The 117986-nt window shown below is 41.2% G+C and overlaps 1 protein-coding gene across 2 annotated transcripts; it reads right to left on the bottom strand.

Annotated features, from left to right (window-relative positions):
* Positions 1–7493: 7493 nt before the first annotated feature.
* On the bottom strand, positions 7494–117749 carry virma (vir like m6A methyltransferase associated). 2 transcript variants are annotated; one of them, XM_078215973.1, is made up of 26 exons: positions 117668–117749; positions 91437–91552; positions 91089–91175; positions 89538–89586; positions 87823–88060; positions 83341–83460; positions 76441–76692; positions 74444–75593; positions 67641–68132; positions 66370–66524; positions 62605–62687; positions 60026–60128; positions 58080–58624; positions 53947–54182; positions 53449–53701; positions 51724–51941; positions 45474–45606; positions 32420–32572; positions 29397–29557; positions 27157–27253; positions 24810–24976; positions 21569–21891; positions 17340–17399; positions 11322–11384; positions 10746–10880; positions 7494–7868 (listed from the first exon to the last, which is right to left on the bottom strand). In XM_078215973.1, exons 1-26 carry the CDS (start codon positions 117725–117727, stop codon positions 7732–7734), a joined length of 5586 nt encoding a protein of 1861 aa, XP_078072099.1. In that variant the 5' UTR covers positions 117728–117749; the 3' UTR covers positions 7494–7731. The 2 variants fall into 2 exon arrangements, with proteins under 2 accessions (XP_078072099.1, XP_078072100.1); XM_078215974.1 differs by lacking the exon at positions 11322–11384.
* Between the last annotated feature and the right edge of the window lie 237 nt (positions 117750–117986).

The raw sequence follows: 117986 nt of genomic DNA, 5'->3' as shown, positions 1-117986 counted from the left end.
ATTTGCACCATGGAATGGAAATCTCTCGAGAGAATCTAACCATCTTCCCTTGACATTCAACAGCATTACCATCGCTGAATCCCCCACAATCAAGTTCCTTGGGGTTACCACTGAACTCGACTGGCAACAAATACTGTGGCTACATGAGCAGGTCAGGGGCTTGGAATTCTGTGGAGATCAACTCATCTCCCAACTTTGCAAAGCCTGTCCACCATTTACATGGCACAAGTCAGGAGTGTGATGGAATACTATCAACTTGTCTGAATGAGTGCAGTTCCAACAGCACTTGAAGCTCAACACCATTCAGGACAAAACAGCTCATTTGATTCCCAACCCATCTACAACATCTACCATCCAACCCAGTGGCAGCAGTGTGTACATCGACAAGATGCACTGCAGCAACTCAAGAAGGCTTCTTTAAACAGCACCTTCCAAACCTACGACCACTACCATCTAGAGGGACAAGGGCAGCAAACTGTCCAACATTTCTGTTTGTGGTGGCTGGCAATTGTATGTAATGACCACAATACTTTCAATGTGCCAGATTTTGCAAAGGACAAAATACCACTACTTACCCTCGGACAAGGTTGGGGGGGGGGGTGGGTGGGGGGGAGGCGGAAGAGGGTGCTTTGAAGAAGCACTGGCACTGCTGTCAAACATAGCGGCAGCCATTGTAGTAAAGGCTTACTTGGCCCTGGAATACATCTGATTTCAGTTTGTCTTTTTTATTTTATTCATTTTTACGGATGAGTGTGTTGCTGGCTCGTGCAGTATTTATTGCCCATCCCCAGTTGCCCTTGAGAAGGTGGTGGTCAGCTGCCTTCTAAAACTGCTGCAGTCCCTGAAGTGTAGGTATACCCACAATGCTGTTAGGGAGGGAATTCCAGGATTTTGACCTAGCACAGTGAAGGAATGGCAATTTATTTCCAAGTCAAGATAGTGAGCAACTTGGAATGGAACCTCTAGGTAGTGGTGTTGCCAGGCATCTGCTGCTCTTGTCCTTCTAGATGGTAGTGGTTGTGGGTTTGGAAGGTGCTGCCTAAGGAATCTTGGTAAGTTCTTGCAGTGCATCTTGTAAATGTTACACACTGCTGCCACTATTCATTGGTGGAGGGATTGAATGTTTGTGGTAGCAATCAAGTGGGCTGCTCTGTCCTGGAAGGTGTTGATCTTCTTGAGTGCTGTTGGAGCTGCACTCGTCCAAGCAAGTGGAGAGTATTCCATCAGACTCCTGACTTGTGCCTTGTAGATGGTGGACAGGTCTTGGAGATGAGTTATTTGCCGGAGGATTCCTAGCCTTTGACCTGCTCTTGTGGCCAAAGTACTTATAGAGCTAATCCGGCTCAGTTTCTAGTCAAGGGTAACCCCTGGGATACTGATAGTGGGGGTTTCGGTAATGGTAATGCCATTGAATGTCAAGGAGCAATGGTTAAATCCTCTCTTTTTGGAGATGGTCATTGCCCGGCACTTGTGGGGCGTGATTGTTACTTGCCACTTGTCAGCCCAAACCTAGATATTATCCAGGTCTTGCTGCCTTTGGACGTGAACTGCTTCCGTATCTGAAGAGTTGCAAATGGTGCTGAAAATTACGCAGTCATCTGCAAATATCCCCACTTCTGACTTTATGAAGGAAGGGAGTCATTGAAGAAGCAGCCGAAGATGGTTGGACGTAGGACACTACCCTGAGGAACTCCTACAGTGACATCCTGGAGCTGAGAGTTCCCTCCTAGATTCCCATTGATTCGATTTGCTAGGGCTCCTTAATGTTAAGGTCCTTCTCACCTCACCTCTGGAATTCAACTCTTTTGTCTGTTTGAACCAAGACTGTATTGAGGTCAGGAGCTGAGTTACCCTGGCGGATTCCAAACGGGGCATCCGTGAGCAGGTTATTACGAAGTGTCAATTGATAGCACTGTTGATTACCGCCTTCCATCACTTTGCTGATTAGGAGTAGACTTATGGGGTGGTAATTGGCCGGGTTGGATTTGTCCTGTTTCTTGTGTAGAGGACATACCTGCGCAATTTTCCACATTGCTGGGTAGATGTCAGTTTTGTAGCCATACTGGAACAGCTTGGCTAGGGGCACAGCAAGTTCTGGCGCACCAGTCTTCAGGAATATTGTCAGAGCCCGTAACATTTACAGTACCCAGTACCTCCAACTGTTTCTTGATCTCATGGAGCGTGAATCGAATTAGCTGGAGACTGGCATCCGTGATGCTGGGGACCTCTGTAGAAGGCCGAGATGGTTCATTCACTCTTACGGCTGAAAATTGTTGTGAATGTTTCAGCCTTTTGCATAGATGTGCTGCTCCTCCAGTGAGTTGTTTAATTGTTCACCACCATTCACGGCGGGATGTGGCAGGACTGTAGATTTTGAATCTGATCCATTGGTTGTAGAATCGCTTAGCTCTTTTACTGCTTATGCTGTTTGGCACGCTAGTAGTCCACTGTGACGCTTCATTTTTAGGTATGCCTGCTATTGCTCCTAGCATGCCCTTTTGCACTCTTCATTGAACCAGGGTGAATCCTCACGCTTAGTGGTAATGATAGAGTGGGAGGATATGCCAGGTCAAGAGGTTACAGATGGTGGTTAAGTACAAATCTGCTGTTAATGATGACCATGATGTGGAGATGCCGGCGTTGGACTGGGGTAAACACAGTCAGAAGTTTAACACAGTCAGAAGTTAATGATTACCCACAGCACCTGATGGATGCCCAGTTTTGAGTTGCTCGTTCTGTTCGAAGTCTATCTCATTCAGCACAATAATAGTGACGCACAACATGGACGGTATCCTCAGTGTGAAGATGGGAGTTCATCTCCACATGAACTGTGTGATGGTCACTCCTACTGATAGATGCATCTGTGGTAGCAGGTTGGTGAGGATAAGGTCAAGTATGTTTTTCCCACTAGTTGGTTCCCACACCACCTGACTTGTTTTTGTCACATGTATTAGCACACAATGAAAAGTATTGTTTCTTGCGCGCTTTACAGACAAAACATACTGTTCATAGAGAAGGAAACGAGAGAGTGCAGAATGTAGTGTTACAGTTATAGTTAGGGTGTAGAGAAAGATCAACTTAATGCAAGGTAGTCAAAAGTCTGATGGCAGCAGGGAAGAAGCTGTTCTTGAGTCAATTGCTATGTGACCTCAGACTTTTGTATCTCCCGACAGAAGGAGGTAGAAGAATGAATGTTTAGGGTGTGTGGGGTCCTTAATTATACTGGCTGCTTTGCCAGGCAGTGGGAAATGTAGACTGAGTCAATGGATGGGAGGCTGGTTTGCGTAATGGATTGGGCTACATTCACAACCTTTTGTCGTTTCTTGTGGTCTTGGGCAGAGCAGGAGATATACTAAGCTGTGATACAACCAGAAAGAATGCTTTCTATAGTGCATCTGCAAAAGTTGGTGAGAGTCGTAGCTGACATGCCAAATTTCCTTAGTCTTCTGAGAAAGTAGAGGCATTGGTGGGCCTTTTTAACTATAGTGTCGCCATGGGGGGAGCCAGGTTGGTGGTGATCTGAACACCTAAAATCTTGAAGCTCTCGACCCTTTCTACTTCGTCCCCATTGACGCAGACAGGGGCACGTTCTTCTCAACGCTTCCTGAAGTTGATGACGAGCTCCTTTGTTTCGTTGACATTGAGGGAGAGATTATTGTTGCTGCACTAGTTCACCAAATTCTCTATCAGTCCCAATCTAGCAGCCCTTTAGAACTGGGCCAGCTCGGTCTGTGATGGTACTACCAAGCCACTCTTGGAAATAAGAACTAGGAGGAGTAGTAGGCCATCTGGCCTCTCGAGGCTGCTCCGCCATTCAATAAAGATCATGGCTGATCTTTTTGTGGACTCAGCTCCATTTACTCGCCCGCTCACTCACCATAACCCTTAATTCCTTTACTGTTCAAAAATGTGTTTATCCTTGCCTTAAAAACATTCAACGAGGTAGCCTCAACTGCTTCACTGGGCAGGGAATTCCACAGATTCACAACCCTTTGTGTGAAGAAGTTCCTCAACTCAGTCCTAAATCTGCTCCCCCTTATTTTGAGACTATGCCCCCTAGTTCTACTTTCACCCGCCAGTGGAAACAACTTCCCTGCTATCTTATCTGTTCCCTTCATAATCGTACATGTTTCTATAAGATCTCCCCTCATCTGAATTCCAATAAGTATAGCCCCAGTCTACTCAATCTCTCATAAGCCAACCCTCTCAACTCCGGAATCAACCTAGTGAATCTCCTCTGCACCCCCTCCAGTGCCAGTATATCCTTTCTCAAGTAAGGAGACCAAAACTGTACACAGTACTCAAAGTGTGGCCCCGCCAGCACTTTATACAGCTGCAACATAACCTCAGTTTTTAAACTCCATCCCTCTAGCAATGAAGGACAAAATTCCATTTGCCTTCTTAATTACCTGCTGCACCTGCAAACCAATTTCTTGTGATTCTTGTACAAGGTCCCTCTGCACAGCAGCATGCTGCAACTTTTTACCATTTAAATAATAGTCCATTTTGCTGTTATTTCTACCAAAATGGATGACCTCACATTTACCAACATTGTACTCCAACTGCCAGACCTTCACCCACTCAGACTATCTATATTCCTTTGCAGACTTTCAGCATCCTCTGCACACTTTGCCACTCACCTTAGTGTCATTTGCGAATTTTGACACTACACTTGGTCCCTAACTCCAAATCATCTATGTAAATCGTAAACAATTGCGGTCCCAACACTGATCCCTGAGGCACACCACTAGTCACTGATCGCCAACCAGAAAAACATCCATTTACCCCCACTTTTTGCTTTCTGTTAGTTAACCAATCTTCTATCCATGCCCCTTCATGAACCCAATTTATATCCAGATGTCTCACTATTTCTTCCTTGATGAAAGATTCAAGCATTTTCCCTACTACAGAAGTTAAGCTAGCTGGCCTATAGTTACCCGCATTTTGTCTACCTCCTTTTTTAAACAGTGGCGTCACATTTGGGATATTTAAATCTCCCCCCACCCCACCCAGAGTACATTCTGCCACCCTCAGTGCATCCTCCAAGTGGTGTTCAACATGGAGTACTGATTCATCAGCAGGGGTGGGAAGGAGACAGTATGTCGTAAACAACAGCAGATTTTCTTGCCTGTGTTTGACTTGGTGCTATGACACTTCATGGTGTCCAGTGTTGATATCGAGGACTCCCAGGGCAATTCCCTCCCAACTATACCTCTGCGCCGCCACCTCTGCTGGGTCTGTCCTGCGAGAAGCAGCAGCTTGACAGCCCTGACCCTATAATACGGTTACGGATGTCCAAACTGATTACTTTCATCCATCTTAAACAAATCCAGAGTCTTTTTAACACAACAAGCTACCTATCAGTCTCCTTTGTATTCCCTCACCCAGGAACTGATGTCTTGGTGCTCACCGATTTCTGATTGAAACAACGCTGTCTCATCACTATGTTTAGCAGAATTCAAACAGAGATTTTAAACTTAAAGATTTTGCCAATGAAGCTGGAAATAGTCACTTGTAGTACAGAATGACCGAGACAAAGAGATATGCTGTTGCAGCTTTTCACCTTGCGTTCATCAGTTTGCAAGATGAAAAGCTTAGACAACACGTCTCTTTTGCTCAGCCAGAATCTGGAAATGTGCTGCATCAAATACTATAGCAGAGTGTACTCACCTGCTATACATTAAATATAGTGGCATTTTTGTTTTGTGTCATACAGCCAACAGAATGTGCAAGACTGATCACAAAATGCAGGATTGATTTGAATCAAAAACAGGCATAGATGAACATTGCTCACTCGAATTGCAAGGTGTAGACACAAACTATGTCAATTGCATTGATGTCCATAATTGTGGTAATCTAAGTGCTGGCATGGTCATAAATTACCTTAAAAAATCAGTTTGAAGGGCAGCATGGCCTACTGCTCCTAATTTGCATGCACGTTCTTGCAAACTGCCACTTAAGGGCCCCGAATCTGACTTTCTAGTCCCGTCTCCTTTTAATAAGCACATTCCCATTGCATTATTTTCGTGTCACTCCTGCTCTGTCCTGATCCCATTTGTCCCATTTAGACTTTCTTTTGTCATTATTTCTACCCCATCTGCTCCAATATAATTTCAACTCCATTTACTCTCACTATTATTTTTTGCTGTTGTTCCCTCTTTCCCAATCCAATTTAATTTTCCAATTGTTAAAGCCCCTTCTCAGCATTGTGGGTCAAACAAATTGACTGCTAAATAATTTTGAAAAAGCAGTGGCATCCACAAGTTTGCATAAAAGAAATAAACAAATGGCTAAGCAAGGATTATGTTACCTTTTATATAGCACATGTGCTTAATTGTACTTGGTGGTGTATGGCACTTTCATTTGCATGCATTATTGGGAGATTTTGTTCAGCCATGGGTAGATAGCGCATGCATGTACTTACCACTGACTTTAGAGTAAAGGATTAATAGCATGCTGTAACAAGTATTGTAGCTGCAAAACAATTTATTAAAGAGTAAATATATTATCTTAATGGACAAGCTAGTATTGCCAAGAAAAGTTCCTTAAAGAAACAGTTCCAGAAACTAAACAGCACCAGAGTAGGAAATCTAAGTAGATAGGTGCGAGACATTTGTGATTGACATTGCTCCCCTCCCTTCAAGCTGTCAGATTCAACCTCCAGACAGCAAGTTTGGCTGCATTGTTATCCAGGCACATAACGGGGAAGCTGGATTAGTGCCCATTTTTCCAGAGCGTATCATCAGTTATTCAGGTGCTGAACCATGAAAAATTACCATTTGCTTTTCGTTGTCCTGAGACTAACAGCATAGTACTTTCTGGGCTGTTGCTAATTGATGTTAATGCCTTAGTATGCTGAAAATGTTCAGTTCCTAATATCCAAGTGTCAATTAGCTATAATAAAACTAAACGGAGTAGTTGGTCAAACTGTAAAAAATCTTTGGGCTGGAAGTTTTAAACAAAATAGGACATCAGGCACAGTACCACCTATCTACTATATCATTTTTATACTGTTAATCTATAGAGAATGGGGAAGAGTGCAAAATGAGTGTATTGTATTTACATTCAGCTGATCCAATAGTTATTTTAGGATATTATCAGCACATTCCCAGGTTTCTACAATTACAATATGCAAAAAGGATTGCATTTATTTGACTTTATTCTATTTGGTTTTAAATGATAATTCTGCACTGATATCTGCTGTGGCAAAATGTTTGGATGAAATAGTTTAAGAATTATGGACCTGTTCAGTCACTTTTCTTGTTGTAAATGTATTTTATGAGACTCTGCAATTCAGTCTATGGTAAAATTTAAGAAACCAGCATGAATTAGTTCTGAGAATGCAAGCTTGTGAGTCAGTCCATATCTGTATACGGCACAATGTATTGAATGGAAGATGGCATGCTGCCACAATCAATGAAATTTTGTATGGCACCTCTTTCAGTTTGTGATCTCAATTATGAAAATGAAATCAAAAAGCACTGGCCTTTTTTAATGATCCATTTTATTAAAATTTCAATACTGCTATAAAAGAACAACATCTTCCAAATTTCTTCAACGAAAATATCCACTTTTCTTGAAACTAAATCTCACAACCAGAAATTACTGGAGTCAAATATTGGTCCTTCAGTGCCACAAACTCCACTAGAATCTTTCACACAACTTCATCCTCTTGAGGGCAAAAATCTTTTTACTTGTTCACAGATAAAGAAAGCGTGCAAAAATCTCCCTTTAGCGTGTAAAGGATCGCACGTGTCTACCCCTTCCACTGCTTCCTCCACTGAACTTTCCCCTTGAACTGCCTCCTCCCCATGATGGTCCTGCTCCTCGACCTCTTGACGTACGATCACGGGGACTCTGGCGGTATCCTGAAATACGAAGCGCAAAACACCAGGAAAATGTCAAGTTTTGTTTGCAAAGTAAGGATACAAAAGCAAATCCCAGGTATTAAAATATGAAAAAATGTTTTTCAAACACATTAGTCATTCAACTATCATTTCAATAAATTATAATTTATTGTAATTCTTAAGGAACCCACTTTCCAGTGAAACAAAAGCAAAATGCTGGAAATACTCAACATATTTAGCAGCATCTATGGAGAGAGAAACAACGAATGATTTAGATCGATGATCTTGATTAGAAAGACGTGCAGTTTAGGTGCATTAGCCATGGTAAATGCACCAGGTTACAGGGATAGGGTTTGGACCTGAATAAGATGTTCTGCCGGAGAGTCGGTGTAGACTCAATGGGCTGAATCATAGAATAGAATCCCTACAGTACAGAAGGCGGCCATTCGGCCCATCGAGCCTGCACCAACAACAATCCCACCCAGGCCCTACCCCCATAAATCCACATATTTACTCTGTTGATGCCCCTGACACTAAGGGGCAATTTAGCATGACTAACCAACCTAACCAGCACATTTTTGGAGTGTGGAAGGAAACCCAAGTAGACAGTTATCCAAGGCTGGAATCGAACCGGGTCCCTGGCGCTGTGAGGCAGCAGTGCTAACCACTGTGCCGCCCCAATGGTTTCCTTGTGCACTGTAGGGATCCAAGATAAGCATTGGGTTGGATTTTCATCCTGCAGGTGGGTAGTGGCAGACAAATTTCCTGGCCCAATGTGCCCACCTCAGAAGGAAGTGCCTACAAAGGCAAGTTTTCATTCTGGGAAGTAGGTCTTCATTGGAGTTGGACTGGCCGTCCCCAGAAACAGCTCAAAGACAACCACAGAGGTTGCCAAGTGCCAAAATCTCAGACCAAGATGGGCTATGTCCCAATTATAAGAACAGCAAGGTTCTCTAGCCCTCACACACTGCCTCTTGCCCCACCCCACAACCATAGACATAAACATCTACTCCCATAATGCATCCTGCCAACTTGTGTCCCTCTACCCACCCCTTGGCCCGTCATGCCAACCTGTGCCCCTTCATGACCCCCAAAGCTTCCTCATACTCTCAATGCCAAACTGTGTCCTTCCTTCCATCTCCAATAACCCCTCATAGCCTCCATGCCATCCATTGCACCTCCATGCCCATTCACCATATAGAATCAAGGAACCCTATAGTAACAATGGCATGTGTGGAAAAACTTTAAAGAACATTATTCATTTATAACTTTCTGAATAAACACTGCTTTTACTGCAGCCCTATTGATGTATCAATCATCCAGACCTTTAAGGTGTTAACCACTAAAATTACAAACATTTAGCATCTCTACCTTAACAATCTAATGGATGTCTGAGCTCTCAGCCAAGCCTCATTATGCTTTTTTGGCATATGGGCCTGGAAGACCATTGGGGATGGATGGAAGGACATAGGTTGGCATGGACTTTTAAAGTTACCTTTCAAAAGATTCCCTCATCCAGCCTATTGTTCATGACACCTCCGAGGGGCCTTGAATCACAAGTCCTTGGAAAGCTAGCCCAACTCCACAAAAATTGCAGAGAGCTAAGCGATGCCTATTCTACTAATGGAGCCAGCCAGTTCAAGTGCAAGAAGTGGCTTGGGACCCACACACTTTTCCTGCGCTTATAAAAACTGGAGGCACCGGGAATCGGATCCTGCCCATCATTTTATAGGTCCACAGAGTCTCCCCAATTCTGTAAAACTCCAACCCATTAACTTTTTTTTTCTCACTCCACGGATGCTCTTAGACCTGAGTATTTTTGTAATTGTTGTTTTTATTCCATTTTCCTGAGAGAAGGATTGAGCATCATATTTCCTTTAAGCCTACTGCAACTATGTCTTATACTATGTACTCCTGGCTGTCTCCTCCGGTCAACCTTAAAAAATATCCACCTGGGATAGAAATATGAATATTCCAATCAAAGCACATGGATTTGCCCGTGATAAACACGCAAGAAACAGTATAAGGGACGTTCTGGTCATTTTTCATCTAATGGGGAAAATAAAACAGATTCAAACTAGAATCAGGTTAAATAAAGAACAAAAGGCACCAAGTGTAACCGTTAGATTCATACATCGACTTATTAGGAAGTCTGATGCTGTGGTGTAGTATCGCCAACTAACACTTAGCAACTAATTATCTAATGGGGGGGGGGGGGGGGGGGGGTGGTTGACAGAAACATTCAGAACCAAGTGGCAACTTTAATCCTATATTACCACAAAGTTATTTTTGCAGGTACTGCATTGGTACATACTTATAAAAAATACATTTTCTGTCCAAAACTTTTGTGTGTCCAAGACAGCATTATCCTGCCTGATGAGATAAACAGAATATCAGTTCTAACTACTTTTTTATTGCTATTTCCCAGTTTTCACGCCCATTGATAATGGTTCACATGCAGGTGCTTTCTTGTGAAATCCATACCAATCCAGATAGAAATGATAATCTTTGATCATTACTGATTAAACACTTTTACAATTGCAGAAGAGGTTAATAACTATTCTCTGGAACTTTTAACTCATTTTAAAATATTCTATTACTTGGTACTATCCAATCAGTATTTAGTGATGTGCCTGTCATCACACAATAGCCACTTTTCCAAACCAATCACAATCTCCTTTATATTCTCAAGACATTTAAATAAGAAATATACCAGATTACATTCACTGGGGAAAAAAAAGTCATCAAACCTCTACTGAGCAAAAGGTGCTCAACTTGAAATCTGAGTTATTCGCCTTCCCCATTTACCTGACCATGAGATTCTTCTTCCTAAACCTATCCATATTAAAACTATAAAGTAAGCAGTAAGAACTGCAGGTAGATTTTCAGTAGCCTTACCTGTTGAAGGCTGTCTTGATGGCAGTCCTTTGTTAAAGTTGCTTTGACCACCTCGATTTTCGCTGTATGTTCCACGGGGACTATTCTGGACACTCCAGCTTGAGCCACGCCCTCCTTCACGACGGCTGTAATTTCCTACAGTAAAAATACATTTCTTCAAAAAGGGCTCCAGAAATAACTAATAAACACAAAATGTATTAGAAGAATAAACATAAATTATAGCTGAAAAGAGTTGCCTCAATCTCTAACGTACTTAAATATTTTGTAATGAATATACCTTCACCATGCAATCATTAAACACAGACATAGCGAGCTTCCCAAGGAGTGGGGAAATGGCACATGTTTAGAAGGTCAAGAAAGCCACAAGAAGACAAACAGCTATGCACAGAGGAGTGGGAGAATGATTTACAAGCCAAACCATAGCATGCTTCCCACTACTATCCTGGGTAAGTAGAGCTGCAGTGGGCACCCTTCCCAACAAAAGGATGCCATCTTTTCTGTTGCATATCCTTGACTTTTGTTAACTGTTAAATACTGTGCAAACAGATATAAATATGAAATGTAGTATTGTAGTACCCCATTCATCCAGACTGTTTGCTGCATAAAAAGGGCTTGAAATACCACCGCACAAATGAAATTCTGTAGAAATGAAAGGGACTTTAAAAAAATTGTTTATTCATCAAAAAGCACAATTGTGATACTGTTAAAATTAAATTCACAAAATAATCTGCAGATGAAACATTTAGCTGCATTGAAACTTATTCTTGCAGCAAGATGGCCAGTTTTGATTCTTACATTTTATAGCCAAATGCATGAGATTTAAGCTGTATCTATAGCTGACTGGAGACTGGGAATTAGTTTATTTATGGGACACAATTTTGCCAGTGAATAACTGGAAGTAAGTGACTATGAATGTTATATTTTCATGTTGTCATATGCATTGTTTTGCTTTTTGATAAAATATAATAGTTGCTCACTTAATTCGTTAATCATTTCAACATCTTGAATGTACATCTACATTAATCATTTTATGAAATGGTGAAATTTAAACTCAAAATGAGAACTGAAAAACAGTAAACTATTAAGAAATACACAGTCAACAAAAGGTACTGTGTAGACTTAAAGCTTGACATCTTTGCAGTATTTAAATAAATTCACTTGCCTAAATAACAACAAACATACTTAACATTTACAATTTCTTCCCAATTTTCTCCCTTCCTCTCATGAAGGCACAAACTCATCTAAGTAGTCTCCTTCAAGTCTGAGCCTTGACAGCACGTTTCAAAAGCCTATTCAACTGCAAGTAACTCCATAGCTGGCCTGATCATGTTCTCAACTGATGTCTACACATATTTATGATCCTGCAGAGATTATCAGAAGCAATGAGAAACAAAAAGAATAGGTGATTTTAATCCCCTCCTCTTTAGTCCAGAGGCATTCAGGTTACTTGTACCCGGTATAGTTACCTCAATCTATATGTACCATAAATCAAACCCAGGATTTTGTGGTCTTTATGATAATGTCTTCACTCACAATGCCATCAGCAGAGCTCCAAGTACTTAATATTTTACATAGCGTTTATTTTTTAAAGTACATTTGTTTGTCTCTGTTGACAATGCTGTTAATATTAAATTATTTCTCATGTTTGGGGTGAGATACTACAACTGATGTACACCTATTAAATTATTTGAGTGAGAGAGAGAGTGAACAGTTATAGAAAATAAGCTACTAATTAAAAAATGGGTAACAATCAGAAGTGTTAGCAATTCTGAAAAAGTCAAAGAAACCAACTTGCAAGAAGTTAGTTAATCAGGCTGGTTCAAGGCAGTTAATAATATGTGCATCAAGTGAGTAGAGTGAATGCTTTTGTAGGATTGTGTACAGAAGAAAGTGAAAGACAGCTGAAAACTAGAGACGGGATAATGGGTTTAGATCATTCTAATTTACACTCTAGATCATTGCCTTAGGGTCAAGTGAGGACGATGAATGATAAATTGTATTAGAAAGAAATGCAGCATCAAAAAGCACATTATGAAAAATAGAATTTCATGACAGTTTTAATTGTGATTCATAAAGTTTGGAAAGTCAGTGATGAGGGTGGTGGGGGATACACCATTAGAATTACTACTCAAAGTTAGTTGTTAGGGGACAAAAACAGCTTTTCAGAATTTGAGGGATATGGGATGGACAGTAAACCAATCACATACAGAAATAAACAAAACAAATGATTACTTTAGGCACAATATTCCTCATTATTACAGATGAGAACATTATCTTCTTTAGCTATCCTCCACATAATATATATTAGGAGGGGTTGGTCTCTGGCAAAGAGAAGCATAATTCAAGCTGTACTCATCCACTAATGTACACATCAATTTGTAGCTAATTAGAATAGTTAGATGGTTGTTTTTGACTGGCGCAGACATGATGGGCCGAAGGCAATGATGGATGAAACAGGCTTACACAAGCAACTGGTCTCTAAAGCAACTTTTAACTTTTAGTATCGTATTCATTTTGGATTCTTCTGCTGCATGTTGGTTAACTTGTTTCTGCTGAATGGCAGGTTTATCCAAACTGTTAAGCACAGTGAACTCTGCAGATATGTATGGAGCTTAAATGAATGTCTTATACAAGAGGGAATGCAGGTCATGATTCTCATGCATCTTGAACCAGTGCTGTATTTGTATGACTGAGTCCTGTCCTGCTTCGTAACACAATTGTGCTGTCAGTTTATATTGCCCTAGCAACACAATTCAGTCAATTATACCACTGGAAGCTGAAGTCAAAACACGTAGCAAGTGTTCCAAGGAGGATCTCATAACCTCTACATTTGGTTTCAGCTTCAACCACGCCTTGTGGAAAAACATTCCAAACTTTACCAACTCTTTAAAAAAAAATCTCCTAACTGCTCCCCTGACCTTAGTGAAAATTCTAATGGTGATTACCCTACCACCCTCATCGCTCACTTCCCAAACCAGGTGGACTAGGAAAAGATTATCTGAACAATTCAGATGTTGAAAAAATGCTCAATCAAATTTTATAATAATCTTTATTCCAGTAGAAATAATCCGATTATTTCAAGTCTCTCCTCATAACTATAGTTTCTCATCTCTGGTATCAGAGTTTTACAGCATAAAAAGAGACCCTTAGGCCCATCATGTCTGCGCTAGCCATCTAACACCAATCTATTATAATCCCATTTTCCAGCACTTGGTCCGTAGCCTGATATGCTATTGCGTTTCAAGTGCTCATCTAAATGATTCTTAAATGTTGTGAAGGTTCCTACCTCTACCACCCTTTCAGGCAATGAGTTCCAAATTTTTACCATCTGGGGAAAAAAGGCTTTTCCTTAAATCCCCTCTAAGTCTCCTGCTCCTTACTTTAAATATATGCCCTGGATTATTGACTCTTCTACGAAGGGGGAAAGTTTCTTCCCATTTACCCTATCTATGTCTCTCATAATCTTGATAAGGTCCCCCCTTTAGCGTTCTAGAGCATAGAGGTCTACAGCACAGAAAAGGCTCTTTGGGCCAGTATGTCAGAAACTGCCACCTAATTATCCTAATCCCATTTTCCAGCACTTGGTCTACAACCTTGTATGCCTTGGCATCGCAAGTGCACATCTAAATACTTAAGTGTCACACGAGTCTCTGCCTCCACCACCTTTTCAGGCAATGAGTCCAAACTCCCACCATACTCTGGGCAATAAAGTTTTTCCTCACATCCCCTCTAAACCTCCTGCCCCTTACCTTAAATCTGTGCCCCTTGGTCATTGATTCCCTCCACCTAGAGGAAAAGTTTCTTCCTGTCTACTCTATTTATGCCCCTCATAATTTTATACATCTCAATCATGTCTCTCCTCAGTCTCCTCTGCTCCAAAGAAAACAATCCCAGTCTATCCAATCTCTCTTCATAATTAAAACTCTCCAGCCCAGGCAACATCCTGATAAATTTCCTCTGCACTCTTTCCAGTGTTATCACAAGCTTTCTATGATGTAAATTCCAGAACTGCACACAATATTCTAGCTGTGATGAATGCCTAACCAACATTTTATGCAGTTCCAGCATAACCTCCCTGCTCTTAAACTCTGTGATTCAGCTAATAAAGGCAAGTATACCATATAACTTCTTAACCACTTTATCTACCTGTCCTACTACCTTAAGGACCAGTATATATGCACATCAAGGTCCCTCTGATTCTCAGTGCTTCCCAGGATCCTGCCGTTCATTATGTATTCCCTTGTCTTGTTTAGCCTGTCCAAGCACATCACCTCACACTTTTCAGGGTTAAATTCCATTTACCACTGTTTTACCCATCTGACAAGCCCATCTACAACATCCTGTAATCCTCCTCACTATTTACCACACCACTAATTTTCGTGTCATCTGCGAACATTCCCCCCCCCCCCCCATGTACATCTAGATCATTAATGTCACTACAAACAGAATGGGGCCCAGTACCGATCCGTGTTGCACCACTGGACACAAAAACAACTTTTGACCATCACTCTGTCTCCTGCCACTAAGACAATTTTGGATTGTTAAAAGCCTTACTTAAGTCCATGTAGACATCAACTCCACTGCCCTCATCGACATACTAGTCACCTCCTCAAAATATTCAATCAAATTTGTTATGAAAAGCCCTGTAGCATTAGCATCCTTTCAAACGACTGAGTAGGTAAAGGCACCAATGATTGAATACAAAATCGGCAGGTTCCAAATTTCCTTCTTTGTCTGTACAGAATTAGCTGGAGGCTGTGAATGATCTCAACAGTCATCCTCTGATTGGAATATTGAGAAAGTACCGTGTGGTTATTATTTAAGGACAGACTGGGCTTGCTGACAACACACCCAAGGAAGAAGAGAGGAGAGTTCATGTAGAATGAATGAGCACTTGGGCAGGGTGGTGGATGGCACAAACGAATCAAGTTACAGGACAAAATGGGAAGAAAATTGAGATTTTTTTTTTTTAAAAGGGCCAGACTGCAGAGGGTGAGGAAACATCATGGAAGCATGTCAAGAAATACTGATAGTTTAGAGAACATAAAAAAGTAAATACAATTTTAATTTTCAAGAAAGATCAGAGAGACGATCTCAGAAACTCCAAGTCAAGCAAGCTGAAAATTAGTTCATGAAAATTATGTAGAATGTATTATTTTGTAAAATTGAGATGGCTAGCAGAAAGACCACATTTGGGAGTATTGCACACTGTTCATAATATTCAATGTAGTGGTTAATGTTAAATCAGTAATAGACTACAGGAACTAATTTGGTTTTCCTAGACACAATATTTTGGATAATAATGAATAGTTAATTTAGGCCCTGAACAATGGAAATAAACAATGAAGCTGTTAACTTTACTCATGATATATTCTCACCCATAAAAAGTTCAAAGATTATTTTAAAATTGAAGAGAAGTAAAAATATTTTCAATCTATTAAGAACATATTTGTATTCTCTACATGTGCATTTGGATCATGATGTGGAGATGCCGGCGTTGGACTGGGGTAAACACAGTAAGAAGTCTCACAACACCAGGTTAAAGTCCAACAGATTTATTTGGTAGCAAAAGCCACTAGCTTTCGGAGCGCTGCCCCTCAAGGGTGTTGTGAGACTTCTTACTGCATTTGGATCATGTCAGGAGGATCATTGATAGCATGGAATCTCAATGCAAGAAGTAAAAATTGAGGACAATTCCATAAGAATTGAACCTTTCTGACTAGATCAGCTATTTAGATTTAGACTTAAATACAACAATGTTCTTCATTGGAAGTGCTTAATGTCTACAATCCACAACAGCTGATGCTACTTTTCTACAGAGGGACAAGACACCGGTCTACCTTTTAATTCAAAGCTAACAGTTTTAGAAGAAATTTAGAGTTAAAATGTGCTTTAGGATTAAAGTCATCAGCTTTGAGGATAACTAACTGTTGAAATAGTAGGGTGAAACGTATCTATAAATTTAAATTTTAAAACAAAATTTATTTAAAAGAAATCGTCATTTTACCACAGTGGTCAACTTGCAGTATCCTGTTCTATTCAGACTGTATAACTTGAACAATGGAATCAAAGAAAGGTGCTTGTACTGGAGCTGCAATGTGTAGTCAGCTGATGCCCATTAGTTACTTTAATTGGGTAACATTTTTGTGTTTAATTTAATGCAGGTTTATTGATCATCATTCTGGGTTTGGTCTAACAGAACGAACTGCAGAGCTAATTTCCTTCTACACAGTCTCATTCTTAGAAGAGTATCCCCAACTGCACCATTGTACTTTTCATTTCCCACACTAGTCATCCTTGGAGCCTTTCTGATTAAAATTGCCAGTTTAGAGTCAAATTTAATCCCATTAATATGGGATGGATTCAAGCCCCTTTGTGCCAATAACTATCATGGATGGAATATGGTGTATGAGCAATCACATCCAAAAAAACCATTACAAGAAGGGATACTTACTGCCCAAATATTATTAGATAAATTCAACTGTGATTAAGTTTACAATGATCATAATACATTATACATTGTAAATTCTTTCTACTCTTTATGTGGATTAACATACAATTGTTCTACACCAACAGAGATATCAAATTACTTACGATTTCTGGTGCTAGGATGCAGGAGTCCGACTGCATGACCTGGAAGAAAAGTTAGATCTTCTACAAAGAGAAAAAGAAAAAGGTTAATAAAAAGAATCACTAACCACCTGGTTTTTATGTCTTATTTCAGACTTATTCCTCCTTTTTATTGTACACAATCACTATTTCACATTTTATAAACAAAATATTACAATTCCCAGAGCAAAAAGTACAATAAATAGTTATTCTTCATGGGCTGAGTTTTCTTTGCCAGGTCCAATTCCGGCAGCAAGAGGGAATCGGGATTGGAAACCAAAAATGCCAGTACTGGGATCCACGTGGTGATTTCTGAGGAGGTGTGGACATAGGGCATGCTCTCGAGGTTGGAGGGTCACCACAAACACTGGAAGGTCTGCACCGTCAGAGTTGGGTGCTGCCAATGTAGGTAGGGAAATGAGAATTTTTCAACGATTAAAAATTTTTAAAAATGCCCACAGCTTCCAGACTGCCACATGATAGCTTGCAGCCACAGCTGTGGCCCTCCGGCAATCACTACCGGGGTGAGGTGGGAGTTAAATGCGGCATTGACAGCTGCTCAGTCTGGTGAGAGCTTCTGATAAGTGTCATCAATGGGTAATTTAACTAACCTGCCGCTGGCCTACAAATACATGTTCATGATGAAAGTGTTCATTTACAATATCAATAATCAAAAGAAATGGTACTTTTTCAGTTAGACGTCAAGTTGTTTGTGCCTTTCCCACAATATCAACTACTGCAACGGAAAATCAAAAATCTGCTCTCAATTCCACGTCTCTTAATTCAAATTTCTTGGCACCGCGTACCCAACATTGGAATTATCCAATAATTTTAAATGGAACAATGTGGTTGACAAATTATTAATTATGAGGATTAGATTGTACATGAAAATATTTGATCATAATCCAGTCCCAGAATCTAACAGATGAACAAACCGTTTGAACTCCTTTTACAGTTTATCATATCATAGAACCATACAGCGCAGAAGAGGCCCTTCGGCCCATCAACTCCGCACTGACACATTAGAAACACCTGAACTCCCACCAAATCTCATCTACCAGGACTTGGCCCATAGCCTTGAATGTTATGACGCGCCGAGTGCTCATTCAGGCACTTTTTAAAGGATGTGAAGAAACTGGCCTGTACCACCCTCCCAGGCAGCACATTCCAGACCGTCACCACCCTCTGGGTAAAACAGGTTTTCCTCACGTTCCCCCTAAACCTCCTGCCCCTCACCTTGAACTTGTGTCCCCTTGTGACTGACCCTTCAATGAAGGGGAACAGCTGCTCCTGATCCACTCTGTCCATGACTCTCAAAATCTTGTACACCTCAATCAGGTCGCCTTTCAGCCTTCTCTGCTCCAACAAAATCAACCCAAGCCTATCCAACCTCTCTTCATAATTTAAATGTTCCATCCCAGGCAGCATCCTGGTGAATCTCCATTGCACTCTTTCCTATAATGTGGTGACCAGAACTGCCCATAGTACTCTAGCTGTGGCCTCACCAAAGTTCTTTACAATTCCAACATGACTTCTCTGCTTTTGTAATCTATGCCTCAATTGATAAAGTCAAGTGTCCCATATGCCTTTTTCACCACCCTACTAACATGCCCTTCCACCTTCAGAGATCTGTGGTCAAACACACCAAGGACCTGCCATTCATTGAATACTCCCTTGTCAAATTAGTCCTTCCAAAGTATATCACCTCACACTTTTCAGGGTTAAATTCCATCTGCCACTTATCTGCCCATTTAACCATTCCTTCTATATCTTCTTGTAGCCCAAGACACTCAGCCTCACTGTTAATCACCCAGCCAATTTTTGTGTCATCTGCAAACTTACTAATCTTACCCCCCACACAGTCATCTATGTCGTTTATATAAATATATAGGTAAAATAACTAGATCATCCACTAACAATCACAAGTGTAACTTGTTAATTTCTCCTGAACAATTAATTTTTGCCAAAATAAAAATAGCTCTGGATTCATTTGAAATCTTTCTCAAACTGTTGAACGTCTGGCATTTACATAGAGGCTTTAACATGGGAAGAGATCCCAAGGTGTTAAACCAAGATATCGCAGAGCAGGTTGTCCTGGACTGCACCAGGCTGCAGTATGTGGGTGTTTGTGGACAGAGTTCTCAGAGAATCATATCTGATTAAGCATTAAGATGTATGAAAGGGAAATTGTGTTTGACAAATGTGTTGAAAATTTTTTTGAGGATGTGATCAGGGGAAAGTAAGCCAGGAAGAGGTTGCAATGAGGCTGCAGAGGTATATTTCGGTAAGTGGACAAGAAGACGATAGATGGAATACACTGCGAGGAAGTGTGAAGTTATCCAATTTGATAGGAAAAATAAAAAAAGCAGAGTATTTTTTGAATACTGAGAATCTGGCAAATGTTCAGAGGGACCTGGGTGTCCCTGTACATTAATCACAAAGTTAATATTCAGGTACAGCAATATGAAAGGCAAATGGTATGTTAGATTTTGCTGTAAAGGCATGGGTGAATATTACAGGGCATTGATTATGTCCATACTTGTAGTACTACATACAGTTTTGGTACTTATAGTACTACATACAGTTCCTTACCCAAGGAAACCATACAAGGCAACATTCATGCAAGAGTGCTCCCAATTAAGCCACAGCTGACACATAGGTGAGTATCCAAATTATGTACCTGGTTATAACATACATAGTTATAAAGCCAGCAGGAAAAGATAAGGAAAATGGTAGAGAGGTAGAATATCCTGACTGATTAAGGAGGAGGAAGAAATTGCTTTATGGTAACAGAAGATCTAAAAGAAGTACACAGGTTGTGAAGACTTTATAGGGAGAATTAAGAAATAGGAAAGGATGTAAGGCTTCAGTACTTGTGTATAGGGCCCCTTGTAGCAAATGTGAAGTGGTAGAATGTATAAATGCTGAGATGAATATGTGACAACATTTTAATGCAAGGGTTTTAACTTTCATATAGATTGAAATAAGTAAACAAGAGCATGTCAGAAAGGCAGTGAATTTCCTGAGCATATTCAAGATGTTTTTCTGCAAAAATATGCTCTAGAACCAATAAATGGGCAGGCCAAATTAGATTTTGTGATGAGCAATGAGTCAAATTTAGCTATCAGTGCTTTAATATTTATCGAATAGCAAACATATCAAGTTCAATATTGCAAGGGAGAAACAGGTTAGGATCAGAGCGTCATAGTTTTGAATGAGTTTCAAGTTATGGAGGATGATAGATTGTAGACTAGTCAGGTGAGCATTGGAATAGGTCTAGAGGTAACAAAGCACGCATGAGGATTTCAGCAGCAGATAAATTGAGGTAGGGGCACCATCTTACAGCTGCTCTGTGATGCTTGCAAAGCCTCTATGATCCAAGGACAATAACAACTCAATACTTTTCTCGTAACTGATTTTAGTTTCATTCCTTGGAAATGATAGATGTGTTGTATATTGGTTATACCTACATGTATAGCACCATATTTATCCAACTTAAATGTAATTTGCCATCTTTTAGTCCATTCCTCCAGCTCATCTAATTCTCTGTATTGTACCCTTCCATTATCTTAACCATTGAATACATTTTAGTATTATTTGAAAATATATGAATCATAGCTCCTACACCACAGTCTAGATCATTAACAAAAAACAGTAAACAGAAATGGCCCTAACATCAGCACCGGAGGACACCACTAGTACCTGCCTCCAGAGTGAATCACAACGATAGATTTAGCTAGAATTGGAGCCAATTCCTAATCCAAGAGTTTCAAATTCCCATCTCTTACCACAAGATTCTAATTCCTAAAGCACTTCACTGAAGTTACTTCATCAAAGGTCCAGGTAGACATTGACAACCAGAAAGCCCTCAGTCACTAAGCAAGTAAGTTCTTCAAAAATCTTAAATCAAGCTTATAAGAAATGACATTCTTTTTGCAAATCCATTTTGAGCATTTAACAGTGATTATAGAGGACATCTCTTCGGGTCCCTTGCAGTATCTTACCAATGATGGATGTAAGGACTTATAGTTTTCTAGATCAGATTCATCCTCGTTTTTGAGAATTGGAATTTTATGAGCGACTCACTGAAAATAGTCCTTGCTGTTTCTGAAGTATCACATGAATTTAAAAACATGCAAGTAACCCGGTTATTTTAAGTTGCTCAGCATCATACTAAATGACGTGGGAATTGTTTATGGTAAATATTAACAAACCTTTGGGAGCAGGTGGAGAAAAGAAACGGTTCTGACTGTGAAAGACACCTCGTCCTCGATTTCCAGAAAATCCACCACGAGGAGCTTTCTGAGGTCCTTTATTTGTCCTTTTTGCTGGGGGTGGGCCAGAGGAGGGAACGTCTTTGCATTCTGCCGCTACAAAATCGTCTACGTGCATCGAGGGCGGCCTGCTCGTATTTTGCTTCCGTTGCCGAAATATATCATGAGGTCTGCAATTCGACCCAAATCCCCCTCTGCCTCGACCTCGGGGAGGCGGCACTATATGGGCTCGTTTGGCAGGCTCTATATATTCAGATTTTCCACTAAAATAAAATTCAGAAATAGATCATAGAAAAATGTAAAATGATTGTATAATTCTGTTACACATACCATCACTTAAAATTGCAAATAAAACTTAAATTTTACAGAGAAAGTATACCTTAGTTATGTTTTCAGTAAATTATACTCAAATAAATGTCTATCAAAATCTAATTTCCATAACAACTTCATCTTATCCCCTAGTGGCCTTCCACCCATTGGATACATCTTAATTTTAGATCAAATTAGAATTTATAAAAAAAAGTTTTATAGATTTTTAATCTCACGAAAGCAGAAGATAATAGTATTGGGGAATGGAATGCCTTCTGATTTTAACCACCCAGTAACCAATTGTATAAAGAAATATGGGGCAACAGCAGATCACAGGTCGGTCATTATCCATCTTAAAGAACAGCAGAACAGGCTTCAGCAGTTACGTGGCTGACTCCCATGCTCCAGTGGAATCCCAGGAGGTTGGGAAGGTGGTGCAGGTTTAAACTTTAAATCTTTGGAAATTAGAAGAGTAGCACAAAAGGTTGCAGGGTGGCAAACATTATAACCCAGCTCAAAATAGGGCGGGGGGAACGTCAGACAACTGAAATCACAAACAGTCATCGTGGATTTGTGAAACGCTGATTATGCTTCACCACCTTAATTAACTTTGAGCAAATCACAGTGTATAGTTAATGGAAATGCAATGGACAATGTACATCAAACTGCTTAAGAATATGTTCAGGGCTGTGCACCTCAGAAATGTGTGCGAGGATGTCTTATTTTGCACTTATAGAATTAAGTTGGACTGAAATACAACAGAATGTTTACTGGCAATATCAAATTAGAAGGCATGGGGAAGAATGCAGCAAAATACAGACAGACGAAAAGAATCAGCAAACAGATGGAAGATACTGTTGAATAAATAGAAATGTGAAGGCATTGCTCCAAGGAGAACAGTTAAAGGAAGTGTACCCTAATGGCAATATTGTCAACTGACAGCTACAGATAGATACACAGATCTACAGATAAGACTGATAAAGGTTCCAGTGCTGGTATAAAAAAAGCAAGCACATGGGATTCTGGGTTATATGTGGGCTGCAGAATAAAAGCAAAAATTACAGCTCTATTTTGAGCTGGGTTATAATGTTTGCCACCCTGCAGCCTTTTGTGCTACTCTTCTAATTTCCAAAGATTTAAAGTTTAAACTTGCACCTTCTTCCCAACCTCCTGGGATTCCACTGGAGCATGGGAGTCAGCCACATAACTGCTGAAGCCTGTTCTGCTGTTCTTTAAGATGGGTAATGACTGACCTGTGATCTACTGTTGCTCCATATTCCTTTATACAATTGGTTAGCAAAAATCTATCAATCTCAGATTTAAAATTATTTGATATACCATTTATTGTCATTTGCAGAAGAGACCACCCTTTGCATGTCGAAGTATTTCCTAATCTCTTAAGAGGTCTGGCTCCAATCTTTAGGCTATGCATAAGAGATCAGTTAAAACAAATCTGAAATAGTACATGCAGTTCTGGGCAAAGACTCACTAAACTGATTTCAAGAATGAGCAACTATAATCGCCTATTTTATTTCATAAGATGCTGGTGTCGCTGGCTAGGCTAGCATTTATTACTCATCCCCAATTACTCTTGAGAAGGTGGTGGTGAGCTGCTTTCTTGAACTACTGCAGTCCATATGGTGTAGTGCTTTCCTAGTGATCTGGGACCCACAGTGCTGTTAGGAAGGGATGAAAGAAGATTTGAAATATTGAGGCTTCTTTCACTTGCACAGTGAAGGGCAATCAAATATTATGAAAGGTTCTCAAGATCATAAAAGATTTGAAAATAAGTCAAAGATTGTTCCTACTCATTGATGGAACATTAACAAGGAGACATAGAATCAGATTTAATCACTAGGACAATGTCAGATTTAATCATGAGGCCAATGAAGAGCAAGTTATAAAATAAATGTTTCCACAAAGATTATTGAACATGGACTGCTTTGCCACAAGTCAGAACTGAACTAAAGACTAGTATCCAGTTTAATTTACAAGGGTTTGCAAAAAAATGTTAAAACGTGTGTAGGGAAAGAGCACAGAACCAAGATTAGAATAAATAGTTCCAGGTGAGGAGCTAGTATTGGCATGAGACTTTCTCCTGTCAAGTCTTCCTTTGATTCTAACCCTAAACCTGGGGCTTCTGTGGAGGAGCTTAGATAACAACGAAGCAGCGTGGAGAATCAGACATTTTCTGTCCCTTTATCTAGAGGAGGGTAGGATGAGGGGAAAGAAAAAGCCATAATTCGAATACCCAACTGATAACCAGTGACCCTTACTGGAAAGGATGTTTGCTCAACTGTGAAATTGTTGCTCATTTCAGACAGGATTTGGCTGAACCAATGGCTACATTGTCAAATAGCCTTTCAACATACAGAATCCATCCTCACACATGAAGCAACATGATTTGAGAGAAGTACCAGGCCAGCACACATGGAACAACTCTCCAAGGCAGTCAGTGTCTCCAATCAAAGAAAATTGGTGTGGAGGAAGACACAGTGTAAATACATAAAATGAGGTTACTTGGATATATGGTTTTGGATTAGGGATAATACCTTCAGAACTACCATCAGGAATTAAAATGAACATGAAACCATTGTTAATTGTTGTAAAAATATTCTTTTGGGAAGGAAATTTGTCATCTTTGTGTGGTCTGGCCCAAAGACCAAAAATGGTATATATGAAAATAGATGTGAAATTGTTGTAATTGTGTAACTGGTACCACAGAATGTAGAAGGAGAGAGCAATTTAGAAGAGCACTTCTAAACATGTTTCATATTCTTAAGTATACTAATGATCTACAAAATAGTAAAACTATTTTCTAGTTTCTTTACCCTGTGGTTCAAACAAAGAGTTTCAGCTTTTGACATCTCACCTGGAAGTAATGAAGGTCTCATGCTTATGTTTTCCTAATTTAAAGCCCTTTGACACCTTGGCTACTCCAGGAGAGGAGGGTTCTGAAAGGAATGATCTTTCCAGTTCTGCCTTCAGGTCCATATCACAGCAATACTTCTCAGCTAGATCAATCAAGTCAACCTTGACCTGAAAAAATCATTACCACAAACTGATTAATACATGGCACCTAATCATGACTTATTGAAGAGTACACAGGTATTTAAGTGTCAATGTCAGAGTCATTACAACACAGAAGGAGGCTATTCAGCCCATTGGGTCCACGCAGTGTTTTGTTTTTTTTCTCTTCTTTTCCTCAAAGACATTGTATTGGCTTTCCCTGGGCATCTTTCCCCACCTCCCCACCTCACTTACATCATGCCGGAGTCTAGTCAGTGAAGTACTTGGACCAGAAACGCTGTCACAGCCAATCATCCAGTTCACTGGACACAAATACATACACACTTTCAAGGAGGAGCACTTATGGCTGATTTTTAAAAAATAATTTCCCCTCCCTCAAACTAGAAACACAAGGTCAATTGCATTTAACATGAGGAAGCCCTTCCTCCAACCACCCAATACTGAATACTAAAAGATTTCAACATCTGCAAAATAATGAGTGGCAGCACAGAATGAAGAGAAAATAATATTCTCTATTAGGTTGAAAAAGACTAACAATGAGCAAATGGTAAATGTCTGGAAGGCGTTAGCATACATTTTATACTGACACGCTGGGTGAAACTGATCGCATTCTGAAGGATTGGCTACAGTCTCGGAGGGAAGAACAGCCTGTATCATAGAATCCCAACAGCGCAGGAGGCGGCCATTCGGCCCATCATGCCTACACTACTCTCTGACAGAGCATCTTGCCATGTCCCTCCACTTTCCGATCCCCATAATCTATATATCTTTGGACACTTAGGGTCAATTTAGCACAGCCAATCCACCTAACCTGCACATCTTTGGACTGCGGGAGGAAACTGGAGCACCCGGAAAAAACCCACACACATTGGGAGAACATGCAAACTCCACCCACACCCAAGGTTGGAATTGAACCTGGGTGAGGCAGCAGTGCTAACTACTGTACCACCGTGCCGCCCTGGTAAGCCAAGTGGTCAATACAGAACAGAAGGCGGTTTAAAAAAATGAAAAGCTGAAAAATATGTTTCAAATGTTAGTTTGCAACAAAATATAATTGATATTCCAGGTAAGAACTCAGAAGAATTCAAGATCTCTCACTATTTTAAAATATTGGGGGAACTGGTCAGTGTAATGAATTTGACTGTGTAAATTTCAATCTAGCATGGACATTTAAGAGATAGGAGATTTCCACCACAGCAAATAAAACAAAATAAATTTAGTTCCATAGCTTAGTTAATACCAGTCATAAACATAAAGCACAAAAGTTCCCATAAACTGGCAGTCCCTTTTGAACCATTGAGGGTATAACTGGTATTGTAAATAACAATTTAACACTGATAGGATGTTGTTCTGAAGGCTTGCAGCACATTATCGGGGGGGCAATTCTAATTCTACAAGAATATATGCTTTACTTACAAGACATGCTAAAAAAGTTGAAAAATGTTCAATTTCTCAACATTGGTATTTCTCACATAATCCTAAGTAGTATATGCACGTCCATGTGCATTCTGTTTCTGTCACCAGTTGTGAAGTATTTTACTTTTTTTTATTTCCTGGGATCCGAAAGCTAGATGTGCCCTTGAGAAGATGGTGGTGAGCCACCTCCTTGTGCCACTTTGCAGTCCATCTGATGTGGGTATAACCACAGTGCCGATGGAACAGGACACAGCAACAGATAATAATGGAGGGGTATAGGACATTGTCAAACTTGGCAAATGATAACATACCGCCAATAGCAGGCTGTTGCTTAATGAGTCTGTGGGAAACTCTCCCAATTTTGGCACCAGATGTTAGTGAGGAGGACTTTGTAGAGTTGACTGGACAGGGTGTATCATTGCCATTTCCAGTGCCTAGGTCATTGCCAGGTGGTCCATCTGGTAGTATTCCTTTTTGACTTCTGCCATTATCTGCCATTGGTACAACTGAGTGACTTATAAGGCAGAGGGCAGTTAAAAGTCAACCACATTATTTGGGTCTCGAATCACAAGTAGGCTAGACCAAGGAAGGAAAGCAGGTTTCCAACCCTAAAGGAAATTAGTGAACCAGGTGGGTTTTTAATGACAATCCAGCAGTTTCACGGTCACCATTGCTGAGACTGGCTTTTAACTCCAGATTTATCAATTAACTGAATTAAAATTTCACCAGCTACTGTTTGTATTTGTTGTGTGCTTTTCTATTTTTGTACTTACCATATCCAAATCTGTGTCAAGCTCCTCAGTTTGGAATGGGGAAAGCCATAGTGTCTTTAGTTGGTCGTCCACAACATCTGCTAACACATATGCAGTCCTAGAATAAAAACCAAAATGTTTTTTTCTGTCCTGACGACAAACTAATGAACAAATCTTTTAATGTTTTAAAGTTCAAAGAATGTTCCTTTCTCAGAATATAAAAATACTCAAGTATTAAAAGGTAAAGTTGCCATAGTCCCAGATGACCATAGGCAGTAACTGGAAAGTATTATTTTAAATATGACTCGCAAGATCAGTTATACTACATAGTTTGGTATCTTAATGACTCCACTACAAATTATTCCATTTGTTTAATATAATTCAGATGCAAAGTCACCTGAATTTTAATGAAGCAAGTACTGAGAGATCGTCAGCACAAAGCAAAGTTTAAAATGATTATGCATCACTTGCGAGCATTTTATAAAAACATAGAAACTAGGAGCCAGAATAGGCCATCTGGCCCTTTGAGCCTGCTCTGTCATTCAATATGATCATGGCTGATCCTCGATCTCGATGCCATATTTCCACTTTCTCCCCATACCCCTTGATGCATTAAAATCTAAAAAAAAATCTCTTTCTTGAATACATTCAGTGACTTGGCTTCCACAGCCTTCTGTCGTAGAGAATTCCACAGGTTCACTACCCTTGAAGTGAAGGAATCCTTCCTCATCTCAGTCCAGTTCTAGATTCCCATCCAGGGAAAAACAGCCTCCCTGCGACTAGTCTGTCCAGCTCTGTTAGAATTTGATACATTTCAATCAGGTCTCCTCTCATCTTTCTAAACTCTGGTTTAGAAAACCCACAGGCCCAGTCAAACCAATCTCTCCTCACAGGACAGTCCCGCCAACCCTGATGTCAGCCTAATGAACATCCGCTGCAAGTATATCCGGGAGACCAAAACTGCATGCAATACTCCAGGTGTGGGGTCTCACCAAGGTGCTGTATTACTGCTGTAAGACATTCTCATTTCTGAACTCAAATCCTCTTGTAATGAAGACCAATATAACATTTGCCTTTCTAATTGTTTGCTGCACCTGTCTCTCCACTTTCATTGACTGGTGTACAAGGATCACTTTGCACATCCACAATTCCCTATATATCACCATTAAATAATACTCTTGCTTTCTGTTTTTCACACCAAAGTGTACAACTGCACTTTTAACCGCAAGGTATTGTATCTGCCATGTGTTTGCCCACTCACTCAACTTGTCTAAATCACCTTAAAACAACAGAACCATAGAATCCCTAAAGTGCAGAAAGAAGCCATTCGGCCCATCGAGTCTGCACCAACTCTCCAAAAGAACATCCCATCCACCCCCTTCCCTCTGCCTTTTCTCTGTAACCCCTCATATTGTACCATGGCTAACCGAACTAACCTACACATCTTTGGACACTAAGGGGAAATTTAGCATGGTCAGTCAAACTAACCTGCACATCTTTGGACTGTGAGAGAAAACCCATACAAACACAGGGAGAACGTGCAAACTCCACACAGTCACCCAAGGCCAGAATTGAACTCAGGTCCCTGGCGCTGTGAGGCAGCAGTGCTAACCATTGCACCACCATGCCGCCCCTTGAAGCCCCCTTGCAATCACCTCAACTCTGCTCAGTTTTGTGTCGTCAGCAAGCTGAGAAATGTTACATTTGGTTCCTTCATCCCGGTCATTTATGTATATTGTGAACAGCTGGAGCCCAAGCACAGATCCCTGCGGTACCTCACTAGTCACTGCCTGCCACTCGGAAAAAGACCCAACTATTCTCACTCTCTGTTTCCTTTCTGTTAACCAATTCTCGATCCATGCTAATACATTACCCCTTTCCCGTATACTTTAATTTTACCCACTAATCTTTTATAAGAGACCTTATCAAAAACCTTCTGAAAGTCCAAATACACCACATCCATCATAATTATCAACAGGACGTATTGTTGAACAGTCTAACATTGTTATAAAATCAGAACTTTGAGGTCATGGCTGTGGAAAATATTTGTAATGTTTGTTTTGTATCTTATAACTAGGTTTCAAAATGGTGTCAGCTTTACAAAATGGGTCCAATTGCTCATCTTAAGCCACCACCTTCCCAGCAAGAAGGAATCTTTTCTTTAAACAATGCAAGATTTTTTGGCAAATCATGGTGGCCCTCTTCAAAGAGATCAACTGAATCTGCAAAAGTTGATAGTTTCAAAGCTATAGGTTCAGTACCTGTTGTTAAACTGGATTGGAAGAGACTCGGAGACAGGAAGGACAGGCTCTACATCCTGCGCAGTGGCCGGCAATACATCTGGAGATGTTTCCAACATCTGTCTCACTCCAACAACATTTTCTAGTAAAGAGTCAAAACTATCATCCTCTTTACACAGTTCCTGTGCCAAAAAGGAAATTTCTTTTTACAAATCTGCCATATTACCACATACACTTGTAAGAACAGGAGAACAGTTGCAAAATCTTTTAAAATCCAGACTAATTTATTCACAAAATATAGGATAAGAATTTTGGAATCATTTTTGTTGTAAATATTCACCATAAACAATTAAAATATTCTAGACTGTAATGCCATGCTCATTTTTGTCAATATTATCTCAACTATCCTCAAGTCTATCAGGTTAAAAAAAATCAGTTGAAATGTTTTAATTCCCAAACATACATTCAGTTTTGGGCTCGATGCTAATCAAAACTGACAGGGTAACATGGAGGTGCAAACTGTAAATAGCTTCACGCTAAGGGATTCATAAGAATATAATGGCATTTCAGCCAGCACTGAAGTCAGGATAATATTGGACTCAATGCATTTTCACATCACCCAATGTCAACCTCAATCTACAATTTTTGAATAATGCAGGAATTGGAAATTTGCATGCAATGGCTAGAAGTTTATAATGGATATAAATCTGGGGAAAGCAAGGTAAAATGTATGAAAGGCTGTGGTTCACCTATGACAAGTCTCACTCAAATAAATGGTCTGCCTTTCCTTTACAGTCAGAGTTGTACAGTGCAGAAAAGGCCTTTCAGCCCATCGAGTCTACGCCAACAATAACTACCATTAAAGTCATGCTAATCACATTTTCCAGTACTTGTCCCATATCCTTCGTGTTATGATATTTCAAGTGCTCATCCAAATTAAAAGTTGTATGGTTTCCAGCCTCCACAACCTTCCCAGGCAGATTCCCACCCACTATGAGTGAAAAGTTTTTTTTCGCAAAACCACATCTGAATCTCCTGCCTCTCACCCGAAAACTATGCCCCCTCATGATTGACCCCTCAACCAAGGGGAACAGCTGTTTCCCATTCACCCTATCCAAACCCTTCATAATCTTATACACCTCAATCATGTCCCCCCTCAGCCTTCTCTGCTCTAAAGTAAACAATCCAAGCCTATCCAGTTTCTCCTGGCTCAAATGCTCCATCCCAGGCAACATCTTGGTGAATCTCCTCTGTATTACCTCTACTGCAATCACCTCCTTCCTATAATGAGGTGACCAGAACTGCACAGAGTACTCCATCTGTGGCCTAACCAATGTTCTGTACAGCTCCAACATAACCTGCCTGCTCTTATATTCTATACCACAAATGATAAAGGCAAGTATCCCATATCCTTCTTTACTACCCTATTCACCTGCTCTGCTGCCTTCAGGGATCTGTGAATAAGTACCCAAAGATCTATCTGTTCCTCTGAGCTTCCCTTTTGTCCTGCAATTCATTAAATGCTCCGTTATCCTGTTACTTCTTCCACAGTCCATCACTTCACACTTATCAGAGTTAAGTACCATCTCCACTGCTCTGCCCATCTGACCAATCACTTATATTTTACTGTATCCTTTGACCTTCTCCTTCACTATTAACCACGCTACCAATCTTGGTGTCATCTGCAAACCTACTCATCATTCCACCCCCCCCCCCCTCCACCCCCCCATATTCTCATCTATATAATTTATGAATATAACAAACAATAAGGGACCCAGCACTGATCCTTGTGATACACCCCTGGATATGGCCTCCAATCACTCAACCAGCCTTCTACCACCACCCTTAATGTATTACCAAGCTTGTTTCAAATCCATCTCATCAAGTTTCCCTGAATTCCATGAATTTCAACCTTCTCAATCAGTCTCCCATGTGGGACCTTGTCAAAAACTTTCTAAAATCACCTTTCCGAAAAATTCTATCAAATTTGTTAAGTATGACCTCCCTCTGACAAAGCCATGGTGGCTAGAGTGTTTCTTCCAAAGGAAATGCCAAGTCAGGTTAATGAAAAGTTAGACCATATGGGAGAGAACTCCAAACAGCAGCAGCAAAATACTTATTTTTCTAAATAAGCAAATGCCCAAATTGACAAATGAACTTGTAATTAATAAAATCTAAGAATCATCATCGGATAGTATCTCTAAAGATTATTAGAAGAGCTTTAGTGTTCTGGCCCACAAGTGCATCTGCCAGACCGTTCTGTTAATTGGGATCCTCCATAGAATTGAAGAAGTGAACTCATCAGGTGACTTGTATATTCAGGGCACTGAATTAAGTGGGAACAATTTTTTAAAAAATTTAAAATTCTTTATCAGGATCTAGCACATTTTGCAAAATTCATGTTCTGTTGCAGGATATGTTCTGATTGTAACATCAAGTAAAAAACATACTGGCAGCCTACAAATTGCTATCCATAAAATCAAAGATTAAAGAACAAAGAACAATACAGCACAGGATCAGGCCCTTCGGCCCTCCAAGCCTGCACCGATCATGTGTTCCTAACTAGACCATCCGTTTGTATCCCTCTATTCCCAGTCTGTTCATGTGGCTATCTAGATAAGTCTTAAATGATCCTAGCGTGTCTGCCTCAACCACCTTGCTTGGTGGTGCATTCCAGGCCCCCACCACCCTCTGTGTAAAATATGTCCCCTGCATATCTGTATTGAACCTTGCCCCCCTTATCTTGAACTTGTGACCCCTTGTGTTTGTCATTTCTGACCTGGGAAAAAGATCTATTCATTTAACAATTCCTACATTCCTCTCATGATGTCACAGTGGAATGTCAAAAGCTAAGGCAAGTGGCGCCAAATTCTCACAATAAATGTTCACACAGCGATTCATAATGTATTATATAACCAATTGAAAAATGTTAATATAGGGAAGCTTCACTGTTTAAAAAAAATGGTATTTTTTGAAAAGTGTAAACGAAAATGACTAAATCATTATGAACCACCCTGCTGTATCTCTGTTGTAAAAATGCATACCGTTACAATTTTATCCAGGTCAAACAGCAAATGATCATTCGCAGATTCCTTCCACTTTAATAGCTGTTTCACTTCTGCAGCACTGAGTGCTGATGAGCGGGGAGTCTGGAGCCCATCTACTTCCATAGGAGCACCATCGTCTCCACAACTGGCCTGCGGAACAATAAATTATTACACACAATAATCTTTCAATCTGAAGAATCAAAAATTGATTTGATAAGCTAGTATACTAAATATAATGAAGATAAAATACTAAACCTATCAAGAACAATGATAACATTCAGTTTTTTTAAAACAATGTTTTCCAATCATTCAACCCTTTCTTCCAGATTACATGACTCCAATATTGCAAACAATATGTATTTTTAAAGCACTAACAACATAAAACTTGGATACTTTCAAAGTTTATTTATTAGTCACAAGTAAGGCAATGAAGTTACTGTGAAATTCCCCTTGTCGCCACAGTTCGGGTCAATACACCTAACCAGCTCATCTTTCAGAATGTGGGAGGAAACCGGAGCATCCGGAGGAACACCCACGCAGACATGGGGAGAACGTGTAAACTCCACACAGACAGTGACCCAAGCCGGGAATCGAACCCAGGTCCCTGGCGCTGTGAAGCAGCAGTGCTAACCACGGTGCTACCGTGCCGCCCATATACTGCAAAAATACTGCATACTGGATACTGCAAAAGCAAATGGTATTTGTTGGACAGATCAGGTGCTTTCATTTCCCTAAATCAATTAACCAAAGTTGGCTTTGATTCTGGTATAGAATACTAATGGTAGTATGCAAGTAAATGGCAAAACTTCTCAAATTCTGAAATCACTGATATTGTCCCTGGTCAATCTCTTGCAACACTTAGTTGATTAGCTCATTTGTCTGGAAACATATGACAATTGTGGGAGCTGTGCAGACAAAAATATGTCTTCTTCTGCACATGGTGCAAGTGTTAAATGAGTTCCACATATGCTTGAACATTTCTAATGAAATTATTTTCTTTGTTGTACTGTTATATTTTATCACAATTACATTTAATTCATTAAGTAGAACACAGCAAGTGAAGGTCATTGTCAAGCCAAATGTCTTGTATTTTACAAAGGCCAGATCACTTGCAAAAATACAACTTCTGAATTGCAAGAAACAAAATTTCCTTAAAAAACTGATGAATAAACTGAAAGAGATTAGTTCTATAAGAATTGAAGACTATTACAATCTGTTAAAGGATGCAAAATCTGTACATTTGTACAGATATAACATGAATAAACTATGCAATATTGCCAAGACAATTTTTGAAACGCTTAACTAAATGGTTAAAAATAGTAGAGAAAACCTTCCTAATAATTGGACCAGATACAGAAGTCATTTGTTAGGCATTTTTTGAATAACTAGCCTTAGACTGGTTGTACAACCTGTACAACCAGTCTAAGGCTAGTTTTTTGTACAACAAAAAAACAATCTTTTGTTCAAGTCATGGTAAGTAGCATCATCGTCAAAACCACAAGAGGTTTTGTTTAGATTGCACTTTCCAATTAAAGGTTTAATTTTCTTATACAATGTGAAAGCACAGGAGAGGTGAGCATTGCATTTCATTTGAGTTTCTTAATTTCCCCACTCTACTGGTTTAGAATTTAGTTGTCATTTCAAGTCAAAGACAACAACAGATCACTGCCACCTGTCAAAGTACAAAATAAACACCAGTCATATTTCTTAAATATGCTCAATGTTAACTTAATTGTGGTAATGCTTTTGAGATTTGGGGATTGTGATAAGGGGCTGGGGGGGTGGGGAGTAATAGGTTGAGAATAGACAGTGTGAGCCAAGAGAACTACAGTAGTATAAAAGATGGAAGCCAATTGATATGACTTGATTTTGAAAATACAAAATAGCCTGTGCATTTAAAAAATATATATTTGAACATGAAACAACTGAACTGTCTTTCCTGGAGTAAACTTTCATTATAGGTTCTTGCAACACGATGAATGTCGATGCTCAGCACCTGACACAAAACCATTGCTGGATACAAGCAAAACGGTTGTTATTGACCAACTTAGCAAATAAAAAAAATAAACTACTCCACTTTGACGTAGATTTTACTTTGCGTAAATACAGGGAAGTAAATTATACAGTGAAACTGAAAAAATGTTATTAAAACTGCAATCAAAAAACTGACAAGTGGTTTCTTCACTGGCAAGATCCATAATGTCCATTAATTTCAAGATCACTCACACTGCAATGTCTCTCTGTTGCAGCACAAGAAAATCATTTTTATGCACCATTAACTAGCCTTACAGAGCTTTATATGAAACAAATACTCCTATCTCATTCTATTTTCAAAGTGCTTGTGAGAAATTGCACTCGAACTATACAGCAATCTGCCCATCCAAACAAGTGAGGCAGGCACAAAAATTCACACATGTATCTCACCTAATCAAGGGCTTTATTTATTCATTTAGCGAATGCAAAGTCCTAAGCCAAACAGTTTCATCCAGTCCTGCTATGTTGAATGCGGATATACCTCTGCTGAGTCTGTGGATTGGACATATTTCTATGATATGGTGCATAGTTTGCTCTCTCTCACAGGTACGGGGGGGGGGGGGGGGGGTGCTGGCCCTACCAGCAGACCAAATTCCAAAGTAGGCTTAATGAGTCCACACAAGGAACCTTAGTCAAAGTCCCAAAGCCAATTAGGGGTTAAACGCCATTTCCTAAAAGGTTTTAATTTGTATCTTTGGCAAATCTTTGTGCTCATCAAGATGAGACATGTTAGCCGAGTCGAGTGAATGGAATACTTTTTTACTTTTGGCACCACGTCAGCAATAAACATTCACAGGTTAGATAAGCAGCAATGCTTCTTTTATTCTCCTTGAACAATGTGTTTTATTTACCTCAAGCCCAAGAATCGCATCCCAATTCCAAATTGTAAATAACAATATTAGAAGGTAGATTCATAAACTCTAAATCATATGCAATATTAATTATAAGTTTCTCAATCAAATTATATTTTCCAGTTATTTCCATTAATTTTTTTGACCCGACACCAGATTGAAATGGAATAATACTTCTAAGAGAGAGTTTCACTGCGTTTCACTTTGGAACCAATTCAGACCTACATATCTGATTTACAATTTTAGCATCGGAACACTGCTGAAACAGTTTTGTGTTAATGCTAAAGTCATAATGTTAACGCAAATCAAAATTGCACACAAAGAAAAACAAAGAGAAAGAAACAAGACACAGAGGAACCCACATAGAGAACATTGCTCTGCACACAGTCACCCAAAGCTGAAATCAAATCTGGATCCTTGGTGCTCTGAGGCTGCAGTGATAATGTTTTTTCGAAAGGAACTCTTCAAAATGCAGCTAATGAAAATACAACAAAACTTACTCCAACTTATAAATCAAAGAAAGGGTTTAATAAAGGAACATCATTACTCCAAATGTGCCTCACCCTGGGCCACTCCAAGCTCCCACAATTCTACATAGTTCCTTATTTATAGTGAATCAGCTGGTCAGCTGGCTTTTACATCACTCTGTAATTGGTTCCATGTTTTACTGAGTCAGTTGACCCTTACATCTTGTTCCCAGTGGTCACATTACATCCAATACAAAGTTGTCACTGGTTACATTCTAACACTATGTCACCTTCAGCCTGTTAACAGGAAGAAAGGTGCAGTCAATGCCTAGGAAGCAAAGTTCATGACAGGGACCAAAGACAATGGTTCCAATCTTCCCAATATTTAATTGGAGAAAATTTATCTTCATCAGTGCTGGACATCAGGGAAGCAGTCTGACAATTTAGAGACAGTGGAAGAGATCAAGTGATGGCGACGTAAAACTGGGAGTCATCAGTGTGCACTGAAGATCATGTTGTTAAGGTGCAGTATGTAAATAGGAAGGTGCAAACAAATCCATGTGGGGCTCGAGGGGTAACAGTGCAGGAGTGAGAAGAGGCGTCATTGCAAGTGGTTTTCTGGCTACAGTGAGGTCATAAATAATGGAACCAAATGAGTACATTCCCACCCAGCTGGATGATACAGGAGACACATTGGAAGAGGATAGCGTGGTGAACCATGTCCAAGGCTGCAGACAGGTCAAGAAGGATGGGGAGAGATAGCTTACCATTGTCACAGTAACATAGGACATCAATTGTGACTTTGATTCAATCAGTTGTGGTACCATGTCAGGACAAAAACCTATTTGCAGGGATTCAAATTTGGAGTTCAGGGAGAGATGCAATAATTTTGGAAGCAACAGCATATTTAAGGATTTGAGTGGAAAGTAAAGTTAGGGATGGGGCAAGAGCTGAGGAATGGGGCAATAGCTTGGAAGAAAAAGGGGTTTTGTGAAGAGAAGGGTGATGACCAATATTCCAGCCAAGCTGCATGCCTAGAGTCACACAGCTACCCAGAAGTTACCACATAGGCCATTTTATATCAAGTATGCAGGGCTGTGAAAAAAAGTTAAATGTAATCTGCTCTGAAATCAACATGCAGCTCACAACGAAGAAAAACAGGTATATTGATGATGTCAGCAGGTTTGACGGAGAGGGGACAGACCTGATGAGAGAGAAATGTTAACAATAAGCTAACATGAATGCCACGAAGAGAAGTTGGGGGAGTCAGCAGTTTCGGGGAAATTGTATCAAGGGAGGGAATTGTGTAGTGGTATAGTCACTGGACTAGGAATCAAAAGACCCAGGTTCAAATTCCACCACAGTAGATGATAAAAATTGAATTCAATCAAAATCTAGAAATAAAAGTCTTATAATGACCATGAAACTATTGTCAATTGTCTTAAAAACACATCTGGTATAATGTCCTTTTGAGAAGGAAATGTGCCGCCTTCACCCAGTCTGGCCTGCATGTGACTCCAGACCCACAGCAATGAGGTCGATACCCAAATTCCCTCTGAAATGCCCTAGCAAGTCACTCAGTTGTATCAAACCACTACAAAGTCAATAAAAAGGAATGAACCGGATCACTGACCATCAATCTAGAAATGACAACGGCAAATCCAACGCTATCGACCCTGCAAGGTTGAGAGAGCTATCTGACAGACTTGTTTAGCAACAGCCTGACAGCCAAAATCATGGAATCATACCTTACAGATAACGTCCCAAACACCAACATACGATCCCAGCAGATGTAGCGGAAAAGTGGTGTACAGTGGGGAGGAAGTTGCCCTACTTGTCCACAACATCGACTCTGCACCCCATGAAGTCTCATGGCATCAGGGCAAACAAGAACAAGGACAAACCTCCTGGTGATTACCACTATCTGTCCCCCCCTCAGCTGATGAATCAGTACTCTTCCATGTTTTAAACCACCTGGAGGAAGCACTGAGAGTGACTAGGGCACAGACTGTACTCTGGATGGGATCTTCAATGTCCAGTTCGGCAGCAACACGACCACAGATTGAGCTGGCCAAGTCTAAAAGTCATGATGTGGAGATGCCGGCGTTGGACTGGGGTAAACACAGTAAGAAGTCTCACAACGCCAGGTTAAAGTCCAACAGGTTTATTTGGTAGCAAAAGCCACTAGCTTTCGGAGCGCTGTCCCTTCATCAGGTAAGTGGGAGTTCTGTTCACAAACAGGGCATAGAAAGACACAAACTCAATTTACAAAATAATGGTTGGAATGCGAGTCTTTACAGGTAATCAAGTCTTAAAGGTATAGACAATGTGAGGGGAGAAAGCGTTAAGCACAGGTTAAAGAGGTGTGTATTGCCTCCAGACAGGACAGTTAGTGAGATTTTGCAAGCCCAGGCAAGTCATGGGGGTTACAGATAGTGTGACATGAACCCAAGATCCCGGTGCAGGCCGTCCTCATGTGTGCGGAACTTGGCTATCAGTCTCTGCTCAGCGACTCTGCGTTGTCGTGTGTCGTGAAGGCCGCCTTGGAGAACGTTTACCCGAAGATCAGAGGCCGAATGCCTGTGACCGCTGAAGTGTTCCCCAACAGGGAGAGAACACTCTTGCCTGGTGATTGTTGAGCGGTGTTCATTCATCCGTTGTCGTAGCGTCTGCATGGTCTCCCCAATGTACCCTGCCTCGGGACATCCTTTCCTGCAGCGTATCAGGTAGACAACATTGGCCGAGTTGCAAGAGTATGCACCGTGTGGATGGTGTTCTCATGTGAGATGATGGCATCCGTGTCGATGGTCCGGCACGTCTTGCAGAGGTTGCTGTGGCAGGGTTGCTGTGGTGTCATGGTCACTGTTCTCCTGAAGGCTGGGTAGTTTGCTGCGGACAATGGTCTGTTTGAGGTTGTGCGGTTGTTTGAAGGCAAGAAGTGGGAGTGTGAAGATGGCCTTGGCGAGATGTTCTTCTTCATCAATGACATGTTGAAGGCTTCGGAGAAGATGTCGTAGCTTCTCCGCTCCAGGAAAGTACTGGACGACGAAGGGTACTCTGTCCGCCGTGTCCCATGTTTGTCTTCTGAGGAAAACAGGTACACGGTACATACTCTTGCAACTCGGTCAACGTTGTCTGCCTGGAAAGAATGTCCCGAGGCATGGTACATTGGGGAGGCCATGCGGACGCTACAATTGATGAATGAACACCGCTCGACAATCACCAGGCAAGAGTGTTCTCTTCCTGTTGGGGAACACTTCAGCGGTCACGGGCATTCGGCCTCTGATCTTCGGATAAGCGTTCTCCAAGACGGCCTTCATGACAGACGACAGCGCAGAGTCGCTGAGCAGAGACTGATAGCCAAGTTCCGCACACATGAGGACGGCCTGAACCGGGATCTTGAATTCATGTCACACTATCTGTAACCCCCACGACTTGCCTGGGCTTGCAAAATCTCACTAACTGTCCTGGCTGGAGACAATACACATCTCTTTAACCTGTGCTTAACGCTCTCTCCACACACATGGTCTGTACCTTTAAGACTTGATTACCTGTAAACACTCGCATTCCAACCATTATTTTGTAAATTGAGTTTGTGTCTTTACATGCCCTGTTTGTGAACAGAACTCCCACTTACCTGACGAAGGGGCAGCGCTCCGAAAGCTAGTGACTTTAACCTGGTGTTGTGAGACTTTTTACCAAGTCTAAAAGGACATAGCTGTTAGGCTAGATCTGTAGCAGGTGGTGAAGGAACCAAAAAGAGGAAACAATATACTGGACCTCTACTCACTAAACTGCCTGTAGCAGATGACAGTAGATGGTAGGGATGACTGCTGCACAGTCCTTCTGGAGACAATGGGTGGGATTTGACGGCCTCGAGACCGGAAATTCCCGCCAGAGGTCAATGGACATTTCCGTTGTCCGCCCAGGATTCTGTGGCAGGCAAGGCGGTAGAATTCCAGCGAAAGTCTCATCTTCACATTGCAGAATACCTCCATTGTGTAATGCGATACTACTAGCGTGCCAAATGGAACAGACTTCTAACAGATCTAGTGACACAAAATTGTGCAACCACGAGACGCAGCAGCAGAATTGTACTCAACTGCAATCCATAACCTCATGGCCCAGCTGGAATGTCCTCACTATGTTAGGGGTTGTGAGTTTAAAATAAAAATATGTGGTTTGCACTTGTAGATTCAAAATAACAACAACAGATTTATTGTAGGAGATGTTGCCTGTAGAGTAGAAAATCACACTAAAGCAGGAGCCTGTGAAGTGCCCCAATGATATCACCATCAAATGTGAACGGCTCTTAAAGCAACCATGCAGGCACTTAAATATATAAGATCCCTCCCCCCTTTATTTATGTGGTCATGACAACAAATTACTATGTTTTACATAGGATCCATAATCCTCTGGACACTACTATGCACCATTAATCATTATACACAGTCAATAAGAAAGCTGATCAGGACGATGTCTATTCCTCTTCGGTTGTATGCAACATTCTGGAATATGGCTGTCCTTGACCCTAGAAGTATGATTTGTAACTTCAGTGGGCACTTCTCTTGAAACTAATGCTGCAGCATTCTCACTTGGTATAGTAGCAAAGACACAATCATCTGGTAACTCAGATAAAACTAAGTCTTCTGTAGTGGTAAAAGGTAAGATAAAGGTGCCTTAGTCTCAGATTACCATAAACTGCTCTCCCCTTTGAGGGAAAGAGCTGACTGGTAGTGATTTAACCTGAAGACTACGATACCTCAGGCTAGGGGCAAGGTTGAGAAAGTGGGCCTTCATGACTAACCTCAGCCAGTACGGAAATTGAACCCTCCACGCTGTTGGCAGCGCTCTTCATCTTGAAACAGCCATCCAGCCAAATGAGTTAAACCAATCCCTGTGGCAGTATTCACGACACTAGGGACTAAAGAAGTTGGTACTTATGGAGATGATTTGGAGAAATAATTTTGCGATGACAACTGGTCAGCCAAACTAGTTCATCTTTCGTTTGAACTGTGTAAGGAATTGGACCAGTTTTTGCTAAAACTATAGCTGGGACCCATTTCTCACTTGTAGCACAATTACGCACTAATATTCGACCCCCTTGTTGAAATAGGCGTTGTTTTGCCTCACTTCTGGTCTAGCAATTTGAATTTGTTGTTGACGGTCTATTATCTCTGAAGTTTCTGGAGTTAATTACAAATCAAATATAGATCTCCATTTTCTCTTAAAGAGTAGTAATGCAGGTGAACTTTGGTAAGTCACACGAGTAGTGTTTCTATGAGATGCCAAAAAACTATTCACAGGACATGAAAACAAACCTTGCTCTCCCAAAGTTTTTAAAGAATGTTTCAAGGATTGTACGAATCTTTTAGCTAATCCACTGGTTGATGGATGATAAGGTGCAGATTTTATGTGCTGAATAACATATACTTTGAGATAATCCTCAAACTAGCATGAAACAAATCATGAACAATTATCGCTACCAAGCTGTTCCATTTTGCCAAATCTTGCAAAAATACTGCCAAGTTTTTCAGTGGTTTGTTCAGTTCTAGTAGATCTCATGATAATAACTTCTGGCCACTTTGGCGAAGAACACGTAACCCTCAAATGGACCAGAAAAATCTACACGTAATCATTGCCATTGCATTTTCGGCCAATCTCAAGGGTCTTCTTTACTGTTGTAAAGACGACAACATTAGTGTTTTTCTTATTCATGCACAGAATTGACGCTGTCCCACCTTTTCTTCAATCTGTGCACCAAAAATAACTATGTGCTAATTCCTTCACCCAGATTATACACAGATGCCCTTCATTTAGTTGTTCAAGAACTCTTGCACACAAACTAGAAGGAATGATAACTCAGATTCCCCACAACAGACACCCACCTTGGACGGTCAGCTCAAGCTTTTTTGATACATATGGTTTAAAATCAGAAGAGTATGATACGTTCCAGCTATCGTTCCTTTCAATACCATATGCATCACCTTCCCCATCATAGGATAATTTCTGGTGTGTCTCTGAACTTGAGAAACTATCACAGGTAAATGATCAACTAGCGAAGAATAAAGAATATCAAAACTAGTTGATGGCACCTGCTCAATAGTAAAAGTAAGCGTAATAATGCATCAGCATTAGGGCATGGTACTCAGACTAGCAGCAATCAACAGTATATAATTATACAGCCCAAAAATAGGGTCGATGCTCAGTCAATAATGTGAAATGACAACCATACAAATAATAATGAAACCTTTGTATGATAAAAATGAAACTCAATGCTTTCACCTTCCACTTGATTCTTTTGGTGGCATCTGAACCATCCTGTAATGATCAGTGACTTTGGAGAGTAATGTTTTTCAAGGATTTTTGTCATGTCATTGTGTGTTTTGGTTCCTGGCTTTGCTGGATAAACCAAGTTCCGGAGAAAACTGAAGGTTTTACTTCCTACTGTACTCAGAAAAGCTGGTACAAGCAACTCGTTTGCAATTCTATTCGCTTGTATCAGGTACTGAAAACACTCTGCATAGGAACTCCACGATTTATTTTCTTTAGGGCTCCTAATTGACACACTGTTTCTCTTACAGGCACTAGTGACTTGAGACTACTCAGTATATATTTTTTGTCTCCAAGTACTCCCCTTTTTACCCTGGAGACCATTGACTTGATGTAATTTTTTTTCAAGTGCCCCAGGTGTACAACAAAGCATCCCTTCTTTTCAAATATGCCAGATACTGCCTGGAATCTCACCCTTCTCTGATCGGACAAAAACCCTCTTTTAAAACTTCACAGAGAACTTCCACCCTTTTTCAACTGCGTAGTGAGTCTCCCACTCTGCTGCTACACACTGCAGCACGTGTGCAGACCCTGCAACTTAAGAGTCTACCCGATTTGCTTTTTCCGTTAAGTGACACAATATTTTCCCCTTTTTTTTCTTACTTGGTCTTCGTTCACTGGCACTTCAGTCTTTAATCCTGTTGTTGATTTTCCCCATATTTCTAATATTCAAAGCCCGAGGACGCACAATGTTTTTTTCTAGATAGTCTCGATAAAACACAATCCCGACTCATTGACAAATTTCTTTTTGTAATGTCCTCACTATGTTAGGGGTTGTGTGTTTTAAAAAAAAGATGTGGTGTGCACACGTACATTCAAAATAATAACAACAGATTTATTGTAGGAGTTGTTGCCTGCAAAGTGTAGAAACTGAAGCTAAAGCAGGAGCCTGTGAAACACACTAATGACATCACCATCAAATTATGTGACCAGCTCTGAAAGCAATCATGCAATCTCTTAAATATATAAGACCAGCATACCCCCAACTCTACCATTACCATCAAGTCCTGGTTCAATGTAGCATTCAGGAGGACATGTCACAGCAACACCAGGCATACCTAAAAATTAGGTGTCGACCTGCTAAAGCTACAACACAGGAGTACTTGCATGCCAAACAGCATAAGCAGCAAGTAATAGAAAGAGCTAAGCAATTCAACAACCAACGGATCAGATCTAAGCTCTGCAGTCCTGCCACTTCCAGTCATGAATAGTGGCGGACAATTAAACAACTCACTGGAGGAAGTGGCTCCACAAATATCCCCATCCTCAATGATGGAGCAGCCCAGCGCACGAATGCAAAAGGTCAGGCTGAAGTATTCACAACAGCAGCCATAAGTGCCAAGTGGATTATCCATCTCAGCCTCCTCTTCACAGATTCGATTCATGCCATGTGATATCAAGAAATGACTGATGCACTGGATACTGCAAAGGCAATAGGCCCTGACAACATTCCCACAATAATACTGAAGACTTGTGCTCCAGAACTTGCCACACCCCTAGCCAAGCTGTTCCAGTACAGCTACAACCCTGCTATCTACTCGGCAATGTGGAAAATTGCCCAGCTAAGTCCCGTACACAAGAAACAGGACAAATCTGCTCACTGACACTCAGTTTTAGTGTTGCCAGAGTCATTCAGCTCTGACCTCATTATAGCCTTGGTTCAAACATGGACAAAAGAGCTGAATTCCAAAGGTGAGGTGACAGTGACTGCTCTTGACATCAAGGCAGCATTTGATTGAGTGTGCCATCATGGAGCCCTAGCAAAACAGAAGTCAATGGGAATCAGGGGGAAAACCCTCCGCTGGTTAGAGTCACGCCTGGCATAAAGGAAGATGGTTGTGGTGGTTGAAGATCAATTATTTCAGTTCCAGGACATCACTACAGGAGTTCCTCAGAGTAGTGTCCTCAGCCCAACCACATTCAGCTGCTTCATCAGTGACTTTGACTCCTTCATAAGGTCACAAGTGGGGGGGCATTTGCTGATGATTGCACAATGTTCAGCACCATTCGCGACTCCTCAGATGCTGAAGCAGTCCATGTTCAAATGTAGCAAGGCCTGGACAATATACAGGCTCCGGCTGACAAGTGGCAAGTAACATTCACGCAATACAAGTGCCAAGCAATGATCATCTCTAACAAGAGGGAATCTAACCATCATCCCTTGACATTCAATGGCATTACCATTGCTGACTAAACCACTATCAACATCCTTTGGGGGGGAGGGGGGGTGGTGGAAGAGATATTACAGCTGACTAGAAACTTAACTGGACCAGCCATATAAATACTGTGACTACAAGTATTGGTCAGACGCTCAGAATCCTGTGGCAATTGACCCACCTCCTGACTCCCCAAAACTTTTCCACCATCGACGAGCACAAGTCAGGAATGTGATGGAATATTCTCCACTTGCCTGGGTAAGTGCAGCTCCAAAAACACTCAGGAAGCTTGACACCATCCAGGACAAGGTAGCCTGCTGATTGGCATCCATTCTGTAAACATTCACTCCCTCCACCAACAACAAGTCCAGCAGTTTGTACCTACTACAAGATGCTCTGTAGAAACTCACAAGGTTCCTTCGACAGCACCAAATCCACAGCTGCTATCATCTAGAAGGACAAGGGCAGTAAATGCAAGGGAACATCACCAGGTGGAAGTTCTTCTCCAAGTCACTCACCATCCTGATTTGAAAAAATATCACCGTTCACTGTCACTCGGTCAAAATCCTGGAACTCCCTCCTTAACAGTGCTGTGGGTGTACCTGAACCATAGGGACAGCAGTGATTCAAGGCGGCAGCTCCTCATCACCTTCTTGAGGGCAATTCAAGATGGGCAATAAATGATGGCCTACCCAGCGAAGCCCACATCCCACATGCATGACAAGGCAGGACAGAAACCAGAGAAAGATTCCAAAGTCATACGTTCTGCCTAACATAATATGAATCAACACCCACTGATTTTTGCTTCTGAAATATCATCTATCAGTAATTCTGACACAACACAAAAACACAAAGATTAGGAGATGTAAGCCATTTGGCCCCAAACCTGCTCTGCCATTCAATGAGATGATGGCTGATTTGATTGTGACCTCAACTCCACTTTCCTGTCTGTCACAAAACCCATGGCTCTCACAGATTAACTTTTGTTCAAGACTTAACACGTAAAAAATTTAAAGAATGTCAAAAATCCAAAATCATTGAGGTTTTGAAGACTTCCTAATTTTCGAAGTTTACTTTACCAAACACTGCACAAAAAATGGTGAGTATTATAACAATTAATAAAGGCACGTGTCACTAAATGCATAAATGTTGCAAATAAAGATGTTTTTAAAACTGATGAATTAGTAAAACAAAACACATTGACACTTACCAAATTATCCGTGTTTATGATCTGTCGCAAAAAATCTAATAACGAGGAAGCCAGCTCAGCCATTTCTTTGTTGAAATTATGAACCACACGTTTTAGCAGACAATGGAGGGCATTATTGTTTTGTCTCAGAGCACTATTCAGAGAAAAAAATACAGACTAACTCCATATACAAAATCAAATATTCTCAGAATTCATCATTTCACATTCCAAATCAACTTAAAGACATAATGAAAATCATGACTTTTGAGTACAATTTGAAACATAACCTTTTGTTGCAGTCAGCCACTTTATTTATGGTAGATGTTTGACAAACTGCAAATCAATGCCTTTTGGGGCGCTGGGGATATGAGAAAGCTCTGGCTGGTAGAAATAAGGAAAATCCCAAGATTTAAATAGGCACCAAGAGATGTAGACTGCGCAGATGTACAGGTCATTAAAGATTGGAGCACATGAGAGAAGAAAGGCTATCGTAAAAGGACAGACTTGGTTTTGTACCAAGAGACACAGAATGTTGAAGCAGGAACCTAACATTGAACTAGAATAAAACCTCAGTTGGGCTGAATTTTATGTCTTTGGTAAAGTTTCAGGAAATTTGGCATAGGAATTATAGAAAGGAATGAATCTGCTTTTTACATGATGCTTTTTTGGGATTTCCCCAAGAGCTTCAAGGCCAGTGAACAAAGCATAGTCATTAATTTTACGGTCAATTTTCACACAGCAAGATCCGGCAAACAAAATTGAGATAAAATAACTTAGGAATCTGTTTTTGGTGGTACTGATAGAGGGAGGAACATAGAATAGGAGCAGCTCCCTTCAGGCCTTCTGTCATTCATGAGAGCACGGCTGATCTGTAACTCAACTTTATTTATCTCAGCCAACGTTTTGAATCAGCATGATCTTTCAGATGAAGGGTCTATTCTCTCTACACAGATGCCGTCAGACCTGCTGAGATTTTCCAGTAATTTTTGTTTTGGTTTCAGATTCCAGCATCCGCAGTAATTTGCTTTTATCTATTTATCCCAGATGAATCCATAGCTTTTGCATCCCTTAATTAGGGACAAAGTTGAAAATTTGAATGGAAAGTTGAGCCCGGGCACTGCATAACTTAAACCCAAGTGCAAGTATATGTAAAAGATGATCAAGCACAGTGGTTAGCACTGCTGCCTCACAGTGCCAGGGACCCGGGTTCGATTCCCAGCTTGGGTCACTGTCTGTGTGGAGTTTGCACATTCTGCCCATGTCTGCGTGGGTTTCCTCCGGGTGCTCCAGTTTCCTCCCACAATCCAAAGATGTGTGGGTTAGGTGGATTGGCCATGCTAAATTGCCCCTTAGTGTCAGGGTGACTAGCTAGGATAATGCATGGAGTTATGGGGATAGGACCTGGTTGGGATTGTGGTCGGTGCAGACTCGATGGGCCAAATGGCCTCCTTGTGCATTAACGGATTCTATGATTCTAAATGCATTAAAACAAACTGCAGCAAACAAAACAGTCTGTCATAATTTCAAATCAAGCTGATTTGTCTGTGCATTCTGCTCTAACATTTTTCCTTCCTTCAAAGGATTAAACTGGGTCATGGATAATAAAAACAGAAATGCTGGAAATAATTAGCAGGTCTGGCAGCATCTGTGGAAAGAAACAGAGCTTACGTTTCAGGCCGTGACCTTACATCAGAACTGGGAAAAGTTAGAAATGTAATAGCTTTCATGGAGGTGAAATGGGGAAAGGTGGAAATAATAACAAAAGAGAGGGTCTATGATCGGGCAAAAGATGGGAGACATTAAGTAATAAAAAAGTTGATGGGATTAGCCAAAGGCAATGTAGTGGGACAAGTAAATAAAGAGAAGATGGGTCCAGAGGATAGTTAAATTGCAGAATAATAATCAGCTGCGAAAGAAAAGCAAAAATGAGAAAAACAAGGTTAAGACCGAAACCTTTAAAGAAAAAGAAACAAAATGGTAGGGAGGGTGAGATGGCAAAGATTATGGCCCGAAGATGTTGAACTTGATGTTGAGTCCTGCTGAGGCTGTAAAGTGTCTAATTGAAGGATGAGATGCTGTTCCTCCAGTTGTGCTAAGCTTCATTGGAACACTGCAGTAGACTGTGGAGAGATATGTCAGCATGAGAGCAATGCAGAGAACTAAAATGGCCAGCCACTGGAAGCTCAGGGTCATGCTTATTAACTGAGTGGAGGTGATCTGCAAAGCGGTCAACCAACATGGAAGAGGCGGACCCAGAACAAGATAAGGTAATAACATAACAGTGCTCTGAAGTAACATAGGCCTTGCTGGTAATCTGGCAGAAGTGAGAGCCCTAGGCTTTAAGAGTTGAAGAAACTGGTAGCAGAATGTCCTCTTGTGGATAAGTTCCAAGGTAATGCACCTCACTGCTTCTGAATCTTTGGAAGAAAATAGTTGATTTTAGAGAAAATTCAAGATTTTGTAATCAAGTGAAAATTGTGCATCTCGAAGGAAGTGGAACCAAGTTCAATTCCATTCATCCACTCTGTATTCATCCGTATTAAGAACAAAAATCCACACCTTGAGTTAGTGGAAGCATTGTCAGCCTGTCAATCAACAGGCTGTGTTAAAGCCCCACTCCTGAGACTTAATTACATAATCCAGGCTGTGTAATACAATATGATAAACAGAGCTAAAGGTTAGCACTGGAAGCTGGGATTTATTTGCCATTCAAATATCAGAGTTGAAGAAGTGAAATAACAGGGCATACGAATTTGCTGGTTGAAACAAAAAAAGCAGAGCATTATGAGCTTTGGTGATACAAGTTACACTCCCCTCTGACAAAGGTCACGAATTATGGAGGATTTTGGATGGGCTCTGATGAGTGTGTCTACAAGGTGGGCGGCATGGTGGCACAGTGGTTAGCATGGCTGCCTCACAGCACCAGGAATCCAGATTCGATTCCAGCCTTGGGTGACTGTGTGGAGTTTGCATGTTTTCCCCATGTCTGCATGGGTTTTCTCCCACAGTCCAAAGAAGTGCAGATTAGGTGAATTGGCCATGCTAAATTGCCCTTGAATGTCCAAGGGTGTGTAGATTAGGGGGATTAGCTGGATAAATATTTGGGGTTATGGGTATAGACCTGAGTAAAGATGCTCCTTCAGAGAGTTGGTGCAGACTCAATGGGCGAATGGTCGCCTTCTGCACTGTAGGGATTCTATGATTCTAAAGTTATAGTGCTCAGCAAAATACAGCCATCTCACTTCAAATTGTGAAGCAGAAAACTAAACATCTCTTTGCTCCCAGCTGTGTATGAAGGTACTATCAATCTATCCTGTTCAAATCAGAGACTGCCTAAAGCCTTTGTGGAGAACTCAGGCCAAATACTTTCCACAAATTTCTCAAAGTATTTTATTCCAAGGAGTCCGAAATTGAATATTAAACAGGGAAATGAATACCAAACAGGGACAGGAGAAAAGGAAAATGAGAGACGAGTATATTTAAGGGTGGGAGCTCTTGTGCCATGGGACCTAAAGGAGGAGGTGGTTCAATGGCGGGAAGTATTTTTGAAGAGAATAATTTTAAGTATGTTTTTGAAAGTGGGGAAAGAAGCAAGATGCAGTCAACCCATCACAAAGGCTAGTGAGGAGATGCAATTAGAGATGTAGGTACAGAGTTCATTTTGGGAGCAGTTAATGGCAGCTTTGGTCTTCACAGTATTCTGTCTTATCCAGAGTGGAGTTAGCAGCCTGACAAAATAGAGGCAGTGGAGAGATTGAGACTGATGAGAGAGATACCACTAGTATTATCAGCACATGCGGAACCTGACCCCACGTTTTTGAATTATCTTAACAAAAAGGTATCAGTTAGAGGAGAAAATAGTATGAGGCCAAGGATCAATTGTTGGGGATCTCCAGGTGTAATGTGTGAGGGTAGTTAGAGAACTCATGGTTGGGATGCTCTGGTTACAAGTGAGTCAGGAAGAATGGAACCAAGTAAAGACAGTGCCATTGAGCTGGACAACAGAGGAAGCTTTAGAGGAAGACAATGTCAAAAGCTGCAGGTCAGTAAGAATGAGGACGGATAGTGTACCATAGTGATAATCACAGAGGATACTATTTGTGACTGGTTCGTGCCTTTTCAGCGTGTGGCAGGCAAGGAACACTGATTGGAGAAATTCAAAGTTGCACAAGAGAGGAACACAAATTTGGGAGAAAATATCAGATCCAAGGACTCTAGAGGGGAAATACAGCCACAGTGTTCAAGGGAGGAGGATTTTTTTTAAGGGGTTGCTGACAGCAGTTTTGGAAAGGAAAGTACCAGAGGAGAAACTATTTCCAATCTGAGCCAGTACAGGCACCAGTGTGGAAAAGCTGAGTAATCAACAATTCAACCAGATTACACTCAAGGGAGCAAAAATCAGGAATTGTAGTTACAGAAAGTCTGGAGAAAGATGCAGTTTTGGGCCAGGCTAAGGGAAAGCCTTGAAAGAGATTTGCTTGGAGATTCAAGGGAAAGAAAGGGATGCAACACAGGCATCTGATTGGATGGTGTCAAAATGTTAATGAGCTCCTCTTACTTGTTACCAGGACTCAGTGTGCTGTGCAGGCGAGAGATAGAATTTAACCAGCTGGTAGGTAGTGGAGAAAAAGAAGTGTAAAACCAACAGCCCCCGCCGTGGAGCAAAAATACAAGCAGTAATCAGCTATCAGAAGAGCAGAGGTGATGGCAGGTAGACAAGGTTAGCAGTAATCAAATTAGAAGGAAGTGAAGAAAGTTCAGGGAAGAAATAACAACAATAGTACCAATAAAAAGTCATTAAAGGCTGCAACAGTTGGATTGTGATTGGAAGTTAGAAATTAGATCAACAGATGACAGTTTCATCTTGTATCTTGGTCGGGAGACAATAAAAGACCATTTAAAAAGCCTCAAAAACCATGGACAGACTTGAGAGAACAAAGTGTTTGAATGGAAAATAAATGCCTCAGGCAAGAGAGAAAACTAAGCTTCTTGGAAGCAGATTTATGATGCAGATAATGTAGGATTTCTATTCGAGGTCAAAGGTAACAATGCCAAGAATAGTGACAAAAAAAATTGAAGGGTACTTCTATTTTGAAGTAAAAGGTATCAGCGGTCTGCTAGATTTTCAAAAGTGTGAAAAAACTGTGTATTGGAAGAATTGAAAGACAAAATTTATCACTGCTATTTTGAATGATGTGGGTGAGCTGAAGATCTGTGCCTTCAGTCACTGTGTAATGCACGAAAGGGAAATTATAAGTACAGAAGGCATGGAATCTGAACAAAGAGTGGCATTGTTAGCAAAAAAAGACTTTGATGATGTGTAGAAGATGATTAATATGAAAAAAGAACTGACTGGGTGAGAAAGGAACTTTTTAAAAAAATCCTCTAATACATGAGTAAGATTTGCCATCAACTTTAGCAGAAATGGCGTTTTCAAAAGAGACAATACATCTGTGTACATAATTTGGTGGGAGGTCATATGATGGCAGCATGTTTGGAAATACATTACCAAACACTGGAGAAATCGTTGGCACCAATAACAGATGATTCAGCAAACTGTTGAAGTGCAGAGTCTAGAAGTGTGTAACCACCAACATTTCACCAATGGAACAACTATACCAAAAACTATACAGATGATCACAAATTAAGTCATGATTTTCAAGGTAATAGCCAATTTGAAAGCAGTTATGTAATTAAGAAAATACACGTGCTAAAAGAACATTTCAATATTTTTCTCTTTGATCAATCTCTCCAAATGACTATCGTAAACAATCTTTTAAACTGTACAACAAATATTTTGGCGTCAAGCCACAAATTTCAGTGCTATTGCGAAGCCTGGACTTGGTTCATGACTACTTTGACATTTAGACTGCTCCCTACAATCTGTCCATTTGTCGCCTACAATTGTGCAATCCTGAGACATTTCAGATTGTCCAAAGTGTTCGACAAGGTACCAGGTATGGGACCACTATCTGAAATTCAAATATGTAAATCATTGAAAAAGTGTCCCATTGCCCAAATTCAGCCTGGTTTTTTGAAGTTTTGGGATAGCACAGAGACGTGGAATAATGTCCACACTCTTCATTATACGCCACAAGATAACAAATGATGTTAGTGGTAAATTATGCACAATTGTAATTCTTTCAATCGGAACAAAATTACTAATTTTGGTGGTAGTTTATGCAGATTGAACCCCCAGCATATCATTTTTCTATTCAATAGTTTTAAAAGGGTTAAAATAAAAGCTTTGAAAGTGTTTTAGTATCATTACCTCTTCAAATAGTAAAACCCATATTCATGTTCTGTTAAAAACATCATGGTCCTGAGACATGTAAGTATCGTGGTATAAGTGGTCTCATTGTTAGCTAGTGCTTGCAAGAAACTGTCACATATTTGTGACAAAAGTTCTCCATTTGGCAGGGAATTGGATAGCTGTTCCAGGTCAGAACCAGGCCCCTCACTTGAGTTAGTCAAGATCAACGAAATGTCCTGCAAGGGGTGAGAAAAAACCAATATCAGAATACTATATACTGATCTTTGTTTCAAGTCGCATTGCAGAACATAATTCATCATGTCTCACTAGAGTGAAAAGCAATTACTAATCATCCTCATTGATGGGTGAACTAATAACTACAACTCAAGAAAACAAATATATATTCTTAAAAAGTTTGATTAAAAAATCCACTTATGGCTCAAAAGTAGAGCTGGACTTCAATAGGTTTTTATTGCTTAGAAGCTAGTATTCAGGACCAGGGAAGACTGACTGGACCTTGATCAAAATATTAGCAGCTAAGATAAAACTGGATTCATCATCCAAGTGGGTCTTCAAGCTGAACATCTCGTTGTTGGATTTGCACAGCTAAGGATTTATGACCAATTTTATGTTTTACGAGACAGTACTGCAGGGAAAAGCAGGTTTTCTGCTTCCACCTTCCCTCCTAGATTAACATTCCACTTCAATGCAGATCTACAAATTTGGCAAGGAGGCAGAGTTGTCTAAAATGCTTACTGCCTCATCAGTGAGGTAATTTTACATAATCCATTTGAAAAGCAACACAGAGAGAACTCTATGGATAGTTTATTTACAAAAGTCTTATGAACTTGTATTTAGACAAATGGATCAACATTCTCAACACTATTCTCATACAAATCCTTCTTCTAAAATATTACACATATCAAAAAGATGACAATTTATAAACCAGGAAACGCAGCAGTAACATTAATGCCAACGTAATGGGAAGAGCTAGATAATCAAGGAGTTTTGTGTTCATAAAGATGAGTGATAATCCTGCTGGGATAATATTTCTTTCAGGCACTCACTGTCAGGACCAAGTTTTACTAGACTTGGAGAACTATTTTAAGATTAATCCACACTTGTTTTCACAAAATTAAAACTGATAAAGAGCTGTAAACCCAAGTCAGCATTTGAAATTCACTTCTGAAATAATATTCTTGATTTTCAAATCTTCTGTTTTGTCAGAATTGTTTCTATTTACAGAGCTGTAGTTTCAAACCAACTGTCTATCTCTCATGTTTACATATGGGGATTATTAATCTTGCAAAACGCCAGACCAGAAATATTTTGTCCACTTCACTGGACTGAGTTTGCCCATTAAGAATAGCACCATCACATTGTTTTAAAAATAAATCTATATTTCAAATAAAGAGTACCAAGTTTAATGAAGTGAGCCCATTATTCAGATGTCACTTTTTAAACTCTCTCCTTTATGCTTCTTAGGGGATTCAATGAGGAACACAGAATACAAAAGTCCTTTTACAAAGATGTGTGTCTGGTATTCGGTTCTGTCAGCAGTTGTGAATATTGCCTTGTTACTATCACAGACTCAGCACCGTGGAGGCAAAGTTCTGTATTAGCTGCAAGGCAACTGGGTTATATTGCTAACATTGAGAGGAAGGTTTTGTTTCTGTAAATGCATAAGATTAATCAAAAAAATGAGATGAGGCAAAGGTTAGCTTTTTAAATAAAAATTATTACCTGGTCACAAAGGGACTGCACAAAAGAAGCAACGTATTCAGCAGAATGCTGGTGATGTACATTGTCGACCACTGTCTGCAGCAATTCCAGCATCACCTGAAATACCTCTGCAAATCTTTCATCACCTTTGCTGGTTCCACTTAAAAGATGCAAAAGGGCAGCCTTGCAAGCTCCATGTGAAGCTAAAGAATCCAGCAGTGCAAGCAGACGTGAAGTCTGGGCAGTGAAGAGCCTCTCTTTCCCTTCTAAAGGACTATGAGATAGAAATTATTTGAATGATGCAACAAAGAATGTTTTATTTGAATACAAGGCTTCCTGCTTACACGAAGAGAACTATTTATAAATTATTGAGCTTCTTATATGTTCTATTTCGGCTTTCAAATCAAACTTGACAGTTGTGGAAAAAAAATACTGTAAAAATATCTTTAGCAACTCCCATAAAATAAACCCTGAACAGTATAAACAGGTAAAACAACCTGAAGCACAAAAAATGATTACCTGCTTAATTCTTCTACAATCAGATCCAACACAGTTCTGAGCATAAGGAGAGCTGTGGGAGAAGCCAAATCACACAGTTGTACGCACACACGCCTCAGTATCTGTTGCAGGGGTTGGCAGGTGGATCCAAAGCTGGAACGCACAATTTCATGCAGAAATTTTGCTTGTATTTGAAGGTGAATGCTCCACAGTTTTCGGGTGTTCAGTGCAATAGCTATACCTTCCGCTGAAATCGGCTGTCAAACAATGCAACATTTTTGTGGTTATACATAACTTACAATAATATTGGTCACACTTAAAAGCTAAAATGATACACCAGTAAGTGATCCAACAGATGCAGACAACTTCATAACAGTTTCAGAAATGATCAAACCCTTGTGTACAGACATTCATCACACATCTGGTCACTTTTATGATTTAGAGCGAAAATACACCTCACCTTTAGCACACTGTAGATAATGTTACCCTTGCGATTACATTTTTGAAAAGGTAGTTTAAATCTCACTTTACTCAGTTTCATTGGCCATAGGTTCTTGGGTAAGAGTTGTCATTCTGTTTTCTGCTGAAGTTATTGTTGCAGAATACAGCTTGCTTCTGCATAGTGTCTTTAACAAGGTAAAATGTCCCAATGTGTTTCACAGACATGTAATCAGACAGAACAACTGACACTAAGCCAAGAAAGGAGACATTAGAACAGGTGACCAAACATTTGATCAAAGTATTAGGCATTAAGCACCATCTTAAGGAGGAAGTGTGTCACGAAATGGACAGACTTAGAAACAGAGTTTCAGGGTTTAGGGCCTAGATAGCTAATTGTACGATTACCAATTGTAGGGCACAAGTAGTAACAAAAGTTCAGTTTCTATTTAGCAGAAAGGGTACAGCCACACGGACATTTAATGAGCTAGTTGAAATGAGTGAGACATAAAAGTCTCTGTGGGTCATCCAGACATGCTAAAGAGTTGGGCGCTTTATTCTAACCAGAGCCGACCATACTGTGTACTGGAGTATTATCGAGTGGTTTGATGAAGGGGACTGCGGAAAATTATGCCATTAGGAATGCTGTGGCATGTATGAGAAGTTCTACAGAAGTATGCCTTGTAGGTGATAACTGTATCCATGGATCTCAAATGGAGTAAAGTGGTGATTGGAGACTACTTAAGGATTAGACCCAGTGTGACAAAGAATGGTTGAACTCTACGGGAGAGCTGGGAAAGACTTCGGGATAGCGCGTGGTGCCACATATGCACCAAGAGAGCTAATGTATGAGATTTATCTGTGTTATATCAGCTATTCAAGTGAAATTTATAGTTACTGAATATGATTTGCCTGTTAGTTCATGTTTAAGATTTTAGTTTGTTATACTAAGTTCTAAGGAGTTAAATCTCATCATCAGTTTCTTCGCTGGGATTGTTTGGGAAGTTTGATTCTTTCATTTTATTGGTTCCCATAGGCATCATAGCAATACTCAAGTTCTCCCCCAAGTTACACACCATCCTGACCTAGAGCTATATTGCTGTTCCTTCATTGTTACTGAATATTAAATCCTGGAATCCCCCTCCCTAAGCAGCTCAACAAGAAAGCTCACCAACATTTTCTCAAGGGCAATTCGGGATGGGCAATAAATCTGGCCTTGCCAGCAACGCTCACATTCCATGATTAAATAGAAAAAAAAATTTCACTTGAAGAATAAGGAATGCAATTAGAAGAACTGTTTTCAAAGATGGCTATTAGAACATGCAATACTTAATCAAAGTGACTATAAAGCCAGACTGTGCTGGATTAAGAAGCAGAGGGTTTAGTGGGATGCTAGTCCTTGGTAAGACACCCTGGAAGATTTGTTACAGCTATTAACATTTGATTTGAACTTTCAAATATTGTCTTACAATACAAAACCTCTAAAGATGATCAAGATCCTGTGATACCTCAAAGGTTTAATGTATCAGTTGATATGGTATTGTGCAACAATCTCTAAGGTTAATTCCTGATCTCTGCTGTGTCAGGTCTCAGTCAAGCCACATAGTGGGAATTACTATTGGTTGCAATATTCAATAGGCAAAGAGTATGAAGAACCATTAGCCAAGGTTTCCTTTCCCAAATTCTAATCAATGATTTGTTTAAAATATGCACATTTGTGATTAAGCCAGGGACAGGATTGTTTGAGGGTGATATCACCACAGAGGTGAATAGCTGATGAACATTTATCTTCTGATTTACGTATGCATAATGCCATAATGAATTACAGAAGATTGCGGGGAGGCGCTAAACTATGTACAACACTGGAAGGAAAGAAATTCGAAAACTGTTTAAAAGGGAAAAAAAATTATTTACTTACCTTGACATCAGTTCTCTGCTACTGTATTTCATAGAATTATAGAATCCCTACAATGCAGAATGAGGCCATTCAGCCCAACGAGTCTGCACTGACTCTCTGACAGAATGTCTTACCCAGGTCCTCTCCCCCACTCTATCCCTGTAACCCCACACATTTACCATGGCTAATCCATCGAGCCTACACATCTTGGGACACTAAGGGGCAATTTAACATGGCCAATCCACTTAACATGCACGTTTGGACTGTGGGGGGAAACCAGAGCACTCGGAAGAAACCCACGCAGACACGGGGATTTGATTCACATTAGAAGAAATAGTCAAAGGTAGGGTCTTATTTTTTCCACCAAAAACACCACTGCAACTAATTTTAAAATATTCAATTTAATGAGATGGTGGTTCAGCTTGCCATTCAATCAAGCTATCATTGCTTTCAACATTAAAGTTCAGGTGGTGGAACATCCCTGAATCTCTGTTGAATACTCCCCATTATTCATCAGCAGCAATCAGAGATACTGTGGACCAAAATCCAGAAAACAGGTCACTATGTTTCCACACTAAGCAGCATCAGTAAAGTTATGTATCCAATCAGAAAACCAGGCATTTTATGGCCAACTTTAAAAATATAATTTAGTAATAATGTGTACACTTGTGGGATGAATGCTCAAGGTGAAGATTATTACAAAATAGACTTAAGCCAACCAGAAATCAAATCAAGCACTTGCCCAATCTATCTGGGGCAGCTATTCATTGAATAAAGTTACTGGTAAAACCATTTTGCTGATGATTCATATTTTGCTTTTTTTTCTCTCTGGAGAGCATTTGCTCATACACACGCAGTCCAAAGATGTGCGGGTTAGGTTGATTGGCCATGCTAAAATTGCCCTTAGTGTCCTGGGATGCGTAGGTTAGAGGGATTAGTGGGTAAATATGTAGGGATATGGGGATAGGGCCTAGGTGGGATTGTGGTCGGTGCAGACTCGATGGGCCGAATGGCCTCTTTCTGTGCTGTAGGATTTCTAAGTTCTAATTCTAGTAATCATTTCAATCACCAGACATCAACAAAATGCGCTGATGTAGGAGTAAGTACATATCATTCATTTACTCACCAAAGTTCCTTTATGAGACCTTCCACTATCTAATCCACTAAGTTAAGATTCAACGGCAAATATGTAACTAATAAGTATTAGATATGCAGAAGAATAAATATGTATTTGCCTTTGAGTCTTGGAAATTTAGCACATTTTAAAATTTCAGACAAGGTCTCAATATAAATTCTACAAAGTTAATAAAGGATCACCAATGAAGGCAATTATGTTCTTTTGCTCCTCTCTCGAACCACAGCGATCTTCCTTTAGTCAGGAGACAGTAACTTCTGCATGCCATCACCATTTGATTCTACTTCAACTTGTTCAGAACGCTTCAGTCTTATTATCCTTTTTGCCAAACATCAACTATTTAAGAACATAAGAAATTGCAAGACCAACCACCACCCACTGAGGGCGACAAAGGATACCAAGGGAGTGTTCTGATTACTTGGAAGTTACAATGACTTGAAATCTATTTTAGTTATTAGGTTTGAGGCTGTACTTGTCAACATGCCTCAATGTTTAAGATATCGACTCTATCTATTTTAGATGGTTTTTAAGTGAACTCAGCTTCTGAGTCAAACAATATTTTCTATCCAGACAAATCATTTCTAATGTAAAATTGTAACTGATAGACACAATGATCCGTGTACCACGGGCAGGGATTCAATAATCACTGTTCATTTGAGGGCAAGTTTAGAGGCCGGATCTCACCTGTGTGGTTTGCATGGGCAATGGAAAAGGCAAGAGTTCTGAAAGTAGCAACATTCCAGAGAAAAATCCTTCTGGCGTTTTCAGTACAAAGGAAAGGACTTCCTTCAACATTAATGACCAAGTGTTGTTTGCCAAAGACTCCTCAGAATAAGCAACCTGCTCGTTGACTCCTTGAGTAAAAGTAAGCAGAATATCAACTATATCATTTTGAATCTTTTGCTCTTCATCATCCAGTCGCCCAGACAAAGGTACAGAGCAAAGAACCATGTGGAGAGTAACCAGCACTGTAGGAACTCGTACATCCTTAAATTCAAAAGACCCTCCTCTCAGAAGTTCTGTCAACATGGCCTTTAAAAGGGAAAGAGTGCATCGTGTGATGGAAAGGATCATAATCCTCTGCAACGTAGTTCCCATGTTTGCATGCAGTCTCCAGGGCAGTATTAAGACACTGTTTAATTTTTGCAGAATTCGAATAAATATGTCCATTCCTTCTGCAGAAAACAATTGAATAACTGCAAGATTCCACTTAAGATCTTTCTGCTGACCTAGTGAAAGAAACACAACATTATTTAAGAAAAAGCCCAAATCAAATGCATATAATTTTTAAAATAAAAAATATGCCCATTGTCAATCACCTCTAAGAATTGTAATTCAAATCCATTTTAGGAATGATAGTTAAAATGCCAAATTTTTGAAGACACGGAGTTAACCAAAGTGAGATGTAGTGATATCAAACACTTTTAATTACTGATGCAAATAAATCCCCCACCACAAAATTTCTGCTAGTTTGCCAGTTCCAAATCTGAAAATGTTGAAAACCAAGTTTATTTGAAGTTAGCAGTGAGGTTTGATAACTGGAGAAATACGTGAGCGTGTCACAGCTGCATTTGTACTAACAATGGCAAACTAGATTTATTTTTCACTGCAATGAACAAGGCAGAGGAAGTTCCAGTTGGAAAATTAAGGGTCTAGAATTTACTGTAAAATTAACAGTGAAGTTAATGGTGTTCTGCGCTAGTTAGGCACAAATATTATAGCAATTTCAGGCAAGGTGTAGATACATGGTTAAATTTAAAAATCCAAACATTTATATCAGGGATACACTGCTCTAAAATTAGCCTCACAAAAGTGACATTTGTCTCTCTTATTGTCGAAACCCATTGAATAACATGAAGCTGATATAATTGCACCATAGATACAAAATAAACTCTCCACAGAAAGTCTTGTCTACTTCAGTCTAAGTCCTCTTTTCACCAATGTGATAATTGGTGGTCAACTACCTGACACTGAAAATTAATCCACTCCAAATTTTAATTACTGCTGCAGATTTTAAAAATGGAATATATTCACTTTTTACTTTTGTTTTTTTACACTTATTCATTTCTGTCTCTTTTTCACTCTCAATCTAATCTTTCTTTCCTACTTTTCTTTCTATACCTGATTTCACATTGAATTCACCCATTCAGATCTATACTTCCTTCTCAGTACTTGAGCTGCTAATTTCACAATCCTTCAATATGATTGGTTGAGGAAATATACACTTGCTTACCTTGTTTACACATTCCACTTCCCTGACTGCAACCTTACCAGCTCACATGTTCAGCAACTTGCCTCACAAAAAATGTAAAAATCTAAACTTAAAAGGGCAAGCCTAACTAACAGCAGATGCCCCAAGATTCCCTGCCACAGCAAATCATGACGCATTATCCTCTGAACCACTTCATCACCACTTCCAAAACAAACTAGTAAATGCTTGGTTTACGAACGTACAAATTAGGAGCCACTGTGGTTTCTTTTGATTTTAATTCTCATCTTTGCTCCAAGTAACATTTTTAAATAAGATAAGATGAAAAAGTTTTCCCATCGACAACTGTAAGATTGTCTGCTGAAGTAAAGTAGTCATTACCAAAAAACAATTGCTATTCTATCACATTTATGTATTATACCTTCAAGGGGTGGAGGTGGACATGCAATGTGGCAAAGGACACGCAATGCAGTGGTCAGTCCAGCGCCTTCCTGAGCCATCTGAATGGTCAAATTATCCAGATTCTAAATAAACAAAATAAAACCAGATTGCCATTGAAATGCTCAACACTAAATAATTGTGTTTCTGTTCTGATATGTTAGTCAAACAATATTTTGCAAGCATCATTTTTATGCAAACATTTCTTTTAGAAAATCATTGATACATGCAATATGATATTTGTACAATCATCTTCCATATCTTCGAATTGTGGATTTTTAACAAAACACTTCTGTAAGAGAATTTGGAGTTTAAAAACCAATAAAATTCAAGACAACTACTTCCTTTAAAAAGTTTTGAACTTAAACTACTAGGCCAAGTAAACATACCAATATTCAATTCTTTATTTATGGACAATAGTTCATAAAATTAAATCTTCAGTACTCTTTTCTAGCCATCAGACAGGCAGCATTTTCAAGGAAGATATAGCATTCCTGGGCCTACTGATTTTGTTTGTTCTTTTGCTCATTTGCAATGATACCAGAAAAAAATGATATCAGAACAATAAAGCTGCTGAATCTAAAGAACAGTTACTACTGTAATGTTAAACACAACTAGCAGGTGTTGAAATACAAAACTGGTACACTACCTTTAGCTCATCATTTCTTCCATTATATTCCATAGTTTTACTTCAACTTGCTTTTACTCTAAAAGCTTTCATTTACCTGTATTTTTCTGCCTTCTTACACACACATCAATTTTACAAAGTCTAACTGGCTGAAGACTGGCTTGGTTTTAACTATGTGAACGTTCTCAATCTATCAATGAGAAAAGCATATCCCAATGCAGAAGTGTAAACATTTACATTTTCTTTTTATAAGGCAGATGATTCAATTTTTTATTTTAACCTGACATTGTATTTTTCTCACATGTTGGTCCCTTCAACCAAGAGTCGAAAGTAGAAATCTGGCAGCTGACAAACAGATCTGGCTAGAAGCCTCATGTCATGGGAAGGGAAAGAGGCAGACAGAAGGAGCAGTGAGACACAATAGTCCTGCCACCCTTTTGGCCACACTGCAGTGCTGAAAACATTGCACAGGCCTTGTTCTGTAATAAATAATGCACATGCACGGTCATTCCACTCAAAAGAAAACCTGTAATTTCTTGCATTTTAAAAGCAACTATACCTTTCAAACCAAACATTTAACAGTGGAGGAAGGGGCACAGTGACACTATCTAATTGGCTAGTAATCCAGAGACTCCGGGTTCAAATCCCATCACGGAAATAAAATATCTGGAATTAAAAGTGTAGTGATGACCATGAAAGCATTGCCTAATGTTCTCTAGGGAAAGAAACCTGCCACCCCTACCTATCCTACGTGAGAATCCAGACCCTCAGCAATATGACTCACTCCTAAATACCCTGTGAATAGGCCTAGCATGCCACTCAGTTATATTCAACCGCCACAAATGGAACAAAAAGAAATGAAACTGGATGGACCAAGGCATTGACCTAGGCATCGGAAACAACAACATTAAACCCTTACTAACACCTGAGGGTTGTGTCAAATTTGGGAGAGCTGTCTCTCAAACTAGTCAAGCAACAGCCTAACGTAGTTATACTCACGGAATCATACCTACAGATAATGTTCCAGACACCACCATCACCTTTGCTGGGTATGCCCTGTGTCATCAGCAGGACAGATCCAACAGAGGTGGCGAGCGGCACAGTGATATACGATTGGAGGGAGTTGCCTGGGAGTCTTGAACATCGACTCTGGATCCCATGAAGTCTGATGACACCAAGTCCTGCTGATTACCACATAACACCTCCTCCCGAACACCAGCCACCACCCCCACCCCCAAGCATGGAGCATATCTTCTCCAGATAACTGATGTGTGCCTTTCTCAAGGACAGGCCCGATACCGCATCTTTATGTCCTTTGAATGTATAAGATGTTGGCATGTGGCAGGATTTCAGATCAAGAATAGCTTGTTTCGGTCTCCTGTAGTCAGGTACTTGCCATCTGATAAGATTGCCATGGAGAGGATGTGCCCCAGATGAATCAATACTCCTCCATGTTGAACACCACTTGGAGGAAGTTTATTTTGTTTGTTTAAAATCATGGAATTTGGTGGCTTTATTCTCCAAGTGAATAACTGGGATGTCAAACTTTGTCTACTTTAAACAGTAACAAAGACATCCTTGAGTAGCCTGATTATTGTTTTAGTGACTTTCACTAGAGAATGCTCAAGTTGGAAAGTAGATTGGTTGACCTGAAAAACATTTCCCTGTACCTGCCACCAAATCAAAGGGAAATGGGCGAGTCAAAACCAAAAATCAGACCATTTGCCTTGCAAATCGCAAAAGCAACTGTACTCAGCTAACTGATCTAATGAGCTCTTGTTCCGAAGATTATTGATTCGAGTCAGCAGGAGCAAAATGGAAATTTCACAGAAATACCACAAATCTCAAAAGCAGGATTTCATATTTCAATATTTTATTTTACCCTATTTTTAAAAGAATACAAAATATCAACAGACACCTAATATTTCACTCACCTGTTTAATATATTCAAGAAGGCTAGGAATACAATTAATTTCAAACTTCAGATTCTTCAACGGCTCCAGCCATTTCCCTAATTCTAAAAATCAAAGAAGAAAAATAGAATTAATGGATAACAAAATTCATCACATATATTCTGTAATCAGATACCGAATTGGGGCGTCTACAAGATAAGTTAATTTTGAAAGCTGCAATTTGGTGTTAATATTTTTTAAATCTGAAGAGATTTTATTTATAATTTTTGGGATTATGTTGGTGTTCTGTGTAGACAAAGAAAGCTGTGTTTGTGTGTCCGGGATTAATTAAACAGGGGAAGGTTACTAGAGATCGTTTCTGTGATGGCTAAGAGATGAAAGGTAAAAGGTTAAATTGATGCATTTATAATGAAAGGTTATGGTGAGTTTGATTAAAAGTAAAGAGGTTGGATCTAAAATTCCCATTCTGAGGCAATGTCATTTTTTCACTGTTGAATTTCAAAGGGAGTTCAGGTGTGAAGGAACCTTTCCATCTGCCAACAGTCTTGTGGAAAACAGGGGAAGGTATATTAAACTTTATTGACTCAAAAGTAGAGGCAAAATAGAAAAACGTGAAAGATTTTTATATTTGGAGAAGTTGAGTAGAAGAGGCGTTCCAGGACGACGGAACCAGGTATGAAAGGGGAAACGGATATTTAAGGAAGGATGTTTGACAAAGTTGGTGTGGCTGTGGGGGAAAGCCCTGAAGACAAGCTGCTGTGTGTTGGGAAGCTGTAAAAGCTTTGAATTGCAGGCAGCCACCTAGTGCTATGCCAGACAAGTTTTTGTTTTCAAAAGACAGTGTTTCTGAACCTTTGTTAGAATTTCACATCGGAGACTGGAAGTGCTCGAGAAGTCGTGCGGTACTGATAATTCCTTGACTTGGGTAATATTATTGGATTTCTATGCTTAAAATCTATAAGGGGCTGTTGCCAAGAAGGTAGTCTAATTGTGTACCTTTGACTAAGCAGGCTTTTTTGGAGGGGGGTTATTCTCTAAGACTGCTTATCTGTGTAATTTTAATATTGTGCAACTAAGTTTTTTTTTCTTTTTAGCAAATCTTTTTGTTTTCAAAATTCTAAAGATGTTACTGGAGTTCTATGCTTTTGAGGTCAGTAGCTCTTTCTTCTCATTTTCACTGTTATAAAAAGGCTTATAATTAATAAGACAGACTTGACTCTGGGGTCGGGCTTGCTCAGCAATAACATCTGCTGTGCTTATAACACAAAACGTTAAAATATTTCAAGTTTTAAGTTTAGTTCCAGTGCATATAACTGTTTTGAAAAGATAGAAACCAATGATTAAGTCCAATATAGTTGGTCAGATATCAAGTTTCACAAGAAGTGTTACAGCACAGGAGGCTACTCATCCCATCCTCTGTGCTCCAGCTCTCCCAATGAGAAATACATCCAGTATCATTCCCCTGCCATCTCCCATAACCCTGCACCTTCTTCCTTTCCAGTTAACAACATGATGACTAATAGTGGCCTATGATTTCCCCAGTAACAAAATATTCTTGTCATTTATACACATGTACGCAAGGCTAGGATTTGTTTAATCTCACATGATTAAGGTTTTCATTTTACTTATAAGTAGCTTGTGGATTTATACTATAAGAAACAATGAACTTGTCAAAGTTGCTTATTCCCAAGGTGAATTAGGGTTTAATGTGTCAGGGTACAATTTAACTGACCATGCTATTTAGCTTCTGCTAAAAGTGCAGCAGGCATGATTTTGCACCTGTTCACTAATATTGGTCATCATACTGTCGAACAAAATAGCCAAGACAGTCTTGAGATAGAAAGTGAGGCATAAGCTAGGATGGTAAACAAGTTGGTACCAGGTGTTTTGTCGGACATATCTAATTTCTGGGTTGTGGTCCACAAAAGCTTTGGTATGTCATAATGCTTTCCACAGACTCTGCCACTTGTTTCCCAGTGGCCGTGGCAGCCCAGTGATGGCCGGCAGCAGGGTCTTCTGGTCCTGTCGTTGTCAATGGGGTTTCCACAATCCCCTGTCGTGAACTGCTGAAAAATTCCAGCCAGTGTGAGAGAGAGCTTATCTATAAAGAGTTGAAGCTTTCTTTAATCTGTAGAGTCCGTCTGAAAGGATCAATTAAGATTGCATTTCTCCTTAGGGTGGTGGTGGTTGGGGGGTGGGTGGGGTTAATTACATTTATTTCTCCATATATCTATTGTTTAAAGACACTGTTTATGTCTGTAGTTGGTCGAACACAATAAAGATATTATATGGCACCAACGCCTGGTTTGTCAAACTCCCATTATATTTGAAGAAATAACCAAAACAGCCTGGATGACATCTATTTGACTGAGGCGCAGCTTGGCTTTAAATTAACACCGTACACTTGCAGAAAAGATCATGGACTGTTATTTGTAGTGTAAATGCTGAACTAGGACACAAGTTAATTTTATCTCCCATGTACTGCATCAACTAACTCACCGTACAATATGGATTGAAACTGAGAATTTAATTCAGTGCGATGGTTTTGAGAACTCTGTTTAACCTTTGAGATGGACCATAAACTTCTTTCCAGCCAAATTTCAGATTTTCTACTTCTCTTTTTTGTTGATTTACTAACTTCAATTTTGTTTTGTTCTTTTCCTGTTGTTATTGTAGATTGTCCATCACTCAATAATACATTTGAAACTAGTCAAATACTAAGTATTATTTCACCCTCTTCCTTAGACTGTCATGGAAAGAGTTTGCTTAATATATGAAACCTGGGAGAGGAATATTAAGTGCTAAGTGGCTTGGAGGTTCTGGGATCTGGGAGAACAGGAGGGAGGGGGAAGGGGAATGCAGGATCTAAGATTACTGAGAATAACAGATGGGAACAGTGGTAGTGTTTGGCAGTAGTGGTGGGAGGGTTGGAGTGTGGTAGCATTGGTTTGTTGGTGATAGGATGTGTAAGCATTTGAGAAAGAGCTTTTTATAAATCTGGAAGTGCTGAGAAAGAGGTCGAGGAGCACCAATAGTACTGCGTAAGGGGTGTCAGGGTAATGGAAGTTAGACAGCGTGGCTTCAGAGCAACAGACAGGGTTTCAGGCCATTGGGGAAAAGAGTACCTACAATATTGACACCAGATAGAAAAAATGCAGGACCAATCAATGAACTGATCAGAAATCTCCTACATAAGGCTTTAAGACGAGCACCAAGATTTGGGAATTGCGCTGACATCTTTGCATTCTGTGATCGAATGTATTTTCCAGGGAATGAGCATTTAGCTCCTTAGACATGCAGCATTTTCCTAACTGGTGCTTCCTTTTTTTTTTAAAAGAAAGGAATTTAAGATATCCTTCGTTGTCAAACATAATTATTAACCAAGATTTATTTTTGCCCCAAATAGTCAAAGTCTGGCTGAAATATATTTCAGAAACATAACAAGAATAGATATTTAACCTATAAGGCAACCTTGGAAGTGTACATAAATGTGTCTGAGTTCTAAAAATGTCTCAGTTCATTTTCCAAATCCCTTGCTTTTCAGTACCAAAAAATGTCATAGAACCTGCTCAAGGCCCTTATGAACATTAACCACCTGAATACGTACAAGAATATTTTGGAGTAGGTTGAGCTTTATTCATTCAAATGCTATCCACCTGTCACTTTCATGGCAGAATAGCCAAGTCATGCCAATACTTGCCAATGCACATACATCAAGTTATAAGCACAAACCTACAACTGACCACTCCGTGATACACACAGACATATTTAAAAAAATTACTGCACCTTGAAGTTTGGGATTGGTGTCATCAGCCTTGCAGAGTCTCAGTAATCCAGCAGAATGCTGTTCCAGCATTTGTCCATCATGAGTAGACTGTATTGTTAGCAAAATAAGCATGCAGGCATAATTGCATGCAACAGATTTTCTGGACTTTGTGTCCCTGGAATTTAAAAATTAAGTGCATCATATTACATAACAAATAAAACATGCATAATTTGCAATCACTCTTATTAACGTTAACAAATTTTACATCCACACCATTAAGAAAACTGCACTTTGATCTGTGGAGACAGCAGTACTCTGCCACCACTGAGTTAGAGACATTGTATGAGGATGCTGTTTGTGAATGGTTGCAGAGAGTCCATGAAGAATAATAGAGACAGAAAGTTATGGTAAGAGTCATATGGATATTACTTTTGACTCTAACTACGCTATGGGTATCTACAAGGGTCTCAAGCAAGAAGTGCGAAGAAAGATGAGCGTTTTCTAGGACCAGAACCAAGGGAGATGTTGAAAATTGGATTGTGGTTTGAGTGAACCGAACGATTGAGAGTTGGTTTATTGGAGGAAGGATAATAGCAACCTTCAGGCAGATAGGCATAGCACTAGGGAAAGGGACAAAGTTACTAAGCAGAGTAATATGCAGTATATCTGACAATCTTAGGCCAGAAAATGGAATGAGTAGCACTTTCAAGCTTTTACTGTTAAATGGATCACAAAAGTCTATAGTCCACACTCTGTTGATTTGTTTTATATACATGTGGGACAGTGCAAAATAACATGCACCCCATTTCCCAAGAAAATAGTACCAGATAAAACACATGATGCAATTGCAAAACTTTTAACAGTATTTTATGCATTAAAAGGAGTATCAAATTTTAAACATGGATCTGCAAAAAACTACAACGTTTTCAAAAATAGTTTTAAAATTGTTTCAATTGCACCTTTGACAAAAACTGGCATTTTTGTTTGCAAAATATGCAAACATATTGATTTCTATGAGGTCAACATTAGTGTTTTACACACATAAACAGAGATTTTCTCTGTAGAAATAGCAACACTACAAATGAAAACAAAATGACAGGGAAACTATTCAGTGTATATATATATTATAATGAACACAATTTTTTGTATCAAAAGAAATTGAAGCAGGTCAACAACGAAGAAGAACACTTCCAAACAAAACATGCAAGGCATCCCAGTCACAGAGCAGTTCATTGCATTCATTTGTGCTATATAAGCTGATGTAATGATCCATTAAAATAAGATACGTTACCCCAAGAGCTCTTTGGAATAGTATTCCACAAGGGTAATGAGACTAGAAAGATTTTTGTCCAGCTGAAGCACATGGGACACAGCATTTCGTCCGATTGGATTGAATGTAATCAGATAGAGGCTATGAAGAGTTCCTAATACGTCTGCACGGTCTGTTTCCTCAACTGCTAAACCTCGATTTAAGTAGTCAAAAAGTTCAGAAACATACTGCAATGCCTGTAATGAATATAACAGCCATATAGACAATGTATCATCATTGCTACTATCAGACTGGATACCCTCCTCTTGGTCTTGATCAGAAGTCTGAGACAAAGCTCTTATCAGCAGATTTGTCGCTTCATACTCTGCACTGAGGAATAAAAGACCAGTTTGTATCTGAATGAGGAACTTAATCAGGTCTTTAATAGATTGTAACAGATTAGGATGACCGTTGGTTGCAGGAATAGACAGAAGTAGGGTGAGTGATTCCAGAAAATGGCAGCTGTTAAGATACCTGCAGGGAAAGAATAAATAGACAAGTTATTCCAATTTCATACATTTTGATATGGATTTTGGCTTCCCGGCATCTATAGTCTATGGTAAATCAATTATATAGACGATGAGCACAGTGATCTGAACAATATGTTCACCAATTGACCGTTAAGCTATAACTTTAACATATTGATCATATTTGTTGTACACAGATGAAAATTTGATAAATTTAGGCATTCAATCAAGTTTGAATGAACAAAATTATTTGGTTTCAAACACTGAAAGTGAATTATTTTTACATTTTGCCAATACTTCATTCAATGCATGCAATTAACTAGCTAAGTTTATAACTGTTTACTGTATGATGTGCATGGTTAGATTTTGTTTTAACAATAATTATAAAGCAATATGGCAGCAGTTACCCTCCTGTCACTGAGGACAGAGTGGATAGGTTTGTACGGAGAGGCGCTAGTGCTGAGAGTCCAAAAAGTAGAAGATTAAAAATGGAATAGGATGCTCACAAAATGAAATTCAGGAATATAGGAAACAGAATAATAAGAAGGGTCTTTTTCCGGCTGGAGGCCTATGACTAGTGGTGTTCCGCAGGGCTCTGTATTGGGACCTCTGCTGTTGGTGATTTATATAAACGATCTGGAAGTAGGTGTAACTGGGGTGATCAGTAAGTTTGCGGACGACACAAAATTGGCAGGACTTGCAGATAGTGAGGAGCATTGTCAGAGGCTACAGATGGATATAGATAGGCTGGAAATTTGGGCAAAGAAATGGCAAATGGAGTTCAATCCTGATAAATGTGAAGTGATGCATTTTGGTCGAACTAATGTAGGGAGGAGCTATACGATAAATGGCAGAACCATAAAGGGTGTAGATACGCAGAGGGACCTGGGTGTGCAAGTCCACAGATCCTTGAAGGTGACGTCACAGGTGGAGAAAGTAGTGAAGAAGGCATATGGCATGCTTGCCTTTATAGGACGGGGCATAGAGTATAAAAGTTGGGGTCTGATGTTGCAGACGTATAGAACGTTGGTTCGGCCGCATTTGGAATACTGCGTCCAGTTCTGGTCGCCACACTACCAGGAGGACGTGGAGGCTTTGGAGAGAGTACAGAGGAGATTTACCAGGATGTTGCCTGGTATGGAGGGGCTTAGTTATGAGGAGAGATTGGGTAAACTGGGGTTGTTCTCCCTGGAAAGACGGAGGATGAGGGGAGACTTAATAGAGGTGTATAAAATTATGAAAGGCATAGATAGGGTGAACGGTGGGAAGCTTTTCCCCAGGTCGGTGGTGACATTCACGAGGGGTCATAGGTTCAAGGTGAAGGGGGGGGGGGAAGGTTTAACACAGATATCAGAAGGACATATTTTACACAGAGGGTGTTGGGGGCCTGGAATGCGCTGCCAAGCAAGGTGGTGGAGGCGGACACACTGGGAACGTTTAAGACTTATCTAGATAGCCACATGAATGGAATGGGAATGGAGGGATACAAAAGAATGGTCTAGTTTGGACCAGGGAGCGGCACGGGCTTGGAGGGCCGAAGGGCCTGTTCCTGTGCTGTATTGTTCTTTGAGGCCAAGTTATATTTTCTAGCTTATTACATATCTCTGGCATGATGTGATGGGAGCAGAATTGCTAGGGTAAAGTCAGTGGTTACAAGTCATGTTAAATGGTGCTGGTTTTATCAGTAAAATGGAACTGTTTTTTGGGAAAACTGGTTGGTACAGAAGAAATAGGCTGTTTTGCTAAGTGAAGAACAGGAAAACTAGTCAATAACAGAGGATGGAATTAAAGCTTGTTTAAACTAGTGTGTGTTAAGGAGGATGGGGGAGTCTCCTAGTTCACGGGGTGACTGGGGCACCAAGCGCTCTGAAGCTGGCTTCTTCGGCATACCTAGGCTCCACCCATTCCCACCAACGCAAAGCTCCCAGTTGCCATAAAAACTGAGTGTGCCAGAAGATTGCAGTGTTGAACTTGCCCAAAACAGTGATGTGGAACACTCCTGTTTTCACACTTTTATGATGATGATGATTAGAACTTGGGGGGAAAATTCCACCCAATATTTCATAGAATCATCACTGAATCCCTAGAGTGTAGGAGGTCATTCAGTCCATTGAGTCTGCACTCCCACACATTCACCATGACTAATCCATCTAATCTACTCATCTTGGGACACTAAGGGACAATTTAGCATAGCCAATCCATCTAATCTGCACATCTTTGGACTGTGGGAAGACCTGGAGGAAACCCACACAGACACGGGGAGAAGCCACATAGTCAGGAATGACCCTGGTAATTATAGGCCGGTTAGTCTTATTTCGGTGGTCGGTAAGTTAATGGAAAAGGTCCTGAGGGATAGGATTTATGACCATTTGGAAAGATACAGCTTAATCCCGGATAGTCAACACGGATTCGTGAAGGGTAAGTCTTGCCTCACAAATTTGATTGAATTCTTTGAGGAGGTAACTAAGTGTGTAGATGAAGGTAGAGTAGTTGATGTTGTATACATGGATTTTAGTAAGGCGTTTGATAAGGTTCCCCATGGTCGGCTCATGAAGAAAGTAAGGAGGTGTGGGATAGAGGGAAATTTGGCCGATTGGATAAGTAACTGGCTATCTCATAGAAGTGATGTGGAGATGCCGGCGTTGGACTGGGGTAAACACAGTAAGAAGTTTAACAACACCAGGTTAAAGTCCGACAGTTTTATTTGGTAGCAAAAGCCACACAAGCTTTCGGAGCTCCAAGCCCCTTCTTCAGGTGAGTGGGAATTGTGTTCACAAACAGGGCATATAAAGACACAGACTCAATTTACATGAATAATGGTTGGAATGCGAATACTTACAGCTAATCAAGTCTTTAAGATACAAACAACGCAAGTGGAGAGAGCATCAAGACAGGCTAAAAAGATGTGTATTGTCTCCAGACAGGACAGCTAGTGAAACTCTGCAGGTCCAGGCAGGCTGTGGGGATTACAAATACTGTGACATGAACCCAATATCCCAGTTGAGGATGGCCTCAAAGCTTCGAAAGCTTCTGTGGCTTTTGCTACCAAATAAAACTGTCGGACTTTAACCTGGTGTTGTTAAACTTCTTACTGTGTTTACCCCAGTCCAACGCCGGCATCTCCACATCACTTCTATGAGATAGCCAGTTCCTTATCCAATCGGCCAAATTTCCCTCTATCCCCCCTATTTGTAATGCCTGGACCTGCAGAGTTTCACTAGCTGTCCTGTCTGGAGACAGTACACATCTTTTTAGCCTGTCTTGATGCTCTCTCCACTCACGTTGTTTGTATCTTAAAGACTTGATTAGCTGTAAGTATTCACATTCCAACCATTATTCATGTAAATTGAGTCTGTGTCTTTATATGCCCTGTTTGTGAACAGAATTCCCACTCACCTGAAGAAGGGGCTTGGAGCTCCGAAAGCTTGTGTGGCTTTCGCTACCAGATAAACCTGTTGGACTTTAACCTGGTGTTGTTAAACTTCTTACTGTATCTCATAGAAGACAGAGGGTGGTGGTGGATGGAAAATGTTCAGACTGGAGACCAGTTACCAGCGGTGTATCACAGGGATCAGTGCTGGGTCCTCTGCTATTTGTGATTTTTATCAACGACTTGGAGGAGGGGGCTGAAGGGTGGGTCAGTAAATTTGCTGATGACACCAAAATTGGTGGAGTAGTGGATGAGGTGGGGGGCTGTTAGAGGCTGCAAAGAGACATTGATAGGATGCAGAGCTGGGCAGAAAAATGGAGTTTAACCCTGATAAGTGCAAGGTGATTCATTTTGGTAGGACAAATTTGAATGCGGATTACAGGGTCATTTTGGTAGGACAAATTTGAATGCGGATTACAGGGTCAACGGCAGGGTTCTGAGGAATGTGGAGGAACAGAGAGATCTTGGGGTTCATATCCACAGATCTCTGAAGGTTGTCACTCAAGTGGATAGAGCCGTGAAGACGGCCTATAGTGTGTTAGCGTTTATTAACAGGAGGTTTGAGTTTAAGAGCCGTGGGGCTATGCTGCAACAGTACAGGACCTTGGTGAGACCACATTTGGAATAGTGTGTGCAGTTCTGGTCACCTCACTATAAGAAGGATGTGGAAGCATTGGAAAGAGTGCAAAGGAGATTTACCAGGATGCTGCCTGGTTTGGAGGGTCGGTCTTTTGAGGAAAGGTTGAGGGAACTAGGGCTTTTCTCTTTAGAGTGGAGGAGGATGAGAGACGACTTAATGGAGCTTTATAAGATGATGAGGGGGATAGATAGAGTGGATGTTCAGAGACTATTTCCTCGGGTGGATGTAGCTGTTACTTGGGGGCATAACTATAAGGTTCATGGTGGGAGATATAGGAGGGATGTCCGAGGTAGGTTCTTTACTCAGAGTGGTTGGGGTGTGGAATAGACTGCCTGCTTTGATAGTGGAATCAGACACTTTAGGAACTTTCAAGCGGTTATTGGATAGGCACATGGAGCACACCAGAATGATAGGGAGTGGGATAGCTTGATCTTGGTTTCGGACAAAGCTCGGCACAACATCGTGGGCCGAAGGGCCTGTTCTGTGCTGTACTGTTCTATGTTCTATGTAGTCACCTAAGGCTAGAATTGAACTCAAATCTCTGGTGCTGTGAAGCAGCAGTGCTAAGCATTGCGCTGCCCTGGATTATATAAGGAGTGAGAAGGGTATATAGAGACAATACTGTGGTAATAGAATTATTTCAATCAATTCAATATGAGCAAAGAATATCCTAATCCACATCAGGCAACAGAATCAGAAATTGTAATTATGACACCAACTGCTTCCAAACCCACGGCATTCAGAATCCCACTGGGGTGAAAATGCATCTAGATCTGATTCTTAAAGCCCCCTTAAACCATTGTCAATGGTTGTAAAGACCCATTTCTCATTAGGGGAGGAAAAGCTTACTGGGTCTGGCCTACCTGTGACTCCAGACCCACAGCAATAGCCTAGCCAGAGATGCCCTCACCCCACGAATGAACTAAATATACGCATAAGAGACCGGAATCAGAAAAGTGGATTGTGGAGCTGACGGAAATTAGAGATAGGAAAGGCCAAAGCCATAGAGGAACTTGAAAGCAAGGGTGATAATTTTACAAATAAGGCATTGCCTGACTTGGGTAGGTCAGAAAGGACAGGGTGATAGGGGCCTGGCCTGACAAGAGCAGAGTTTTGGATAATCTCAAGTTTACTGAGGGTAGAATGGGGAAGGACAACCAGGAATGCATTGGAATATCCAGGTATCAAAGGCAGGAATGAGAGTGCAGCAGCAGATGGGTTGGGACAGGAGTGATGGCGCAGATGGTACAAATAGTCTGGTCCGGCCTCAGACATTTGTCAGAGAAATGGAGTCAGCAGCTCGGGAGAGTACGGAGCAGGTACTGCTCTTCCCAATGAAATGAAATTTCTGTTCATCTAGGACCATAAGTTAAATTGTTGAAACTCTTATAAAACCAAATTTGCATCCAAGCAATGACAGCAGCTTAATAACCAAAACACCAGTAACTGAGCCTGGAGGTCAATTTAATGGCCTTCTTTATGGCCATTTCTGTGTACCAAACTTTTTAATTAGTTAGAAGCGCCTAACCTAAAGCAAGTAAAGCCTATGCCATGGTGTTTGGCAAAAATCCCTATCTATACTCATATAACATGGATATAAAATCAAATAGAAATTTGATTTACCATTTGTTGCCCAATCACAAAAGAATAAAATAATATCGTAATGCACTAACAATGGAACTTGGTCCAATACTCTAGAATCAGAAGCTGTGCAATAATGCAATTGATCACTTTGCTATAATTAAACATAACTCCTGACAAAATATGTTTCCCACAAATCTAAAATAATTGGCAAAAGAGCAATAAAATATTTGTACAGTATATACAAGATGCCTCAAAGTGCTTCTCACCCAGCTATTATAAAGCACCTTCTTCAAAAGAGCCCCCCAAACCACAATCTCCACCATCTAGGACAAGGTCAGCAGGTACGTCGGAACTTTACCACTTGCAAGTTCTTCTTTAAAGCACACACTATCCCAACTTAACATATCATTGTTCTTTCATTCTCAATGGATCAAAGATCTGGAACACCCAACCGAACAACACTGTGGGAGTTCCTGCACCACATGGACCGCAACAATTCCATGTGACAGCTCATTTCTCAAGTGCATTTGGGCATGGTCAATAAATGCTGGCCCAGCCAACACCACTGACATCCCATTAGTTAATGAATAGAATACATGTGTACCCAGAGCCAGGAAGCATATTTTAATAGATAAATAATCTAAATAAAGAGAAAAAAACTTACCTTAACAAAGCAGGTGCAGGATCTTCCCTTTCTGGGGGGCCTGTGATGCGAGCTGCTGTTGGAAATGATTTAACAGGCGGCTGTATCATTGAATAGGGTGCAGCCTCCAACAAATGTAGAAGTTCATCGAGAATGCTTACAAGTTTCTCCACTTCCACTTCACTTATATTAGAAGCTTCTAATAAATGGTCCAAATCCGAAGGAGTCTCAGGGTCTACTTGTTCGTTATCTTTACTTCCTTTCTCCCGTCCAGTATTAACATCCTGGTCTGCTTCATTGATATTTGAGGGGACAGGAGTACTCTCTGCAAGGTGGGAAGCCAACCTTTCCAAATCTGATAAAATCTCATAAAAATGGCATTTTTGTACTATAGCACTGCCTGCCGTCACAACTCTTACAGTTTGGTCAGTCAGTATAAGTTCCACTAATCTTTGATACCCACTTTTTTCTTGCTCCTCTGTCTTATTGTTCAAGAATTTTTCCATTCCCTCTGTGACACTAACAACACTATCCAAAGCTTTGAGTGTGTTTAGTTTTAATGATGATGACATATGTTCTGCAAACAACAAAACAAAGAGTTTATCAATAATACCTGCCTCTGTCAGGGCTGAAACCCCTTCAGACCCGCATTCAGCCAAAGATGAGACAAGTTTTGTCCCAGCTTTTAGCTGTCTGACATTCAGTGCTATAGGTTGTGTTACAGCTGTGTGAAGACTTAAAGCATCCATGGTCCAGTCTATCAGTTGTTTCAGATGCTCCTGATTACTTTCAAATAACTGAACATAACTCAGACCCTTAACCAGTAAACTTGGTACCTCTTCCAAAGCCATGACCCATTTGGCACCTCTGTCATCTTTGTACAGTTCAAGTAGTTCCTTTAACTTAACTGCAGCATCTATATTCGATGTACCTACTTTTTCTAGGTCAAGTTCTTTTAATCTAGCTACTTCATTCTCATATTTAGTCCTATAGGGAGGATTAAAGTATAAAAGAGGTCCTATCTCTCTGTCAAAAGGGTCATACGCCATGGTAGGCACGGATGCCAGGTCTTCAGCAGTATACTCAATGTCGAAGCTTAATTTATAATTTTCACGTTCCAAGTCTGCAATTCCATCTTCATCACTGGATATTTGTTCATAGCCATCATCTTCTACAAAATAAAAACAACAACAATTATACCTCTTGGTTGGACTTCAAGAAAATAGGACAAAGATGTGCATCGGGACATAATAATGAACTAGCAAACCAGAGGTTTGCACCAATAACCCATAAAACATGAGTTCAAATCCCACTATGACAGTTGAGACTTTCAAATTCAGTTAAAGATAAACAAATCTTCAAAACTGGTATCACTAAAAGTGACCATGAAGCTCTCAGATAAAACCAAGTTGATTCACTGAGGTCCTTTGGAAGGAAATCTGCCGTCCCTTATTCAGACTGACTATATATGTACTAAAGTAAAAAAAAACAATTATTTTCATATACCGTAATGTATTTTTTAGGAAAAAACATCAGTCAAAGGGAACCACATCTTCAGACTACCTCAAGGCATATTTTGACACAGTCGGGAATCATAACCCATTGTGATTTACTCGAGATGGATGTGGGTGGAAAATGATTGTTTATAAATTCATTCAGAATTCATAGGAAGCTGCCTGGCACAAACTGTACTGCAACTTCCTGTTCCTTTACTTTTATATTTAGATTTCATCTCCCCTTGACTATAATTGCCAGCTTTTCTCATTTCTCTTTTCTTCCCTCAAATTCACCTCAATATACATGATGTTAACTTTAGTTCTCAAAGTTGTAGCTAGATTTTTCTTTTGTATTTCGTGTTATGTAACTCATTCTACAATCAATTTATATAGTTTTTGATTAAACTTTAAAACAATTATGCGTAATTAGTGTTCTATTTAGTCACTTTTTAAATCCTTCCCAGTCTGACCAAACATTAATTTGCACAATTTTGTACTTTTCACAGACAACAGTGCACATACCATCAACTTCTTCTCCTGGCTCCTCTTCTGCCTCATCTTCTTCTTCTTCAATGCTTTCCACAGTGTTTCCATCTTCCTCTTCCTCTTCTACTTCTGCATCTTCCTCCTCATCTTCTTCCTCCTCCTCCGGAGGCTCTTCTTCTTCCTCACCATCAGTAAACTGTGCTTCCTGGTGAGTGGAAGAACGATCTGGAGAAATGGGCTCAAAATAATCCTCTCTGCGTTCGCTTTCATCCACTTTATCCACACCCACTGAAAGAATAAACCATTGAATTTAGCCATTAGTGGGGTACCTATCTTTGTCTTAATTTCAAAACAGTCTATTTCACCAATACTATAATGTTTGTTGCATACCTTCCTAGAATTAACGCAAAAATTATTCCCATGGTACAAAAGAGATCCTTTTGTAAAAATGTATTTAGCTATTGCTATAGTTACGCATGAATATTATGATGCCCATTTACAGTACTTATTTTTTGCTACCTAAACAGGTACAGCAAGTATTTAAGAAAGCTAATAGAATGCTATCATTTATTGCAAGAGAAATTAAATACAAAGTAGGGAGGTTATGCTTCAGTCGTACAGGGCACTAGTAAGACCACATGTGGAGTACTGTGTACAGTATTGGTCACCGTATTTAAGGAAGGATGCAAATGCATTGAAGGCAGTTCATATAGACTTATCAGGTTAATACCTAGAATGGGCAAGTTATCTTGTGAGGAAAGGTTGGACGAGCTAGGCTTATATCCCCTGGAGTTTGAGGAGTAAGTGGTGACTTGATTGAAACGTACAAGTTCCTGAGGGCTCTTGAGAGGGTGGATGTGGAGATGATGATTTGTCTTGTGGGTGAATCTAGAACTAGATTCTCTAGAATCAGCAAATCTCTAGATCAGCAAACTAGAACTAGAATTAGATTTAACTCCATTTAAGACGGAGATGAGGCAAAATCTTTTCACTCAGAGGGTCATTGGTCTTTGGAACACTTCCTGAAAGGTGGTGGAATCCAAGGAGGCGATTCTCCCATCCCGCCACGCTGAGTTATTAATGTGATGGACCAGAAGAATCGCGTGGCCGCCGATTCGTGGGATTCGAGCATGCGTTCCCGCCGCGCGCGCATCTCCCAGCACCGGATATCCGACGCCATCTGAACCGCGCTGGAAACCTGCGGGAACACCAGGTAAGTGATTTAAATCTACTTTTAATGTAATTTAAATCTAATTAGCGGGCCTGGGACGGAATTCTCTGGGCCCACTAGCATCTCCCACCCCATCAGGAGTATTTCACTCCAGCGGGGTTCAGGCTAGCTCCCCAATTTCAGGGAGCTAGTGGGGCGACCCTGCTCGAATGAAGGGGGCAGGGGGGCAATCAGGACCCCGCAGGGGATCAGACGGCGGGAGGTAGTGTCCCCAGGGCATGGGCACCCTAGCAGTGCCAGCTTGGGCCCCCTAGCACTACCCAAGGGGGCAAAGTGCCCATGCCTATGGGACATTTTGGCACTGCCCATCAGGCATGGGACAGTGCCATGGAGGCGGGGCCTGGGGATGGCCTGCTGGGGGTAGGGCACAGGAATTGTAGCAGGAGGAACACAGACGATTCAAAAGTCCGTTGATGTCGGGTGGGATTTTCCGGTCTTTTGGTGAGCGCGGCCGGAAAATCCCACTGTAGAAGTCCAATATAGATTCAGTGAACAAAAAAAAATCAAAACATAGTCTAAGATACTCCCCCGATTCTGATCATCTCTCCTGGCTCGGTCTACTGGCATTTCACTTGTTCAGTTACAAGAAACTTACTCAACACGAATGGAAGGATTTTTGGACAATTAGCATTTTAAATAGGGTCATATCTAAAATGACAAATGTAACACAAGCATTACATTCAACATCTCTTCACACATTTGCAGCAGGTAGTGGGATTTTCAGTCAAAAGCAAAGGAAGGGAAGTTCACTTTTAGATGTTTTACGGTTTCCTCAGGCTGTAACACTATTTGAAGTCCCTCAGGGCAACCCCATCCTATCTGATACCCATAGCTTGGAAGTTCAGCTGTTGAAACCCAATAATCCATTTCACACATGCTTTTATGCTTCTTTTTACACCAGTTTATCCTGTTTTGGGTTCTTTGGATCTGGACGCTCACACAGGGCTATTTTCCAGCCGTTACTTAATTTGAACATCATTCCAAATCAGAGAACCAGGTTTCATCAAGGTCACAGTCACAAAATTACTTTTTTCCCTTACTCTTTGGGGTCTGAAGAGGGTGAGATCTGGAATATGGTTCCAAATGTAGAACTGAATTTTAAAGCATTGAATCTATTTGGCCTATTGAATCATTGACAGCTCTCTTGAAGAGCTGGATAAAAGCAAATTACCGCGGATGCTGGAATCTGAAACCAAGAGAAAATGCTGGAAAATCTCAGCAGGTCTGGCAGCATCTGTGAGGGGAGATAAGAGCTGACATTTCGAGTCCAGATGACCCTTTTTTCAAAGCTGCTCTTAATCCCCCTATCCTTCCTTTCCTTTTAAAAATGATTCTCAATTCTGCATTCACCATTTCTGGTAGAGCATCCCATCTGTGAAAGAAAAAGTTCCTAACCAACTCTCTGTCATTCTTTAATCTTAGCTATGATCTTAAGTACAAGTCCTCTTTAACCTAGTGGAAATACCCTTTCCCTATTTGCACTGTTTAACACAGCCTTCCCGTATCTTATCAAAGTGATTATTTTTCATGTGAGATTCTGAATAATGAGTATTAACAGGGTCCTGCTGCAGGATGCCGGGCAACTGAATCTGATCCTGTCTTCTTCTACTTGTTCACTTCCTATCTTCATACTTGTTTTTTCCCTTTGGGGAACAATGGGGATGTGTTCAGAAAGATGAGCTGGCTGATCTTCAACATGTTTCACTGTGTCACAAACATTCCCTCTATGGGCAATGAATCCTGGAGTGGGACTTGAACCAGAGTTTTTGATTCAGGCAGGTACACTACCTACCGAGCCACAAGACCTCCAGCTCCTCTACGACTGGTCACATGCCACATACAAAGCATATTTCTGATCAGGGTGTCTAATACTACCTGGCAGTTAAGAGCGAAAGCACCAGCTAAAATTATGATATAACATTTCCATAACTTTTTCACCTACTCCAACAATGGCTCACAGTACAAGTCATGATGTGGAGATGCCGGCGTTGGACTGGGGTAAACACAGTAAGAAGTCTCACAACACCAGGTTAAAGTCCAACAGGTTTATTTGGTAGCAAAATCCACTAGCTTTCAGAGCGCTGCTTCTTCGTCAGGTAAGTGGGAGTTCTGTTCACAAACAGGGCATATAAAGACACAAACTCAATTTACAAAATAATGATTGGAACCATTATTTCAACCATTATTTTGTAAATTGAGTTTGTGTCTTTATATGCCCTGTTTGTGAACAGAACTCCCACTTACCTGACGAAGAAGCAGCGCTCTGAAAGCTAGTGGATTTTGCTACCAAATAAACGTGTTGGACTTTAACCTGGTGTTGTGAAACTTCTCAGTGCAAACCAGCAGTCAATAATGAGAACAGGTTTCATAAGAACATAAGAAATAGGAGCAGGAGTAGGCCATCTGGCCCTTCAAGCCTGCCCCGCCATTCAACAAGATCATGGCTGATCTGAAGCGAATCAGTTCCACTTACCCGCCTGCTCCCCATAACCCCTAATTCCCTTATCGATCAGAAAACTATCTACCCGTGATTTAAACATATTCAACGAGGAAGCCTCCACCACTTCAATGGGCAGAGAATTCCAGAGATTCACTACCCTCTGAGAGAAGAAGATCCCCCTCAACTCTGTTCTGAACCGGCCCCCCCTTATTTTGAGGCTGTGCCCTCTAGTTCTGGTTTCCCTTCTAAGTGGAAAGAATCTCTCCACCTCTACCCTATCCAGCACCTTCATTATCTTATATGTCTCTATAAGATCACCCCTCAGCCTTCTAAACTCCAACGAGTACAGACCCAATCTGTTTAATCTCTCCTCATAAGCTACACCCCTCATCTCCGGTATCAACCTGGTGAACCTTCTCTGCACTCCCTCCAAGGCCAATATATCCTTTCGCAAATAAAGGGACCAAAACTGCACACAGTACTCCAGTTGCGGCCTCACCAGTGCCTTGTACAGTTGCAGCAAGACCTCCCTGCGTTTATATTCTATCCCCCTCGCGATAAAGGCCAACATTCCATTCGCCTTCTTGATCACCTGCTGCACCTGCAGACTGAGTTTTTGCGATTCGTGCACAAGGACCCCCAGGTCCCTCTGCACAGTCGCACGATGTAATTTTTCTCCATTTTAATAATATTCCAATTTACTATTATTTCTTCCAAAGTGGATAACCTCACATTTGCTAACGTTATATTCCATCTGCCAGATCCTCGCCCACTCGCTCAGCCTATCCAAATCTCTCTGCAGACTTTCCGCGTCCTCCACGCAATTCGCTTTCCCACTCACCTTCGTGTCATCAGCAAACTTGAATACCCTACATTCAGTCCCCTCCTCCAGATCATCTATGTAAATGGTAAACAATTGAGGCCCCAGCACCGATCCCTGCGGCACGCCACTGGTCACCAACTGCCAACCAGAAAAGCACCCATTTATCCCAACTCTCTGCTTCCTGTTAGATAGCCAATCCCCAATCCACGCCAACACCTTACCCCTAACTCCGTGTACCCCAATCTTCTGCAGCAACCTTTTGTGAGGCACCTTATCGAACGCCTTCTGGAAATCTAAAAACACATCCACCGGTTCCCCTCTGTCAACCGCACTAGTGACATCTTCATAAAAGTCCAGTAGATTCGTCAAACACGACTTTCCCTTCATGAATCCATGCTGCGTCTGCTTGATCGAACCATTCTTATTCAGGTGCTCTGTTATTTCCTCTTTAATAATGGACTCTCGCATCTTCCCAACTACGGACGTTAAGCTAACCGGCCTGTAGTTACCCGCCTTTTGTCTACTTCCTTTTTTAAACAGCGGCGTAACAGTAGCTGTTTTCCAGTCAGCCGGCACTGCCCCAGAGTCCAGCGAATTTTGATAAATTACTACTAACGCATCTGCTATTACCTCAGCCATTTCTTTCAGTACCCTGGGATGCATTCCATCCGGGCCCGGGGACTTGTCTACCTTCAGTCCTATTAGTCTACCAAGCACCACCTCCTTAGTAACAGTAATTGTATTAAGGACCTCCCCTCCCACCAACTCTCGATCTCTAATATTCGGCAAACTATTTGTGTCTTCCACCGTGAAGACCGACACAAAGAACTTATTTAAAGTCTCAGCCATTTCCTCGTTTTCCACTATTAAATCCCCCCTCTCATCTTCCAAGGGTCCAACATTCACTCTAGCCACTCTATTCCTTTTTATATACTTGTAAAAACTTTTACTATCACTTTTTATATTTTGAGCTAGTTTAGTTTCACAATCTATCTTTCCTTTCTTAATCGCTTTCTTAGTCGTTCTTTGTTTTTCTTTAAAGCTTTCCCAATCCACTAATTCTCCACTTTTTTGGCCACTCTGTACGCATCTGATTTTATTTTAATACTCTCCTTTATTTCCTTCGTTATCCACGTCCGGTTATCCTTTTTCTTACAGTCCTTCTTTATCAGCGGAATATATTTTTGCTGAGTACTTTAAAAAATCTCCTTAAAAATCCTCCACTGTTCCTCAGCTGTCCTACCTACCAGTCTGCTCGCCCAGTCTACATTAGCCAATTCCACCCTCATCCTATCGTACTCCCCTCTGTTCAAGCAGAGGACACAGGTTTGGGACCCTACTTTCTCACCCTCCATCTGTATCAGAAATTCCACCATATTATGATCACTCATCCCAAGAGGATCCTTCACAAGAAGATCCTTAATCCTACCTGTCTCATTGCACAGAACCAGATCCAAGATAGCTCGCTCTCTCGTAGGTTCTGTAACATACTGTTCAATGAAACAATCCCGACAGCATTCCAAGAACTCTTCCTCAAGCCCTCCACATCAGTTACTGAATTATGCATGAAGAAACTGAAATCTGTAATCAGCCATGATACTTGGTGCTAGGTCCAGAATACAGCTGAGCTGAAAAGCTATATTCATATCATTTACAGAAAATATTCAGACTTCAAAATTTGATTCATTTCAGCTTCATACTTGGAAATCTAGGGCAGATTTTTTTCTTCTGGCCCCAACACGAGGGTCAAATATGGAGAACAGCCACCCAGTTATTATTTTCCCCAGGTTTGACAATTAATGCTCAGAGGCCAAGCTTACTGTTCAATTAAAGACAGCTGGCAGGCTCTTGAAACTGGAAGGGCAATAGGAGGTCCTCCAGCACAGAAGAAGCAGCGGACTGTCTTTTGAGGTAGAACAGAGAAAGAGCACTTCAAGATGGAAGCACCCTCTCTCGAATTTTAACTTTAAAACAAAAAATGCCCTGAGCAGCCGGTCCATGATTGTGGAAGGTGAACTCCTCACCAAGGTGGCCTAAGGCAACAGCTGGACTAAGGCAGGTGGGGAACACGCCTGGAGAGCTGGAATCCAGGCTGCCTCAGGAGAGCCGCCTCAGGCAACTGCACTGCTCCCCAGTGTCTCTGGAGATCTAATGTGAAATTCCAGTCAGCCTCTCACATTCAGCCTTTAGAAGGTCTTCAACACGTTTAAATCCTTCCCTTACTGCCATCTCAATGTTAAAGAAAAATCCAGTGTGGGATGGTGCCAGGAAACCAGCATGCCAACTGACAGCATAAAGTTTTGCACCTACCCTCCTGTGCTCACTCCCAAACAGGTAGTAAAAATCCTCTCCCTAATTTCTAACATACTAAAGCAACAAATCTTCGAATAGCATTTGAACTCATGAGACAAACACAAAGGCAAGAACAAAACTTGTGTTTACAGGTCTGAGGCAGTGTCTCTTCTTCGTCATCATCAGGTGGAGGAGGACCTGGAGGTGTTCGAGGTCCCCTTGGTTGTGGTCTTGGAGGGTTTTCATTGTATTGATCCTCTTTATCCCAATCTAAAAAGATAAACGATTTTGGAAAAATACATTTTAAAACCAAATAGAAATATTTAAACATTCAATGGCTTCAAGTAACCAGTTTCTATTAAAAGTTTATTCCTAAACCATTGTAAAGCTCCAAAGATGTGCGCGTTAGGTTGATTGGGCACACTAAATTGACCCTTTAGTGTCAGGGGGATTATCAGAGTAAATACACGGGGTTATAAGAACATAAGAACTATGGAGCAGCAGCAGGAGTAGGCCATCTGGCCCCTCGAGCCTGCTCCGCCATTCAATAAGATCATGGCTGATCTTTTTGTGGACTCAGCTCCACTTACCCGCCCGCTCACCATAACCCTTAATTCCTTTTCTATTCAAAAATCTATCTTTGCCTTAAAAACATTCAACGAGGTAGCCTCAACTGCTTCCGTGGGCAGAGAATTCCACAGATTCAAAACCCTTTGAATGAAGAAGTTTCTCCTCAACTTTTGAGGGTATTCCCCCCCAGTTCTGGTTTCACCTGCCGATGGAAACAACCTTCCTGCTTCTATCTTATCTATTCCCTTTATAATGTTATATGTGTCTCTAAGATCCCCCATCATTCTTCTAAATTTTAATGAGTGTAGTCCAGTCTACTCAGTCTCTCCATATAAGCCAACCCCTTCAACTCTGGAATCAACCCAGTGAATCACCTCTGCATTCCCTCCAGTGCCAGTCTATTCTCTTTCTCAAGTAAGGGGACCAATACTGTACACAGTACCTTATACAGGTGCAAAATAAACTCCCTGTTTTTAAACTCCACCCCTCTAGCAATGAAGGACAAAATTCCATTTGCCTTCTTAATTACGGGGATAGGGCCTGGGCGGGATTGTTGTCAGTGCAGGCTCAATGGGCCGAATGGCCTCCTCCCGCACTGTCAGGATTCTATGAAAGCTGAAAACAACTGGGGCAATGAACAAAACATGTGTTTTTGTAACATATAGGGCGGCACAGTGGTTAGCACTGCTGCCTCACAGTGCCAGGGACCCGGGTTCGATTCCCAGCTTGGGTCACTGTCTGTGTGGAGTTTGCACATTCTCCCCATGTCTGCGTGGGTTTCCTCCTACAGTCCAAAGATGTGCGGGTTAGGTGGATTGGCCATGCTAAATTGACCCTTAGTGGTAGGGGGACTAGCTAGGGCCAATGCAGACTCGATGGGCCAAATGGCCTCCTTCTGCACTATAGGATTCTGAGATTCTATGTCATCATAAAGTCTACACTTCCAACTGAACCTTATTGTGCATCCTCTAATAATACTTTTTTCATGATACTGTGAAAACTTAAACTGCAGCTAGCCTACATGCAAGTCATAGGAAGAAAATTTGAACTTCAAGTGGAAAATTTAAATGTGCAAATACATTACTCATTAATGTACATATGAACATAGGAGCAGAATTAGGCCCCTGTTCCCCATGAGCCTGCTCTGCCATTTAATATGATCATGGCTGATCTGTCAACCACAACTCCACATTCCACCTACTCCTGATAACCTTTCACCCTCTTGCTTGTTAAGAATCTATCAAGCTCTGCCTTGAAAATATTCAAAGATTCTGCTTCCACTGCCTTATGAGGAAGAGAGTTCCAAATTCTCATGACCCTCTGGGAGAAAAAAACTCATTTCTGTCTTAAATGGGTAACCCCTCATCTTACATTGTTCCAGAAAAGGAAACATTCACCCCACATCCATTCTGTCAAGACCCTTCAGGATCTTGTATATTTCAATCATGTCACCTCTTGCTCTTCAAAATCCAGCAGATAGCTTATCCAACCTTTCCTCATCAGATAACTCACCCATTCTGGGTACTAGTTTGATAAACCTTCACTGAACTGCCTCCAATGTATAATAAATGATAACATTCTATTAGCTTTCCTAATTACTTCTGTACATGCATGCTAAAGTTTTGTGATTCATGTACTAGGACATCCAGATTCCTCTGCATCTCAGTGCTCTACAATCCTTGTATTATCAGCAAATTTAGCATCCATACCTTCAGTCCCTTCTTCCAAGTCATTTATATAAATTGTAAAAATGCGAGGCCCCAGCACTAATCCCTGTAGCACACCACTCATCACAGAAAATGGCCCATTTCTGATGTTAGTTGAGCCAATCTTCTATCCACGCCAATATGTTACATCCCACAACATGAGCTTTTATTTTCCACAATAACCTTTGAAGTGGCCCCTTATCAACTGCCTTCGGGTATTCTGAGTACATCAGACCAGTTCTCCTTTATCCACAGTTACTTCTTCAAAGAACTCCAATAAATTGGGTAAACGTGATTTCCCTCTCACAAAACCATGTTTACTCTGCCTGATTATCTTGAATTTACCTACACGCCTTGCTATAATGTCTTTAATAATAGCTTCTAATATTTTCCTTCTGACAAATGTTGTGCTAACTGGCCTGTAGTTTCCTCCTTTCTGTCTCCCTTTTTTGAATAAAGGAGTTACATTCGCTATTTTCCAATCTAATGGAGCCTTTCCTGAATCTAGGGTGTTTTGAAAAATTAAAACCAATGCACTGGCCACTTATTTTAAAGCTCAAGGATGAGGTCCATCAGTTCCCAAGGACTTGTCAGCCCTCAGTAGTAATCATTTCCTTTGAATGAAACTCCACTCCACATATCATGCCCATTCCTTTCAAACAACAAGTCACAAAAACAAACTCTCTTCAACCTACATATCTTTTGCTAAACACATTCTAAAAAGAAAGGAAAATGAATGGGCAATTTTCAGCCAGAATGGTTCTGGTGCATTCAGATCACACAATGAGAAGCAATGTCTAAGGCCAGATCCAAAATGGGGGTAAAGATCTTGCTTTATTCATCCTTCTATTTGAAAGGATAAATGACTTCCGAATAATGTCTTATATTTGTTAAATCTTTATGTGAACACATAACAATTTAAGAAAAAAAAACTAAAATAGCATGAATTAAAATAGACACACCTTTTCTTCCCTAAAACTTGCCATTGACACAAACACTGTGAGATGTCTACCCTTATGTCATTTTCACTTTTTTTTCCCCTTTATTTCATGGGATGTGGGTATCGCTGGCAAGGTCAGTATTTGTTGTCCATCTCTAATTGACTTTGAACTGAGTGGCTTGCTAAGCCATTTAAGAGGGCAGTTAAGAGTCAACCACATTTACAACAAGCGATTCTCGTTTCATGATCATCATAGCTATTGACCAGCTATCGATCCAGATTATTTGAATTTAAATTCCACCAGTTGCCATGGTGGAATTTTAAACTTTGTCCACAAAGCATTAGCCTGGGTCTTCGGGAAATTACCACTATGCTACAATCTCCCCCATAGTCTTCTCTGTCTGCAAAAATAAAAATGAATAACCCCTTACTCTAGGAGTAAGCCCTTCAATTGGATGTCCCTTAATAATGGAAGATTTGATTTTCACATATGCCACCTTGGCACATAGAAGTATAGTTATTTCAGTTCTGGGATTTAAATCCAGACAACACTGATGTAATGAAGCTTCCATCTCCATAAAAGTGCAGTATGAAATAAAGCCTGGCAGCTTCAAACAGCTGTTCATTCGTGAGAGCCGCCATATAGCAAAAAACTGTTCCATTAATAAGCAGTCCTATTTGAAAAGACAAGGATAGCTAATTGTAACAAATGAAAATATCACAATGGTGGGAAGGGGGTGATATTCTGAGTTGGAATTAGGGAGGTGATCTTCTGAGTTGGGATTAAAGTACTTTGTTGTAACATTTGCTATAAATTCGCAAATGTGTGTCTTCAGCAGCAATCATTGAAATGTTACCAGAAATAGAAATCCTGGCAGATTTTCTTCAAATCTCAAAGACACTAAAGCCACCTACTGCATCCTTTCTCGTTGCCACTGCAGCTGAAATCAGTTAACTCACCATGAATCACAAGTCAAAACTATGAGCTATGCATCAAGTTGCCTTAGTACCACATCAGGGAGATAGTGGCACAGTGGTATTGTCGCCAGACTAATAATTCAGAGACCCAGGTTCGAATCCCACCACGGCAGATGGTGAAATCTAAATTCAATCAAAGTCTGGAATTAAAAGTCTACTGATGACCATGAAAACGTTGTCGATCATCGTTAAAAACCCATCTGGTTCACTAATGTCCTTTAGGAAAGGAAACCTGCCGTCCTCACCTGGTCTGGGCTACATGTGACTCCAGTCCCACAGCAATGTGGTTGACTCTTAAATGTCCTCAGGAATGGACAATAAATGCTGGTCCAACCAGCGACGTCCACATCCCATGGTCAAATTAAAAAAAACACCATGCATCTAAGCCATAATGCAGCAAAATGCGGCATCCTTCTGCACTTCAATATAATCTCTTACCGTGTTTTATGTTCCTTTTAAGAGATGGTTGCTGCTGCTGTAGCTGATGTTGTTGCTGCTGAAGTTGCTGCTGCTGTTGTTGTTGCTGTTGCTGCTGTTGTTGTTGTGGTGGAGGGGGAGGAGGTGGGGGTGGAGGGGGGGAATCTCGGTCATGACTTATTACTCGGTCTACAGTTCCATAAATTGCCAGGGTCAGACAATTGTACCAACCTCTCAGGACAATTCCATCTGTATTGACCTGTGATAAATAATTAAGGAAACAATGTTGAAAATTAAACTGAGATGAGCAGCTAAACTTTAGAATCACCCAAGAACACTGTCTGAGCAAAGTCGCAGCCCACCTCTTGTTCTAAACCCAAATCAACAAACAGAAAGCTGTGGATGCTAGAAATCTGAAATAGAATCAGAAAAGGCTGGAAATACTCAGCAGTTACAGTGGCAAGCATGGAGAGTGAAACAGTGTTAACGTTTTAGGTCAATGATCTTTCATCAGAACTGGGAAAAGTTAGGGCTGCAATAGATTTTGAGCAAGGGATCGGTGGATCAAGGACAAAATAAAGATCAGTGATCAGGCAAAATCAGAAGTGATTGAATGACAGAAGTCTTCCAGGGCCAAGGAAATGGTGATTCGGTAAGAAAAGAAACAAAAGATGTGTCTTGAGCATATATGTTGCTGACTCGAATTTTAAAAAATCAAATCAAAGAAATGGAAACAAAATGGAGTAGAGATTTTGGTTGGAAATTGCTGGACTCCATGTTCAACCTGGAAAGCTGTAAAAGTACTTAACAGAAAGAAGAGGAGCAGTTCTTCAAGCTTATATTGAGCTTCACTGGAACAGTGCAGTAGGCAGAGGATGAAAATGTCAACGGAAAGTAAGGCGGTGAATTAAAATAACAAGCCACTGGAAGCTCAGGGTCACACTTGCAGATTGAACAGAGGTGTTCCGCAAAGCTGTCTCCCCAATGTAGAGACCACCACATAAGCTGTTCAAAGTGTTTCTTTTCTCGCCACCATCACCATTCTCTTTGGCCCTGCAAGACCAACTCTTCTATTATTCACTCTTGCTTGACTTTCATTCTATCACAGGCCCTCCTTTTGTCCTTGTCCCATCTACCTCTTCCTCAAAACCAATTAAATCTCTAACCTTTCCCAGTTCTGGTGAAAGATCATCGCCCTGAAACGTTCCTCTCCACAGATGCTGCCATAACCTACAAAGTATTTACAGCATTTTCTGTTTTTATCTTCGTTCTAAACATATTTTTAAACATAATAATGGGGCTTCAGCTCGAGCTCAAAATTTGATGACTGATTTGAAGGTTAACGTGCTTTGTCAACTTTTTGTTACCCACACAACAAACATTTTGAAACAACTGAATGAACACTACAACATCAAGTTTTGATGATATGTCGGTAAAATGGCAAGCAATGTTATTATTAGTGGATCCTAATTAAAATCAATGCTCTGGAAGGGGAAATTTGACTGGTTCTGAATGTACACATCTCCTACAATTATCTAAAAACAAAACATGTTGCGATCAGGTAACCAATTTAGCAGCCATGGCAGATCACTGCCTCATCTGTTCACTAACAATGCAAATAATTTAACAAATTACTAAATTACTAACTAAAAGGCAGATTAACAAGACAAACTGCATGCAGATTATAAAAAGCATTTGCACACCAGAAAATAATGTGCAATGCAAAAAAGTCTTACCTTATTGTTTGGTCTAAAAATAATAGATGCATTTTCATCATAATCAAGGCTAAGGAAAAATAAGAATCAAAGATAATTCCTTTAAAATATTGCTTCACTAAATTGCTTACCAAAGATGCATCAACAAAACAATCCCATTGGATGAGACTTCTTTAATGCACAATCAGCTGACCAAAACAGTTTCACTTTTTGACTACTTTTGAATTTTCAATGCTCAATTTGAAAGTTGCCTCCACAAAGTTTATTGTTCCTTTTATTAATCATCCACAAAATACAAGTGATTTTACTGTAAAACTCAAAACTAATTAATTTTCTGATACTTGAGCTCGGCACAACATCGTGGACCGAAGGGCCTGTTCTGTGCTGTTCTATGTTCTATGTTTGAGATGGCAAATGTGCCATGTATACTGACCTATGTGGATCAGGAAGGCACAGATTCACTCGCTCGCCTGTAGTAAATTAGTATATCTCACATTGCAAGTGGATTGTTATCAGAGTCACTGTTCTTAGCTATTTGAACATGGTAAAAGTTTAAATAGGCTGCTTGATGTGATGCCACAGCAACAAGTGCAGGTTCATTTTCTTCCTCCTTGCACACTGCTACACTTTGCACTGCTACTCATCCCTATCGAAAGTGAGTGAGAAGACACCATATGGAGGTTAAACCATTACGACAAATGGGAGGTGAAAATCAGGACCGCACATGGTGATGAATTGAGTAAGGATGGAGGGATGTACTTGGCTGCACATCTTTTGAATGTCACAGCTGACAGAAATACAACAGACAGTGATAAAAAGCCAAAAACCCCAGTTCCAACAAAAGAGTGTTCTAAAATTAAACTGCTCTCTTTTGTTTAGTGCATTTTAACAGGTCATACAATTTTAATAAGTCATTGGGAATCATAAAAGAAAGGGGTGGTAACATTTTTGTGAGTCGATTATTTATGGATCATGTAATTGGCTTTCACTATATCCCATTATCAAATTTTTCAAGAAGTTTAACAACGTGCTTTTTTCACAGCAGGATGATCTGGCTGTGATGTTGCTCTGCAATTGGGTGCACAAACACCTTGGAATAAAAATACAATTAAATATATTTGCTACTATCCAGTTAAAAGAGCAAAACAACCAGAGATTCTTGGATAGATGCAAATACTATTTTTTGTGAAAGATATTGCTTTAGCTTGCCAACCAATAGAAACTTATCTGGTCACATACCTATGAACACAGATCCCTATTATAACACAAACTTACAAGCTAAAGACTGCAGTCCACCTGTGCTCTTAAGGTGGATGGAATGCAATTACACAGTTGTGTAAAGGAAATGAGATTAAAAAATCAGTTATTCACAAATAAACCTAAAGCTTGCCTCAGATCAATGAACCATGTTAGATGGAACAAAGTTTAAAGCAGAAAAACGATGAGGAAAAAATGCTCAAGGCAATCAGTGTTTAATACAGGTAAAGTTCCTAATAAAAGGCAAAAAACAAAACTACACTTTCACAGTAGCTGTAACACTTTGGTCATGGCTTAAGCTTTGACAAGTCATACCTTCCTAATCGGTCAAAAACAGGTGCACTTGGTTTGCTGACATTGTTGAAAAACAGGTCTAGCTGAAATGCATGCGGTGAGGTCTCCCTGCACAAAGTGAAAAAATGACATTGGTCAGGTAAAACCCTCTGCATTCTAAGCTAGGGAGTTTACAGCATAAGCATAAATGCATTTTATATGTATACAATATATACTCAGCATGCATATATATCATTAATTCAGAAGTAAATATTTTAAGCAAAACAAAACATTAATGCAATCAAAGAATATTACAAGCCATGTTATTTTAGATGCAAATAACCTAAATTGCATTCAAGAAGACAGATATCCCCCATCCCCCTCACTTACCCATATGCCCTGCCGTCAGGCAAGCTATTGTGAGCTTTGACTCCAGGAGGAATGACACGAACTTCATTTATGTAAACCACACAAGGAAAGCGAACTACATCCACATGAGTATTTTGCTATAAAATAACAGAATAAAAAACATCTAAGTATGGTTTTGAATGTAGATACCAATTCTAAAATGTAACATAAGTACTTTTTCCTACAGTTATATATTAGGGGTGTAAGATATACGTATGCATATAAAGAACACATTCCCCTGCTCTCAGATAATGCATTATAAGAAAAATGAAAATAAACACCTTATGCTGTCTAAATTTATTAATCTGTTATACAAAATTGCTCTCTATTCGTCTTAGCACATGACAAACAATTCTGTAGGCAATACACTTGATTGACCAAGAATCTGAAGCTCCTGAGATGGTCACTGGGACAAACAGTTGGAAGGAACACTGCCCCACAGTTTTCATCCACACAAGGAGGCATCTAACCTTTGTTTAATTTTATTTTGACGTGGAAATTTATTATAGGGAAAATAACCATGTACCTCAACACTCCTCAAGTGTCCTGAGCTGTTTCCCCAAGACTTGGAGGTATTTAGAACCTAACTAAGCAATAGAAGTCAGAAGGTTTGAATTTTGATCCCAAGTCTATACCGAGTTAGCTGTTCTTAACTCGAAGAGATACAATCTTAATTGTCCTCAAGTTAGAAAGAGTGTTCCCACTCCTTGTTTATTATCTAGTAACTCTTGCTGGAAGTGTGGTATGCGGGTGTCAGAGGAGTGTACAATCAGGTTGTTAACTGTGATGTTAAAAAGTCTGCCAGGAATCTGTCAAGACAACTGAGGAACTTGGATTACTGAAGTTGACCAGTGTTCAATAAAAATATTTAGTTTGGGACAACTTCACAAGCAGTAATTGTGGCAGACCTTGCCTTTCCAGAATCAGTTTGCTCAGCCATCAAAAGAAGCATAGATGATCTCATCAAATTCTAAGGCCGCATTCCCATCACCTTTTACAGATGAAGGGAAGCAAATCATTTAGCTTGGGGATGTGGCAGGGGAAGATGATTGTCCAGCAAAGTGAACATATTAGCTGAAATATTTGCATACAGCCCAGTTGAATAACTGTGACAACAGATGCAGTTTAACTCAAGTCGTGCGGTTATCTATAATTGGAAAGTCTCACACTTGATTGGATAGAGTGTAAGAATAAGAACTTAAACAAGGTACAGAGGAAATGGCGACTGCTGTTCCAAGGAAATACCTGTCATCTAGAAGAACAAGTGCAGCAGACAAATGGGAACACCAGACCATCAAATTCCAACCCAAGACACACACCCTCCTGACTAGGAATCATATCGCTGTTCCTTCACTGTCACTGGGTCAAAATACTGGAACACCCTCCATAACAGCACAGTGGGTGTACCTACACTAAATGGACGGCAGTGGTTCAAGAAGGCAGTGCACCACCATCTTCTCAAGGGTAATTGGGGATGGAGAACTAATGTTGACCTTGTCAATGAACCCTAAGTGCCAAAAAGCACATTTTAAAAATCATGTTCTATGTGACCACATAACAAAGATTGAACAGAAATATGTCTTCAAAATTCTGCAAACACTGTAGAACGTAAAGAAGCTAAATGACTTCAGCTGTAAGCACTAAAGTATTTGAAATCAACAACTCTGAAGTGAGATCACAGATGGAGATAAGCATTTTGCGGGGTGATGGATAACTGGAAGATATTCAAAATCATCTGAGACTGAATTAATTAATTCCTTTAAAAAGAACTAAACCTCTAGTTGTAAACATTACAAGAGATTATACTGGTATGTACAAAATTCGACAGTAAATTGCCAATGACCCTTCTGTGATTGTGGTTGGAGATGGGGCACAAGGCCTTTGGTGGATAATAGAGGTCCAACATGGAAGAACTGATTTTATGCTGCTTTGAGGACTAGGGATTTTTATTTATTTGTTCATGGGATGTGGATGTTGTTGACTAAACCACCAATTGTTTCCAATTCCTAATTGCCCTCGAGGTGGTGGTGATGAACTGCCTTCTTAATCCGCTGCATTCCATGTGGTTAGGGACACCCACAGTGCTATTAAGGAGGGCGTTTCAGGATCTTGGCCCAATGACGGTGAACGAAATGGACATACAGTTCCAAGTCAGGATGGTGTGACTTGGAGGGAAACTGCAGGTGATGGTGTTCCCATGTGTCTGCTGGGCTCTTGTCCTTCTAAGTGGTAGAGGTCGCGGGTTTGGAAGGTGCTGTTGAATGAATGAGTCTTGGTAAGTTGCTGCTGTGCATCTTGTAGGTGTTACACATTATGGCCACATTGCATTAGTAGTGGAAGGAGTGAATGTCCAAGGTGGTGGACAAGGTGCCAACACCAAACTGGCTGCTTTGTCCTGGATAGTGTCGAACTTTGAGTGTTATTGGAGTTGCACTCAACCAGGAAAGTGGAGAATATTCCTTCACACTTCTAACTTGTGCCTTGTACGTAGAAACATAGAAGATAGGGGCAGGAGGAGGCCATTCGGCCCTTTGAGCCAGCTCCGCCACTCATCACAATCATGGCTGATCGTCCAACTCAATAGCCTAATCCTGCTTTCCCGCATAACCTTTGATCTTGTTCGTCCCAAGTGCTATATCAAACCGCCTCTTGAATACATTCAATGTTTTGACAGTAAAGGACAGGCTTTAGGGAGTCAGGTAAGTTACAAACCATAGACTTCCCAATCTCTTACTGCTCTTGTAGCCATAGAATGTATCTGGTTGGCCCATTTCAATTTCTAGTCAATGAAACCTCCAGGATGTTGATAGTATGATATTCAGCAATGGTGAAGCTATGGAATGTCATGGAAAGATGATTAGCTTCTGCCCTGTTGGAGGTTGTCATTGCCTGGGACTTGTGTGGCATGAATATTAATTACCACCATCAGTCCAAGCCTGAATATTGTCCACGTCTTGCTGCATATGAACATGAACTGAGGAGCTGCAATGGGCTGAACATTGTGAAAACATCGGTGAACACCCTACTTCTGATCTTATGATGGAGGAAGCAGCTGAAGATGACTGGGCCAAGGAAACCACACTGAGCAACTCCTGTAGCGTTGCCCCAGGACTGACATGATTGACCGCTAATAACCAGAGCCATATTCCTTTGTGCTAGGTCCAATCAGTGGTGAATTCTCTCCTGGGCTCTCTGATGCCATGCTCAGTCAAATGCCGTGCTGATGTCAGGGCAGTCAATCACATCTCACCATGTTTGGGCCATGGCTTTAATGAGGTCAGGAGCTGAGAGGCCCTGATGGAATCAAAGCAGAGCATCAGTGCATAGGTTATTGCTGAGTAAGTGCCACTTGATAACACTCTCAACAACACCTTTCATCACTTTGCTGTTTACATAGAACATCCATTCGCAAACTGCAACTTGTTAATGCACATATGCAGGTATTTTTCTGGTGTATAAACGACAGTACAAATAAAGTGGATTCCACAGTGCTGCAGCCCCAAGACATTAGTGCTGAACTGCTTTTGAAGTGATTCTGCAACATAAAATGCTATTCATTATTTAATAATGTCTCTGCCACCGTGCCGCTCCATATTCCATCTGCCAATTTGTTTGCTACCTACTTATTTAGCCTGTATACATCCCTCAGTAGGTTGTGTCAATCTCACCATTTGCCTTCCAACCTATTTTTGTGTCATCCGCAAACTTGGCAACAGTACATTCACTTCCCTTGTCCAATTCATTAATATATATCGTAAATAATTGTGGCCCCAGCACTGATCCCGTGGCACTCCACTCATTACAGGTTGCCATTCTGGAAATGTCCCACTTATACCAACTCTATCTTCTGTTAGTTAGCCAATTCTCTATCCATGCTAATATACTACCCCCAACACCCTGGGCTCTTATCTTAAGTAGCATTTTGTATGGTACTTTATCGAATGCTTTGTGGAAAATCCAAGAATATTACATCTACTGGTTTCCCTTTACCCATTCTGCTCATTACCACCTCAAAGAATTCTAATACATTTGTCAGGCATGATTTCCCCTTCATTAAGTCATGTTGATTCTGTTTGGTTATATTATGTTATTTCTAAATGTTCTGCTATTACATCCTTTATAATGAACATTTTCCCAATGAGAATGTTAAGCTAACCACCTATAGTTTCCTGCTTTTTCTTTCCTTTCCTTTCTGAATAAGGATGCTACACTGGCTGTTTTCTAATCCTCTAGGATTTATCCAGAATTTCAGGATTCTTGGAAGATTTATTACCCAGCGCATCCACTACCTCTGTAGCTACTTCCTTTAATACCCTACGATGCAACCCATTGAGTCCAGGGGACTTATCGGTCTTTAGCCCCAGTACTCATTCTACAGTGATAGCTATTGAACTTATTTCCTCCCCTGACCTTTGCCTCTTGATTATTTAGTATTTTTGGAATGTTATTAGTGTCTTCTACCACATTATTATTTTCCCAATCTCATTCCCAAAGGGGCCCATCTTCATTTTGGCCTCACTTCCTTTTTATATATTTAAAAAAACTCTTGCTGCCTATTTCTACGTTACTTGCTAGTTTACCCTCAGTTTATCTTCTCCCTCTTGATTATATTTTGGTCATTTTTTGTTGGTTTTTAAAACTATGCCAATCCTCTGGCTTACCACTAATCTTTGCCACACTGTGGGCCCGATTTTACCATTACATGCATTTAAATTGAATTAATGGGCTGGCCCTTTACCATCGCGTTTGCCCATCCATCAGGCTAAGTGTGTATGGGGGCACCTGAGAACAGGTTTCCAAGTCGGATCTGAATTGCGCCCAGATTCAGCACTTACAATCAAAATGGTAAAATCGGGCCCTTTACGTCTTTTCTTTCAGTTTAATGTTTTTCTTAACTTCCTCGGTTAACCATGGCTGATTTATCCCCTTCTTAGAAGCCATCTTTCTCACTGGAAAATATCTTTGTTATGAGTCAAGAACTAGTTTCATAAATGTTTGCCATTGCTGATCTTTTCCGCTAAGCATCTTTCTCAGTCCACACCAACCAACTCACTCATTCCTCTGTAATTATCCTTACTTAAGTTTAGCCAAGTTGCTTCTGACCCGAGTTTATCTCTCCTAAATCAAATGCTAAATTCTACCATGTTATGATCACTGTTTCGTCAGGGATCTTTTACTCAGATTGTTGCAGCATTGCAATAAAAGGGAGAAAAAAATCAATGGAGAGCAAAATATGACCCAAAAGGCAAAAATAAGTTTAAAATTTGACTTTTCTTTAAAAGGAATATTTTTATTAGACATTTTCCATTTTACAATTGCCACAAATCCCCAAAATCTAGTACAGTACTGACCATTATTCCACATAAACATACAGAAAAGATCAGTTAATATTCATACAAATGATTTAAATTATCAATCATTGCAATTATTGTAGTCAGTATCTCCTCTCACACGGGTAAAGTAAGAATGCAAAAAAAAGAGTTAGAGATCTCTGGATACAATCATGAGCACATAAACACTTTTGTGCATGCCCTTCTCCACATGATAACAGAGACAGAACTACACAATATACAGGATCCCTTGTGGGATAATATACAACCAACCGGGCTTAACTCAACTTCCCAGGACCTCTAAGCAATGAAGTGATAACCCAGAAAGAAGGGAATCTCAGAATACTACCATCAGTACAGGATGTGGTGTGTCAGTATACAATCTCATGTACTGGAGCCAGTCAGTCAAGGATTCATATACCTTGCCTAGGTTCGCAATATTGCAAACCTCCCTCCTCTCTCCAGTATACCAGTAGCACTGATCAGGCGCCACATCACTGGAAAACTTAAACCATTTTCTACCAAGGAAACCCCATTAATAAGGAGAAGAAGAACTGTCAAGACGCCCATGAACCGGATGTCAGTTTCCTCCTCCGGAAAGACAAGGGAAACCCTCCAGGAATAACTGTAACAAATCAAAGCCTATATCAATCAACCCTATACACTGAACAAAGCAAACTACCCTTTCTCTAGGTACCCCAAAGGCACCATTTAGGCCCTGCGACCAACATGATTTAACCCATTTACCCGCATCAGAAAACCCCCAACCCCAACAATATGTCCACTATCCCTTCCATGAGCTAAATAACCACTGCCACTACCTGTGTAGCCAAACCAAAATAGATGAACCTAACAAGACTAGACATCCGAGGATAAGTCAGCTACACCTGGGCTTGCACCAGAACATAATTCCCCCACTCCAACAACACCAGAGACATCAATGACAAAATAAAAGCTCCAGTCTTTTCCAGGATACATGATCTCTCTATATTTTCTCAGGAAACAAGCAAGGATTCCCTAATCCCAAGATAACAAAAATACAAAAGAAAAATGCAATCCCAACAATTCTAATTGGCAATTTCCTCACCCACAACGGGGAATTAAGGCCATACCAATTATCTCGACATCAAACCACCCACCCACCACCCTGCTGTGGCATTACTCATCTTATGTAAAGACTAAAATGAAGAGTACTAAAAGTTTCCTCGCTCAGTAAAAAGCAAGGATTACAGCACACAAAAAAAAATAAAGCAGGTAAATACTGCATAGCCCTCATGTCAGACAACCAACTCAGCATACTCCCCAATGGAAAGAAAGAGACCCAGAAACAAACTACAGCCTCCCTCGTTCCACTGTCAGAGCACATGGTTAGATGAATAGCATTAAAAAAACAAAATAGTCAATTCTGATTTTTACAATACAACAGCATAACAGGCGACAAATGCCTCTCTGCTCACATAGCATAACCCTTGCCAGGATAAAAGACAATCACAAAATCAAGATGATAATCTCAAGGGAACAAAGTTCAGGATTAACGAAGAACTACAGGATAATATAACCAGCCACAGAGCTTAATAAGGTCAAAGGCATGATAGGATCATCAAGCAACATCCAGCATGTTGTCATCCCAAAACCCCAAAGAAAAGCCTAGGTTCCAGCAGGTGGCAAGGACCTGACACATTCAACCACTACAAACCCTTCTTGACGAACACGGAGGACAAGACAATGTAAGACCAATGGACGGAGTCTTTGACCGTTGGGATGGTCTCCACCTGGACCGAGCTGGGATCAGTGTTCTGGCGAAGAGAGTAAATGGGGTGGTCAATAGGACTTTAAACTAGAGATTGGGGGGGAAGGGAAAGTCAGGGAACCAAGAGGTGAAGGAATCAGTGGGAAGCGTAGCTGCTTAGGATTACAAAAAATCACGAAAAGACAGCACTCAGGAGAGGTTACGATAGTCCCCATCTCACAAAATATGACACAGTGTCTGGAAAGGCTCAGTAGACCAAGGTCCACCACACTACGAAAACAAAAAGGGACGGTCAATAGGGAATTAAAGGTGCTATATTTAAATGCCCGCAGTGTCCGGAACAAGATAGATGAGCTTGTGGCCCAGATTGTGACTGGCAGGTATGATGTGGTAGGCATCACAGAGACGTGGTTGCAGGGGGTTCAGGACTGGCAGTTAAACATCCAGGGATTCACAACCTATCGAAAAGACAGAGGGGTGGGTAGAGGGGGCGGGGTTGCCTTGTTAATTAGAAATGAAATTAAATCAATAGCACTAAACGACATAGGGTCAGACGATGTGGAGTCTGTGTGGGTAGAGTTGAGGAACCACAAAGGCAAAAAAACCATAATGGGAGTTATGTACAGGCCTCCTGACAGTGGTCAGGACCAGGGGCACAAAATGCACCACGAAATAGAAAGGGCATGTCAGAAAGGCAAGGTCACAGTGATCATGGGGGATTTCAATATGCAGGTGGACTGGGTAAATAATGTTGCCAGTGGACCCAAAGAAAGGGAATTCATCGAATGTTTACAGGATGGCTTTTTGGAACAGCTTGTGATGGAGCCCACGAGGGAACAGGCTATTCTGGACTTAGTGTTATGTAATGAGCCAGACGTGATAAAAGATCTTAAAGTAAGGGAACACTTAGGAAGCAGTGATCATAATATGGTAGAATTCAGTCTGCAATTTGAAAGAAGGAAGGCAGAATCAGATGTGAAGGTTCTACAGTTAAATAAAGGTAATTACAGGCGCATGAGGGAGGAACTGACAAAAATCGACTGGAAGCAGAGCCTAATGGGAAAGACAGTAGAACAGCAATGGCAGGAGTTTCTGGGAGTAATTGAGGACACAGTGCAGAGGTTCATCCCAAACAAAAGAAAGGTTATCAGAGGGGGGATTAGGCAGCCATGGCTGACAAAGGAAGTCAGGGAATGCATCAAGGCAAAAGAGAGAGCCTATAACGTGGCAAAGAGTAGTGGGAAGTCAGAAGATTGGGAAGGCTATAAAAACAAACAGAGGATAACAAAGAGAGAAATAAGGAAGGAGAGGATCAAATATGAAGGTAGGCTAGCCAGTAACATTAGGAATGATAGTAAAAGTTTCTTTAAATACATTAAAAACAAACGGGAGGCAAAAGTAGACATTGGGCCGCTCCAAAATGACGCTGGTAATCTAGTGATGGGAGACAAGGAAATAGCTGAGGAACTTAATAAGTACTTTGCGTCAGTCTTCACAGTAGAAGACATGAGTAATATCCCAACAATTCAGGAAAGTCAGGGGGCAGAGTTGAATATGGTTGCCATCACAAAGGAGAAAGTGCTAGAGAAACTAAAAGGTCTGAAAATTGATAAATCTCCGGGCCCAGATGGGCTACATCCTAGAGTTCTAAAGGAGATAGCTGAAGAAATAGTGGAGGCGTTAGTTATGATCTTTCAAAAGTCACTGGAGTCAGGGAAAGTCCCAGAGGATTGGAAAATCGCTGTTGTGACCCCACTGTTCAAGAAGGGAACAAGAAAAAAGATGGAAAATTATAGGCCAATTAGCCTAACCTCAGTTGTTGGCAAAATTCTAGAATCCATCGTTAAGGATGAGATTTCTAAATTCTTGGAAGTGCAGGGTCGGATTAAGACAAGTCAGCATGGATTTAGTAAGGGGAGGTCGTGCCTGACAAACCTGTTAGAGTTCTTTGAAGAGATAACAAATAGGTTAGACCAAGGAGAGCCAATGGATGTTATCTATCTTGACTTCCAAAAGGCCTTTGACAAGGTGCCTCACGGGAGACTGCTGAGTAAAATAAGGGCCCATGGTATTCGAGGCAAGGTACTAACATGGATTGACGATTGGCTGTCAGACAGAAGGCAGAGAGTTGGGATAAAAGGTTCTTTCTCAGAATGGCAACCGGTGACAAGTGGTGTCCCGCAGGGTTCAGTGTTGGGGCCACAGCTGTTCTCTTTATATATTAACGATCTAGATGACGGGACTGGGAGCATTCTGGCCAAGTTTGCCGATGATACAAAGATAGGTGGAGGGGCAGGTAGTATTGAGGAGGTGGGGAGGCTGCAGAAAGATTTAGACAGTTTAGGAGAGTGGTCCAAGAAGTGGCTGATGAAATTCAACGTGGGCAAGTGCGAGGTCGTACACTTTGGAAAAAAGAATAGAGGCATGGACTATTTTCTAAACGGTGACAAAATTCATAATGCTAAAGTGCAAAGGGACTTGGGAGTCCTAGTCCAGGATTCTCTAAAGGTAAACTTGCAGGTTGAGTCCGTAATTAAGAAGGCAAATGTAATGTTGTCATTTATCTCAAGAGGCTTGGAATACAAAAGCAGGGATGTACTTCTGAGGCTTTATAAAGCACTGGTTAGGCCCCATTTGGAGTACTGTGAGCAATTTTGGGCCCCACACCTCAGGAAGGACATACTGGCACTGGAGCGGGTCCAGCGGAGATTCACACGGATGATCCCAGGAATGGTAGGCCTGACATACGATGAACGTCTGAGGATCGTGGGATTATATTCATTGGAGTTTAGGAGGTTGAGGGGAGATCTGATAGAAACTTACAAGATAATGAACGGCTTAGATAGGATGGACGTAGGGAAGTTGTTTCCATTAACAGGGGAGACTAGGACGCGGGGGCACAGCCTTAGAATAAAAGGGAGTCACTTTAGAACAGAGATGAGGAGAAATTTCTTCAGCCAGAGAGTGGTGGGTCTGTGGAATTCATTGCCACAGAGGGCTGTGGAGGCCGAGACGTTGAGCGTCTTCAAGACAGAAATTGATAAATTCTTGATTTCTCGAGGAATTAAGGGCTATGGGGAGAGAGCGGGTAAATGGAGTTGAAATCAACCATGATTGAATGGTGGAGTGGACTCGATGGGCCGAATGGCCTTACTTCCGCTCCTATGTCTTATGGTCTTATGGTCTTATGGACCCCCAGCCTCGAAGACAGGGTACAATGTGCTTCATCGAACCAGAGACGCCCAGCCCTCAAATCAAGATTGTGAAAGAATGGCAGCCAATTCTCAAATTCAGCTAGGAATTCATCCCCAGCACCCCACGGAAGATCGAGCACATGGATACCCTTTCTTCAGTCCCATCTCCCAGCTTTAGCCATGATGTACGACACACCATACAGCACGGTTTCCAAGAACTGAAGGTAAGCCTTCACTGAGGAAACTGCCCTCTCCATCGACGGGAATCTCTTTCCACGTCATTCGTTCTCTTTAAGATATCTTGCAGTTCATCAAAATAAGCACCAAAAATCTGTGCCGAGGATACAAGGCCGTCTTCCACACCTTCACTCATAATGGCAGCCATCACCTCGACGCCAACAGCATCACCAAAGCATAAGCACCAGCGAAACCACCACTGCGAACTGTTCCCCACTCTGGCCATCTCAGAGCACCTCGAACAAACAAGGATTTTCTTGACATAACTTAGCTCCCCTTCGCCAAAATTTAGCCAGGATCTTCCAGGATCACAGCGCAGATTATACACATCAGGATCGGATAATTATGGGTTGCGCATCAGGATAAAAAACGGATTAAAAGATGAATAGCACCAGAGCTCGTGAAAATCCAGCTGCTTCCTGCGCTTAGATCATGTGACCCTATTGTTTTTTTTAAGAATGATCTGCGACAACAATTCAGTACCTGAATAAATGAGAATCCAAACTTTTAATTGTTCACTTCTCAGTAAAAGACGTGAACTGTCGATCATTAAAGTTTTCACACTGCTAAAAGTCACTGCGACGTCATTTTTTGTTTAAATGACAATAAACACAGCAGCATCATAAAATTGTAGGAAAATTAAACAAGTGATGTACTTTTTGTGAAGTAACTACAAAGTGACGAAGAGCAACTTTTAGTAATTTACAATTCAAAAGATATCTCTTCCTCACCACAATTTGCTGGTTGGCACCTTACTAACTGTATATGCACAAGCCAATATTTTCTGAGAACAGTCTGGACAATTGTTTTTTTGACTGAACAACAGGAAATAGAGGCTCCAATAAAATGCTTGAGCATTTTTGTGTAAAGCCCGACATACTCTTAAAGTACTCATGTAACCTGAGATTGTGTAATGCTGTCAATTTGCACCAAAGTTCCCAATTACTAATGTCACACTCCAACAAATGTAAGCTTCATAGAACATAGAACAGTACAGCACAGAACAGGCCCTTCGGCCCACGATGTTGTGCCGAGCTTTCTCTGAAACCAAGATCAAGCTATCCCACTCCCTATCATCCTGGTGTGCTCCATGTGCCTTTCCAATAACCGCTTAAATGTTCCTAAAGTGTCTGACTCCACTATCACTGCAAGCAGTCCATTCTACACCCCAACCACTCTCTGCGTAAAGAACCTACCTCTGATATCCTTCCTGTATCTCCCACCACGAACCCTATAGTTATGCCCCCTTGTAATAGCTCCATCCACCCGAGGAAATAGTCTTTGAACGTTCACTCTATCTATCCCCTTCATCATTTTATAAACCTCTATTAAGTCTCCCCTCAGCCTCCTCCGCTCCAGAGAGAACAACCCTAGCTCCCTCAACCTTTCCTCATAATACCTACCCTCCAAACCAGGCAGCATCCTGGTAAATCTCCTCTGCACTCTTTCCAGCGCTTCCACATCCTTCTTATAGTGAGGTGACCAGAACTGCACACAATATTCCAAATGTGGTCTCACCAAGGTCCTGTACAGTTGCAGCATAATCCCACGGCTCTTAAACTCCAACCCCCTGTTAATAAAAGCTAACACACTATAGGCCTTCTTCACAGCTCTATCCACTTGAGTGGCAACCTCTAGAGATCTGTAAAAGCTCATTCCATTTGGGCTCAAGCTCAAGAATGCTTTACTCCCATCAATATTTGAATCAAAACAGTTTTAAACAATTAAGTTTTAGTCAAAAGAACTTTTAATACAGTAAAGCTCCATTGTTCTCAATTGAATAATTGAAGTGGGGGTTGTCCCTGACTTTCTGACTTGTAACCGAGGCTACTGTCCCTTAAATTTCTGGCCCATTGAGTAATATTCAGTATGATGACACCAAGATTGGTGGAGTAGTGGATGAGGTGGAGGGCTGTTGTAGGCTGCAAAGAGACAGAGATAGGATGCAAAGCTGGGCTGAAAAATGGCAAATGGAGTTTAACCCTGATAAATGTGAGGTGATTCATTTTGGTAGGACTAATTTAAATGTGGATTACAGGGTCAAAGGTAGGGTTCTGAAGACTGTGGAGGAACAGAGAGATCTTGGGGTCCATATCCACATTTCTGAGACACCCATCAGGCAATTAACTGTTTGGCATGTGGAATCCTGCCTCCAAAAACTGCCAGCGCTGCGAGAGAGCCAGCAGCTCTACAATTGCAGCAAAGCCAATGGGAGAGATGGTCATTGCCCAGAGCAAAATCATGGGTACTGCCCTGGGACGAAGGTGAGAGGGATCAGGGTCACCAGGGCCAGGGTGCGTTAGTCAGGAGTGTCCCCAACCAAGACCACAAAGACGCCACCAGAATATACCAAGCAATCTCATGTGGTGGAGGGACCTGCCAATGGTAAAATGTCAATGATGGCCAGATGAGGCCCAAATGACTAATTAACGGCCTCAGGGAGAAAGGACTGTCCAACACCTTCCCTATCACTGGTAATATGCCAACTGCGGCAGGAAGGCAACATGCTTGCCACCGCCCCCCCCCCCCCCCCCCCCCCCCATCATGGCCCCCATCCTTGTACCTGATTTTTCTGCCCCCTCACCTCCGAGTCAGTTCTCTTAGGCCCCATAAAATCCCAGCCACTATGTTCAATCAGGATTTACATTCAAGAAATAAGCCTCTCTTGCTCAGTATAAACTGATTAGGCTCCCTGGCCAAGCAGATCAATGCTTCTTGCAATACAGAAGTGCTGGAGCAGCAGTGTATTATATTTGATTCCCTAGACTTAGGCTGAGTTATGCACAATAGGAGTACCGTAACTAATTAAAATCTCCAACAAAAGGAAATAAAATTCAGCAAGATCTCTGCTAAGAAATGCATATTCGACATCAAGAGAATCAAGAGGGGAGTTACTAGCTGCACAATTCCCAGCCTCTGGTCTGCTCTTGTAACTACAGTAATTATATGGCTAGTCCAGTTCAGTTTTTGGTCAATTGTAACCCCCAGTTGGCCCAGCTCTGATACACCTCAGCCTGCTAACATCCACTGTATTTTTCTTTTAAGATTAGTCTTTCATTAAATGATGTGGCGTTGCTGACTAAGTCAGCAGTCATTTTCCATCCCCAACTACCCTTGAGGAGAGTGAACTGCCCTTCTGGAACTGCTACAGTCTATGTGATTTGGGTGTATTTACATTGCTGTTAGGAAGGGAGTTCCTCTACTTTGAGCCAGCATCAATGAAGGAAGTGCACTATAGCTCCATGTCAGGATGGTGTGTAACTTGGAGGACAACCTGCAAGTGATGGCGCTCCCGTGCACCTGCTGCCCTTGTCCTTATAGATGTAGCAGTCACGGGTTTAGAATGTGCTGTTGAAGGAGCCTTGCAGAGTTGCTGCAGTACATCTTGTAGATGGTATAAATTTAGTCACAGTGCACCAGTGGGAGAGGGTGTGAATGTTTAAGGTGATGAATGGGATGCAAACCAAGCAGGATGCTCTGCCCTGGATAGTGTCTAGCTTCTTGAGTGCTGTTAGAGCTGCACTCATCCAAGCAGGTGAAGAGCATTCCATCACATTCCTGACTTTTGCCCTGTAAATAGTGGACAGGCTTCGAGAATCAAGAGGGGAGTTACTAGCTGCACAATTCCTAGCCTCTGGTCTGCTCTTGTAACGACAGTAATTATATGGCTAGTCCAGTTTAGTTTTTGGTCAATTGTAACCCCCAATTTGTTGATAATGGGGGATCCAATGATCACAAGGAGATGGTTAGATTCTTTCTTGCTGGAGATGGTCATTGCCTGGTACTTGGTGGTACAAATGTTACTTGTCACTTGTCAGCCCAAACCTGAATATTGACCAGCTCTTGCTGTATATTGACACGGACTTCTTCAGCATCAGAGTAGCTGAGAATGGTGCCGAACATTGCACCATCATCAGAAAACATCCCCTCTTCTGATCTTTTGATAGTGGAAAGTCACTAATAAAGCAGTTGGAGATAGTGCAGGCTAAGGTGACACATGAAGAATTACCACTTAGGTAATAGACTGTAGTCTCTTAACATGTCACAAGCATTGGGAGAGCAAAGGGGCAAACATTAAAGTGCACATATGTAATGAAAACATCCCATTACAAAAATTCCACCACCCTCACATTTCTTTTGAGTGGGATAAGCAACAGCATACTACAATATACTACTTTTTGCATTTCCTCTCATTTTCCTTTCCCTCCTAAAGCATCAGCTCCTTGTTAGGTTCCAAAGGTTTTGGGTGCCTTGAGCTACCTCATCAATTTCACCATTCTCCATAAGTGTGTCCGAACATTATTCAAAAGCAGAAGATAACGTAGCTTCATTCTGCTCTCACCCAATGCCCTGCACACACACAACGGATGCTGGATAACAAGAATGCTGGCCAAATTTCACCTGCCTAATCCAGGGGCACTAATGCCACTCGAACATAGATTTGATGGACGGATGAAGGAAAATCAGGTTCAGGGGATGTGGGAATGAGGTGGTTAAATGTGACTTGGACTATTTATTCACATAGAGGGTAAAGAAAGACAAAGACCAATTTGGCCAAAAGGCCTGCTTGTCTATTGCATATCTATGCATCAGCTGGTTCAATATAGATTGAGGATCTAACACAAACCCTTCCATTTGGTTCCAGTAATCACTGACATGGCAACTGAGCAGCACAATGTACCTGTAGTTCAGAGAAAGTTTGGCTGCGCTCTCTCTGAATCTAACAGGAAAATCTCTGCCCTCAAAGACAGATCCTTCCAGGTCCAATTAATCCTTCCAGGTTCCATTAATGAGTCATGCCAGCTGGTCAACCATCAGTCATTTCCCAGAGTACTGAGGCCCCACTGAGTCTGCCACAAAGCTTTCACCTGCTTCCAAGCTTTCATTACAACACCCTGAAGTCACCTTGACACCAATAAGATGTTATTCATTTAGTTTTAATTTCCCCACTGCCTCATGTACACATGAAAATGCTCTGTCACGTGTGGATGAATGGGCTGGTGAAAAATAGGAATTTTGGAACTAAAAGTAATTCAGTTAGTAGGATCGAGCACAATGAATACAAAAAGCTAAGTCCATGAGAACATAAGAACTAGGAGCAGGAGGAGGCAAAACAGCCCCTTGAACCTGCTGCGCCATTCAATACGATAATGGATGATCTCATCTCCACCTTCCTGCCCACGCCCCATAACCCTTCATCCCTCTACTAATTAAAAACCTATATCCTCCTGAAATTTTGATTTATCACATGTATTGGGATAGTGAAAAGTATTGTTTCTTGCATGCTATACAGACAAAACATACTGTTTATAGAGTACATAGGGAAGGAGAAAGGGTGCAGAATATAGTGTTATAGTCATAGCTAGGGTATAGACAAAGATCAGCTTAATATAAATTTGTTTAGCGTTGACATCCATTGCACTCCAGGATAGAGAATTCCACAGATTCACAACCCTTTGAGTGAAGTAATTCCTCCTCATTTCTGGTTTAAATCTGCCACCCCTTAGCCTTAAACTGTGGCCTCTTGTTCTAGAATGTCCAACAAGGGGAAACATCCACTCTATGTCCATTCTGTCAATCACCTTTAATATCTTATATAGATCAATTACATATCCCCCAATTCTTCTAAGCTCCAGCGAGTATAGGCCTAAACTGCTCAATCTCTCTTCACAAGACAATCCCTGGAATCAATATAGTAAACCTTCGCTGCTGTTCTGAGACACGAAGCACTGATTGGGTGACTACTTTTCAATCCACAAACATGATTCAGAGCTTCTGTTGGTCTGTCATTTTAACTCTCCACCTTGTTCTCATGCAGACATCCGTCCTTGGCCTGCTACACCAATTCAGTGAAGCCCAAGGTAAGCATAAGGAACAGCACCTCATCTTTCAACTAGGTATTTTAAAAGCCTTTTGGACTCAACACTTGAGTTCAAATATTTCGAACCATAAACCTTGTCTAAAACATGCAAAACCCATTTCACATATTTCAGTTTTCAGACAGCAGTTCAACAACTTCAATCTTTCGAATACACACACAACACAACAGATCTCCCTGGCTAACAAAATCAAAAATGTTTTTACCTTCACTTAGCTTCCAAACAAGAGGGGCCTGGGATAGTGACAGCTAAAAGATCAAAATGAATACAGCTAACTACTAACTGAACAGCACTGCAAGCACTCAAGATTAAAGCAATGTTTTCCATACTCCATTAAACTATACAGTCCAAGAATGCATTCGATCCATCATGCTATGCACATACTTTAGAAGAGTTATATAATTTGTCTCATTCTCTTACATTTTCCACACAGCCCTGCATGTTCTAACACACACATCTCAAATAATTAAGGGTGTGTAGGCTGCTCACTGTTCAGTATTATGCCCAGAAATTAGTCCCATAAAGTTACATACTTTTTCCAAGTAAACTAGTTGGTCTACAAAATCCCAGCTCTATACTAAAATGCAAGAAATCACTATATTGACCGTAGTAAGCTGGTACAAATGCAAGATTTTCTAACTTCACTGTCCCTACGAAATTATCCCCCTTGGGCACCTTTCCTCCTCCCACCACCCTGCCCACTGCCCCAGCCTCAACCCAAGTGTTATTTGAAAACAAATATCAGGATACTGCTTGGAGCTTGGCTTGGTGATAAAACACAGTAAGAAAGTTTAACAACACCAGGTTAAAGTCCAACAGGTTTATTTGGTAGCAAAAGCCACACAAGCTTTCGGAGCTCCAAGCCCCTTCTTCAGGTGAGTGGGAATTCTGTTCACAAACAGGGCATATAAAGACACAGACTCAATTTACATGAATAATGGTTGGAATGCGAATACTTACAGCTAATCAAGTCTTTAAGATACAAACAACGTGAGCGGAGAGAGCATCAAGACAGGCTAAAAAGATGTGTATTGTCTCCAGACAAGACAGCCAGTGAAACTCTGCAGGTCCAGGCAAGCTGTGGGGGTTACAAATAGTGTGACATGAACCCAATAATCCGGTTGAGGCCGTCCTCGTGTGTGCGGAACTTGGCTATCAGTTTCTGCTCAGCGACTCTGCGCCGTCGTGTGTCGCGAAGGCCGCCTTGGAGAACGCTTACCCGAATATCAGAGGCCGAATGCCCGTGACCACTGAAGTGCTCCCCAACAGGAAGAGAACAGTCTTGCCTGGTGATTGTCGAGCGGTGTTCATTCATCCGTTGTCGCACCGTCTGCATAGTTTCCCCAATGTACCATGCCTCGGGACATCCTTTCCTGCAGCGTATCAGGTGGACAACGTTGGCCGAGTTGCAAGAGTAGGTACCGTGTACCTGGTGGATGGTGTTCTCACGCGAGATGATGGCATCTGTGTCGATGATCCGGCACGCCTTGCAGAGGTTGCTGTGGCAGGGTTGTGTGGTGTCGTGGTCACTATTCTCCTGAAGGTTGGGTAGTTTGCTGCGGACAATGGTCTGTTTGAGGTTGTGCGGTTGTTTGAAGGCAAGAAGTGGGGGTGTGGGGATGGCCTTGGCGAGATGTTCGTCTTCATCAATGACACGTTGAAGGCTCCGGAGGAGATGCCGTAGTTTCTTCGCTCCGGGGAAGTACTGGACGACGAAGGGTACTCTGTCCACTGTGTCCTGTGTTTGTCTTCCGAGGAGGTCGGTGCGGTTTTTCGCTGTGGCGCGTTGGAACTGTTGATCAATGAGTCGAGCGCATTGGTGATAAAAGCCAGTGAAATTCAAGGAATTTCAGTCTGATGTAGGAATGTATTTTTCATAGAAATACTTAAGGATAATACACTCAGAGCATTTTGTCAAGCTCAAATTAGCAAGAGCCTGATAGTCCATGTCATTTATTTAGCAATATATGAGTGAATGTATTCCAATACAATTTGCCTTCACTACAATCAAGTGAGAAGAAACAAGGATCTTGTACCCAAAACATGAATCTGTCTTTTATTTTTTAAATAATCACAGAATTGTTACAGTGCAGGAGGCAGTCATTTGGCCCATCGTGTCTGCAACAACGGTCCAAATAAACCATTTACAAGGTGCCATTCCTCCGCCTTCTCCTCATAACGCCTTTTCATTTTATTTACATCAGTTGTACATTTTCATAGCTCTTCCAGACAATGCTTAAAAGTAATTTTGGGACTGAAGCAAGCAATAATCATCTGAATCAAGTAAAAAGCTGCAATTTAAATGTTTTGGTTTTTGGATACTGTGATTAACTAAGGACTTTGTGGTATTCCACGTAATGATTTATAGGTCTGAATCTTCCGAAGACAGTCAATTCAAATAATGCGAGACCTTCACTATCTCAGAAATACCCCAGATCTCAGCCGTATTTTCAATGCAAGGAAGATTCAAATAGGAAACGAGTCTTCCAAATGCCCTCTGCAGGAAGGGGGGACATTTCTGCTGCAGGCCTCAGGGGCTTGGTATGATGGGAGGAAGAAAACAGCCAACAAATTTCCTGAAAATATATCGATTAAAATATTTGGTGTTGTCATTAATAACTGTGCACACCCACCAACCTCAGAGCATTGGAACAGGACCTTTGACAATTCTTCCTCGCCAAACAACATACCGGAACCCAAGCAGTTCCAGCAATCAATAAGGAAAAACAGCAGAGATTGTACTTTCCTCATTTGAACGTGATTTACACCTGCCCAAGTATCCGTGAATTTTTAGACCTGCTGCTGGAAAATGGTTGGAGTGAAGCAAAGCAGGAGCTTAGGGGTACAGTATAGTGCAGTCCCAAAGAATGTTCTACCCATGCTGACGTACAAAAGAAAATCACAGATGTGGACATTTTTAATTTTCTTCTTTCCTTATCCTCGAAGTTACCTTTAACCATTGGTCAACCGAGATAACTATCTCAGCTGCTTATAGGAGAGCGATGAACAGTAGCAAATGCAGATCTCCAATTTCCTCTTCTTACAGAGAGACACTGCAGACTCCATTGGGTTAAGTTAATTGAGTGTTAAGTAGAGGGGAAAAACAGTTCTATACTTCAACCTTCAAAAGCAACAAGGTAGATTATATTGGATCAAGATTGTAGCTATTTGAATATAAATTTGCTTATTCAGAAAACCCAAGATTCCCAAAGATTCATGGCAGTGAAAACAATGGAACTGATACAGTCCAAGAAAGGCTGCTCTGAGCTAATTTACCCAATCTTAGCCACAACTTTCAGCAGAAATTTAACTTTCTTCACCATTCCTGGCTGGGACCCCAAAATTAACCCAGGATTTCCAACCAACTTCCAAACCCCTGCTGAAACATATATACTTGGGGCAAGGTCAAAATTAGGCTCACTTCAAATGTCAAAAGCAAAAACCACAGACCGCAATCAGTAAGGGTGGGCAACAACGCCTCCTCCACGATCATCCTCAACACTGGTGCCCCACAAGGCTGCGTCCTCACCCTCGTGCTATACTCTTTATACACCTATGACTGTGTGGCCCAATTCCTCTCCAACTCGATTTTCAAGTTTGCTGATGACACCATCGTAGTGGGTCGGATCTCCAACAATGACGGGACGGAATGCAGGAAAGAGATAGAGAACCTGGTGAACTGGTGCGGCAACAATAATCTCTCCCGCAATGTCAACAAAATGAAGGAGATTGTCATCGACTTCAGGAAACGCAGTGGAGTACATGTCCCTGCCTACATCAATAGGGACGAAGTAGAAATGGTCAAGAGCTTCAAGTTTTTAGTTGTCCAGATCACCAACAACCTGTCCTGGTCCCCCCCATGCTGACACTATAGTTAAGAAAGCCCACCAACGCCTCTACTTTCTCAGAAGACTAAGGGAATTTGGTATGTCCACAACGACTCTTTTCCAGATGCACCATAGAAAGTATTCTTTATGGTTGTACCACCGCTTGGTATGGCTTCTGCTCTATCCAAGACTGCAAGAAACTACAAAGGATCATGAACGAAGCCCAGTCCATCACTGAAACCAGCCTCCCATCCACTGATACTGTCTACACTCCCCGCTGCCTTGGAAAAGCAGCTGACATAATCAAGGACCCCACGTCCGGTACGTGGGCGGCACGGTAGCACAGTGGTTAGCACTGCTGCTTCACAGCTCCAGGGACCTGGGTTTGATTCCCGGCTTGGGTCACTGTCTGTGTGGAGTTTGCACATTCTCCTCGCGTCTGCGTGGGTTTCCTCCGGGTGCTCCGGTTTCCTCCCACAGTCCAAAGATGTGCGGGTTAGGCTGATTGGCCAAGCTAAATTGCCCCTTAGTGTCCCGGGATGCGTAGATTAGAGGGTTAGTGGGTAAATATGAGGGTTGGAGGGATTAGCAGGTAAATACGTAGGGATACGGGCATAGGGACTGGGTGGGATTGTGGTCGGTGCAGACTCGATGGGCCGAATGGCCTCTTTCTGCACTGTCGGGGTTCTATAGTACCCCAGACACACTCTCTTCCATCGGGAAAAAGGTACAAACGTCTGAGGTCATGTACCAACTGACTCGAGAACAGCATCTTCCCTGCTGCCATCAGGCTTTTGAATGGACCAGCCTCGTATTAAGTTGATCTTTCTCTGCACTCTAGTTATGACTGTAACACTACATTCTGCACTCTCTCCTTTCCTTCTCTATGAACGGTATACTTTGTCTGTATAGTGCGCAAGAAATGATACTTTTCACTGTATGCCAATTCATTTGACAATAAAAAAGTTAAATTTATTTATTATTCACAAGTAAGGCTTACATTAACACTGCAGTGAAGTTACTGTGAAAAACCCCTAGTCACCACACTCTGGCGCCTGTTCGGGTCAATGCACCTAACAAGCACGTCTTTCAGACTGTGGGAGGAAACCGGAGAACCCGGAGGAAACCCACGCAGACATGGGGAAAATGTGCAAACTCCACACAGACATTAATAAATCAAATCAAAATAAAGTGGATGTTGGAAATCTGAAACAAAAACATAAAATGCTGAAATTAATGTTTCAGGTCAATGAGCTTTCATTGGAAGGAAAAGATCATCAATCTGAAACATTAACTCTTTCTCTCCACACATGTTGCTTGATCTGCTGAGCATTTCCAGCATTTTTGCTTTTATTTCACTTCTAATATCCCATTCTTAATAGCAGCTTGGGAATCTGTCCTCGCTCCCAAAATGCAAAGCCATTCGGACAAGGTTCTGAAGAATCATCAGCACGTTTAACTTCAACTTAAATCAGCAACTTCAGCAGAAACAAAAGTTGAGATAAAAATAAAGATACCATATATAAGGTAACAGCAGTTTGCAAATTACACCTCGGCTATTATCCTTTATTTTCATGGAATCATAGAATCCCTACAGTGCAAAAAGAAGCCATTCACCCATACAGCCCACACAGACAACAATCCCACCCAGGGCCTATCCCCATAACCCCATGTAACCCCTGCTAAACTCCAAGGGGCAATTTAGCATGATACATAGGAAGATAACTGTGGTTGTGGAGGGTCAGTCAGCTCCAGGACGTCTCTGCAGGAATCCCGCAGGGTAGTGTCCTAGGACCAATCATCTTCAGCTGCTTCATCAATGACCTTCCCTCCATCATAAGGTCAGAAGTGGGGATGTTCACTGATGATTGCATAATGTTCAGCACCATTTGCGACTCCTCAGATACGGAAGCAGTCCATGTTCAAATGTAACAAGATCTGGACAATGTCCAAGCTTGGGCTGACAAGTGGCAAGTAACATTCGCACCACATAAATGCCAGGCAATGACCATCACCAATAAGAGACACATTAACCACCGCTCCTTGGCATTCAATGGTGTTACATAAGAACATAAGAAATAGGAGCAGGAGTAGGCCATCTAGCCCCTCGAGCCTGTCCCGCCATTCAATAAGATCATGGCTGATCCGAAGTGGATCAATTCCACTTACCCGCCTGATCCCTATAACCCCTAATTCCCTTACCGATCAGGAATCCATCTATCCGTGATTTAAACATATTCAACGAGGTAGCCTCCACCACTTCAGTGGGCAGAGAATTCCAGAGATTCACCACCCTCTGAGAGAAGAAGTTCCTCCTCGACTCTGTCCTAAACTGACCCCCCTTTATTTTGAGGCTGTGCCCTCTAGTTCTAGCTTCCTTACTAAATGGAAAGAATCTCTCCACCTCTACCCTATCTTATAGGTCTCTATAAGATCCCCCCTCAGCCTTCTAAATTCCAACGAGTACAAACCCAATCTGCTCAGTCTCTCCTCATAATCAACACCCCTCATCTCTGGTATCAACCTGCTGAACCTTCTCTGCACTCCCTCCAAGGCCAATATATCCTTCCGCAAATAAGGGGACCAATACTGCACACAGTATTCCAGCTGCGGCCTCACCAATGCCCTGTACAGATGCAGCAAGACATCTCTGCTTTTATATTCTATCCCCCTTGCGATATAGGCCAACATCCCATTTGCCTTCTTGATCACCTGTTGCACCTGCAGACTGGGTTTTTGCATCTCATGCACAAGGATCCCCAGGTCCCTTTGCACAGTAGCATGTTGTAATTTTTTTCCATTTAGATAATAATCCAATTTGCTATTATTTCCTCCAAAGTGAATAACCTCACATTTGTCAACGTTATACTCCATCTGCCAGACCCTCGCCCACTCACTCAGCCTGTCCAAATCTCTCTGCAGACCTTCTACGCCCTCCACACGATTCACTTTTCCACTTATCTTTGTGTCGTCTGCAAACTTTGTTACCCTACACTCAGTCCCCTCCTCCAGATCGTCTATATAAATGGTAAATAGTTGAGGCCCCAGTACCGATCCCTGCGGCACACCATTAGTTACCATCTGCCAACCAGAAAAGCACCCATTTATTCCGACTCTCTGCTTCCTGTCAGATAGCCAATCCCCAATCCACACTATCACCCTACCCCCAACTCTGTGTGACCCAATCTTCTTCAGCAACCTTTTGTGAGGCACCTTATCAAACGCCTTTTGGAAATCCAAAAACACCGTACCCACCGGTTCCCCTCCGTCAACCGCACTAGTCACATCTTCATAAAAATCCAACAAGTTCGTCAAGCACGACTTTCCTCTCATGAATCCATGCTTAGTCTGCTTAATCGAACCATTCTTATCCAGATGGCCTGCTATTTCTTCTTTAATGATGGATTCCAGCATTTTCCCAACTACAGACGTTAAGCTAACCGGCCTGTAGTTACCCGCCTTTTGTCTATTTCCTTTTTTAAACAGCGGCTACCATCACTGAATCCCTCACTGTCAACATGCTTGGGGTTACCATTGACCAGAAACTCAACTGGACTCGCCGCATAAACGGTTACTACAAAAACAGGTCAGAGGCCAGGAATACTGCGGCAATTCACCGTATGACTCCCCAAAGCCTATCCATCATCTACAAGGCACAAGTCAGGAGTGTGATGGAATACTCCCCACTTGCCTGGATGGATGCAGCTCCAACAACACTGAAGAAGCTTGACACCATCCAGGTCAAATCAGTCAGCTTGATTGGCACCACATCTACAAACATCTGCTCCCTCCACCACCGACGCTCAGTAGTAGCAGTGTGTACTATCTACAAGATGCACTGCAGCAATTCACCAAAGATCCTTAGACAGCACTTTCCAAACCCATGACCATTTCCATCTAGAAGGGCAGCAGATACATGGGACCACCACCACCTGCAAATTCCCCTCCAAGCCACTCACTGTCCTGACTTGGAAGTATAAGGCCGCTCCTTCGCAGTCAGTGTGTCAAAGTCCGTAACAGCACTGTGGGTCAACCCACAGCACATGGACTGCAGCGATTCAAGGCGGCAGCTCACCACCACCTTCTCAAGGGCAACTAGGGATGGGCAATAAATACTGGCCCAGCCAGCGACACCCATATCCCACAAATGAATTTAAAAAAGCTCAGCCTAGCCCACATATCTTTGGAGTGTGGGAGGAAACTGGAGCACATGGAGAAAACCCACGCAGACATGGGGAGAATGTGCAAACTCCACACAAACAGTCATCCGAGGTCAGAATTGAACCCGGGTCCCTGGTGCTGTGAAGCAGCAGTGTTAACCACTGTGCCACCTAATCTGCCAATTAACTTTACAACTTATCACTTTATTTTCCTGCATCATGTTATGAAAATTAAATCTAATTTTCACTCCAAGTCAAACCATGTTGTATAATTTAACTTCAGTTCAAATATGTAGTTTGATCATAAAAGCCAATCCTTTGTTGCTGTGCCAGATCTATCCCAGGCAGATTCAATTAAAAACGCTGAAATAAGTTACACGACCAACACTAAAAGCTTTATAATGGTTTTATGACAATCCAACAGTCACCAACGGTGACCACAAAACTATTGGATTGTCATAAAAAGCTGATTCACTCATGAACTTTGGGAAAGAAAATCTGCTGGTCTTATGCAGTTTTGATGTGACTCCAGGTCCACAGCAATGTGCTGACTCTCAATTGCTCCCTGAAAAAGCCTAGCAAGCCACTCAACTGTGCCAATCAACTGATCATCCAACACAATACCCTGTTTCTGCTTCCCACCCCCATATCCTTTGATTCCTTTAGCCCCAAGAGCTATTTCTAACTCATTGAAAACATACAATATTATGGCCTCAACTGCTTTCTGCGGTAGTGAATTCCACAGGCTCACCACTCTCTGGGTGAAGACATTTCTCCTCATCTCAGCCCTTCCCTGTATCCCCTGGTTCTGGACTCCTCCCGCCATCAGGAACATCCTTCCTGCATCTACCCTGTTATCCTATAAACATTTCCAGACAAATTCTAAATGAGACGTAATATGAGTAAACCAAACACTTATTTGAACATAGAAAATATAGGCAACTAAGGACTCAGTTACATAGAAACATAGAAGATAGGAGCAGGAGGAAGGCATTTGGCCCTTCGAGGCTGCTCCACCATTCATGGCTGATCATCCAACTCAATAGCCTAATCCTGCTTTCTCCCCATCGCCCCAAGTGTTAAACCTAGCACCTCTTAAATACAGTCAATATTTTGGCATCAACTACTTCCTGTGGTTTTACTTCCTAAAACCTCTGAGACAATTATAACTCCTGGCCTATAATTGCAGTAGCCTTCAATTTTTAAGTCTTGCCCCTTGCATCTTAAAATCCGACTCATGTAGAATGCAAGTCGGATAAAATAGCTTAAAATGTTTTATACAGTCTATCATGCTGATATCCTTGTCAAAAACACAGCTTTGAACTATTGACCGGTTTGCAATCTATGCATCACCCTCCCGTTCATCACCAATCATCGTGGAAAGTTCAGCACAACAAGAACTGGCAGATGCCTCAAATCAAATGAAACTGCATTAAAATCCAGAACAGCTCTTGTAATCTGCTTCGACTTTTCAGCAGGGCGGGAAAAGGGGGCGGTAACTACCATTCCACCAGAAACCAAACATAAACACGCCACCCCGGGGGAGGGGAGGCGGTCAGGGGGGAGACACCAGCATTCGGAAATTACAACTCCTGCTGCGCACCCCTAACGTTGGGCAGGACCCCGCCCCCAGCGGGGGGAGAGCCCTCTGCGCCCCCAGCCAGTCCGATCCCCCGCATCTCCTCCCGTGAAAGGCCCCAGCCCAGGTGCTGCGCTCAGTTGCAAGGCCCCGGGCGCTACTGCAATGGCAACCGCGGCAGCGGAAGCCCAGCCGGCGTCAGCGCGGTGAGAAGCGGTTCCCGACGAGTGACTAAAGCGCCGGATCCGGGACTTTACCTCGGAGTTGGGATGTTTGAACGTGTCTAAAAACAGCAGCTCGGCCGCTGTGTCCGCCATGACCCTTCGGCGCGTCACTTCCGCTGCAGCCACTTCCGGCGCATGCACGCGGCGCATGCTCAGACGGTGTGCGCGCACACGGCGCATGCTCAGACGGTGTGTGCGTGCGCACGGCGCATGCTCGGCCAGACTGGTCCAGTTGCTGGGTTGTTTGACTTTGTCCCATGGAAGACACGGAGGTGCTGTCTGCCTGTCCTTCCTGAACATAGGCTTTTAAAACCAGAACAAGAGGGTGTCGCTGGTAATGGAGAGTTAGTCG

Source organism: Mustelus asterias, chromosome 7 (assembly GCF_964213995.1).
Source record: "Mustelus asterias chromosome 7, sMusAst1.hap1.1, whole genome shotgun sequence".
NCBI classification, from domain to species: Eukaryota; Metazoa; Chordata; class Chondrichthyes; order Carcharhiniformes; family Triakidae; genus Mustelus; species Mustelus asterias.
This window is presented reverse-complemented; position numbering and strand designations above follow the sequence as displayed.

Excerpts from the sequence above, each read along its gene's own strand:
- virma (XM_078215973.1), bottom strand. The coding sequence starts at position 117,727 with ATGGCGGACACAGCGGCCGAGCTGCTGTTTTTAGACACGTTCAAACAT. Across the intron at positions 89,587-91,088 it reads GTTTTTGACCGATTAGGAAG|CCTTGATTATGATGAAAATG; the intron begins GTATGACTTGTC and ends ATTTTTCCTTAG. Across the intron at positions 27,254-29,396 it reads CCAATCCAGTTTAACAACAG|GACTGCATATGTGTTAGCAG; the intron begins GTACTGAACCTA and ends TTTTTATTCTAG.